At 40.0% G+C, this 124566-nt stretch overlaps 2 protein-coding genes across 3 annotated transcripts; one reads left to right on the plus strand and one right to left on the minus strand.

The window, feature by feature from the left end:
• Positions 1–14044: 14044 nt before the first annotated feature.
• On the plus strand, positions 14045–69176 carry rmdn2 (regulator of microtubule dynamics 2). 2 transcript variants are annotated; one of them, XM_077236370.1, is made up of 12 exons: positions 14045–14095; positions 14900–14987; positions 16230–16657; positions 28931–29105; positions 31638–31740; positions 36602–36662; positions 56869–56944; positions 57635–57712; positions 58746–58844; positions 64949–65002; positions 67416–67496; positions 67597–69176. In XM_077236370.1, exons 3-12 carry the CDS (start codon positions 16236–16238, stop codon positions 67642–67644), a joined length of 1197 nt encoding a protein of 398 aa, XP_077092485.1. In that variant the 5' UTR covers positions 14045–14095; positions 14900–14987; positions 16230–16235; the 3' UTR covers positions 67645–69176. The 2 variants fall into 2 exon arrangements, with proteins under 2 accessions (XP_077092485.1, XP_077092484.1); XM_077236369.1 differs by lacking the exons at positions 14045–14095; positions 57635–57712 and having other exon boundaries at positions 14911–14987; positions 67597–68788.
• Positions 69177–76476: 7300 nt separating this feature from the next.
• cyp1b1 (cytochrome P450, family 1, subfamily B, polypeptide 1) lies at positions 76477–82433 on the minus strand. Its single transcript, XM_077236372.1, has 2 exons — positions 81287–82433; positions 76477–78650 (listed from the first exon to the last, which is right to left on the minus strand). Exons 1-2 carry the CDS (start codon positions 82276–82278, stop codon positions 78068–78070), a joined length of 1575 nt encoding a protein of 524 aa, XP_077092487.1. The 5' UTR covers positions 82279–82433; the 3' UTR covers positions 76477–78067.
• Between the last annotated feature and the right edge of the window lie 42133 nt (positions 82434–124566).

The following is a 124566-nucleotide window of genomic DNA, read 5'->3' on the forward strand; positions in this document are numbered from 1 at the left end:
TGGTTGGAGCTTACTCTTTGCCAGCTCCCCTTGCATTGCGTGTCTCTAGGGTTTGAGTGTTCCTTCCCCACTGGTCGGGCTGTTAATTAGGGTCCTCTGCTCTGCAGCAGAGAGCTCGGTCTTTTCTTTGGACCTGATGGGATGTGGCTTTCACCTTTATTTGGGAACCCTTTTCATTGGATTCAATGAAATTCCCCTTCAGCATTGACTGAATGAGTGGACTTTCCCTTTAAATTTGTATATTTATTTGCGAATCATAATTTAATTGTGTTGCAATGACAGTACAGTTATGACATTACTGATAAGAAATTAGTTTTTGCAGATTGATGGTCGAAACATGCCTGCATAACATATTTAATATTTATGAGCTAAGATATCAAGCACATCAAAACATGTGCTTCTATCTAAAGGGGAATTAACATGCAAACAATTCTGATGACCTCAATAAAATATTAATAGTGACAGAATCTATATATGGAGTTGCATAAGCTGGCTTTTATGATGTGGCTGTATATCTACCATCTTTCAAAACCACCATGAGAGATTCCAGTTATATAAAATATCTTGGATGACTTTATGTAAGAGTCTTTATTTACTGTATCTTTGAGTCTTCCATTCATACCACAGGCGTCTGATGCTTAGATAGCCGCTGATCTTTATATATAACTTCAGTATTTTCAGCATGTGTGTCTTTGAATAACATGCCGTGACATTGGTGATTAATCTGGATCAGAATGAGTTCTTTGGTGGATGACACCTATCATTCAATCTCATGTGAAGCAGCACCTTCTTCTGCTTTGGGGTTGGTTTGTGTGTTTAGAGGTTGAGCGAATACAGGTTGGTTTGGAACAATGAAGTGTTTTCATGAAAAGAAGCACGTCCGTGAAACTGCACGTAGCAATCGAAGCCATGCATGCAGGCTCCACCTCACACACCTTCATGTGGGCTTCACCATCACTACACTGTCTTTAAATGGGGCGGTACAGGTTAGACTCATGGTTGACTGCACGTTTTTGCATACATGTTACATAAAGAAATTGGACTGTGTGTTGTATCCTCCATTGATTTCAACTGGCAAAGATGGATCCAACAGCCACTTTTAAGGAACAGTTAAGGAATATGGTGGCTATTTATCTCACAGTACTGACTTTTTTTTATGTAGTTTGTATCTTGCAAAAGTCAGAATATGAAGTCGCAATTCTGAGAAATGAAGACAGAATTGCAAGGTACAAACTCACAATTCATACTTTATAACTCACAATTGTGAGTTTATATCTCGCAATTCTAAGTCACAATGCTGAGAAAAAGTTTATATTTTGCATTTCTGACTGTTTTCACACAATTGTGAGATTAGAAATTATAAGATCTGTATTGTGAGATACAAACTTACAAAATATTATATAATTGTACAATTACTAATTTTTTTTTATTCCGTGGCTGAAACAAGCTTCCATATGCAATAGAAGAGTCAAGAGAGAGTCATTATAACAACTAGATAGTTGTTAAGTATTAGCAGGTGAAATAGACTTTTCTTGGACTGTTGATTGTCAGAGGTCTCATTCAGCTCTTTTATATTTTGAGTGGTTCTGAACACCCCACTCTTCATGGACAGGAGCGGGTAGGTGTTTCTCCCTGCCTTCTTGGCTGTTTCGATGATCAGTTTGGCATATTTCTGGAGCAGGTTTTCCTCCTCAACGATGAGAGTGGTGTTCCTCGCCACAAAAGTCCTGCTCTTTTCGTTTTTTAGCCATTTCTTGTATGTAGATGACCTGTTGAGTTTTTCCTTCTTCTTCAGTTTTAGCTCTTTGAACTTGAGGTTCTTGCTTTTCCATGAAGATTTTATCTGCTTCTTTCTTTGATTCAGCATCTTCAGAGCTTTCGAATGTTGTATTAATAAACCCATAAGCTTTATATTTTCTTTGAAACACAAAAAGAGGGAATGTAATGGAGCTTTTCTATAGTACAATGATAGTTTGCAGTGAACACAGCTTCTATTGCACTTCATATGATTGATTTGTGTGAGGAAAAGGCTAAAGGAGTTTTCCATTGAAAATTCTTCCCTCTGCTACACATGTTCAATATACATGTCTGTTTTATTATTATTATTATTGGACTACGAGGAGAAAAAACAGATTTTTTGTTTATGAGTGAATAATTCTTTAAAACGATGCTCTTGCTTGTCTGAAAGAAAATCACAGACCATTCTTGATTAGGGCAAGAAATCTTTCTGAGAAATGACAGTTTAAAATCAATCATGCTTAGACACGGTCATCAATGGTTCTGCTTTTAAAAAGGCTGCCATTGAAAGTGCTTTCAGATCATAAGGCATAGAAACAAGATTGTACTGATGATAAGCAGATGTCATAACAGTACATAATAGTTTAACCTAAAAATAGACATTGTATATCATTTTAACAATTATGCATAAATATAAATATGAATTAAAAAATAAAAATTAATTAAGTGTAGAATTGGCATTCTATTAAGCTAGATATTATTATGTAATATGACTCCATTAAGTAGTTAAGGGTTATCCATAAAAGCTATTGAAGTATTTAAATCATCAGTTTATGTAGAGAGTATACAGTAACAAATCTTTACATTAAGGTAGGGTCCATGAATAATAATTTGCTTCAACTGAAATCCTATTACATATCTTATAATAGAATGCCAATTATATAAATTGATTTTATTTTATTTACATCGATACATATTATTATTTATTATCTTAAACAATAATAATAATAATAATAATAATAATAATAATAATAACAACCATGTATTATTCAAATAAATCTTAAATTGAACGAATTGGCATTCTGTTATATAGATATTATATAATATGACTCCAGTTGAATAATTAAATTATTATTAGATTCAATATTTATGTATTTCATACAAAACTTTCAAACATTATCTGAATGAAAATTCAAAGGGTCCCTTTTACCTGAAGCAAGTCTGATCAAGATCTAGGAAAGAGTTCAACTAGTTCAACAGAACTAGGAAAGAGCTTCTGCGGTACATAAAATAACTTTTATATGTGCAATGATTCGTTTCATATTCAACCGGTTTGGTAGACCAGCTGTCATCGAAGAGAGGCGTTTTTCAGTGATAAGGTTTTTTCCATCGGCACTCTTAAAAAAAGAATTCAGGGCACCTGTTACCACAACATAAATAAATGCATGGTTGCAAGTTAAAAAAATTAACATATGCAAAAGTCTAGCATATGACCAATGTGTAGAAACATTCACAAATTTAGTAAGGCCAAAACAGTCCAACAGAGATAAAAAGTCTTTGGCCATAGCACAGGCTTTCTGATCAACATGTATGTTAAAATACCCAGAATCAGAATTCTCTCAGAAGGCCCCTTGAAATCAAAATATGAATGAGCAAAAAGCAAGTTCACTCTCTGGAGCCGCAGTTGTAGCTGATGAGTTTGGTCAGTATTTACACACAGGTCAGTATTTTCTTTTACACGACAGTTAAGACGCAGTAATTTTATGAATGACCAGACAGAGAGAATGATGTCACCTGTTCCTTCCTCTTAGAAAACAGAGAAAGAAAAGCCTGTGCTGAAACGCTCAGACCGCAAACTTGCCTGTTTTTATTGCTTGGATCCAGGTCACATAATAACTGACTGCAAAGCATGGAAACAAAAGACTGCTGCAGTGTAGCTTTTGCTCAAGCTGGTAATTTCTCTGACCACTCATTTCCACAGCTCCAGAATTCTGTCTACCAAGCCTTCCTTTTAACTGGCTCTGTGTCTCTTTCAGCTGTCTTACCTGGCCGACCTGTATCCTTCCTGCGAGATACGGGGGCAGCGCAGTCCTTTATTCTCAATTTTCTTTTGCTTTTAGTATGAATATGTTAGCCTTAAGGTTATGAATAAGCTGGTGTGTTACAAAACAATGACAACATTTGCATTTAGGAGATATAAGCATTCAAAGCTTACAGTCTCTCACTTCCTCTAAAATGGATCACAGATTTTTATGAAATCACCTCAGACTTCAGCTTCTCATCACATCTTCTGTCCAATCAAAAGCCCTTTAGAATCTAAAGCGTCCCGCCCCATGCCATAAATACCATCAGGCCAAAGCGACCGTTGTCACGTCACAGAGCAATATGGGTTGGAGATGTGTGTTCGGTTGCTCAAACACTCGAGTTTCATTCCGTTCCATCCAACGTATCATCAGCGCTCAGATTCGTTTCCATGGTCCTGTCAAGTACGACTTGCAGTCTGTGAGGTAAATTAAACCCTATTGGCTATTTGAAAAGGGGGAGGAGCCATTCAGTATGTCCTGCCTTAGCTTCCTGTTTCAGTGGAAATTACGTCAACGCATCATACAAAGCTTCGCGTTCCAATGCACTTCAATGGGCCTTTAAATTTAACACACAACATTGTCAGCAAATCAACAAACTCTGACAGAAATTCTGCATTTGGTTTTAGAGGTCTATAGATCGTAGCTATAGCAGCAATATGAGGAGCAGATACACTAAGTACAAGGCATTTAAAAGATGTAAAATTAAGTAATGCAGCGTTTAAAAAGTTAAAGGTACCGCAGCGTTGGAATTCCACTCTGAGCAGGGCCGCGATATTAAATTACCAAGGTAAACACCAGTGTGATATAGTCTTTTGTTCTTCCTTCTGCAATTAAGAACCGAAATTAAGGAAGACGTAGAAGAAACATACAGTAGCAGCGACCTGAGCTCCGATGTACATACCATTTATGCCTCAGCAAGCCAGCATTGCCACAAAAGTCATACAGGTCTTTAGCCAAATGGTAGCTCTGCTTTAGGGAAAGTAGCTGGCTAGATGTGAACAAAGCAAGTGATCTCAGACCGTACTCCGACCGTTCGTTTGTGGGTCCGTTCATGGGTCCAATCGTGGTTCTATTTCTTTGTGATATGTAAAAGCGACGAGCTATTGGTCCACTTTCCGATTCTTTTCGACATGTGGACTGCTTTTAAAAAAGATCTTTTGCAGTTCTGGTGCCAAGTTTTCGCATCTTATTGCGCTTAAACTGTCAGATACACAAGGTTTACATAAACACAGTCGGTTATGTCTAAAGTGAAAGTAGACAGTTGGGAGAAAATCGGATGCGTCCCAGCTTCATGAGCTCTTAAAGTTGTTTATAAATCAATAAAGGAGAAAATCACTCATTGCTCTTCATTGTAAAACTTCAGTAGCTTAAATACGAATCAACGTATAATTTGAAGCCTATGTAGTGTTTTATTATTTACATTATTCAATTTCTTATTTGAATGGTGCTGTTATATACACCTACTGTGACTAAATACTGCTGTTTTTTTTATTTGTATCAGTATGTTGTATCAATATGTTGTGTATTTGTAATGATTGTGTAATAAATGGATTCATGTCCCTTCTACGACAACCTCAATGAAATTCTTGTGTGTATGTGCAAAATGCACAGAAAGCTGGGATCTGAGTTCTTTTGAGGATGTGGTGTGAACAAGAAAGGGTCTGAGTATCTCAGAAACTGCTGATCTCCTGGGATTTTCATGCATCACAGTGTCTAGAGTTTACAGAGAATGGTGCAAAAGTTGGTTGCAGTTCTGTGGGCATAAAGGTCAAAGGAGAATGACAAGACTTTTCAGTCTCACAGCAGCTGAAATTTCACAATATTACAACAAATATATGAGAAAGAGCACCTCTGAACACACTGAAGTTTGGATCATTGAAGTGGATGGGATACAGCAGCGAATAACTATAGTGGGCACAGACATAACAAATCTTGACAGATTTGAAAGATGAGCCACAGGTGTATCGTCTGGATATTTTGTCTGAAGAGCAGTCCCGGGACATCTTCAGCACGGCAATGTAGCACAGCATCTCGTTCCGCTTTTTCAGGGAAAAGGGTTACAGTCAAGTAACCCAGATCGTTCCCGTTCAAAAGCTTAAATTGCTACCCCACTGCACATTGGGAATGAGAATAGCCACGCCGTCGTGCTTGAAAGTGTCTGGACCACTAACGGTTGTGTAGGTGTGCTCACAAGAACGCAAGAAGGTCCTAGACATTAGCATGTGATGTCGACTCAAGGACGTGAGAGCCCGGAGTGGCATGAACATCCAAACTATAAAATCCTATGAATGAGTGCGAAGAGGACCAGCCCGCCGCATCACAAACAAATTGCAAGGGGGCACCCCTTGCCAGAACAGCAGTAGAGGAGGCGACCCCCCTGATGGAGTGCTCTTGCCTCATAGGCAAGAGCAATAGCATCCCTGATCCAATGTGACAATGGTCTGCTTGATGGCAGCCGCCCCCTTGTTACGGCCCCTATAACAGACGAACAGTTGTCTGACTTACGCCACTGGCTAGTGCGGTGGACGTAGGCCTGAAGAGCACGGACTGGACACAGTCTGTGAGATCTCTCCTGCTCCGGCGTTCTGAATGGTGGAGGTCAGAAGGTCTCGAAAGTGACCGGATGTACAGTTGAGATAGGAATCTTAGGCAGGTAGTCAGGATGAGGATGCAAAATCACTTTCACCATTCCTGGGGCAAAGTCTAAGCAGGATGGCGAGATCGACAGAGACTGCATATCCCCGATTCTTTTTAAAGAACTTATAGCCATAAGAAAAAAACATCTTTAGGGTCAGAAGTTTGTCAGACGCTGACTCCAGAGGTTCAAAGGGGGTCTCAACCAGACCCTCGAGGACTATAGGTAAGTCCCATGAAGGGATCTTGGTTCTAACAGGTGGCCTCAATCGTCTGGCCCCATGAATGAAGTGAGCGAGCAGAGGATGTCTCCCTAAAGGCACCCTTGTCAACCAGGGCATGGGAAGGCAAAAGAGCGGCCACATAAACCTTGAGAGTGGCGGGGCATGTGCCTGTTGATAATTTTTCTTGCAGGAAGTGCAGAACTGAAGCAATCTGGCAGTTGACCGGATCTGTATTATGTACAACACACCACCTTTCAAGAGTTCAAGAATGGGAAAATATTAAAATATTGCAAGGTCTGACCAATGTGTCAAAGTTTGATCAGTTAACATGACCCTATTGGACCCCTTCTGGTAGGTGCTGTAACTACACCATCTGAACCCAAATGCATCTTTCCCCATTTAAAGTAACACTAGGTAACTTTTCAACCTTCATAATATATTTCCAAGTCTCTTGTGATGGTACATCGACTTACAATAGGTTGAATGACACGTCTGCCATAGCCTGACGGGGTCTGTAGCGTTTTTAATCGTACTTTTAAACTTCGGGTTTCGGGTAGTTACCGGCGAACAAAGAGAACTACAAAATTCGACTGCTTTACGGCATATACGTCACTTCCACCACCGCCACGTCCTTAAAATCGGACGTGCGAGCCAAATGTTATAGTCATGGCCGAAGCAGCACAGAAAAACAAGAAAGCAAAGGTTTTATCGGAGCAAAGCAAAAAGAGAAAAAGAGAAAGTGATCGCTTTGTAAACTTGGCTGTCATGCTTTTGGACTAGTAGGTATATTGCTTGCATGCTATCTCTTTGTTTGTTTTTTTGTCTGCCTGACTATGTTACGGAAGCTATCTTATCCTCCGTTTATCTTCATGAATCAAGTAATGATAGTAGAGTAGCAAATTATCAATCTGGTAGCTAGTAAACGATATTCTAGTTTTTGATGGTTAGCTATCGCTAGCATTCTCGTTCTGATTTGAACTTTGCAATCGATGAAATGCAAATAGCAAATGTTTGACCTAAAAAGTGTACTCTACATACATCTTGCAAGTAAATATATAAGATGTACAAAATCATATTTTAGGATACCTAACATGTCTGTGATATTTGTTTATTTGTCTTGCCTCAAGCTATAATGCAAATCGATTTGTAAAATTTGCAGATTCTTGTATGGTAGCTTGATATTATAATATTGACGATATATGGTTATTATCTACATTCTACAACTCAAAGATTGCATTGAAGTATCATATAGATTCAGTAAAACGGTAACCAATAGACTAGGCTACTATAATGACGCTGTCACGGTAGACACATTCTCTGTTCCTTCTCGTCTCGTGTTTATGTTGTGGTTTGAATGCACGTGTGTAGTGGGCGTGAATGTATGACATCACCTGATCCACTTCAGCTGATCCTCATTCACTTCACCAGCTGCAGTCAATCTCACCACTCTATTTATACTTACCGCTGTTCTATCATCCTTGTCAGATCGTTGTTTGATGTCGTTCGTGTTGGTGTTCCAGTGTCCAGTTCCTGCCTTGTGTTCCAGTTCCTGTTCTCCGTCTTCGTCTTTGGATTTCGTCTGCTGTTTCACCGTCACCGCACCATCGTCTCTTCACCACCGGATCCTGACCACCGAAGTCCCTGTGTCACCCGTTCTACATCTGCCTGTACTGCATCATCATCATCATCATCTTTATTAAATCTACTGTTTACTTGCATTTGCTTCTCGTCTATTATTACATGATGACAGAACGATCTGACCAGGAAAGAGAAGCAGCGAGTGCATCACAGAGATCGATGGAGGAATTCATTCACCATAGCATCAGGAGGATGGATTCGCAGCAGCGAGAGATCGGCGACACGGGACGCGCAGTACAGGCCTTGGTGACACAGGTGTCCGAGCTCACCCAGCAGATCCAACGCCTACAGGGTCCCACTGCGCCGCCCACACCGACCGTTCCTCCCATACCACCAGAAGGACCCTCCCAGCCAGAGCCCCGTCTTCCAGTGCCAGAGCATTATGCCGGTGAGACTACCTTTTGCAGAGCATTTTTGACCCGCTGTACGATGCATTTCGCTTTACAGCCCCGCACGTTCAACACGGAACAAGCGAAGGTGGCGTTCGTTCTCACTCTGCTGACGGGGAAGGCTGCGCTTTGGGGAACGGCGGTGTGGGAGAACCAACACCCATGCTGCGCCTCGTTCCAGACCCTCGCCGCCGAAATGAGGAAAGTTTTCGACAGGGCTGTCTCTGGGAGAGAGGCAGCCCGAAGACTGGCGGAACTACAGCAGGGAGAAAGGTCGGTTTCGGACTACTCTATTGAATTTCGGACCCTGGCGGCGGAGTGCGGCTGGAACGAGGAGGCGCAGTGGGATATGTTCCTGCATGGGTTGGCTGACCACGTCCAGAGGGAGATCTACGCCCTGGATCTACCCACCACTCTCAACGGGTTGGTCGACTTGGCTCTGCGGGTGGACGCTCGGCTGTCTAGGGTCGAGCGCCGAGCCCCGTCCACCCGTACCTTCGCAGGGACCGACCCTCCACGATCCAGCGGCAGGGACGTGGTCAGCCCCGTCTACGATCCCGAGCCCATGCAGGTGGGTCGAGCTCGGCTTTCCCGGGAGGAGAGGGAGAGGCGGAGATCCCAGGGCCTTTGCCTGTATTGTGGAGGAGCGGGACATTACGCATACAACTGTCCGGTAAAAGGCCAAGCCCGATAGTAAAACTGAGGCTACTATCGGGTGGGATCTCCGCTAGGAAGACCTCATCATCGATTACATCTACCTCCACACTCCTTCCGGTAAGACTAAGGTGGTCAGTCCAACAGCACGACTGCCATGCACTTCTGGACTCTGGGGCTGAAGGTAATTTTATGGACCACACTTTTGCACAGAAAATTCAGATTCCCCTCAGACCCCTCACTCACAGAATTGCCGTTCACGCACTCAATGGACAAGAACTCCCCACCATTTCCCTTTGCACTGAAGACATCACCCTCACCACTTCCGGCAACCATTCTGAGACTATTTCATTCTTCATCATGGACTCACCCCTTGCACCCGTCGTCCTCGGACACCCCTGGCTCATCCGTCACAACCCCCGAGTGGACTGGCACCATAGATCAGTACTGGAGTGGAGCAAGGAATGTCATAAGTCTTGTCTCGTGTCTGCCTGTTCGTCTGTGCCTGTTTCTGTGTTTCAGGAGGAAGCAGGGGATCTGTCTAACGTGCCCGCGGAGTACCTGGACCTGAAGGAGGTGTTCAGTAAGTCTCGTGCTGCTTCTCTCCCTCCGCATCGTCCCTATGACTGTGCTATAGATTTACTGCCAGGTAAGTCTCCGCCTAAAGGCAAGTTATATTCACTTTCTATTCCAGAAAGGGAGGCTATGGAGAAATATATTTATGATTCTCTAGCAACCAAGTTCATTCGCCCTTCCTCTTCTCCAGCGGGGGCGGGGTTCTTTTTTGTGGGGAAGAAGGACGGTTCTCTGCGACCTTGTATTGATTACCGAGGGCTGAATAACATCACGGTAAAGAATACTTATCCTTTGCCGTTGATGTCTTCAGCCTTCGAGAGGTTGCAGGGAGCGTCCATCTTCACAAAACTGGATTTACGTAACGCTTATCATTTGGTTCGCATCAGGGAGGGGGATGAATGGAAAACTGCGTTTAACACCCCCAGGGGGCACTTTGAATATTTGGTCATGCCTTTCGGGCTGTCCAACTCCCCAGCAGTTTTCCAGGCACTGGTCAACGACGTGTTGCGAGATATGATCGATCAGTTCATATATGTCTACCTGGATGACATATTGATTTTTTCTTCTTCTCTCCAGGAACACGTGCAACACGTCAGACGAGTGCTTCAGAGGTTGCTAGAGAATGGGCTTTTTGTCAAGGCGGAGAAATGCGATTTCCATGCACAGTCGGTCCCGTTTTTAGGGTACATCGTCTCGTCTGAGGGAGTGCGGATGGACCCTGAGAAGATCAAGGCTGTGGTAGATTGGCCAAGCCCAGATTCCCGCAAGGCCCTGCAGAGGTTTCTGGGATTCGCCAATTTCTACCGGCGTTTTATTCGCAATTTTAGCCAACTAGTCGCACCTCTGACTGCCTTGACCTCCCCCAGAACTACGTTCAGGTGGTCAGACACAGCCGAAGCTGTGTTCTCCAAACTAAAGGGCCGCTTTGTTTCAGCCCCCATCCTTGTCGCCCCTGATTCTTCACGTCAGTTCGTGGTGGAGGTCGACGCATCAGAGGTAGGAGTAGGCGCAGTGTTGTCCCAACGCTCTTCCACAGACGACAGGATGCATCCCTGCGCGTTTTTGTCTCATCGTTTATCTCCAGCCGAACGCAATTACGACATTGGTAACAGAGAGTTGTTGGCAGTTAAGTTAGCGTTGGAGGAATGGCGCCACTGGTTAGAAGGGTCGGGGGTACCTTTTATTGTCTGGACTGATCACAAGAACCTAGAGTACATCAGAACCGCCAAAAGATTGAACTCCAGGCAGGCTCGATGGGCATTATTTTTCGGTCGCTTCGATTTTACTCTTTCATACCGCCCGGGTTCCAAGAACGTCAAACCCGATTCACTATCCCGTATATTTGATTTTTCCGAACGCCCGTCTACTACCGAGTGTATTTTGCCCGAAACTCTATTCGTTTCCACACTCATATGGGAGGTCGAATCGAAGGTCAAGAAGGCCTTAGAAGGGGTAACGCCTCCGCCCGGTTGCCCACCGAACCGATTGTTTGTGCCGGAGGGATTACGGTCCGACGTTATTCAGTGGGGTCATAACTCCAACGTGGCTTGCCATCCAGGAGTTAATCGTACTAGCTTTTTGGTCAAGCAACGGTTCTGGTGGCCACTTATGGCTCGCGACATTCACGATTTTGTTTTGGCTTGCTCGGTTTGTGCCACTGGTAAGACTTCCAATCGACCTACAGATGGGTTACTCCAACCGCTGTCGGTTCCTTCGAGACCCTGGTCCCACATCGCACTAGATTTTATTACCGCCCTCCCGCCCTCTCAGGGGAACACAGTCGTTTTGACTGTAGTGGACCGATTCTCGAAGGCAGCCCATTTTGTCCCCTTACCCAAATTACCCTCAGCTAAGGAGACAGCGGTTACAGTCGTAGATCACGTTTTTCGTTTACATGGCCTTCCGATTGACGTGGTGTCCGACAGGGGACCCCAGTTCGTGTCCAAATTTTGGCGAGAGTTTTGCAGATTACTGGGGGCGAAGGTTAGTTTGTCCTCAGGGTTTCATCCCCAGAGCAATGGTCAAACCGAGAGAGCCAACCAGGATTTGGAGAGAGTGTTGCGATGTTTGGTTTCCAAGAATCCTTCCTCTTGGAGTCAACAACTCTCCATGGTGGAGTACGCCCACAACACGTTGCCAGTGTCGGCTACGGGCCTATCTCCGTTTGAGTGTAGTGTAGGTTACCAGCCACCAATTTTTCCCAGTCTGGAATCCGAGGTCGCGGTCCCCTCCGCTCACGCCTTTGTTCAGAGGTGTCACCGTACCTGGACTAGAGCCCGTGAGACTCTACTCCAGGTGGGGGCGCGCACTAAGGCTAAGGCCGATCGCCACAGGTCGAAGCCTCCCGTATACGTCGTTGGTCAAAAGGTGTGGCTTTCAACCAAGAACATTCCTCTTCGCTCCGTATCTAACAAACTTGCTCCCAAATTTATTGGCCCGTTTGCTGTCACCAAGATCATTAGCCCGGTGGCAGTCCGCCTCAAATTGCCTCCCGCGTACAGGAGGATCCATCCCGCCTTCCATGTATCTAAAATTAAACCCGTGTTTCATTCTCATATTAATCCGCCTGTCCCGGTTCCTCCCCCACCGCGACTCGTAGATGGGGAGACCACGTATTCGGTTAATCGTATACTGAACTCCAGGCGGAGAGGACGCGGATTCCAGTACTTGGTGGACTGGGAGGGTTACGGTCCGGAGGAGAGAAGTTGGGTGCCTGCTAGAGACATACTGGATCACTCCCTCATCGATGATTACAATCGACAGGGTAAGGAGTCTGGGAACGCCAGGAGGCGTTCTTAGGAGGAGGGGTACTGTCACGGTAGACACATTCTCTGTTCCTTCTCGTCTCGTGTTTATGTTGTGGTTTGAATGCACGTGTGTAGTGGGCGTGAATGTATGACATCACCTGATCCACTTCAGCTGATCCTCATTCACTTCACCAGCTGCAGTCAATCTCACCACTCTATTTATACTTACCGCTGTTCTATCATCCTTGTCAGATCGTTGTTTGATGTCGTTCGTGTTGGTGTTCCAGTGTCCAGTTCCTGCCTTGTGTTCCAGTTCCTGTTCTCCGTCTTCGTCTTTGGATTTCGTCTGCTGTTTCACCGTCACCGCACCATCGTCTCTTCACCACCGGATCCTGACCACCGAAGTCCCTGTGTCACCCGTTCTACATCTGCCTGTACTGCATCATCATCATCATCATCTTTATTAAATCTACTGTTTACTTGCATTTGCTTCTCGTCTATTATTACATGATGACAGACACGGCTTGTAAACGTGATCATCGCGATCATTTGTCGTTAGAAAAAAAATAAAACCCATGAATTTATTTTCATATGACATGCTGAAATATATGCCACTGTACCTGGGATGAAGACATTTCACATGCGACGCAAGCAGAACACCTGCATGTGACCTCCTCCTACAGTGTTCAGGGCTATCATGGTTGTCAACAAATGCATGTGCATGTAGAATGACAGAGTTTACGACAGTAGTAGAGGACAATACTGTTTCCCAACTGTAGGGTGACCCCGAAAGCAAAAGTTACCTGGTGTTACTTTAAGTCTATCAATAATTCGTATTTATATTACAACTTTACTAAAACTAAAGGTTGCTTTACATAGCCAAAATCACAGGCAAGAAAGTTAAACTTTTGACTTTTGAGAGTATTACATTTCTGAATATATATGTATATTCTAATATATATTCTCAGCATCCTTACACAGACACACAAACACACAGTTTCTTGAGCACAAAATCAGCATGTTAGAATGATTTCTGAAGGATCATGTGACTGAAGACTGGAGTACTGATGCTGAAAATACAGTTTTAAAATATACTGAAATAAAATATATTCTCTGCAGTTATTTAAACTGGAATAATAGGCTATTTATATTTTCACTGTATCTTTAGTCAACTAAATGCAGCTTTCGTGGGCACAGGATACTTCTTTCAAAAGCATTTTTTAACATAGGCTACAGTGTAATGTACACTGTAATTGAGTGCAGTATCATTAAAGTAGGCTAAATGTCTGAGCGAAGACGCTGAAACAGCTGAACCACAGTTCAAGGTTGATCAGATACACGTGTTTATAGAGAGAAACACACCATAGCACTGAACTCCACGGCAGTGAAGGCCACAGACCTGCTCCATTACAGTAAGTTTTCCAAACTTTAGTCAACTTCTAACATTGCTTTGATGGTGAGTTAGGGTTTTCTCTGTCTTATTTTTTTGGAATATGATTACAGGATTATGCTCATTCTAATCATTCTAAGAGATTTTTTGTGCGCATATGTCGTAGCCTACAGATTATTTAAATGCATGACAAGAACAGCTTGTTTTTTTTTAGCTTAATTGTAAGCTAACTTAGTTGTACATTTTCGGCAGGTCTGTTTTGGAGTCTGTTTTTGTAGTTAAATCAGTGTATATTAGCAGTGCAAGTGTGACTCTGTTAATGAGTGATTTTAATGAACTTTGATACTTTACTTCATCTGTTTTTGGCAGGTCATTAACATTGTGGTGGCAAACAATTTTACATCACTGAATAAGAGAATAACATGTATCTGTTGTACTTAAAGGTTATTTATTTTCTTGCAAGAAAAGGCCAACATTCATACAGTCGTACAGAATGGCTGCAGAGAGTGACAATGAGAGGAGGGCATCCTTGATTCCTTATAACATTAATGGTGATGGTGCCTCTTTATAAATAGTTCAATATAGTTTAAAGTACAAATATGTATACAGTAGCCAGCTGCTAATAACTATAAGAACAAACATGACCATGTTACAACCGATTTCAAGTTCCCATGTAAAAACTTATTATTGCATCAAACTTGCTTTTTGAGCGTGTAATTTTAAAAATAAACAACACGATATGATACCATGGTACCATCGTTCGTTGTTATTGCAAAGGATTTTTAACATTTAGGTTCGAATTAAGTTGTACTGTAAATGCTTGCAGTATCTGGGCGGAACCTTCACCATCGAGCACTGGAGCGATACGGACTGTTATTGCAGAAGAACCGCAGCGCTCAGAGGAATTTAAACAGGTAAAATCTGCTCTTTTTATTAGAATATCGATGTATTATGCTTTTGCTGATGGGGCTTACTCTGTTCTGAGGATGGTAGAGGTTTATTTTTTCCTCCGCAACATGTGTAGCTATATATAGAGAGAGACAGATCGCATATTGCCCGGAAAGACCTTGACAGCTGATTAACCCCTTGCTGCTATTTAGAATGTTTCTTTCTCTGACATCTTGACATCTTATATATATATATATATATATATATATATATATATATATATATATATATATATATATATAAACATTCTACGGTGTGTGTGTGTGTGTGTGTGTGTGTGTGTGTAATATGTATGTATATATTTATGTTGTCAATGTTGAGGACAGCTGTGTACAATTTGATGAATAGAAAGTAAAAAAAAAAAAATAATAATAAAAAATACTTTTAAGCATGGATGCATTAAATTGATCAAAAGTGACAGTAAAGACATGTATAATCAAATGTTACTAAAGATTTTATTTCAAATACATGAATTTTCTATTCATCAAAGAACCCTGGAAAAAAATTCAAAACTGTTTTCAACATTGATAATAATATATAAATTTTTTAACATCAAATTAGCATATTAGAATTATTTCTAAAGGATCATGTGAGACTGAAGACTGGAGCAATGATGCTGAAAATTCAGCTTTGCCATCACAGCAATAAATTAGGCCTACAGAAGAAAAGTTATTTTAAATTGTAATAATATTCCACAATATTACTGTTTGTTTTGTTGTTTTTAGTTTTTTTGCATTTTAATCAAATAAATGCAGCCTTGGTGGGCATAAGAGACAAGAGTCTTCTATTAAAAACAAAAAAAATCTTATCATATTAGTAGTTATTTATTTTTTATTCACCCTGTACATATATTTATTCATTTAAAAAACTATACAAATACAGTGTAAATAAATAAACAAATAATTTTTTTTCCTTTCTTTACAATAAAAATGTTTTTGACATAGTGCAGGGCTATTTAATTGAACTGCAAAAAAGTAATTTTGATGAAATAAAATGTTGAAATAAACAAACTTTCCCTTAGTGATTCCTATTATTTTTAACCTAGTTTTGATTAAATTCAACAAGCCATGAAATGATTTTCTTGTGTAATTGGCTGTCCCTTAGGATCATGTGTTTGTTTGTTTGCATAAAAATTAGCAGAATACTTATGTGCATTGGATCTGAAGTGTTTAATCACTGTGTTTTTTCTTTCTGTCTTGTCTCTGCAGTTTAGGATGGCTCAAGCAGACAGCAGGGCTCTGGCTTTGGGAGTTCTGGCCGGGGCTGCTGGGATCAGCTTGGCGATCGCATACTTCCGGAAAGTTGGAGCAGGTGGTGGCAGAGTCGTACACCAGAGCAGCAATGCAGATCACATGAGAGGAAGTCTGGGTCTGCAGACGGGCCAGGCCGAAGTGCTGGATCGGCTGGGTGCTCTGATCCATTGTGTGTCTGAGCTCAAAGAGGAGGTAAAAGCTCTGAAGGAGGCACTTCCACACCTGCAGGACAACATCAGAGATCAGCTTAGGGGCCGAGGCAGGGAAGAAATTGGTGCTCGCAAGGCAAGTCCACTTCATCGAACTCCCGCCAGGAGAAAAAGAGCAGCTGTCCCAGATAGAACTGAAGGACAAAGCTCGGAAGAGGCAGAGAGTGAAGGAGGGTGAGTTTACTGAGATCCCAACTTGGCAGGTGTTTCAATTGTGCATTTTTCCCCCCTTCCCCCTAACTGACACATATTTATTAAAGGGATAGTTCACCCAAAAATAAAAATTCGGTCATTAATTACTTGTATGCAGTGTCGCCATAACCCCTTCTCTTATGTTGTTCCAAACCCATAAGGCTTTAATTTGTCTTCGAAACACAAAATTAAAGCAACACCATGTAACTTTTGCGCTCGGGTTCCCCCTACAGTTGGGAAACAGTATTGTCTTCTACTACTGTCGTAAAATCTGTCATGGTTACACCAGGGGATACACGTACATCCGTGACAAGCCGATACCGTCTTGAGTTCTCGCGAGTTTTCATGTCTTGGGCAGACAGCCAGCGTTGCGTGTGAAATGTCTTCATCCCAGGTACATTGCCATATATTTTAGCATGTCATATGAATATAATTTCATGGGTTTTATTTTTTTCAAACGCCAAAAGATCGCGTAGCTCACGTTTACAAGCCACTGTCATTAAAGTAGCCTATTGGCTACTGTTTTCAGAATGGAAATGCTAATTCAATTCAGTGTTTGTGTGGTAGGTGATAGCTATATATCGTCAATATTATAATATCAAGCTACCATAGATGAATCTGCAAATTTGAAAAATCGATTTACATTATAGCCTGAGGCAAGACACTTTCACCAGAAAAATAAATAAACAAACATGACTATCATGAAAATAAATGGAGGACCAGATAGATTCCGTAACATGGCCAGGCAGACAACAAATTTGAAAAAAAAAAAAATAGAGATAGTATACAAGCAATATATTTACTAGTCCAACAGCATGACGGCCAGGTCAGCATTGGTCGGGCACCCCTCCTCCTCCTCCTCCTTTAGCTCACGCCAGCGAGTGAACGCTGGACCAATATTGATCCTCGTCCGCCCTTTTATTTTGTCACTCTCCCTTTTTCTCTTTCTAGTCTCCTCCGACAAAACCTTTGCCTTCTTTGTTTTAGTTGCCGCTTCGGCCGGGACAACAACATACATACGGCAAACAAACGCTAGTTGGGCTCTCACGTCAGAATTTGAGGAAGTGGGGGGTGGTGGGGGAAGTGAGGTATGCCGTAAAGCAGACGCATTTTGTAGTTCATTTTGTGCTCGGGTTACTACCCAAACCCCGAAGTTACGTAGTGCCAGTAAAAGCGATACAGACACTGTCAGGCTATGGCAGATGTGTCACTCAACCTATTTTAAGCCGATGTACCATCTCAAGGGTCTTGGAAATATATTATGAAGGTTGAGAAACTACATAGTGTTGCTTTAAGATAATTTTCTGTTCAAACATTCATAAAGTGATTACAAAATAAATCCATATGGATTGAGTACATTTGCATTAATACATTCACTCTAACATCTGTTCATCATAAAGCAATCGTGACTCTTCAGAAGACTTGGATTAAACCACTCGATTCATGTGGATTTATTTTACAACTCTTTATTAATGTTTTTGAGCATCAGATTTTTGGGTGAATAGACTTTCAATGGAGGGACAGAAATCTCTCAGATTTCATTAAAAATATCTCCATTTATGTTCCAAAGATGAACAAAAGTCTTATGGGTTTAGAACGACATGAGGGTCAGTAAAACATGACAGAATTTTCATTGATGAGTAACCTATGCCTGCAATTATATTTAATGATATCGTATTTGTTTCTATGACAGCCCTAGACTCGGAGTCAGATTCTTTGGTTAACCGATGCACCTCCTGTCTATCAATCATTTTACGCACTAACAGGGCTTCACAAATGTGGAAGCAGGAAGCTGAGAGTGTATTAAGTGGATCATTCAAAACATTCAAATTCATAAGCAGTGTGTCAGTTATTATCTTGTCTTGACTGAGCACCAGTTTGGTACCACTTTGGTATTGTCCAACCATCTTACTGGTATGATGGTATTTTGGTTGAACAGGGTTTTAACATTTTAGGTTGGGAATTGCATTTTTTTTTTTTCGTAAGAGCAGATTACTCTTATTATTTACTCACGACCTGCAAATTATTGTGTAGAAAGTATAGTTGTTGAGAATAGACATTTTAGATATTAGAGTAAATGTTAAAGCCTACAAATATTGTACAAAATAATAAGAGTATGAATGGAATTATTATGCCTGGAAACGGTTTTTGATTAAATATTATTTTGACTAGGCTAATTCTGTTTTTGAACTAATAGCTAATCAACTAGTAATTAAAGGGTTGTTAAGCAATTTCTTAGAAACACTGTTAATATTTGAAATCAACCCAAACACACCCCTCCCTTCATTGCTCCGCCCCCAAAATGCACAAACACGCAATTCAAGAGTGGATGCCTCTTTATCATAGCTGAAGCGAAAGCAAAATAGTGCTTCGCGAAAATGACGATCGAACATACAGTACATATACAAGCAAGAGTTTGTTGTTAGTCGCCAGAAGCACAGCAGCTCCAGAAAAACAGTGACACTCAAAACTGTCCTGTTATTAGAGAAAACATTACAACAACAGCATATCTTGTTTCTGTGAAAACCAATGCTAATCGTGCATAAACAACGCAACCTCGGTTGCCCACAACCTAGAAGCGTGTTGTGGTGCTCGGTCCGATCCACATTTAACAGCGTTTCTCAGAAATCGCTTTCTGCACATTTAAAGGGGCTATGTGTAGTTTTTAGCGGCCTCTAGCGGGGATGTTTCAGATTGCAACCAATTTTAACTTGAGCGCTCGTGTGCATGCTTGAACTAAAAAGCGAGCACTCATGTTACCGGCCACACTGAGACTTTCAACACAACGGAGAAAAGATCACAATAGGGATGAAAGCCAACTCTGGGTCTGTTTTTAGACATAAATATATACCTATACCTAAAACAAAGCGGAGGTCTCTCCATAATTCAAACGCCCTGCCGATGTTGATCCGTGTTTTCATCCGAAGTTGATCCGATTCTCGTTTGGCCTGACGAGCATCAGCAGATCATTTAAAAAAAAAATATATATATATATATTTTTTTGTGGAGTCTGTGTTGTGCTGGAGGCAGGTCGTTTTTTGGTGTTATCAGACTCCATGTAGTTAGCTGCAGTGCCGTCGCATAGACTGTATATTAAAAGGAGAGAGGCTCGGGAGTGCGCATGCACGTCACATCCGATGGAGTTCGCGGTAAATCGGACCCGGGGCCTTCACATAGAAATAGGAATACTGGCCTTCAGAGGTAATAGCAAAACCCGACAAGTGGATCATTGTAATGTGTGATTACAATCCCTTCACACACAGGCCATAAAAAAAGGATTCATTTTAGAAGAAAAGCTACATATAGCACCTTTAAAACAAAAAACATAACTAATGCATTACAAGAAAATAACAAAATCAGGTTGTTAAACTGTATTTAGACATGCCCCTAGTTTTGGAAAATGCCCTTTTGCTGATTTTAGTAGAGTATTGTTCGTTCTTAATTAAAGACATTTTGGATTTTGAATGGTTTTTGACATTTTTGCACTGGACAAATGTAACATAATTTTGAGATTTAGGAGAATTAGTAGTGTGCACATAGCTGGGGCATGATTCAGGGAGAGAGACAAGAGCGTTCCAAATCATGTGTCGTCTGTACAGACGAGGTGAACTTCGCTGCCTCCAGTCATTCATTTGAACGATTGTTCACTAAATTCAGCATTAAGCACTTTACAAGTCTGTTCCAGTCTCACTAAATTCTGCTCCTGAAGCCATTCAGAAATAATCGGTTTTGTTTTCCATAGCATTAAACTTGAGTTCTTGTTATTTTTAACACGTTATGTTTTTCAACGCCTTAAATATCCAAAAAATGATTTGTTATTTTATGCCGCTTGGTTTGTGCAATTTCGCCTCCACATACTCAAAGTGTAAAAATAAAGGAAGCCCTGGAGGCGTCTAAAGAAACATCTCTGCGATCAGTTTTCATAAGTTGTTTTTATATGTCTGTTTTGTGCATTTCTAGACCATGACTGGGTTTGTGTTGCTCAATGCTCGGTTATCATGCTTTTGAGCAGCTAGGATGTGTTTTAACACCACAATGCAGTGCAGAAAATTGATTCAAAAGCGTGCGTGTGTAGTTTGGTCCTTGGACCGCTTGGGTTTCAGAGAACCGTTCATCTGTCAAAACAGTTTCCTCCTTTCTGTCTCTCTTTAAAGCACCGGCAGACCAGTCTAAAAGAGTGACTGCTGATGAGTTATCACTGCCTAATTTTTACTGTCTCATGTAGGAACTTGCAATTCTGTCAACGTTCCTACAATGCTAGAATGAAATCACGTCACAGCTCGCCTTAGTTGTATTAAGGATCTTAATACTTGAATGTTTAAAATGATACCATTTATTATGTTTGATTGCTGTAGATTTAGAAAAAAGTTATTGTTTACATAGAGGCAGACAGGTCACATCACTCCAGCTGTTATAGGATGGAAATGAATGAATGCTCTTTAATGAACTGTTCTGCTAAATGGACTGTGACGTTTACCTGTGACTATAGTATTGCCAGAAAGGAAATGTTTTTGAAGATGCAGACAGCACATCATTGTGTTTGGAGTTTAATCATCTTATTGAGATGTATGAGATGCTCAGACCTATAACTTCCTTGTATTTGTACTTAAATAATAGTTTATTTGTGACTTAATGTGGCGTCTCGTTTGCTGACTTGGTTTCAGTACGATTGTTTGATGTTCAAAAGAAGTCTCTTATGCCAGGGCTGCATTTATTTGATAAAAATACAGTAATTGTGAAATATTGTTACAATTTAAAATAACTGTTTTCTATTTGAATGTTTTAGAATGGAATTTATTCTTGTGATGGCAAAGCTTCATTACTCCAGTCTTCAATGTCACATGATCCTTCAGAAATCATTCTAATATGCTGATTTGGTGGTCAAGAAATATTTCTTATTATTATCAATGTTGAAAGCAGTTTTGCTGCTTAAATATTTTTGTACAAACTGTGATAAAAAAAGTCTGGATTCCTTGAATAGAAAGTTCAAAAGAACACCATTTATTTGAAATAGAAATGTTTTGTAACATTATAAATATTTTTACTGTCACTGTTTTGACCAATTTAATGTGTCCTTTCTGTTTTAAGAAATCATTTATTTCCCAAAAAAGTTTTACGGACATCAAACGTTAGAGGAATAAGGAATAGAGGAATAAAGAAGTTATTCAAACTCACGGGGGAGCTGATGAAATCATCTGAATGTGTGCACAGCCAGTGAGTGTTGAGATGGTAACCGTGTTCCCCCTGAACAGCTCTTCTTTTGAAAGTGTTTGCCTTTGTCTTGCGTTTTAAAGGCTTGAGTTTTAATCGGTTTAAACTGAGTTGTTCAAGGTGCTCAGCACACATAGTAAAGCTTGCCGCAAGGCACTGGGAAAAGTAGCTTAATGATTATGAATGTGTCTGGGAAAACATTACAAGGAGACATTTTAATTGTTTATATAAACTAGGCCTAGTGTTTTGTGAGTCTGTGTTGGCTGCAAAGATGAAGATGAGGATGTTGACTCGTCATTCCTGCAGTATAGTGAACGCGCGCACGCCTACAGAGAGAAATGCACCTTTTATTTGGATTACATAATCAAACTATTAATTGGTTTGTTTAAAAGTAGACATATTTTAAGATTCTATAGGCCTATTTCTCATGTCTGTGAGGCAAGTAGCCTATACGCTGAGTTTCGGTTCATTGTGACGCGCTGCAGTTCTTCTCAGTTGAAGACGGATCAATTTTCTGCTCGTGAGTTTATTCTGTGTGCTGTTAAGTGCTTCATCAGATTTATCGTGTTGCCGGTCTTGGTCTTTTGATCCACTTTTGATCTTTTGATCTATGTGGGTTAGGACGCTTACACTACATCCTCACGTGCAAGCCACGTCTCTTTGGGCAACGACCTAAACTAGTATTTTTCCACCACAGCCAATCATGCTGCATGCACTGATGTTGACGCGATTAACCCCTTAGGTTTTGAAATTTGTTACTGAAAAACAAGACATGTTTCGATACTCGATAGTATCTAGGCAATTCCGTCGTACCTAAAAAGCATCGAACTCGATACCCAGTCCTAGTTGTTTATGCTCAAACAGCAACATTACACACTAAAAGTGAAATCATAATCAAGGACCCCTTTAAAGGGTAACTAAACCCCTGGTCAGAGCCTGACTCCACCCACTGCCAATATTTGAAAAATTGAAACCACCCCAAACATCCAATAGGAAAATTCAACTACAGTAGCCACCGTTCAACCTGAAGAGGGCAGCACTCAGACGTTTTTACACCATATATTGTAGAATTAAAACACTTTATAAACAAATGTCAAAAAAGTTACTCGAATCAATGAACAGTACTAATAAAGCCCCATTCTTACAGATCATTACCTAAAAAAAGTTGGTTTAGGGTTTAGTTACCCTTTAACATTGACTGCAGCAGCAGGTAGCAGCAGTTTTAGGCTGCTGTCACTTTAAAAACTAAAGCAATGATCCATTGATACACATCTGATTTTCTCTCAACTGTTTACTTTCACTTAAGACATAACTGACTGTTTAAATGAATGCTTGCCAGAGCAGGCAGTTTGATATATATTTTTTGTGTGTATTTGTCCTTTCAAGTGCAATAAGACACAAAAGAGAACTCAATTCGGCACTCGTACCCTGTTAGAGAAGCGGCTTTCTGTGTGCGTCGGCGCTGCACACTGAAAATGCGCTTAAAATAGTTTAAAATTGCTTTATTGATTAAATTGGCAAAACCCATGCATGATAAACTTTTTGTTGATTCCTTTAACTATCCCTGGCCATCATGCAGTCCTTATTGTCGAGCCTTGTATTGTAACCTACCTATTGTAAATTTCTTTGTGCTTTCCTGGAGATTGTTACATCACTTTACACGGTTTACAAATGGTCTCATTTTCTTTGACTTCAAATGTGAAATTTATTAACATGTCTGTTTTTCTCTTTCTCACAGATGTTGACATTTTTATACATTTTATAAGGCATACAGGAACTGTATACAGTTAACCCTGATGAGTAGATAACCTCACTATAACCTCCCTACCACACAGATTCATTGTGATTCCCAAACCGTCCCTCCCTAACATTTTTATCTTGTACTTATTCATTGACGAAAATAATTTAATAAATAAACACACACACACACACACACACACACACACACACACACACACACACACACACACACACACACACACACACACACACACACACACACATATATATGTGTGTGTGTGTGTTTATTTATTAAATTATTTTAGTCAATGAATAAGTACAAGATGAAAATGATATGTGTGTGTATATATATATATATATATATATATATATATATATATATTATTAACTGTACAAAAGACAAACTAATAAAATAAATATAAGACAACACTTTTTTTGACTGTCTAGACAGTGAAAAAAATATTTAATCACATACTTCAAGCTTATTTTTCATAATATGTGTCATTTCATTTTAATGCTGTTAATTTTTTATCATCCAAATCCTTTGAGTAGGCACTAACTCCCATTGTAATAGATCTACAGTATTGTGGATCACGCTGGAATGAAACTATAAGCTTCAGTGCTGAAATGTGCTGATTTATCTCATGATCACAAACGTTCATTAACACCTCCACTAAAAGAACATGCTCAGCAGACAGAAAGGAAGACTTTAGCAGATGAATGGGAGGATCAATGAATGAAAACATACAGAAAGGCCCAAACTGTCCGTGTTGCCTTTTCACAATTGCATTGAAAGCTTTGACTCATGGAAATGTTGGATTCACTTCAAGTGTTCGCAGGTTGGACACTAAAAGTCATTCATATATTTTTGCCAGTCATTGGGAGGGTTATTTTGATTTCATTAATCAGGGCTAGGAGTTTTTCATTTTTCCCCATTTATTTAGTCAAAAATTAGCTTTTTCCTATTTTGTCTTGCTTTTCTAAGAAAAAATAAATTACAAAACTAAAATTTTAAAATATTTATTAACATTGAACATTCAAAAATATTCATTTAACACTGTCCAGCAGACATTATGCTAGCAAAGCACAATATCACTTAACTTAAAATAAATAAATTGTTAAACTAAAAATATTTTTATTTGGTCATCTTTGAGCCTATATTAGGCCTATAACTGACTGCTGAAAGAATGTAACGTACTTTGTTTGCCTAGGTCAAAAATGTGCAATGAAAAGAGTGCAACATTTTATTTCATTATAGCAATATACAGCATATAATTTAGTTTTTTTTGTTTTGTTAGGCCTATATAAAAAAGAAAGAAGCAAATTACAAACAACTGCAAATACGAAAATATACTAATTAAATAAACCATGTTTTTCAGTTACAGTAGGTTAATTTAACATGTACATTTATTTAACATCTTTTTTTGCTTGTTTAACATTAATGACAGGTTTTAAAGGCTGCTGTCACTTTAAGGCTGAATGCTTGTATCTACCAGTACTGACACGTATATCCGGTTTTCACAGAGCGGTTAAGCCATAACCGACTGTAGTTACGTGAGATACTAATGGGCATTGTGTCTGTATTTGACCATTCAGGTGCGAAGAGAAGTGAATTCGGAATCGCACCGAATGTTTGGCAATCGAAATTATTCGTTCGAAAGTGCTTTTTTTTCGCTCTATTCGGCCGAATAATTGCAAAACATTCGGGCATCCCTAAGAAGCAGAGCAGTAATGCAAAGGCAAACGCTAATGATGTTGGCTAATGTTTGTCCAAATGATGCGTCAGATCTGATTGTACAGCCAGATCCTTGACAGTTGTTGATCTTTGCTTAGGACAGATGTGAGACATGCTCTCAAACAAACATTATGCTCTTGAACCCACCGTTCTGCTCATGGTGGCCACACAAAGAGGGAGATAAAAGATTGGCATCGGAACAATCCTTGATGAAGATTCTGTTTTTCCTGGGTGTGGCTGCATCCTTCAATCCAGAGGATAGATAACTTCATTCAGATTCTGGCTGAGCAATATAGCAAAAAAAAACAAAAAAAAACAAAACAAAATTTTTCAGACGTTTTGCCAACATTCGCAATATTTTTGCAGGTCTTAAAAAGTCTTAATTCTCTCTTCCACATATTAGGGCCTTAAAAAGGTCTTAAATCAGAGCATTATCCCTTGAAACTCATCTTTGATGATAAAAATGATTAAAACGTTTTGTTCCTGTGAAAATAATTTCTTCATGCTTTAAAGTAGCTTGACTGTAACTCTACACCTTCGCTTCATTTAGTATACGTGGAACCATTAATATGCGAATTAGAATTTCAGACTCTTAATGACGGCGCAAATTCTATGGCGTTTTACTAGAATTACAGTTTCCATATGAGTAAGTGTTATGCAGGCTATATGTTGTTGAATTAATTATTAATTTAACCATCGTTTTAAGTTATTAACTGCTTCGAAATGCGTGCTGTTAACGAAACATTGTTGAAATATTTACAGTTAGCCTTCTATATGAATAAAAACAATACTACAGCACAACATAAATATGTAAACCCAACAGTATGAGGTAATTTCAGGTTTCAAGGCATAGGCCTACATCTTTATTCTGATTTCAGAATGTGCACTTTAACACTTTTAATACATATGCTGAATTGTCTCGTCTGCCGCCAAGCTAATGTTCACTACTGTAATGAATATTCTTTTAATTCCAGACTAATAACCATTTACATGCTTAGGACGTTTGCGTTGTAATAATGTACAGGAAGACTTCGCTAGGCAATGTTTTCGACGTTAAATCATATAATTTCCCATTCATTCAAAAGAATGTGTGAACTAGGGAATGCCAATATGTTAGCTCAGTGGCTTCACTTTGTATAACATCATGAGCAATCCAGTTTTCTATATCATTGACATAGACATATAAACAACATTAAAAACTTGATTTTCATCACAGGGGGTCTTTCAATTCATAAAGTCATGGCATTAAATGCTGCTTGCACTGCTAAAAATGTATATTCCTCTGAATATTTGTTTTGTTTTTTTAATATCTAAACATCCTTAAATCAAGATACATTTACTTGAGATGCAAAATGAAGATATGAATATAGTTTTCTTTTTATGGAAAAATTAAGTAAGATTTAAAACAAAAATAAATATATCAATGGGGTATAAAAACTTGTTTTCCCTTTGAATTAAGTTGATTTTTCTGAGCCCATTGTATTTGTTGTTGCTTTAATCAAACATTTTGATCTAGGCCTAATTCACAGAAAACAAGACAACTTATGTTATAATTTTTATTCTCAAGTAAATGTATCTTGATTTAAGAATCTTGAGATGTTTGCACTGGAAAACAAGACAAAAATACTAAGAACATCACTTTTTTTCCCCAGTACGATCAGTAGGTACTGTAAAAGTTACGTCCATATTCTAGTGGTCGGGAGCAGAGGTATTCAAGTAAAGTAGAGATATTTATGTTAATTAAATGTAATGGAGATAATATTTTGAAATATTTTAACAATTTAAAATAACTGTTTTGTATTTTAAAATGTACTCCTAATTTATTCCTGTGAAGCAAAGCTGAATTTTCAGCATCATTACTCCAGTCTTCAGTGTCACATGATCCTTCAGAAATCATTCTAATATGCTGATTTGCTGCTCAAGAAAACGTACTTATTATTATCATCAATGTTGAAAACATTAGAATGCTTAGTAATTTTGTGGAAACCGTGATGCTCTACTGCTTAAAAATTGTGGAAAATAAGAATTTTTCCAAAAAATTTAGCAAGGACACATTACATTAATCAAAAGTGACAGTAAAGACATTTATAATGTTACAAAATATGTTCTGAAGAGTGGAGCAATGGCTGCTGAAAATTCAGCTTGGCCATCACAGGAATAAATTACATTTTATTAATATAATAAAACAGCAAACAGGTCTTTTAAATTGTAATAATTCTGATAAATTATTGTTGTTTTTTTTACCTTTCCCAATGGCTGAATTTCACTGAGAGAAATAAATATAGTGTATTTTGGTGTTTATTTTTTTGTGCTGCTCAACTTGAGTTAGTTTTGGGATGTGACTCACAATTATGTCTGCATGACACTGCAGAATAAGAGAAGAAAGACATTGCAGAGGTAGAGTTGCCAGTATACGTTTAGCAATAATGAGGGTCTGAGAAAGACATCACTTCAGACAGACAGATAAGAATGGCTAAAACGACTCGGATCTCTGGCAGTTAACATGTAACTGTAGCCCATGAAATCAAAAACATCCTGGCAGAGTTAACACTGAACTAGATTAGAAGAAAGCTCTATCACTAAGTCTATCTTTGATTCCTGGGGCTCTAGGTGATCTCCTTTGAATGTCACGAGCGACCTTTGTGTATGTAACATTGAAGTGCCCTCGGAGGTTCCAGCTCCAACACATCCCTGCAGAACTATCGCTCGCAGTCTCAAATGTTCTCACGAACAGCATATGACGCAAATGCTGTAGGTGCCAGCTCTTAATGGAAGCCCTTTTATGTTTTCACTTTTTGTCAAGCCTTTCATTTGCACCTTAACCTGTAATTAATGTTTTTACACACTCATGTCAGCTGCTGAAAGTGTTAGTGCACACCTACAGTCATTGAAAAGGGAAGTTTTTTCAAAAAAGTTAGGCAGGTATCGCATGCCTTGTTTTAAGAAAAATAAACAACACTCACAGTGCTTTTACACAAAAGCCTTTAGGTGTCAGTACTGCAACCAGCAATCCCAATAAACGGTTAATTACTCTGCTTCACATGTACACAACCCTGTGTGATTTTGCTTGTAAACACTATATGAATGCATATCCATTACTGACTGGAATAGTGACCAACAAAAACTCCCTTTTTTTACGTTTATTGCCAAATTTATGCTCGGCCTCCAAAAGGGAATTCCTTCACCTTCTGTGACCCGAGAAGGAAAAATAAAAACAGAGGTTGAAAGCATAGTCAACAAAAGTAAAATCTTTAACTTCTTGTTTTTAAACATGTTGTTTCCTAAATGTATATTTTAGGTTAAGGTACCTTAAAAGCATTTTTGAAACTTTTAGAAACCCACTTTGCCTCTGTATTGTGAATGTAAGCAAGTTATTTTCTTTGACTTATAGAGTCACTTCAGTGTCAATTCAGCTCCAAAATACATTTTATGCAGTTAACATGTAAGTTACATCCTTGTTGTCAAGAATTTGCATTCCTGTAAAGCATAAAGGTATTCAGTCTCATAAGAAGCCAATGTCATCACAACAACAGGTGCTTGATCACTGTCCTCTTTACTGTGTGCTACAGATATATAACCGCACTGACCGACTCTGAGGAAGAGGAAAGTGACGATGAACGAAAACCTCTGCAGGAACCAGTGGATGAACTAATGGCTCTGTTGCAGAAAGCAGACCGACTGCACAGTTGTAACGGGGCAGAGAAAGCACATGGCCTGAATGTTCTGCTGGAGAGGAAAGAAGAGGTATGTAAACTTGCTTTTGAAAGTTGGGTGTCAGGATTTATGTTTTTGGGGAAAAAATGCTGGTAACACTTTACAATAAGGTTCATTAGTTAATAATAATAATAAGTTTAATTTGTATAGCGCCTTTCCCAAGCTCAAGGGCGCTTCACAGTAACAGTAAAGAACAAGCAACAGTTTACACGTAAATGGACAATAGATATTTGCCCAGTCCATAAATCAAGATGAGCGACCGCAGTTGCATATCGCATTACATTTGGAATACAAATACACAGAAACAAAAAACACTTATTTACAGACAGCAAGTCAAGTCTGGGAATAATAGTTATATTTTTTGTTAGAGATGGTGGACCAGTAATTAAAATTTGTTTTAAAGTTTTAGTCAGATTCAAACTGAGAAAATTGCAATTGAGCCTGGTCTTTAATTCATTAATACATGATGATAGTTAATGTATTAACTAACATCAACTAACCATGAGCAATACATTTGTTACTGTATTTGTTAATCTTTGTTAATGTTAGTTGATACAAATACAGCTGTTCATTATTTGTTCATGTTAGTTCACAGTGCATTAATGTTAACAAGATTTTAATCAAGTATTAGCAAATGTCGAAAGTAACATGAACAAAGATTAATAAATGCTGTTTAAGTGCAGTTTGTTATTAGTTCATGCTAACTAAGGTTAACTAATGAAACCTTATTGTAAAGTGTTACCAAAATGCTTTTATTCAGCAAAAGTGCATTGAATTGATCAGAAGTGACAGTAAAGACAAAATATTTCCATTTCAAATAAATGTTATTCTTTTAAACTTTCTATTCATCAGAGTCTCTTGAAAAAACATATATCACGGTTTCCACCAAAAATTAAGCTGGATAACGGTTTTTAACATTGATCTTAATAATAATAATAAATGTCTCTTGAGCACCAGATCAGGCTATTAGAATTATTACTGAAGGATCATGTAACACTAAAGACTGGAGTAACGATGCTGAAAATTCAGCTTAGCCACCACATAAATTACATTTTAAGATAAATTCAAATAGAAAACAGTTATTAGGGCCCAAGCCCTAAGGGGTGAAGGGTCATGTTATGTTGCATGTTTTCCTAAGGTAAACATTTTTTTTTCAACCTTTCGGGCATATTTGTGGCCCTTAACATGCTCAAAAACTCTAGGAAACTTTGACCCTGGATCACAAAACCAGTCACAAGTCGCACGGGTATATTTGTGGCAATAGCCATTGTATGGGTCAAAATTATCGATTTTTCTTTTATGCCAAAAATCATTAGGATATTAAGTAAAGATCATGTTCCATGAAGATATTTTGTAAATTTCCTTCTGTAATTATATAAAACATTTATTTTTGTGAGTGAATGCAGCACAATCGCGAACATAAATGGACAACTTTAAAAGCGATTTTCTCAAAAATATTTTTTTTTTGAACCCTAAGATTTCAGATTTTATCCAAATATTATCCTATCCTAACAAACCATACATCAATGGAAAGCTCATTTATTCAGCTTTCAGATGATGTATAAATGTCAATTTCAAAAAATTTACCCATTTAACTTTTGTAGTCCAGTGTCACATATGGTTGTATTTGAGGAGCTCGTTCCTTGTCATCATTACACCATTTCTACGTCATTGCACATGCACAGTATTTTCCAGTTTCGGATTCGATCGGATCCAATACGATCAAGTGTTTATATCCTCTCAATCGGATTACAAAAGTTTTAAACCACCGCTTACAATCCAAATTAAATTTTAATCTGATTTAGCCAATTCATTCTGATTGACGTGGTTAGATGAGACTTTTTATTCTGACTGTGCTAGAAGTCCGATTACATTTGGATTATTGTAAACGTAGCTAGTGTCTTCAGACATAATTAGTTACTTTTATTAGTTACTTTTATTTCATTTGGATACTATAGTATATGTTGGATGAGTCTATTTTGCACTTTTGATGGTTTATAGTTTAACCCTTTTATTGCTGTGTGGTTTTGCCTGCATTACAGAATGATACATCTTTTAGGACTTAGGATCTGTTTTAATGGCAAAATAAATGCATAGAACCAGTTTATGTGTAGTGCACTGACAACATAGTTTTATATAATAAGTTTATTAATAATTAAGTTAATAAAAAAATATGTATGTATGTATAATCTTAAAAAAATATATTTTGTTGCAAATGATAAAAATGAACTTCACATTCATTTGAAAGTGACCTATAACATCATATAACATGAATTTCATCTAAATTTAAATAATCTCATGGATGTGTCTGTTATCGTTCATGGTTATACTGGCCCCAGCTGCTGCAGTAAATGTGGCATATTGAAGACGATTTTGACATAGTTCTTTTAGATTTGAAATAATATTTCACAATATTAATATTTTTACTGTTTTTTTTATCAAATAAATGCAGTCTTGGTGAGCATAAGAGACTTTTTTCAAAAACATTGAAAAAAATGTAACTTTTTAATAGTAGTGTTCTGGTATTAATAAAAGTTACACACCTCATGTATGTGTTTACAGTTTGATCAGCAGTGGCAGTACCTTTGGCGGTTATCCAGAGCCTATGCAGATGCACATGATTTTGCCATGGACCTTACAGAGAAGAAGAGCTACGCTGAAAACGGTAATCACCGCTTTCATGATTATGGGTTGATATGTATCTGTATCATATGAATGCTGTTCCGTTATACCCCACACAGTGGAACTCTTGGATAACACTGGGAAAGCGTGCCTTCCCAGGCGAGAGGGACGCTGCTGAAGCCACATCCCGCCCGAAGGGAGGCAACATGTGGAAAAACACCTATGGAATGGCCGGATTCACTGCCCCCTCCGGCCAGTCCATATGTGTATTTCCACATGTTACCTCCCTGGCTTATTCTCCCTGGCAGAATTTTTAACTCAGCTGATTGCAGAGGCTCTAAGGTTGGTCTCTGAAGTGCCGAAAGGACCAGAGACAAATCCCAAGAAGGTATAGAGAGCGGGCGAGGAGGACTTAGTCTCCTCGCCCCCCTCAGGAATCTGACGATCAGGTTGTGCTTTCCCAATGACTTACCTTCAACTGCATATGCTGCGATAGTGGCAACATACACTTTAAGGGTGGTGGGAGACAGCCTTCGCTCCAATCCTTCTTGCAGGAAGGAAAGCACAGCTCTGATCGAGCAAGTTCCGGGGTTCTTCTCGTGAGAAGAACACCAGTCAACAAATAGATTCCACTCCAATGTATAGAGGCGCCTCATAGAGGGGGCTCTAGCGGAAGTGATGGTGTCAATTACCGCTGGGGGTAGGTCACCTAGAACCTCCATGTCCCGTCCAGGGACCAGACATGGAGTTTCCAGGGGTCTGGACGTGGGTGCCATAGGATGCCCCGTCTCTGAGAGAGCAGGTCCTCTCTCAGAGGAATGGGCCAGGGAGGGGCTGTCGCGAGGATCACTAGCAGGCCAGGAATATAAATGGCACGAAGCGACCTCAGATGCTTCTGATTCCAAAGGAGGAGATGGTGGGCAAGTTGTGACATGCGATGGGTGTAGACAGTTGCAGTGCTGTCCATACGGACCAGTACATGCTTGCCTAGTCGTGGCGTTTTGAAGCGGCCCAGTGCAAGATGTACTGCTAACAACTCGAGGCAGTTGATGCGCCAATGCAGTTGAGGCCCCGTCCACACACCTGAAGCTGCATGCACATTGTACGTGAGGCGCGCTGTCATGTTGATCAAGTTCTTTTCCATACCGAGAAAAGAGATCATCTGCCCGGGGGTGAGTTTGCTCTTTTCCCAGTTGACCCGAAGCCTTAGGTGGCTGAGGTGACTGAGCACCATGTCCCTGTGTTCGCACAACTGCTCTCTCGACTGGGCGAGAATAAGCCAGTCGTCGAGGTAGTTGAGAATGTGAACACCACGCTCGCACATGGGAGCAATGGCCGCCTTCACTACTTTCGTGAAGACACGGGGCGACAGGGCCAGCCCGAAGGGTAAGACTTTGTACTGATATGCCCGTCCCTCGAGTACGTGTCCTTCAGGTCGATCGCTGCAAACCAATCTTGGGGACGGATGCATTTGAAAATGCGTTTCTGCGTAAGAATCTTGAACGGCAGCCTATGTAGGGACCGGTTCAGGACACGCAGGTCCAAGATTGGTCGTAACCCACCTCCTTTCTTGGGTACAATGAAGTACGAGCTGTAGAAGCCGGTCTAAATATTGGCTGGAGGGAATGGCTCGATCGCGTCCTTCGCCAGTAGGACTGCGATCTCTGCCCTGAGGACAGGGGCACTGTCCGCCAGAACATGGGTGAACAGAATGCCCTTGAACACTGGGGGACACGGGGAAAACTGAATCGCATAGCCGAGTCTGATAGTACGGTTGAGCCAGTGTCTAGAGGAAGCGGACGCTGGACACAATTGCATCGCAATGGCACGCTCCACCGGCGGGACATCCACATACCCCTTAGCCGTTCTGCCGTCGAGGGTGGTGAGGAGGGAGGCACTTTGTAAATACTTCTGTATAGCACTTTGGTCAACTTTGGTTGTTTGAAAGTGCTTAACAAATAAAGTTGGATTGGATTGGATTTAAGGAGCCACTAGGGTGGCTTCTGGCACTACTCATGCACTTCCTTAGCTACTCATGCACTTCCGGAAAGAATGGTACCGGGGCGGCGCGCTGAAAACCAACACGGCCCGCCCCGAGAAACCAATCTTCCAATCGGGAAGGTTCGAGACTTGGTGAAGGGTTCCACGCAAGCCCGACCTTCTCGGCGGCCAGGGAAAGTATAGCCGCCCATGGATCAGACTCGGGCAACGCTACACTACTCTACACTACTACACTAGGGGTAGCCGCGGTGTAATCGAGTACACACTCAGGGAACGCCCACCGAGACGACACACACACACACAATCTGCCGTGCTGTTAAAACAGCAGTTGTGAGACAATATGCTCGCGGCCACCGCTAATCGCGCTGTCACACTAACACTGGAACAGAGTCTTTATTTTCTCTCTTCTTTCAACGTAGCAGCAGTCTGCAGAACTCAGTCAAACAAAAGCTCGGCTCTGAAGCGAAATACAATGAGTGTGCGCGCCTGCTTCCTGTTTACGTTACGTAGAACGTGAGCGACTGAAAGGGAACACTCTTAATTTGGGTGCACTCTCCATCTCTGCCTTTGCTTTCTGTTCCTTTTTGTCCTCTCTCCCTGCTAATTAAATGTAACACAATATCAACTCAGTCCATGTGTGTATGGAAGGACAGGATCAACTAGTTCAGTTTCTGATCCTTCTTTTCTTTTGTGTCTTTAATTACTGTTCTCCAGTCTCTTCTCTGTATGAAAGCTTCATTAGCTATGTTTTCATCCGAAGTTGCAAATTTAACTTATGCACAAAGATTTGAACCAAGCAAATTTATTTCTCAAAAATGGTTGACATACATAAAAGTACTGTCCCGCTTTACTTAACATAAACATAAATTGTAAGAATATATCTAATTATGATGAATAACAGTACAAGATAAGGCTATTATTAGCAGCCCCAAACTAATATTTGCTAATACATAACATTTAAGTTGATATGATGACAACAGTCATCCAAAATATAGAAAATAACAAAATAAAGGAAAACAAAGTGGTATTTTGTAAATTACATTTACCATGATGGTAAATGCACAATACTAACATGAACTGTTAATTAACATATGGACACTGATTCTGATGAATAGAATGAACATCATACCTCTATATAAATCTTTCCCAGCATGACATACCAGTTACATAATTTATTGGTATTGATTTAGTCTACTGAAATGCTGTATTTGATTTAGTCTACTGAAAAATTTAGAATGCCCCCAATATTCAAGACAAGGGGGCAAAAATACCTCTGGATATCTTTTATATTTATATAATTTAATATAGTTAATCAGTATCACACGAAGAGTGCCATTTTTCTCCAAATATCAGCATAATTACAAATGTGATGTTGATTTTATACAACAGTTCAATGAACAAGAAGTTAATATTAAGTGACTTATGTTTAGACACAGTATTGCCTGTTTTTGCTCTATTTTGCTGAAAAAAAATAGTTCCATAAAAAACCACAGGTCTGTTTTGCGTCTTTGCGTAACACACGGCGGTGTTTTGTGAACCAATCAGTTAAATGAATGATTCAATGACTCACTCATTTAGATAGTCAAATGCTTCGTTCCTGAATGTGTGTGTCTCATTTTGAAGGCTGCATCCTCCGGAGGTCACATTTGTCAACCGCATACGTCATAGGGGATGTCTTATTTCAGAACAGAAACCATTATAAAATTGAAGGTTATTCCTAGTGAAGCATAAATTGTTGTCATTTCTTAATGACTTTGGAATGTAGTGGTCGGTATACTGAAACAAAGCAGCCTCAATGACGTATGCAGCGGACAAATGCGACCTCCGGAGGATGCAGCCTTCAAAATGAGACACGGCTAAAGACTCGCTCATTAACAGTGACTTGCTGCCACCTACTGACTGTGAGAAAAAAAATAAACCTTTTAATTTTTTTAATCATTTCAAAAATCAATATTATGTTTAAAACATCAAAACATTTATGCTTTTTGTAACTGCAGGTTAAATGCACTCATTTCCCCTCTGAGCTGCATTAAACCGTCTGTGTAAATAAATACATCTAAATGTCACTTCAGATGCAGCTTCTGTGTTTCCTCTGCATTGCAAAGATGCATTTTGTTGATACTGATTTAATTTAATTTGTAACATTATAACATTGCATACAGAATAATAATTCTAATTTAATTTATTGATTCAATTTAAGATTTTGACACAACATATGATGCATACATTTATTTAGATTTAAAAATGGCTTTATAAAGGTAAAAGTTAAAAATCAATTTAAACTTATTGGAAAAGATCATTTCTGTCACTGCTGCGAACTGACCACTGCACAGAATATGAAGAACTTTAGGAGTCAGCTGTTCACAGCAGTCCTAAACCTGCCAAGGTACCAACACAATAAACAAATTCAGCAAAACATCGTCTAATTATCGTTGTCGATAAAATCCCAGAAAATATCGAGATATCGTTTTTTTGTCATAGAGGGGTTTATTTGGTAAACATGTTTCCATCGTAGTTTATGCACGTCTTCTTATTGGATAAAAAAACTGATTTGGCTTAATTAAGCTCGTGTTTTTTTTTTACGTGCATATTTTGAATTTATGAGCATCTTGGCATTTCCTTCCAGCATTTTTTTTTATACGATATCCCAAACTGCTCATAAAAATAGTTGGATGGAAACATAGCTAATGTCAAAGAGTTTGGAAGCAGATCAATTATTACTGCTATTTAAAAATGTTTATGAAGTACTGTATGTTTTGTTAGTCCATCTCTGAGTAGGTGTGTGATCATCTTCTACAAAAGGAACCTTTTAATTTAGTTTTATTTAGGCTATAGGAGTGATAAAAGATTGGATGCTGCTGGAGTGTCACGTCTTGTTTATTTTGTTTGATTTTTCATTTCAGGAAAAAAAATTGGTGAGGAGGCAATATCCATCAATCCACTGTGTGCAGAATGTCATCAGTGGTGAGTTCATGTATTTAATTAGTTTGTTGTCCAATTAGGCAGTTTTACATAATAATTTTTATTTATCACTGCGTGATTGAATAATTGTTTTTAAGTTCGTAGCATTATGAGTGATCAAGACTTTTTTTTATCAATTTATGAAAATTTAAACAGTTTTATGATTTTTTTTCAATTTATGATTCTCAAACAAGAACATTTTGGGAAAAAAATAGAGGGATGTAAGAAATTGTAGCTTTACCGCTTCAGCTCACTCATTTACATATGCGTTTTGTCCATAGAAATGGTTTATTTAGTAATGTAAAGCAGCCTGACTGTCTGATGGTTTCCCGGGCACCACAAGTAGATGTGACTAATCATTAATCAAATTCGTTTCAAATTATTTACATTATCGATAATGATAGATTGTCATTTAGTCATTATCAGATGGAATCAATGTGGATGCCGTTGAAATTCTGCAGCAGAGTGATCTCATCTCACATCATTATCTAGTCTCGTGTATACTTCATTTAGCCAAGGCTTCAAAGCCGACTCCATATTACAAATATGTTAGACCTATCACTTCTGCCACTAAAGATTGCTTTATTAATAATATTCCTGATCAATTTCATCTCCTCAACATCCCAGAAAGCTTAGAAGAACTCGATATTGCAACAGAAACTTTTGACTCTCTCTTTTCAGGCACTTTAGACACAGTTGCTCCTTTGCGCTTAAAGAAGATTAAAGAAAATAGTCCAATGCCGTGGTACAACGAGCACACTTGGGCCCTTAAGAGAGAAAGCCAGAAAAATGGAGCGAATCTGGAAGAAAACAAAACTAGAGTTTTTTTTCAGATTTCATGGAAAGAGAGCACAATTGCGTACAGAGAGCCCTTAAAAACTGCTAGATCTGCTTCAACCCCAGACGTTTCAAAGCAGCACAGCAGTAATGACTTTAAGAACTTCTTTACTTACAAGATTGATAATATCAGGGAGAAAATTTTAACTATGCAACCGTCTACTACAGTATCACATCAGACAGTGCATTGTAGTCTCCCTGAGGAAAAATTTGATTAATTCATTGCTATAGGAGAGGAAGAATTTTCTAAACTCGTTAAATCATCTAAATCGGCAATATGTATGTTAGACCCTATACCGCTATTGAAAGAGATGCTTCCAGAGGTCATAGATCCTCTTCTTAATATTATTAATTCATCTTCGTCATTAGGATATGTACCAAAAACTTTTAAGCTGGCTATGATTAAACTGCTTGTTAAAAAAAACACAACTTGATCCTTCAGAATTAGTCAATTATAGGCCGATCTCGATTCTACCTTTTCTGTCAAAGATGCTAGAAAAGGCAGTATCCTCACAACTATGTTCCTTTTTAGAAAGAAATGGTATCTGCAAGGATTTCTAGTCAGGATTTAGATCATATTATAGTACTGAGACAGCTCTCATCAGAGTCACAAATGATTTGCTCTTATCATCCGATCATGGTTGTATCTCTCTATTAATGTTACTCGATCTTAATGCCGCATTTGATACTATTGATCACAACATTCTTTTAAATAGACTTAAAAATGATGTTGGCATTAGTGGAATTGCATTAGCATGGTTTAAATCATACTTATCTGACCGTTACCAGTTTGTAGCAATAAATGGAGAGATCACAAGTTCAGTATGGAGTACCACAAGGCTCAGTACTAGGACCAGTGCTGTTCACTCTGTACATGCTACCCTTGGGAGATATCATTAGGAAGCATGGCATTAGTTTTAACTGTTATGGTGATGATATTCAACTCTATATTTCTTCACGCCCTGACGAAACTTACCAATTCACAAAATTAAAGGAATGCATAGCTTATATAAAAAACTGGATGAATAGTAATTTCCTACTACTTAACTCTACTTAAAAACATACTTCTAATTATTGGACAAAAAACCTCCTCACGTAATAACCTAGAATACTGTCTAACACTTGATGGCTGCTCTGTCAAACCTTTGTCGTCGGTTTGGAACCTGGGTGTGCTCTTTGATACCAAACTTTCAATCTGTAAAACCACATTCTTCCATCTTAAAAGTATATCTAAATTACGTCATATGCTCTCAGTGACAATTGCGGAACAATTAGTTAATGCGTTCATGACATCAAGGTTAGATTATTGTAATGCTCTTATGGGTGGTTGCCCTGCATGCTTAATAAATCAGAGTGTCCGCGGGGTCTTAAAGTATTAAAAGTTGATAAATCAATTTAGAGAAAATTAAGGCCCTTAAAAAGTATTAAAAAGTCTTAAATGCCATTTTCCAAGGTATTTAATTTTGTATCATCTTTTCGTTATGTATATTTGTCCATAAAGTATAAAGTTTGCCTGAATTTAAACATTGCGTCGGCCAATAGTGGGGTTCTGTGTAGTTTATGGAATCCTGCTAGATATGACGTCATCTGTTACCGCGCTTCATGATTTACTGCTGCGGGATAGCGCATATGTCCCGTACGCATGGTTGTTAAACAACATCGTTGTCTAATAGGGAAATTAAATATACGCCACAAGCTTAAGTTGCATCTTAAGGTTTTCTTTCAGTTGAAAAAATTAAACAATATGTATAAACAAAAAATGTAAAGAAGCATTTAAGATCAATCAGTAGCCTACGAAAGGGGAAAAACGCTAATAAAACAGACCGTTCCTCTTATCGCACAGAACGAAGGTATACACTCGAGTCAACATAATATTTATCTTGTTTATATTGTTTCACTTTCATGTTTAGAAAAACAATAATATTCACATGCTCGAGTAGAAAATGCGCTGACAGACATTGCAGGGACACAGTGACAGATAACAAAGTTTCTAACAGCACTTCTCGTTTTCTGTTAAGGACTGCTTCTTTAACGAAACTTAAAGGAAGCATATGTGTCAAAATCATTTTGCTGAGTAAATAATACCTAGAACATCAAAATCGACTGCTGGCGGTAGATCCTTTTCCTATTATCAAAACTCTGGAACAGTCTTCCTAATATTGTCCGGGAAGCAGACACACTCTGTCAGTTCAAATCTATACTAAAAACACATCTCTTTGACCTAGCATACACATAACACATTATAAACTTGTAGAATTTAATGTTAGGCTGCATAGATTAGGTCAGCCGGAACCGAGAACACTCCCCATAAATCCTGATGTACTCACTACATTATAAGAAGAATGGCGTCTACGTTAATATTAGTCTTCCTGTTTATCCCGAGGTTTACCGCAGTCCGCCAGATCCAGGCCGTATCCAGATCTAATGAAGACAACGCATTCTTGAAGTGTCAACTAGTCTCTCCCCTGTGAAGGCCTCCTTCTCCTTCCCTTTACCTCTGTACAGATAAAACGTCAAAATAGTTCCGGTTCACATGGCAACTCGGAAACGATAAATTCTGTATTATAAATTTGTAAATAAACAAAAAGAACTATAGACTAAACACGTAATACGCATGTGCACATCATTCTATATATAGTGTATGTGTGTGTGTGTGTGTGTGTGTGTGTGTGTGTGTGTGTGTGTGTGTATTAGAGATCGACCGGTTCATCGATTTTGCCGATTAATCGGCACCGATAGTTGATTGGTGTAACTATCATTATCGGTAAAAATCCACACCGATAGTTTTTCCGGGTTCCGTCCGTTGCTGGAGCGGCTGAGAACTGTGCGGAGTCATTACACAGTACGAGAGCGCTGAGAAGAGACTGCTGGCATTATACAGTGCGAGAGTGGCCTCTAGAGTACAAATAACAAACTATCACTGGCTGAGTTGTTTACGTTAGCACGTGAGGCTGCGTGCAGCAAGGAGAGAACATGCAGCACAGACAGCGCGTACACTTCAGACGTGCATTTAAAAAACAGACAGCGAACGGTATGAATACATAACACTAAAGTGTATTGCCATATCATTATAAAGTAATTAATTTGTTGACTAGATGCTGCATCAGCAGAGAAAGAACAGAAGTATGTTTGCCGTCGAGGCTGAAAGGACTCTAACATGACCTCAGTCAAGTGGTTATAACAATGTGACAAAAACACACGCAGATCTGACCCAAATATTTTATGTTGCAATTGTTACCATCTATTTGCATTATTTTTTATCCAGCTGGTCACTTTTATGCATTCATTAGCCGACGAAGTTGCATATTTAAAACTAGTGACGTGATTGCTTTCTCAACATTGATATGTTCATGTAAGTTAGCCGACAAACAAATCAGAAACGCGTTCGATTTAAGTTCTTCTTTTTTTTATCACTACAATACATCTTGTTATTTTGATTAGATAATCATCAAGTGTTCTAAAATAGAAGCAAATAAAGTGAGAGACTATACATAGGCTATATTACGTATACGTAATATAGGTCTTTATTAAATTTTAATGGCCATCTTTAAGAATGACTGAGTGGAATTATATGAAATGGTAACACTTTACAATAAGATTCCATTTTTAGCATTAACTAAGGTTAATAAAAGTTGTAGAAGTATTATTCATTGTTAGTTTGTTAATTCAACATTTACTAATGCATTTGAAGTAATTTTTTTTCAAAGTAATGCATTCGAGTTTTAATTCTTATTTTATCTGTTATTACCTTAGTTAATGTACTATGAGCTAACATGAATGATAAAGGTTCAATTGTATTGCATAATGCATATAGTTCATGAAAGCTAGCTAATACATCCTTGTTAACAAATGCGACTTGCAAAGTGTTACCTATGAAATTTACGTATGTTTCTTATTTATAGCTAACAAAACTTGTAATATTTTAATGTTTAAATTATATTCTATATAGAGTTTGTTCTGTAGAACTTCTTATTTTAATATATTCATATTTATATATTTATTTAATTTAGCACATTTCAGTTCAGCACTGTTTTACTTGTGAGTGTTATGTTTGTTTTTAATCCAGGATCCATTTTAAAAAATATTGGTTGAATTATCGGTTATCGGCATTTACGGTCAAACCTAAATATCGTATTGGTAAAATCCACTATCGGTCGACCTCTAATATATATATATATATATATATATATATATTAGTGCTGTCAAACGATTAAAATATTTAATCGCGATTAATCGCATTAATGTCATAGTTAACTCGCGATTAATCGCATTTAATCGCACATTTTTATCTATTCTAAATGTCTCTTGATTTCTTTTTGTCCCATTATTTTTTCTCATTTTAATGCTCTTATCAACATGGAAAAGTGGATCGGCTTGCTTTGTGCAAATGTTTTTTATTGAAAACAACATTGGCATATATTGTGTTCAATTTCACACTAAAACATTCTTACTTGGAGCAAATAATCTCTCACACAATGTAACACTGTCCATCAATAAAAGGGTGAAAGAAATACTGACGAGGTCCTGATATTGACGAGGGGGCGGAGAATTCGCATCAGCTGTGTGTGTGTGTGTGTGTGTGTGTGTGTGTTTGGCCATCATCAAGTGGTATTTCAGACTGGACGTGCTGCGATGATGATAGCTCAGTTCACAACGACAAAACACACAGATCACTTGGGTCTCGTCAATGGAACCATTTGGCAACTTTTTAAAAGTAAACGTTCCATTCAGAATATATTGGCATCCATTTCGGTGTCTCGCGCTCGTCATCCACTCAAAACTGGACGTTTTGAACGTTCCTATAACATTCAGAAATAACGTTTTTATAACTTAATGGGAACGTTATGAAAACGTTCTTATAACCTAAAATTGTTAGCTGGGGAAGAGGAGAGATTCGCGATTGCACTGAACACGTTTTAAGTGCAGGCACATATTGTCTGAGCGAGCCCAGAGAAAATTCTAACAAGAGCAGCGTGTATCTGAGAGCGCGCGACTCGAGCAGAGAGATTCGTGCTCGGCACATTATATTCCACGCGCGAGCAGAGAGATTCGCGCTCGCGCATCCGGCTCGCAAGCCCAAACAAGTGCGTGCGGCGTGCCTGTTGTTTTGTTTCCGGTCTAGCTAGATCCGCTTGCGCTTTCAAAACGTCCATGCCGCGTCCTATTGCAAAAGCATGTGAAAAAAAACCTACAAAGTTTGCTAGGCCAAAAAGACCGTTAATCGCGCGATAAAAAAATTAACGCCGTTAAAATGGGTTTGCGTTAACGCCGTTAATAACGCGTTTAACTGACAGCCCTAATATATATATATATATATATATATATATATATATATATATATATATATATATACACTCACCTAAAGGATTATTAGGAACACCTGTTCAATTTCTCATTAATGCAATTATCTAATCAACCAATCACATGGCAGTTGTTTCAATGCATTTAGGGGTGTGGTCCTGGTCAAGACTATCTCCTAAACTCCAAACTGAATGTCAGAATGGGAAAGAAAGGTGATTTAAGCAATTTTGAGTGTGGCATTTGAGTGTGGCATGGTTGTTGGTGCCAGACGGGCCGGTCTGAGTATTTCACAATCTGCTCAGTAACTGGGATTTTCACGCACAACCATTTCTAGGGTTTACAAAGAATGGTGTAAAAAGGGAAAAACATCCAGTATGCGGCAGTCCTGTGGGTGAAAATGCCTTGTTGATGCTAGAGGTCAGAGGAGAATGGGCCGACTGATTCAAGCTGATAGAAGAGCAACTTTGACTGAAATAACCAGTCTTTACAACCGAGGTATGCAGCAAAGCATTTGTGAAGCCACAACACGCACAACCTTTAGGCCGATGGGCTACAACAGTAGAAGACCCCACCGGGTACCACTCATGTCCTCTACAAATAGGAATAAAAAGCCTACAATTTGCAATAGCTCACCAAAAATGGACAGTTGAAGACTGGAAAAATGTTGCCTGGTCTGATGAGTGTCGATTTTCTTGGCACACTTCAGGCCCCTTAGTGCCAATTGGGCATCGTTTAAATGCCACGGCCTACCTGAGTATTGTTTCTGACCATGTCCATCCCTTTATGGCCACCATGTACCCATCCTCTGATGGCTACTTCCAGCAGGATAATGCACCATGTCACAAAGCTTGAATCATTTCAAATTGGTTTCTTGAACATGACAATGAGTTCAGTGTACTAAAATAGCCCCCACAGTCACCAGATCTCAACCCAATAGAGCATCTTTGGGATGTGGTGGAACGGGAGCTTTGTGCCCTGGATGTGCATCCCACAAATCTCCATCAACTGAAAGATGCTATCCTATCAATATGGACCAACATTTTTAAAGAATGCTTTCAGCACCTTGTTGAATCAATGCCACGTAGAATTAAGGCAGTACTGAAGGCGAAAGGGGGTCAAACACAGTATTAGTATGGTGTCCCTAATAATTCTTTAGGTGAGTGTATATACACTTTTTTTTTTCTTCAAGGCTTGCACCTTGGAACGTATTTCAAGGTGTGCATTCTCATTCTCGGGCCAGAGTGCGTTAAGGGTTTTCTGTTAAAACGGTGTGGTGTAAGCGGCCCCTAATGCCTGGTTCAGATTACACGATTCTTTTGTCTTTTACGATAGTCACTGTGTCAGATTACGCGATTTTGACTACTAAAATCTTGTCGTGTCGTGGACAAGAAACATGTCAGACTACACGTTGCTTCCTGACCAGTCATCGCGTGCCGTCTTTAACGATGCACGTGATGTCATTGAGAAGGCGAAACTATAGCGAGTGACTTCCGGAAACGAACGTAAACAAACAATGGATGTGGCGGTGAGTGTTGTATTGGCTGTCCTGTGTTCAGAAAACTTAAAAAAAGAAAGAAAACCCGACAATGGACACGTTCCTGGATTGCTCGAAGTGGACAGTATTGGCTGTCAATCCTCCACAGAGAACTTGAGGTAAAATATTGTTTTCTTACGAACCTTTCCTCCATGTCATAACTCCACCTAGTAGCACCATCGTCTCTCTTTCGTTTCGCCATTTTTGAAAGTTGTGTACGGAAAAGCTTCTGTGCTCCTATTGGTCAACCTCATACATGTGACGGAACCCGTCGTGGACGACCGTTAAAAAAATTAAACATGCTAGCCTTTTTGTCGTGATGTTGTGAAGCATCGCAGACGCGATGTAGGTTGTCGCCCACTATGACACACTATACGAGATGATGCGATCGAATCTTGCGTCCCGACGCCCGTTGTCGTTTACGAATCCCCACGAGACCCTACGTCAAACGGATCGTGCCAAAATTGGGCTAAAATCGTGTAATCTGAACCAGACATAAGTCAATATCTAATGATCTTTGCAACGGAAGTGAATCGATCAAAACTAACTTTAGCTGGACAATAACTTTATTCTAGAGCTGCTGTAAAGTCAAAACAGTCTCCATTACTTTCATTTCCTATTATCCCTGTAAAGCTGCTTTGAAACATTCCATATTGTTAAAAGCACTATATAAATGAAGGTGAATAGATGTTATCGAGTAGTTGTTGCAGCCCTACTATAAACTGTAAACTTGTTGTTTTTTTCATCTGCTATATCTCTGGTGCCTGTGTTTTTTTTTTTTTTTTGATTTTTCCCACCTATTTAAAATAATTATATCCCAGCACTTCCCACACCTCTTACTGACAACTTTTTGCGTAGTGTAGACTTTACTGTGACATTCTATGGCCCTTTTTTCCCTCAACAATTTCAATGTCCTCAAGTTGGATTCGAGAGGATTGCAAATCTGTCCCTCATAAGTTAAACATATTTACATACTTGTTTGTAGCACCTGGGCTCCTGTGTGTATTTTTGGGTATCTGAATATGTGGGTGTGCTTGTATGTGGGTGTCCTGCACCGGAGGTGATTTTCAGGCCTGTCCCTTTGGATATACTCATCTTACAAAACTCTCTTGATAGCATCACCACACCCCAGGAATGTAAACACATCCAAAGACAGCCCCAAGCTTACATGACACACACACACCTTCTTAATTGCAGTTGCTTGAAATTTCTGTGCTTTTATTCCATAATTACTGTATATACACTACAGTTGTAGACACTAATGTCAAAAAATGTGTCTTGCGCACCAAATAAAAATAAAACAGAATGATTTTTGAAGGATTATGTGACCCTGAAGACTGCAGTAGAGGCACCGATATACTTCAAGTGAAATCAAAGACCGAACTGGGGTGCCATTTCATACAAAATCAAGCCAAATCAAAGTTTGTTAGGGGAGTTCGAAACAGCTTGCCAAAGCAAACTTTCTGGAAAAGTTTGCTCCAGCTGGTAAATGCTTTCATACTACCTTTGGCCCTTGGTGATTATCTAATAGGTAGGTGTAACTCTAAGGCCTTTGATGTGGAAATCTTCTCCGGTTCATTTCATCTGATCTGTCAAGGTCAGACATCCACGAGTGAAAACTAAAGAGAAACACGAGAGAAATTAAATTGTAATTCTAAATAAAAGCAACACTGACACTGTTTTTTTCATGTTTAATACTGTAAAGCTGTTTGGTTTACTTGACAGGAGTGCCGAGCAGGTGCAAATATTCACATCGCTATGATCAGATGCTTTCTAAACTGCTGTTTTCTCACTGATGTCATTTTTAGTTGTGTTTATTTTGTTATTTAGAGGAAAGCGCACAGCACAGATTTACATATTCATCTAAACGCTGCTCTCAGCAGCGTTGCCGGCGTTGGGATGTTCGGTATCAGTAAACTGCTGCAAAGGTATTTCCAACTTCTTTTTACCCCTAAACGAAGAACAAAAAAGAACTTAGCTGTGAGTGTATCGGGGCCTTAACGATGCTCAAAATTAAGCTTTGCCATCACAGGAATAAATTACACTTAAAATACATTAAACTATATGGGGCGGTTTCCCGGACAGAGATTAAACCTAGTCCTAGACTTAAATGGCCCTTTAAACCAGATGAACAGAAATCCGCTTTCTCTGTCATGGCTTTAAATAGTCCTAGATTTAGTTTAGTCCAGAGTTTAATAAACTGATTTGCTGGAGGAAGATTGGAGTTACCCCAGGACTAAATTGAGGCTTAAATTAAACCTACCAGGAGGCAGGTTTAACTTCAGATTAACAGTGTGTTTCAAAGAAGACACATATATTACTAGTATATATATATATATATATATATATATATATATATTAATGGCACCCCTGGTAAATATGATCAAAAATGCTTGTAAAAAATGTATTTACATTTCTTTTCTTTTATTCCATAGCTGATGTGTGCAGTTTATGTAGCTTGCTTGAAAATAATTTTCTCTTGTTTAGTAAAGTTTTTTTGATTGCAGTATTTTTCTGATGCCATTTTTTTCCTTGTATTTGCTTCTCTCAGTTCCATGCAATTTTTAGCTTTTCTTGGTTCATTCCATGTTTTATAGGCAACCTCTGTCATGCTAATTCAGATTAGTACAGTTGGTTTTAAATTAATCTGGTTTATTTTAGTTCAGGACTCCATAGTCCAGGTGTGACTAATCTGTACTTAATCTGTGCTACAGAAAGACATTTTTTAAGTCACGGTTAACTATTCTAGATTAAGGCCTACTCCTGTCTTAATTTAAACCCTGTCCGGGAAACCGCCCCATATATGTATAGTTTAATATATAAATATTACCTCACATTGAAAGTCCAGTGATGACAGTTTCATCTGATGGCAAGCAGCCTGTTAAATTTCTCTCATTTGAAAGCAGTCAGTTGCAAGACAGCTTTCTTTAGATCAGATCAGTTTTGGCTCTCTTTAGTTTAATTCGTTGTTGAGCTTTAAGGTTTGACTATTTACAGTGGCCAGTTATTAAATACTATAATATTAAGTGTTGCTGTGGTCATAATCTCTGTGATTTGTTGTGTGTTTGCATTTGTTTGGTTACAGGGTGTCTTAATGAAGGTATGTTTACTGTTCTCGGTATTTTGCCAGTTTAAATCCCTTCACAATGCTTTCCGTTCCCTCACAAATGCCAGGATTATCAAATAGACCACAAACATGTACATTACAGCTGCTTTTATCTGTCCTTGGCATTACAGTTGCTTTTCATTGAGGATCTAGCCTTCAATTGCACACTGCCATGTGTTGTTTGTGTGTGGCCATATTCATATATTCATGAGCAGATCCAATTTCAGTGTAAATCAGAAGTAAAACATTTTACATTTAGTGATTTAAATTCAAATAGATGTACACTACTCTTCTAAAGCTTGGAGTCGGTAAGATTTTTTCAATGCTTTCTTATTCTCACTAAGGCTGCATTTATTTGAATGAAATAGAGTACAAAAAAAAAAGTATTGTAAAATATTATTACAATTTAACATAAATATTAATTTGTTTTCTGTTGTAATATAATGTAATTTATTTCTGTGATGGCGAAGCTGAATTTTCAGCAGCATTACTCCAGTCTTCAGTGTCACGTGATCCTTCAGAAATCATTCTAATATGCTGATTTGCTGCTCAAGAAACATTTATTATTATTATCAATGTTGAAAACTGCTGAAAGGGATCATTGGATGCAAAATTCACTTTTATGTGGTGTTTGCAACCATGAAAAAACAAATCCATTCACTCCTTAAAGTCTAAACACTCTCAATAATCAATCCATTTGGATTTTCTGAGCAGTATGATGTCATAATTATCATGCTCCGCCCACGACCACTGACTGACTGTCCTGTATTAGGATATTTCTGCCCTCAGCCATTCCACACCCCCTGTGGAAGAGAGGGGTGGGGTGAGCAGTTGCTCATTATCATTTAAAGAGACATGCTCCGAAACGGGTTGTTGTGAGCTTTTTTTGAGGAGGTAAAAACGGTGTTGTTTTACACAACCATTGAGGAATTTTAAACAAAGTATATTACAAACTTTACATGAACGCCCTAAAGAATCATACTAACTTGTGGAAAATGGGCGTCCGATGACCCCTTTAATATTCTTGTTGAAATCGTGATACTTGATTTTTCAGTATTCTTTGATGAATAGAAAGTTTATTATAAATGTCTTTACTGTAATTTTTTGACAAAGTTTCTGTATTCTTGCTGAATAAAGCCTTACTGAGCCTTGGACAGTAGAATGATTTACACAGGTAATCAATTGTATATTAGACAATTTGAACAAACAACTAACCAAGTATTAAAGGGGAACCTGGCAACTCTAGCTATTTCTTTGCTGATTTTCACTTTTTTTGTCGCATATTGTCTCAACGAGCTTCTCCTACAGCTGTGGGATGTATATTTCACAACACTGTCATAAAAAAAAACCACTTGCGGCACCTTCCCCCCTTTCTACCGCTGCTCATGTACATTTGTTATTATGGGAGCCGGCCAACTTTATCATGTGTAGCTATGTCTACCGAGGTGGATAATACATCATAGACAGTATCATATGGCGTGTGTCGAATTGTCGAATTGCCGTAAAGCAGTTTGTGTTTCTCGCTCGTTCTCGCTTCTCATGAGACTTCCTTTTTCCAACTTACCGGGACGTTAGTCCCCATGTTGCAAGGTTAGTTTTCCGCCTGGGAAAGCTGGGGGGAGCAGGAAAGTCACCATTCTCACCAGTACAGGTTATTTAACCATCCAAATGATTCTAAACGGTTTTAATAAGTTGAAATAGTTGCCAAGTTCCCCTTTAAATGTTCATACATTATCCAGCCAAAATAAATCATTCCTTAAAAGGTAAAACTTTTTTCTCATTTTTCTATTTTACAAATTTACTTATTTTGATTTATGTATGATAAAAAGGGGGAACATTTTAAATTGATAGTGGCTAGATATAGCTTAAGTCCCTTTTTCATAGTTTTTATTAAGTACTAGTCAAAAATCATAAATATGATTCCTTAGAAAAGTAATACAGTAGCACACATGGCTTCATAGAGACTTAGCAACCGCATAGCAACACCTTGGCAACCACACACAACTTTCTAGCATAATGTTGGGGCACTAGCCAGAAACTGTAAAGCTGTATCTTATGCAGTTGTATTTTTTTAACCTCTATCCAAAAGTCCTGATGCAATACAGAGTTTGTGTCCGTCTAGCTCTTCTTTTTATGTGTAATTAGTTCAGTTTATGGAGTTTGACATTTGTTTGGTCAGATTCTATATGGTCAGATACGTGTCATACTCAGGTTCTAGTCAGACTGTGAGTCTGATACTGCTCCATTGGGCTGTGATTATGGGGCGTGTGTCAACCGAACCAGGAAATAAAAGGCCTGTGCACTCAATTGGATAGACCTAGAACCAATCAGAGCAACGGAGTAAGTGACGTATGTTGAGAGCTAGATTCAAGTTGATAGATTAAACTTTTTCCGAATCCCGTAGGAAGGACGGTAAAAACATCTTTCCCATCGACAAATGCCTTGATCGCGGTTCTCTGTTCCTCTTCTATAATTAATGTGCTGTCTATATCTTCAATAACACACGCGATAGCGGAATATACACAACTCAATTCCCCAGCGGCAGCCATGAATTCAACCCAAGCGCTCTGATGACGTGGATGGTGGTACGAACAAATTTCTGTTCAGGCATAATAGAGTGCCGAAGTTATGACGTCACTTTGTAGGCCAAAACGCGGAAGTGAGTTAGCATTTTAGCACTTCCAGTTCCCTCGCCCTAAAGTCAATGGGTTTTTGCTAAATCGCCTGAAATAAGGTCTGTGGTTAACAAAGCCTCTAAATATTTTCACGTTTTGATCTATGACATAAAACACCAGTTATAACCTGCTTGTGGTTTTTTAAACTTTATTGTGTCTGCTTGTGTTTTTTTAAACTTTATATAGGCTTCAAAATGTATGCATTTTGGATTAACTTGCAAAGATTATCTTGGTAGACAAAACGTGTAAGGGTCACAACTCTTTGTTGAACACAGATCTTATTTTTTGCGATTTTCCAAAAGTCTATTGGGAAAATGCATAGCTTTTCGATCGAGGGAACCCATGCGCCGGTAACTTCCGAGTTGTCCTACAAAGTGACGTCATAACTTCGGCACTCTATAGCTCCTCAACGGATCGAGTCCAGACCGAACTTCCCGACCTACAAATTTTGTGGGCGGGTTTCGGGCTGGCATCCAGGCTAGTCAGATTCCCTTAGCTGATGGTTTCTGACAGTATCTCATGGTTTAAGAGCGACATTTATCCTTCAATTTCACGTCATAGCTGGTTTTCCTCGCACACAGAGTGGCAGTTTGACCTTGAATGGCAATGGCAGCTCTTGTCATTGAGACTTTACTGAATGCTCTGCCCAAGGTGACGAGAGAGAACTTTCTGTTCTGAGCCAAGAGGTGACGAATCACTTTAACTCTTAAACCTCTTTGTTTGTGGCCAGTTACTCAGGGGATTTCTCTGCCCATGAGGAAAATGCTGGTTAAACTTACATAAGCTTCTGACAGACACAAGTCTTACTGTTCTGCTGATTTTTTTTTCTTTTCTTTCTGTGTGGTGCATTTTTGTGTATGCTTGAGTGTGTATCAGTCTATATAATATTTCAACTCAACCGAAAGTACTCCAAGCAATTGTCAGAAACAACCTATGGCCAAACCACACATGTATTTGTACAAATATTTTTTTCTCCCTCTTCTATTGTCATTTTTGTTTTGATTTGTTTTTTTCTCTTCGATTTTTGTTTCTGTATTATATACGATAACAATATCGTATTATTGCTGTTAAAATAACTGTTGCAAATAAATATTTTTTAAATATGCATTATATATCTGTGTGTGTGTCTCAACTTTAAAACTTGCCGTCTCATATTTGGACCCTGCATTACCTGACATTTCTTATGAATCTTATTTAAACATAACATGACAAAATTAGTACAATGTAACTAATGTATAGATTAATATCTTTCCCTCATGTTATTTTTCTCTTTTTTATATATTTATTTTAGTTTTCAGCTCATTGTTCTTTTCTCATTAGTATTCTGATGACATTGAACATATTGTTAATACATTTTGTATATTGTTTACAAAGTTGTATGTCATCTCTGTATGTTTTGCAAAAAATAAAAATAATAAAATAAAGTAGGCTAGACTTTGAGCAATAAGCACGTCCCAGCCGGGTTCATCACTTATTGGGGTCCCCTGGAAACATTTCCGTTGTGGTCTGTGCTATCTGCAGCACGATTCTGTATTTGATTGTGTTGTGAACTTTTGCAGCGTGTTTCTGTATTGGGTTGTGTTGTGAGTATTTGGAGCACACATGTGTTGGGAAATTGATGAAGATGTTTTCTAAATTTGCAGGTGTTTTTTTCAATTTGCATGCGTTTTCTTCAGTTGCAGCTCTCTCGGCCACCGTACACATTTCAAGATAGAATAAACTTTACAGAAGTTTCACTAGAACACTGGAAACTGCCTGAAGCTCACAAAACCTCCCCGACCTGTTCTAAGCATGAAGAACTACATTAATAAAGTAAAAAACATCTGCTTGCTTTCTTTAACACTTTTTATGGATTGTATGGACGCATTCCGTCCTTCAATGAACTCGAACTCATCTGCGAACTCAGTTGTCTTTTTAAGAATGAAACTAGATTTGCACTTCCTGAAGGAAATATCAGTGCTTGCGATACAGCATAATAATACAGTTGTATGTACCGGGATTTAGACTTTGGTTCACAGTGACACCATCTTTGAACTTTAAAGGAAGTCATCAAAGGTTTAATAGATGCATGAATGCACCACTCACATGTAAGTATGCAAATAAATGCTACAAAGAATGCGTTCGAAAATGCCTAGGGGTGTGACAAGATCTTGCAATATTAAAATGTGACAATATTTCTCTTCAAGGTCAAAAACTGACTCGCGATATCAGCATGACAAAGTCTTTTAATGCACATGATCATTCCTTCTCATAAAGTAAAACTTAAGTGGCATTCATTACAAGATAATTATTGGTTAAAAAATTTTAAAATGCTGCATTGTTTTGCATTTTGTGACTTTCACTCGAATAAAATAAAAATGTTCTGGTCATATATTTCGTAAATGAAGATTTCTTAAAAATAATGTAAAAATATTTCCTCGTTCTCGTGACCCCACTATCGTGTATCGTATTGTCTCGTGAACTAAGTGTATTGTCGCACCCCAAGAATATGCATATCCAAAGCGACTTACAAATGAGGAACATCACGAGCAATTTATGATGCATAATTCAATATACACTGCCATTCAAAAGTTTGAGGGTGGTAAGATTTTTTTTAATGTCTCTTATGCTCACCAAGGCTCCATTTATTAACTGTGTTTGTAAAAAAGCTGTGTACAATAATAAATAAAGTAACCTTGTAAAATAACATTAGAAGGATTCTTTAATGGATGAGAATTTGAAAAATAAACATATATTTGAAAATAGAGATTTTTTTGTGACTTTATAAATGTATACTGTCAAATTATCAATTTATTGCATCCTTGCTGAATAGAAGTAGTGATTTCTTTAAAAAATAAAAAATGTTACTGACCTTAAACCTTTAAACAGTATTATATATTACATATTGCAATGACTGCATTTAAAAATATAATGATAGAATCAAAATGTGGTCATATATGTGTCTGTACCCAGCGGCATTCTGAGTATTATTAGATGCCGTGTAAACTGCTGTGAAAATTAATGTGAATTCATAAGTTGATTTAATATACCAATAGCTGTAGAGCATGTAATTTATTTTATATAGAGATTCCATTTATTAAAAAAGTATAAAGTTTATAAAAAAAAAAAAAAAATTTAACTGAATTTGTTGCAGGACCAATCTGGAGAAGAATAAATAATAGGAACTTCAATACATCGCTGCCTTGCATGCACATCTGTTGCTGGTTTATTTCTACGGGTATTCATTTCATACAGTATTTTTTTTTTTAGTTGATACTTTCTTGTTCACAAAGTATTATGGTAAACACTTTTTTTTTTATTAGGGATGTTTATTCATAATGCCTCTGTGGAGGGAAACCCCAGATTCCTAGATTGGGAAAATGTGTCAGGTGTGTGACAGCAGACATTCTGCCACCGGCTTCTATTGCTTAGCTGTGGTTAAATGTTCAGGCCTCTAGAGATTGCCAGAACATGACAGCAATTAATATAAACACTTCACAAACCAATCTGTGAAAGGAGGGGGAAGGAATTAGCCCCGGGAACATTGAGCAATCTTCTCCCCACCTGTACTCTCTCTGCCAGCAGTTGTTATTAGTAATCACTTCTGGTATGTCTTTATGTTGCTTCAGTTCATATTTATTTGGAATTCATCATGCTTGAGAAACATTAAAAGTTATTTTTGGTGATCTTTAACTTCATGTCCATGCAGTGACATTTTTAAAATAAGTAATCATGATTGTATTATTAGTTTTGGCTGTTTTCACTTTGTTAGCTCTGTTCCAAAACTTTTGTCTGTCTAACTTAACTACAACAAGTTCAATTTGGCATGTTGTTATGCAAATAGGGGCTTTAAAAGGGTACTTTTACATGACAACGATGCACCAAAAATGAATTTCTTTTCTTTGTGTTTTCCACGCACAGACGACAACATTGTCAAACATTGTCTGTGAAAACAACTAAAAAAGGTCGTATTATGCATTCCAGGCCAGTAGTTGGTGATGTCACTTTGTAAATTCACATTTTTGTAGTTTACACGGAAACGGTAACGTACAATTTGAATCCCGTTTTCAAAAGTTTGCGTTTTCAGGTCCCCAAAACACTGTTGTTGTGTTAATGAATAGTCAAAATATTTTTTTTTTTTTCATTTTTAGTTGAAAACGATATTGTGTAAATGGGTCCAAAGTGTAAGATCACTTTACAATAGGGTTTATTTTTTTAACATTAGTTAACATGGACTAAGAATGCACAATACTTCTACAGCATTTATTAATCTTAGTTAATGATAATCTCAAAATGTACTATATTTTTTAAGATACAAAGTTGTATCTGTTATAACATTAGTAAATGCACTGAGAACTATAACATTTTTATTAACTAACATTACCAAAGGTTAATAAATGCTTTAAAAAGTGTGTTATTTAATGCATTAACTAATGCTAACAAATGAAACCTGTAAAGTGTTATGAATGTATCTTTATAAACCCCTTTCATCTTGGGTAGCTTATTTCACTTAGCTTGTTGCAATGCATTTTGGGATTACATTATTCGTGAAGGATATATTTAATGCTGTCTTAGAATTTGGCCAAAGCAGCATAATATTAGAAATATGATTACTTTAAAATGCTGTCTATGTAGGCAGCAGACTTGGTTTTGTAACAGATCTGTTGATTTTAAGGTATTCACCCCCAGACCCCATTCACCCCCTTTTTGATGTTCTTTTGCATTTGGCCATCCTAGTTTTGGTGTAGAGAGTTTACTTTAACAGTCCTTCTTTGCACCATTGTGTCACAGTAGCCAATAGCCAGACAGAGAAATTGCTTAACCTTGAAGTTTTTGTTTGCTTTTGGAGGAAGTTTGTGAAATATGTTCTTAAACTGTCTGGCCTGCAGCGAAGTTCAGAGAAGTTCAGAGAACTAGCTCATCAACAAGGTGATGCAATATTCATTCTCAGTCATCCTCTTTTCTAAACAGATAAACTGATGGCACATAGTCAGAATGTGAAAGATTTAACCAAACCATTTCAGCTTTTTAAGTCCAAGAACTGCCCACTTTGACTGTTTGAGCAACGCAGTGTGATTTATTTTTATTTTTATTTTTTTTAAATTTTTACACATGCTGTTTAGCAGAAACTAAACTAACTTTCTATGATAATGTAAAGTTCTTTCATTTGGATGACATCGTTTCTGATCAAACAGACATAACTTGGAGAACAAAGCAGAATTTGCCATTTTGTTTGTGCATATCAAGTTTAATTGCTGTTAAGTGCACAAATAGCCTGCAAACTTTAAATTTCTCTTCTCATTGATTCAGCCTTAGCAAATCTGATTTGGTTTCTAGTTATATAAAAAATAAACTGTATGGCCTTACTCTTGAAAGTCATTCAACCATTCAGATGAAATCTTGCTAGATTGAGATGTTTAGATGGTCAGTGAACAGACTGTGTGTGGTCCATGGCCTGTGGCCGAGGCTATTCAGTACGGTACAATCTTGAATTCATCAATGATTTAAAATGCTTGAAAGGGAATTTATATTGAAATAAATGCTCTTGCAGTCTTTTTGTTACTTGGATCCCTTCCTGCATGCATTTTAATTTTCCTTTATTTTGTCATGGAATTGCAGTCTAAACAGCCAGTAAAACAGCTTGGTTCACACACACACACACACACACACACACACACACACACACACACACACACACACACACCAGTGTAACTGAGTACATTAAGTCTACCCATGTTACATCTGTTCTAGTATTGGGTTTCTCTCTGGTGAGCTCAAGGTCAAAGCCTTTTGGATACAGGCTCTGTCCCCCACTCAAACTTAGACAAACGGAGCCCCTCTCACCTTCTGTGACAGTGATTCGACCTCTTCACCCTTGATCGAGCACATAAAAGGTGTTTGCGCCTGTCTCAATTGTCTGACTGTGAGTACCAGCAGGATTTACATTGCTATGGTGGAAAAGCTTTGATCATCTCTCAACCGGCCCCTCAAAACACTTTGACTACACAGCACACGTACACAAGCACGTCAGCCCTTTCAACTACTTTCTTTCTTTCTTTCATTCTTTCTTTTTCTTTCTACATGATAAAAGACACCAATCTTTATCAAATATTCTTGTTAAATATATTCATATTAATCAGAATAATTATTCTGCAGTTTATTACATTAGTGTAACTGCATGTGGTTTACCTAGAAACTTGGCATGGGTGTACAATTTGCATTTTATATTGGCTTTTAATGTAGTTCATTGGATGTCTTTGACCATTTTGTTTAAACCATTTCCAGGTTTAAAAACATAATATTGTTGTCTCTTTATCTCTCCCCAGAATTAAATGCTACTGTAAAGCGTAGTCAGCGTCGTAATCAATGTACATTATGCGTTAATATTTTCCAGAAATTGGTGCATATATACATAAACTTTCTATCCTGGCTCTGATTCAGTTAATCATTATGCTGTTAACCATTATCCTATATGCCCTCAGTTTGTTCTGCTCTGTCTTCGGTTTTGTCTTTACGTTCTTGTAAAGTTGTTGCGTTGTTTAATCTGTATTTTTGATTTTTGATCATACTTTCTTGCGATTAACTTAAGACACAGGTGCTCAAATCAATTGCTAACCATAGAAACAAACAAGAGAGTAATGAGTAACCAAGGCAACTAATCAGAGCGGGAAAACAGGATATAATACTATCCTATTATATATATAATATCCTATCCTATTCATGTATTAGTAATTGTTCTCTTTTCTTTCTGGTTTTGTATGCTGTGTATCTGTGTAGGTATGCTATTCTTTGTGGACTCCTGACTGAATATGAATCTATTCAGAATAAAATTAAAAATGGCTACCTTTTTAAGGTGAGTGTAAGAGTTTGTTGTTTGTGAATGTGTTTTTAGGCAGTGTTCTAGATGTTCTTATGTTTTAATTGGATTGCAAATATGTAGACAGGTAGAGAAGCAGTGAATGAAACCGTGATCTCAGCACAAGGTAATTTCAGTTGATTTCAATGGTTGTATGTGTTGATAGGAGCAGAACATCAGCTTCTGTGAGAGTTAGTGTTCCTAATCTTATCTGAGACAAGAGGAAATGGAATGAGGGTACCACACACACACACATTTCATAAGAGCAGATCAGTCTCTGATACACGTAGCATTTTATCTTAGCTGTCAGCTAGATTTCCAAACACCACACACCTGCAGAGCACTGGCAGGTGAGCTAGGCAGTGTGAGAGAGAGAGAGAGAGAGAGAGAGAGAGAGAGAGAGAGAGAGAGAGAGAGAGAGAGAGAGACCATAGAAGAGAGAGAGAGAGAGAGAGAGAGAGAGAGAGAGAGAGAGAGAGAGAGAGAGAGATGTGTGTGGTGGGTTTTTCTATGTTCGTGCAAGACAGTTCAGCAGAAATATTTGTGGTATCTCAGCTGTAGAGATGAGCAAAAAAGACAAGTCATGTCACAATGAAGAAATCTCTCTCTCTCTCTCTCTCTTTCTCCCTCCCCCTCTCCCTCTCTCCCTCCCTCTCTCACTCTCCCTCCCTCCCTCTCTGGCTCAAGGATCATCTGCATAAAGCGATTGAGTTGAAACCTGAAGATCCTCTGTCATATTACCTGCTGGGCCGCTGGTGTTATGCTGTGAGTGACAGAACATTTGGCATATTTGTGATATTGTCATAGTTACAGTATACAGTCTATATCAGGGTTCCTATAGTCATAAAAATCCTGAAACATACATAACATAATTTTCCTTTCATTTATATATTAATATTTCATAATATTACTATTGAATTAAGGAACATTTCTGTAGTGAATAAACACTACCATTCAAAAGTTTGGGATTGGTAAGACATTTGTTTAAATGTTGTTAAGAGTTCTATTTTGCTCACCAAGCCAGTAATATTGTGAAATAGTATTACAATTTAAAATGTAACTTTAAATTTTGTTAACTTTTTTTTATATATTTGAATATATTTAAAAATGTCATTTTCAGCATCATTACTCCAGTCTTCAGTGTCACATGATCCTTCAGAAATCATTCTAATATGATGATTTGGTGCTCAAGAAACATATCTTATTATCATCAATGTTGAAAACAGTTGTGCTGCTTTGCATTTTTGTTGAAATCAAGTTTCATTTGGTCAGGATTCTTGGATGAATTGAAAGTTCAAAAGAACAGCCTTTATTTGAAAAAAGAAATCTTTTGTTAAATTATAAATGTCTTTGCTAATTTTTGATAAATTCTTGCTGAATAAAAGTGTCATGCTGACCTCAAACTTTTGAGCGATAGTGTGCAGTTTTGTAGTGATTGTAACCTGTAAAAAAATGTTGTATGTAGAGAAAAATGTCTTGGAAGTTGATGATCAAAAATGTGTGAACCCTGCTGTATTCTGACTAAATGAGTGCTACAAAAATTAGTTTTAATTCAGTATATATATATATTTTGTGAAGCATCCTTAAAATAAGACAATTGATTGCCTATTAGCTTTTAATAGAAGTAATTAGCTTTTCAAATAAATCAAATTTCTTAAATTAGATGTATCTTAATATATCTATTTGTTGTTGTTGTTGTTGTTGTTGGTGATTCAGTGAATAGGCCTTATTTTCCATCTGCACATTGATAAGCTGAGTTCTTATTTATGACTCTTTTATTAAAATATTGGGTGTGCAGGTGTCCCAGTGTACGTGGATTGAGAGGAAAATTGCTGCTACTCTTTTTGGAGAGCCACCCAGTGCCACCGTCCAGGACGCCATGCAGAACTTCCTCAAGGTAAGACGTGCCTCTGATCACCTGCCCACATTGGTGATTGACTGTGTAACAAGCCTCTCTATTCAACAGCCAAACATTCCATTAAATGTATGAAGTGTATGTCATTAATATTTAGATGGCTGTGGAGAACCGTGCCTCCCATCCCGGGCCTGTAAGTACTTGTCGGACTTAACCGGCAAGGCTTACAAGGCCTGTGGAGAAGCCGCCTCTGCCATACACGCCATGTATAGCAGATGTTAGCCGCCTCCCAGAGAGAGACTCCCAAGCCGCGTCCCTGCGTTCCACTTCGCTGCCCCACTGCGGGTATGCCTACAGTCCCTTTGGTCCCGCTTGTACGGTCTCGGCGAGACTGGTTAGCACTCCCCAGTCCATCTCGCTGGCTCATTCTGACCATCAGGCTCGTCTATGCGATTCAGCTTGCCCGGCGTCCCCCCAAGTTTCTGGCCATCCATTCCAGTACAGTGAGAGCAGCCGATGCCCATGCCTTGCAGGCAGAGATCGCAGTCCTACTGGCGAAGGACGCGATGGAGCCGGTCCATCCAGACGATATGAGGTCAGGGTACTACAGTCCCTACTTCATTGTACCCAAGAAAGGCAGTGGATTACGACCTTACTGCGAGTTTTGAATCGGAATCTCCACAAGCTACCATTCAAAAATGCTCACGGAGAAACGCATTTTCGAATGCATCCGTCCCTGAGATTGGTTTGCAGCGATCGACCTGAAGGACGCATACTTTCATGTCTCGATTCTTCCTCGACATAGGCCATTTCTTTGCTTTGCGTTCAAGGGTCAAGCATATCAGTACAACATCCTGCTCTTCGGGCTGCCCCTGTCTCCTCGTGTCTTCTTGAAAGTCATGGAGGGGGCCCTTGTTCCCATGTTCCCTTGTTCTCATACTAGCACACTCTCGAGATCATGTGAACACAGGGACCTCGGGCTCAGGCACCTCAGCCAATTGGGTCTTCAGGTCAACCGGAAAAAGTGCAAACTCTTCCCCGTGCAGAGGATCACTTTTATCAGTTAGGAGTTGGATTCGGTCGCACAGACAGCGTGCCTCACAGAGGAGCGTGCTTGGTCGGTGCTGACCTGCCTGAACACGTTCATAGGCAATACAGCGGTCCCACTGAAATTCTTTCAGAGGCTCCTGAAGGATATGGCAGTGGTAACACCGCTCGAGCTTCTCCATGTGAGACCGCTTTAGCACTGTCTTCACGGCCGAGTCCCGAGATGGCATTACGGCACTCACCGAGTGACAATCACATGGCGTGCCGCCAGACCTTCTGCCCGTGGTCAGACCCCTCATTCCTAAGGGCAGGAGTGCCCTTGGAACAGGTGTCCAGGCATGCTGTGGTATTCACAGATGCCTCTGCCACCGGCTGGGGTGCCACGTACAACGGGCATGCAGTGTCAGGGGTGTGGACGGGCCCCCAACTGCATTGGCACATCAACTGCCTCGAGTTGCTTTCAGGGTTAAATTAAAGGGACGTGCAGGTCCGTATGTGGTCGGTCTGGCTATGTGCCCAAGGTTCCTACCACTCCCTTCAGGGACCAGGTGGTGAACCTAAAAAAGCGCTGCCTCTGGAGGAGGCAGACCCAACCCTGGCTTTGCTCTGTACAGAACTCAAAGTCTCAGGACCTCAGACCAGCTCCTTGTCTATTACGGAGGCCAGCAGAAGGGAAAGGCTGTCTCCAAGCAGAGGATGGCCCACTGGATAGTGGATGCCATCGCCTTGGCTTACCAAGCACAAGGCATGCCCTGCTCACGAGAGGCGTTGCATCCTCCTGGGTGCTGGCACATGGCTCCTCGTTAACAGATATCTGTAGAGATGCGGGCTGGGCGACACCTAACAAGTTCACTAGATATTATGGCCTATGTGTAGAACCGGTCTCCTCCTGTGTTCTCAACCCTAAACCGGTAGAAGCACTGAGAGGCCCTACTGTGCACCCCTATTGCTCCAGAGTGAAAAGCCTGTTGAGTCCTCCAACACCCTCGGCCTGGACACGGCGGATCGTTTGGTGCCAGGCCTTTATCCGTTGAATCCTTGAGAACCGTGTCTAGGCTGGGTCCCATATGTGTGACCCTGCGGGGATCTCCTATGTGTATTTCTTCCACAGCTGCTCCTAAACAGAAGCCTGTGTCTTTCCCTTGGGCTAAGTCACCCAATATTTCATATGCAGTACAACCTTCGGGTTAGTCATATGTATATCGCCACATAACTCCTTCGGGTAAGAATGTGGGTTCTGCAGCATTCTCCTTCTTAACAGAAAGGGCACGCTTTCCCAGTGTTATCCAATAACCTCACTGTACGGGTTATCACAGAACAACAGTGACTGATACACTCTGTGTAAGCCCTCTCCTATCGACCTTCCAGGCAAGAAGGGGCTCGCACAGGGTGCTGGATGGGGTCAGCAGTTGTGGCGCTTTGGTCAAAGACGTACGCCGAGAGTGACCAACTGATAGGGAACGTCTCGGTTACGTATGGCAACCCTTGTTCCTGAAGGAGGGAACGGAGACGTTCGCCCCGTCGCCACATCTGCTGCGACCCGCTGGGGCAGCCAACTCATCGACTCGGCTCATGAGGAAAAAACTGAAGTGCAATCGCACCTTCTGCTCATTATATACCCTCGATGCCTGGCTGAACAGCTGATGCAAATGATTGCACGCCAATGGGCATTGACTCGTTTAGTTTTACTCGAAGTAGATTGGCCTCTCTAAATGAGACGTTCTATGAATATGCAAATTAGCCCTGCCTCCACTCACTTACACCAGCTCAGAGATTCATATGGAAGTAAAATAATGACAAATGTATTTGAAAAAAATTGCACTACTTGAAAAAATATGCATTGCATTAACCCTGCTTGCATTTAAATGCATTGTATTTTTAGGGCTTGCATTTTTATGGGCTGAAATTCAACATGGTTGTATGCCTTTTTTTTATATATATAATATTTATTTACATTTTCAAATTTAACAAACAAACAAACAAACAAACAAACAGGGCTCAGATGCAGCTATTGCCAGCTGTTTACAGTCATATTTATTACGCGGTAGGAGGAAAGGTTGTTAATACAGGAACACAATGTGTTAAGAATGGGTTCCAAGAACGGAAAAATGTGTCCATTTGAATAGTGCGAAGTTTTTCCATTTGTATTATGGATAGCATATCAATGACCCATACCTGAAAGGAAGGAGGAGTGGGAGACTTCCATTCCTTCAATATCAGTCTCTTGGCAACTATCAATCCCAGTTCCAATGGTTTCCGCATTATAGTTGGAATTGTCCTTGTTATTTGTAAGCAGCCAAAAATAGCAAGTCCGGCCTCGGGTTGAAGGGGTCTCTGATATGCTTTGAAGTACCAGTCAAATATTCTAGATCAGAAGTTTGCCAATGAAGAGCAGGCCCAAAAAGCATGGGACAGTGTACCTTCTGACATATTACATCTGTCACACACTGGGGAAACTGATGGATATATTCTATGTAATCTGGCTTTGGAATAATGTAAGCGATGGACAATCTTAAATTGAATTAATTGATGTCTGCTGTTTATAGAGCAGGAATGAATATTAGACAAACAGGTGTTCCACATGGATTCAGATAGTTCAACATGGTTGTATGTTTAAGCTGTGAATATTTAAATTCAAAACATTTCACTCACATTTGAATTATTAAAAATTAAATAATCCTTATTCACCTTTCAGATTTCACTTCCAAAATATTAATTATGTTTAAAAATACAACCTATAATATTTGACAGGTTTACAAATTCACTTCCACAAATTCAGTGGTTCAAATTCGACAGAAAATCCAACATTTGACATCCGAGAATGGCAGGAATATCAGTAGATTGCCGATTGATTATCTCCATAGCTGTTAGTCAACCTTACCAGAAGGGGGTGCAAGCAGCTGTTGACCAAGAAAACTATAGAGCAGCCGGTGATAGAGTCATTCATTCATAAAAATGGATTTACAGAAATGTATATATATATATATATATATATGGAAAAGCTGATAAAGACACAAAAGCTGTGTTTACATTTAAGTCAAAGTAAGTCAGTGAACGAGATTATAATATTATTCGCCGATGCTGATGTACAGATAAAATGTTAAACCTGAGGTAGTAGACATATGTTTCTCTCGGTTGTGTCGTTTTCTTAACTTTATTTTGCGGCACTGTGATGCAGAACTGGGGATTCCCCCAATACACATCATTCTACAGATTTTTTTTTTTAATCAGTATTGGGTCACTTTTGCCTGCAGTCTGAACGTAGTACCACAAAGGGGTCACATTTTAAGTAACAACCATGTTAATTTATGAAAGAGCATGACCTGTGTTCCTACATTCACTCTTTTTACATAATATACGTTGCTCTCTCCTCTGATGTTTTCCTGTCCTTTGTATCTCACCCACCACTTCTTATGTAAGGGGTCTGTGCTTAGGCTTGTTGCACCCTGTTAAGACAACACAACATTCTGGAGAGTTATATAACAGCATGAGAAATATATCGTTCTTCATCATTAATCATTAATAATCCAATAATTATTGAGGAAAAAAATGGAGCAGCAGTGTATGTCCAAATAACATGATATCTCTTTATCCACACACTGAATGATCTATCAGAATACAGCATTACATGCTAAATGGCCAAAGTATGTGGAAATCCCCCGTTACAGCTACACCTAATACTAGTGTAGAGTGTGCATACAATCAAGCATCGATACAGCCGTGCATCTCCTTAGACAAATATATTTAGTTGAAATTAAGATAGCTGGTAATGCATGATAATTCACAAAGCAAGTTTCATACAGAAATATCTTCTAGAGGAAATCCTGAACATTCTATTAGTTCAGCAAGCACATGCAAAAGTTGGGGTCGGTCAGATACTTTTTTTCCTAAATGAAATTTATAGGCCTACATTTGTGCATTAAATTGATCAAAAGTGACAGGAAAGACATTAAATTGTTACAAAAGATTTCTATTTTAAATAAATGCTGTTCTTGTGATCCTTGTACCCCGGAAAATGTATCACAGTTTCCATAAAAATATTTAGCAACTGTTTTCAACATTGATAATAATAATAATAAATGTTTCCTGAGCAGCAAATCAGCTTATTAAAATGATGTTGAAAATTCAGCTTTGCCATCACTGGAATACATTTTATTTTTATTAACAATTATTTTGAATTGTAAAAATATTTCATAATATTACTGTTTTTAACTGCATCTTTGATCAAATAAATGCAGCCTTAGTGGGCTTCCAAGAAACATTTAAAATATCTTATCAACCTCATAATTTTTAACAGTAATTTGAATGAAGTTTGTCTGTCCATGCACTTTTGGCCATGCTGTTTATGCCATGTTTGTGATTTTGAGAAAATGTTTTCAGTCCTAAATGAACCCTAGAAGCAAGGTAAAATATTAGATGTCCATGTTAAAATGGAAGTCTTTTTTGTGTTTGTTTGCAATGGTGGGTTAAAACTAAGGAAAATATGAGAATTTGTATTTTATTTCCAGCACTGGGAATCAGAAATTAATGTTGAAAATGTTGGTCATGTAAATTTCTGTTGTTAAAAGTCATGTAAATTTCTGTAGTTAAAATAGATTTTCTCTATATTTATAAGTAATCATGAGCAACTAAAACGTAATCTAAAATAATGAAAAACTGTTTATCAAAAGGTGTATGAACCCTGGAGTTTACTTTTGTAGAAAACACAAGCTCATATATGTGGCTAGCGCAGTGTTTATATTTTGTGTGATTGTGTAAGTCTCTTAAATGTTGACAGTGTTATGTATTGCTCTGATTATAGAGTGTTGGTTTACAGCCTTCAATTGTAATTGTTTAATATCTCATTTAACTTGCAAAATGTTGGAGAATTCACCCTAGACGTTTGCCTGGCAGCAGTGCAAGCCAACTTTAAAGATATTTAAAGAGGTTTTTCATGATCACATTTAAGTAACTACACCTGAAATGCAAAAAAAAAAAAAAAAATTTTTACATAAACAGCGGGGTTTAGATTTCAGCAGTCTGTAGTCAATAAATAAATTCAGTCTGACTGTGAAGGACAGATTGTGTTTGCTTACTTTGTCCTATGTTTATTTCTACAGGCAGAGGAGATCAGTCCCAAGTACTCGAAATTCAACTATGTGTTTTTAGCCAAGGTAATGACTCTTTTTTTGTTTGAGGTCTTGAATATTTATGATCATATTAAGTTAATGACATTAGGTATTTTGTTGGCTCTGTTCCAAACCTAGTGAGCTGCCTTGCTGTTTAGCACCGACAGTCATGGTCAGAATTAATGGCACACCTGGTAAATATGATCAAAACTGGCTGTAAAAAATAAATCTGCATCGTTTATCCTTTTGATCTTTCATTAAAAAAATTGCCAAAAATCTAACCTTTCATTGAAGTAAAAGAATTGAAAGTGGAGGGGAAATCACATTATGAAATAAATGTTCTTCTCCAAAACACATTGGCCACAATTATTGGAACCATTTTATTAAATACTTTTTGCAATCTCCGTTTTTTAAGATAACAGCTCTGAGTTTTCTCCTATAATGTCTGATGAGTTTGGAGAACACCTGACAGGAGATCAGAGACCATTCCTCCATACAGAATCTCTCCAGATCCTGTAGATTCCCAGATCCCTGTTGGTGCTTCTCCTCTTCAGTTCACTCAGCTCATCAGGTCAGGGAACTGGGACGGTCATTGCAGAAGCTTCATTTTGTGCTCTGTAACACATTTTTGTGTTGATTTTGATATTTGTTTTGTAAGGTTGTCCAGATGGAAGATCCAAACATGGCCCATTATAAGATTTCAAAGAACTGAGTTCCCACTGGACTTCAGCGCGAGACTACAGCTAGCCGTCTAAAACAATATTTAGGTGAATTTAAACAATGGCTAAGTTTTTAAATGCATCTTGTTCACATGTAAGGGCCCTGTTCATGTTGGACAGACATTTTAATTGCATTTTGTGTCAGTTATGAGGCACAAAGACACTCTTTATGTATATGCCCCCATAACTGCCGTTTTAGCTGGGTGGGAGCTCTGGGCATTTGCGGGAACAGCTCCGTGTTGCAAGCACCAATCCGGTTCGGTTTTTTTTTCTATAGACTTACTCACAAAGGTATAACGATCAAGATTAACTTAAAAATTGCCCGGAGTTCTCCTTTAAGAAATATTTGCTAGAACTTTCCGTTTCTAAGCTATTTAATTGATAAATCACAGAACAGAGTTTACAATACATTTCTGCGCTACTGAATGATCAATCTTCACGTGATATGCACGCTACTGTCTGTGCGTAATACAGCAGCAGGTTCGAACGCAATTGACTTACCGGTACAATAAGCTGTGTAATACGCACATTCACCTCCGTGTGAACGGAGATGGTTTTGATAACATTTTCGTCTGTACGTGAAAACCTCAAAGGAAAAATTGTTCAGTTTTTAGAACATCATCGTGTGGCACCATAAGACGAGAACAGACCAAGAACAACTCAAACTGGGGGCTATATATACACAGAGCAACAAAATGATGAACAAGGAACAGGTGGAAAATGTCGATCAATCAATGAGTTGCTATGTCAACAAATGAGAACTTTTTAGAAACCAAGGAAAGAGTTACAAACTAAAAGTCCAGGAAAATGAAAGTGACACAAAACTGAACATTAAAATATCTTACTCCTGCAGAAACTCTTGTCATACAAATATGATGGCCATAAACTTAAAAAGAGGAAGAGAAAGACTGAAATCTCCTGAACTATCTGTAATGGTTAAATTTTAATAGCATTTGTCAAATCCACATTTAAATCTGACTGAAGTGGGATCATAAATTTAGCTTTTTCAGCTTCGGTTACTCTAAAATAGGCATGTTCAGCTAATGTGTGCTAATTACTATTTTTATTTAACTGATTTCAGTTTTTGGTAATGAATGAAGTACAAATAGATTTGCACTACCATTCAAAAGTTTTTAATACTTTTACCCAGCAAGGACTCGTTAAGGGCACATTTGAACTTTCTATTCATAAACGATCACAGTTTCCACAAAATTATTAACTTGCACAACTTTTCAACTGATAATAGTAAAAAAAAAATTCTTAAGCACCAAATCAGCATATTAGAATAATTTTTGAAGGATCATGTGAGACTGAAGACGAGAGTAATGATGAGGAAAATTTACCTTTGCAATCACATGAATACGTAAAAAAAAATAGAAATAGAAAACAGTTATTTAAATGGTTATGATTTTACATTACTGCTGTTTTTACTGTATTTTTGATAAGTGCTGCAATGGTGAGCATAACAGGGTTTTTCGAAAAAATATTTTAAAAATAATACTGACTCCAAACTTTTGAACATTATAGTACATAATTGACATTGCTCCAATATATTCCTCCATCTTAGATGCTTTTTTTTATTTCCTTTTGGAACAGCTTTTACATAGGTAACACACATATGTCGTATAGGTAGCTCACTAGGTTTTTTAACTGAGCCAGTAAAGACTTAAAAGATAATTAAGAACATTGAAATGGTTGACTGTAACTGTGCCTACTGTATATTACTTTTCTCCTGTTAGTGTTACAAAGACTTGGGTCAGAGGAGTCATGCCCGACAGATGTGTGACGCTGCCTTTGCGATGAGCATTGTGACTAAAGAGGTGTTTTTCTTATTCGGATGAATCAGATTTAATAGTTTTGAGTCTCTTGTCATTGTAATTCTATGTCAGTAACTGAATTATTTTTGCACTTTCTTAAAAGGATGTGGAGGCACAGAAGGAATTGGATTCTCTTGTTGCATCACTTTAATATTTCTCCAACAGAAGGGAAAAAAGGCTCTCTGTCTTTGTGTTTCATCTCTTTGGACACGTGATTCATTGTGCATCGATTAAAATGCACAATATACTGTATGTGTTTTACAAGGACAATTTCTTTTAATTTTTTTTTCTTTTTCCCCCCAGGAACATTTTACACATTAACAGTAATGTTGCAATACACAACATGGCTGTCATCTATTGACAACGCCATGACTATCACTGGCTGCCGTTAGAATGAATTTCACATTAATGATATCTTCAAAACCCACAAAATCTTTTAGATTTTGTAAAAAGGATAAATTTTTTTGTGGATTATTTGGGTGAAGAGACACTTGCAGCTTGCAACATATTTTGACCCAAAACCACAGGAAAGATCTGTTTTATTAATAGCATCAATTACTTTTGTTTTAATGTGCCTTTTAGGGGCATGTTTTTGTGTGTACTTTGTAATCAGGATTTGATCCAAAATTATTATTGTACCTACAGATTATTTCATAAAACAGCATGGCTATAAAGTTATATTTGTGGAATCTAGTTTACCTCCTAATAAGTGTCTGAAACAAACCTTTGAATATCTTTTGAAGAACTTTGGCACATTCAATAATTAGTTTGTCCGAAAAGCTGCTGATATAAGACTGTGCATGAAAGCTGAAATTCTGTCCATATATATATTTAGGATTTTTTTTTTTTTTCACAGATACCCAAACAGCTCAATCTGGACTAAATCACTTATCTGAGTTCTCGTTTTGGAATCTGTATTGTTTTGTTTTTCAATATGAATTATAAGCAGATAACTTTGATGACTTGTGTACATTTTAATTCATATAAATTGTTTTGACCAAAGACAACCGCTAAACCTCTACATTTAAGAAATTATGGGGATCATGTAAGTGGAAGATAAGTTTTCCTATTATGTAATTGCTAATATTGTTTTAATGTAATTTTTAGTGTTTATACGATCTAGCATTAAGAATGTAATAATTGTTTGTATGTTTACATGATTGCACTTGCTCTACATTTTAGATTGTTGTTGATCTGTACAGAACATTGATACTGTAACCGTGCATATGAAGATAATCACTGCATTGCTGCTGCTCATTACAATATACAGTAAGGTGAATTCAGACCTTTTCACTGAATTGTGTTGTACGTTGATCATATTTTTTAGTATTTTTTTTATTTTTATGTTTTACTCTGTTATTGGTGTGGCATAATTTACAACTCATTTATATCTTTATTTGGTCATTTCAGCAGCATTAGCGACACCAAACATAATTGCAGTCTACTTGAGCCTAACTTAGAAATTAACCTTAGAAATTAAGATATTTTTATTGTTAACATTAATATTTTGAATCAGTTTTTTTTTTTTTTTTTTTTTTACATTTTCCTTTTCCATTTTAGAATATTTTTTTACATTTTCTTTTTTCCACTTTTTTGAATATTACCTTTCATGCAGTGTGTAATATAGCTGTTTGTGAATGTAAAAAGGTCTGCAAAGTTTTAAAGATCAAAGTGCACAACAAAGTTATTGTCTGAAAGAATTGATTCTGAACTTGCCGAAACGACTCGTCAGCAATTTCAGTCTCACCTCCTGTTACATAAGTATGTAACAACAAATTTGCATAATGCCAGCCTTTGGTCATCATTGGCTGCCCGCAAACAATGTCTCCTTTGCCCCGCTCTCAAACACTAGTTGTTTTCTGAGGCCTGGAATAGTGTTGTTCATAACCGCTGTTTTCAGCTCAGCAAATCCACTTTGATATGGTAATAGGTGTTTTTGTTTCTGATGTGCACTGTAAGCGGGAGACCAATCACAAAAGACTGGGCCTTCTGACCAATCAGAGCAAGGCAAGTTTATTTATATACTGTAGCACATTTCAAAGACAATGGTAATTCAAAGTGCTTTACATAGAAGAAATTAAATAATCAAAATAAATAAAAATAATTAAAACAGTTAAGAATAAAAAAAAATATTAGAGTTGTGAAAGATAGCAGAGTAGTGTTTCGGAAAGGAGGAGTTTAGAAAGACTGAATCTTTGAACAAACCGTTGTCAGGCTTTCAGTGTATAATATGAGGAAAGTGTTTTTGACCTTGGAATATTGGATACATGTAAACCGGTTGTAGGAGACTTCCAAAACAAAATTAGAAACCTTAAAAATAGCACAATAGGGGCACTTTAAAGTTTTAGTATTTATTTTTGTTTTTGTCATTTTTATTATTTTTCTTTTTTTAAATATGTATGTATTGGTTTTATTTATTTTAGTTTTAGGTTTAGTTGTTTTAGTACAAGTTAAACTACGTTCAAATGAGACATGTTGCCTTTGTCAACTAGATGAAATAAAATTATTTTATTTTATTTAATTTTTTTGTTTAATTTTCAGTTAGCATTTTTTTTAAATGGTTTTAGTTTCTGTTTTTAATTTTAGTCAACTATAATAACCTTAGTGCTGATATTACGATTTGCATTACACGAGAGTAGGTGTTAAAACTTCATGCTGATTTGTACTCAGCTTTCGCCAAGATAATCACCAACTAAGACGTAGCTTTACAGTAACCTATGCTTCTCCATCCATTTACGCTTCTTTCCATCTGGTGACGTGAATCTCCTTCTGTCTGGTGTTAATAGCTGCAGTGTATTGCGCGTCAGAACACACAACGGCTGCAACCACAGTGCGGTCCCCCCATAACAACCCTCTGGATTGAGCGGAGTAGGGAACATCTCTAGGGTCTTCAAGTGGGCACCTTCCGTCCTCAGTGTTTCGTCGACTAGCCCACGACACCTCTAGAGGGTTCGACAGTGACTCTGGCGTCCCAGAGTCCCCCCCCTCCGTCCCCCACTCAACTCAGCCCAGCTTACTGACCTCTACTTCCCTCTTGCTGCTGAGACCTAACCACAATCTCTCCGCAACCCAACCATACGCGCCAACCCGTTTGACTAAGGCTGTCGAGCCCCACTGGTGCGTTAATATGCAGTTTCAGTGGCAACGGTTCCGTATGGCATACCACCTACCACAAAACACAATATCTGCCCAACCACCCGTCATTCACGCAATATACACAGGAACGTAATGACTGTAAATACTATACAACCAATACAAATAAACCAACATTTGCTGCTGAGACCTAACCACAATCTCACAATCTCTCTGCAACCCAACCATACGCACCAACCCGTTTGACTAAGGCTGTCGACCCCCACTGGTGCGTTAATATGCAGTTTCAGTGGCAACGGTTCCGTATGGCATACTACCTACCGCAAAACACAATATCTGCCCAACCACCCGTCATTCACGCAATATACACAGGAACGTAATGACTGCAAATACTATACAACCTATATAAATAAACCAACAGACTCTTCAGGTTTTCAAGAAATCTACGAAACCGTAGCATGGCGGCCTGCACACAGCCAGCTAGAATCTTTCTGTCTCAACCACAGCCAGTCGCTGCTCCTTTCTGCTGCTTCAGATAAGTTCTTTACTGTGCGACGCAACTCTTGGCCACTGAATCCGACGTCTCTGAGGAACCGGGTTATAGAGTGGTTGTACAGGTAATATTGTTCTTTAACTGCCCTAAAAGTGCCTTGACATCATAAAATGTAAAGCACAGAGACACCAAACTTGATATGATGATGCACAAATTTCACCCACTACTCAGGCAAGTGCTGTGATATTTACATTTTTGCTAGGGAAACACATGGGCTAGAATCAAATTGAATGTCTAGAATCAAGTTGAATTGGAGTATTGATCATATGCTCTTCCATTTCCATCTATAAAAACATTCAGATATTTTCAAATTTCTTTGTTCAAAACTTCTGATGACAACTTTTTTTTTTCACGTTGTGCTCAATGTGCTTGGACCGTTATAATTGCCATTATTTTTATTTGTACAATTCTGTATAGTGGAACAGAAGTTACACTTCACTTTCAACTTAGGTAGTTTACAGTCAGTATCATGCCTGTACACTCTTGTCCAGAGAGCGACCAACCATAGGCAATGCCAGGAAGACATGATGAAAAGGGCTGATTTTCAGGTGTCACAGGTGATATTACAGGGCACTCATACTGACTCACTCATCAGTTGTAAACAAAAATAACCTTTTCATGTCTGAACACCTGAACCAAACACTGGGAGTAATAATGTCTTCAGCAGAAAACAGGTTCTGATTAGAGACACTTCTGGACTGACATGTTTTATGTGAATTGACATCATGTAATGAAAGGTAACGTCTAGGTTACTAATGTACTTACGTCAGTGACTGACCAACTGGGATCTCGCCTGAGAGCCCAGTCACCTTTGAATGGTATCAAAACAAGCCAACGGACATTGACAAGTGAAATTTGCATCGCGAACCACTCCTTGTGACACGGGGATATAAGGAAGCGTGCTGCACTCACTGATCAAGTTTTCGCTGAGGAGCCGAGAAAGTGTCCTGGCCGCTCACCTGTGGTTACAGGGATTGTGGCGACAGGACGTAACATCTCCGTTCCCTCCTTCAGGGAATGGGTGTTACATTACTAACCTACATGTTCCTTAACAGTCAGTCACGTTTGACATTACGTCAGTGATTGACGAATTAAGATCCCTAAGAAATATAATCGATGTGCCTTCCCAGCGCCCCGTGTAAGCTGCCGCATCTGCTGGGGCGGAAAAATGGACAGGGCTGTATGTGGGGAATGTTGATCACTGCTGTTCCATCTTACCCTAGACTAATTGGATAACACTATTCCCAATAGAAAGGAATGCTACAGATACTACATCCTGCCTGTAGGGAGGTAACATGTGGAGTTACACATATGGACTGGCCATTTAGGGAAGTGCTTCATATGGAATGTCTCTGTGGTAGATTCTGCCTTGTCAGGGATGAAGTCAGTACCATTACAGAGACGGCAGAGTGGACCGGAACAGGGAACAAGCTCGTCAACAGGGAAGCCTTATCATGGAAAATACACATATGGGATCACCCAGAGGGGAATCACAACATGTGGACCTAGTCTAGCACAGGGGCTGACCACCCGGGCATACACACAAGTGCTAGACCTGGCATCAGACGCCTCTGCCGCATGGAGGATGCTGCTGGCCTCCAAAGCAGACAAAGAGAGAGAGGTTCTGAAGCTCCGTATGTTACCCAAGCAAAAAATGCAGTCTGCCTCCTCTGGGGGCAGTGTTTGCAAGTTCACCACCTGGTCCCTGATGGAAGTGGTGGAAACTTTGGGCCCGAATTCCAGGCATGTTTCGCTGACTGAAAGGTCCCCAACCCTCTTGATGGAGGTGAGCACAGTCTTAAGAGACAGGATCTTAATCTCGACTGACTGCAGACCTGCTCTTCGTCCTCCCTGACCTTGCACAGTGTCTGAGTGAGCAGGGTTACTGGGGGAAACCCATACTTGCAAAGGCCCCAGGGCCAGCTGTATGCTAGTGCATCTGTCCAAAGGGTCCCCAAGGTCAGAGAATAAAACAACTGTCAGTGGCACATGTCCAGAGAGGCAAAGGGGTCTACCTTTTCGGCTGCAAAGAATCTACAAATCAGCTGGAACACCTGGGGGTGAAGTCTCCAGTCTCCCAGGAGCGTGAGCTGTTGTGAGAGCATGTCGGCTGCATGATTGAGCTCGCCCGGAATGTGAATGGCACGAAGTGACCGGAGTTGCTTCTTGTAGCAAAGTTCGTTGTTGTCACAGCCCAGGCCTGATCCTCTCTCATCCTTCACTGTCGTCACTCCTCCTTTTATGCTTCCTTGGTGTCACCGCTCCTTTGCTGCCCGACCTCCTCAGCACCGCAATCCCTCTCAGCAGCGAGGGCCTTCAGACAGCGTGTCTTCCTCACGGGTTTCTGCACCAATGTAGCAAAGTTCGTTGTTGTAATGGGGAGGGAGAGGCAGGAACCGGTGAACATTTAAAGATTTTTAATAACAAAATAAAACAAATACAAAACTAAAGTAAAGACAGCAGCCCTCCAAGTATGCTGCCACATACAAAACATAAGATAAAACAGCCCAGGCCTGGTCCTCTCTCGTCCACCACTGTCGTCACTTTTTTTATGCTTCCACTCGTTGAATGCTTCCGGCCGTATAACCAATGCTGAAGCGGTCTCATATAAAGCAATCCGAGCGTCATGACCATGGATGCCATATGCCCCAGAAGCCTCTGAAATACTTTCAATGGAACCACCGTTCTGCCCTTGAAATAAATGAAAGCAGTTCAGCACTGCCTGAGCGAACTCTCCCATGAGATGCGCCGTTACGTTGAACAAGTCCAACTCCATACCGAGAAAATAGATCCTCAGCATGGGGACAGTTTTCTCTTTTCCCAGTTGACACAAAGCCCAGGGTGGCTGAGGTGCCTGAGCACCAGGTCCCTGTGTTCGCACAACTGTTCTCGCGGGTGGGATAGGATGAGCCAGTCGTTGAGATAGTTGAGAATGCAAACACCCACTTCACTTAGCATGGCAAAGACAGTCTTTGTGACCTTCGTGAAAACACGGGGCAACAGGGACAGTCCGAAAGGGAGGAAATTGTACTGATATGTCTGCCCCTCAGACGCAAAGGGTATGAATGGTCTGTGTCGAGGGAGAATCGAGAAAAGGGCACTCAAAAATGCGCTTCTGTGTTAACATCTTGACCTAAAGCGTGTGAAGGGTAGTGACCCATTGCCTTTCTTGTGTACAATGAAGTAAGGGCTGTAAAACCGCAATTGTTATTGAGCATCACCTGCGTGCCCCGCTCCAGGCCTTGAGTCTCACGGAAGGAGATCCAGATGAATAAAAGAAGGAGTGATGACAGTGCAAGAGGAGAGAGGACCAGGCCTGGGACTTTACCTTATGTTTTGTTTATGTGTGTGCGGCAGTCGTCAGAGAGGGGCTGCCACTTTACTTGGTTTTGTGTTTGTTTATTTTATGATTAACGTGTTTAAACGTTCACCGGTTCCCACCTCCTTCTCTGATCAACTATCCTTGTTACAGTCAATCATTGATGTTATGTTGCATGTGACTGACTGATAGGGAACTGAGGCTGTCTCCATTTATTGATGCTTTTGATTATTAGCCATTTTATTGTTTCTTACTTTTTGGGTGGGTTGATAATATTTTTGAAAGAAGGCACATTAAATAAGGGGATGATTGTGGACTACATAAACCAGCCAATGAAATCCTTCATCATTTGTTCAAGTGAAGAGGTGTTGTTTGTCGCCACATCACAGATGAAGAGGGAAAAGTCTTCATATAGGATCCTTTAATTTTTATTGTGATTTCTCTGTACATTTGACCACTTCCGTGTTTGGAAGTATCATATAACAGGACAACTGTTCATCCTCAGGAACTGAAAACCATCTCATAGTCTCTCATTACCTAAAGTTTGTAAGTCGGTTCTCTCATTACAGGACAGAAATGATACCTGAAGGCCATAACCTGGATTCCTAAACGTCTCTTCTAGATCTGAAGACTTTTAGAACTGGCAGCAGAGCAAGCAATGAGACTGTCAAAAAGTCAGTAAATTCTGAGCTTTATGCAAATTGGAGAAAAAAGCCAACCAATTGCTGTGTTCTACCATAAGTATTTCAAAATTGAATTGAACAGTTGCTGATGCAGCACTTTTTAGGAAACAGTGCATACATTACATAGCCATACTTGCTGTATTTCAAATGAAGTTTGGATGCTTTAATTATAGTTATATTTTGTTTGGGTTATCAAAATTTAATCATATTTTAAAAATTAGCTATTTTAAAAATGGCCATTCAGAATTCAAATAAGCATTAAATGATGTATTGAAAGTAATCATAGAGAGAACAGAAAAAGAAAACAATCACGTTAACTTAAAAAACTTTTTTGTTAATTGAATATAGAAAATACCATAATACTAAAAGCGCATAACAAATTAAAAAGGAAACAGAAAATATATATAAATAATAATAATAAATATCAAAAACAACTATGATATAGTATATAATAAATATGAATAAATAAAATAAAGTCGTTGGCAGTAGTCAAGTCACCTTTATTTATATAGCGCTTTTTACAATACAGATTGTTTCAAAGCAGCTTCACTGAGATAAACAGGAAAATAATTAATTTTGTTAAATATAAAATTAAATGTCCCCAACTAAGCAAGCCAAAAGCCAATGGCGACAAAGGCGAAAAATGTGACAGTGGCAAGGAACCAAAACTCCATCAGGTGACAGAATGGAGAAAAAACGGTATAGTAGTAGTAGTAGTTTCCTTGGCGAAAGCACTTCTGCCACAGTATACTGTTAATCCTACAACAGTAAAGCGTTTTTTCTTTTCTTTACCAGGGATGTGATCTGGGATGGGAGCAGGCGGTTGTTGGTGTATCAGTAATCAGCTGGCTTTATCTGGACTTGTCACGCACTCAAACCGCAAATCAGAACAGGATGTGCTGGGAAAGCAAGATAAAGCACTTCATAGGGAAGGGTATGTCCTAGACACTTTCCTTCTATTTTAAATTCCCAATTGAGTGGCTGCTTGCAGATATGATATGTGTAAAAAAGTTAGAATGGTTATTTTTTACTAGTCACTATTTTCCTAGGGTAGTAGGGATTATTTGTTTTTATACAACATTAAGTGTGCCAGTTATGTTTTACATAGGCTACTCAATTTTTTTTACAGCATTTATAAAGCATTTACTATCATACAATTATGAGTAATGATATTTTGATTTACACATTTATTTACACATTAATTATATATATATATATATATATATATATATATATATATATATATATATATATATATATATATATAATGCACTACATTTAATCACAAAACTGTAAACTGTATATAGTTTAGAATTTCAAGTGACAGACCTTAAATGAAGTAGAAAAAAATATAATATTTCATGTTGGTATCACATGGCCTGGGAACTAAATATTAGCAGTTCAGTAATAAACTTACATATTAATGTTTTGCAAAAAATATATATAGTAGATCTAACACAGTTCAACAGTCTATTAACATCAAATGCTATTACAGTACAAAAAGATATTACCGCAAATCAAACATCGCTATTACAATTAAAAAATATACATTGCAGCACTGCAGTTAGAAGCGAGAAAAAATTTGTCACAACACATACTATACAGTTAGATAACAAACCCTGAAATTTCCCTTTAGGATTTCCCTAACTAGAAGGGACCCAAGGCATACAAAATGTGGGTCCCAATTTATATTAAGTGGCTTTAAGTACTATGTACTTACATCGAAAAATAAGTACAATGTACTTATTGTGTTCAGGTTGAATTTGTAAAACACTTTTGCTGCTATTGACATGTGATACTGCTAAGGTTAGGGTCAGGTGTGGTGGTATGGGTAGGTTTAAGGGTGGGTTAAGGTGTAAGGGAAGGGTCAACAGTGTAATTACAAATGTAATTACATAAATTAATTACAGCTGTAATTACATGCAGGTATTTTCAAAATATAAGTACAATGTAAAAACATGTATGTACACAATAAGTCCATTGTATCAAATTATTAATTTCAATGTAAGTACATAGTACTTAAAGCCACTTAATATAAAGTGGGACCAAAATGGGTCTCACATTCAACTTATTATAGACATAGATGTCCTGAATAGTTTAATAGAAGACGTCCTGTGACCCACTGCAAGATTCTCCAGACTGGGAAGGAGGCTGCGGGGAACACAATGGAAGTGGACTGCGTTAAACCCACCTATGTTTGTTTGGTAATTATGGATTAATGGTAAGACGTCAGTAATAAAAAGGCATCGACCTCAACAATACTGTAGTGAGAATAGAAACCTTGGAAATAGTATCAAGGTGCACAGGGATTAAGAGGAACAATAAAGTGCTGTAAGAGTGTACTGTACAAATTTCTTATATAGTGACTTTCACAATGCAGCACAGGGCTAGTTTGAGCTAAAGGACCCTAAGCAACAACTTAACAAAGAAAAAGTACTTTATGCTCAATGCAGTCATGTAAAATATTAACAGAACACTGTTAAAGTCAACATAATAAAAGCAATTGTATGTCTGCGTGCTATATACCGACTAGGAGAACTAGAATTAGTAACATATAAATCTCTTGACTAAATAATGCTATGCATGTACATGTCTCAAAACTCTTAGAAATCAAACATGGAAGCTTTCATTTGTATGAATAAAGTAAGCCTTGTAATGTTCTGTTGTGTAGCTTTTGCTTTGCTGCTCTTGCAGAGTATACCATCAGTGCATTGTGCAGTTACAGTAATGCATGGGTGAGTTTTTATACCTGTAGCTCGTTATGAGCAGGAACATTTTTGCCTGAGTATATGAAGTCTATAAATAGATTGATATTTTTTCACATATGCAGATATAAGATATTCTTCATTGTTTGTTTTCTTATCCAACCTTCATTTGCCAGAGTATTTAAGTTGTGTGCTTTGATTTCACTTCAAACTTGAGGTCTTTATCTCGGTTCTGTAGGAGTCTGAGACATTTCTACCAAGCCGTCCAGGAGTTCTGCGCTATCACGGAGTGTGACAGACACTTTAAAGGCTTTGGGTTTAATCGTGAGCCCATACTCAAAGTCCATGCTGGGAATACTTTCTGCTGTAAAGCTACATTGATGTAGCAGCAAGGAAGTGAAGAGGAAGAGCTGTATCTTGGACAGGTCTTCTCCAATGCATCTGCGCTTCCCCACAGAGAAGATCATCACATTGGTGGTTAAGTCTTTGTTGAGCACTCCATCCTCGTCCAAGAAGCGCTGTGGGTTGAATACCTCTGGTTGATCCCATTTGGTCGGGTCATGGTTCAAAGACCATTGGTTGATAAAAATGATGGTGTCTTTGGGGATGCCATAACCATTGATGGACGTGTCCGTGGTTGTGCTGTGGGGGATCGTTACGGGGATGAACGAGGTGAATCGCATGACTTCATAGATGAAGGCTGTGAAGTAGGGAAGATGGGGCTGGTCTGCAATGGTTGGAAGGCGACTGCGATCCACCACTCTGTCTATATCCTCCTGAAGACGTTTCTGGACATCTGGATACCTGTAATATAAGTAAAGACTTCTTTCAGCAGTTTCAACTTTCTACTGCTTGAGTTCAACCAGTCACCAAGAATATATTATGGACATTAGGGGTGTAAATCGGAGCCTTCATGACGATTCGATTCGATACCGATTTCTTAAGCCAACGATTCGATTATTTTCGATACTTCAGAATTCCCCGCGATACGATTCGATACGATTCAATAATCGATATTTTTACATGATATCTATTAAGTTTCAAATAAATCAACAAAAAGTTTATAATTTGCCTTTTATTGAGAATACAGGAACAGTATTCTATTCACATAATGTGTATGATGTGCTCAATGCACTGCAAATAGAACAGCAAATATAACAGTTACTGCATACAGTACAAAACTTGATTCTATCGAATCCTGGTGCGTTTCCGTGCATCTTACCTCATCGCAAACGTGACCGACACATGATAGAAAACAAAACGCGGGTCAATATATTGTGTTTTTTATTTTATTTGGTGCTATTATGCACAGCTGAGTGAACAACACCGGTTTACTGTGTGCCGCATTTGGCTTTTTGCTGATTGCAAACGCAGGAGACAGTGGATTTCCATTAATGTGTTGCCCTGAGTCCACGCGCTATGTGTGTGTGTGTGTGAATACACTGCAGACTCTCTCTCGCTCTTATCCAAGGTAAATTATCAACACTATCAGCCCTTACATGTGTTTTATTTAACTAAATACATCATAATCAGCTAAAAAGCATGCGCAGGTCACTTACTTCCTGAACAAGTGCGCACTCGAGTCCGTGATGCTTTCACATTCACGTGAGCCGCGGCACGGTTCGAGTGCAACCGAACTCAGCGCACCTCCTCCAGGCAGTCTCGGGTTTGGTATCCCAGTGCGCACCAGGGTCAGCGTGACAGACAGCGTTTACATAATTAGAGATTTTTCATGCGAACCGTGCCCGTTCCGAGTTGGTGTGAAAGCACCCTAGACTTTTCAAGTAAGCTGTTGAAGTAGCCTTTTGTACACGTTAGCGCCTGTTTGTTTACGTTAGTAACTGCTAGCTTGGAATTCGCCGACTAAGTGACTGAAGGTGCATTCACACTGGCAGTTTAGTTACGTTAGCCCAGTGCATAACAACAATCGTTTGTACGCATATGAGCGGATGCTGAAAATAGACAGGCGGCAAAACAAACACATTAATCGATACTCTTGCGGACGCATCGATGCATCGAATCGTCGGCTGTATAATCGATGCATCGATACGAATCGATTAATATTTACACTCCTAATGGACATTGAATGTCAATATTGAAAACACTTGTAATGCGAAGCAAAATAGCTCTTTCATTGAGGATGTGAATGTAATTTGTATCCCTTATCTGTTTATATATAAAATAAGCCTAAAATAAGTCTCATCTGTACTAGTATCCTGCATGAATCAATCATTGTGTTGAGTTTCACATAGTGGCCTACATGTTTAAAAGTGTTAGTGGGTCAGATTTCATTTTGTGTTTCTGTAACCTGCCCTCATTATTTGCTGCCAGTACCTGCACGGAAGAGTTACATAACACACAAAAGCTGTTGGGTGTTATTGAGATCCGTCTGTCTCGTGGACTCTTGTAAATCTGTAAGTTGTCGCACTGCAAAGCTATAAATCGCCCAAAATTAAATTTCTTTCTTCTGTTGAACACAAAAGAAGTTATTTTAAAGAATGTTGGTAATCAAAGAGTTGATGGTAGACATTGACTTCCATAGTAGGGAAAAAAACATACTATGGAAGTCAATGGCTACTGTCGTCAACTGTCTGGTTACCAACATTCTTCAGAAATATCTCCATTTGTGTTCAACAGAAGAAAGAAACTCATACAGGTTTGAAACAACATGAGGGTGAGTAAATGATGCCACATTTATAATTTTTGGGTGAACTATCCTTTTAAAGTACTGCATAGTTCAGCTAAATAAATAAATAAATAACAATGCTGTTATAATGTACTCACTTTAATGTATTACTTCTAACATTGAAGGCATTAAATGGTCTTGTACCTCCATATCTGTCTGATCTACTTTACTCTTACCACCCTGGCCGGTCCCTTAGACCAACTGAACTTGGTTTATTGTCCATCCCTCGTTTTCGGTTGTCTAGTGTAGTTGGAAGGTCAAGCCACCTTGAGCTACGGAAAGGCGCTATATAAAAAAAAAACTACTTCTCTTCTTCTACTACTACTACGACTACTAATGTTAGTTTCAAACCCATATTTTTCTTTCTTTTTTTTTCTGGGAGATGCATTGCAGCGGCTATTTTTCATGCAATGAATGTGATTATTGATTGATAGTGTCAAGCAGAGTATATTGAATGAATCATGATGTTTTTTTTTTCCTTTTTGGAGCTTCACAGTATAAATCATTGTCCACTGAGCAGATTGAAAGTCCAGCAATATTTCTTCTTTTCCCACAAAAGTAGTTTTATGTTATTTAAAAAATAATGTTATACTTATTTAATTATATAATGTGTTAATGTTATTCATTAAAAAATAAAATAATATATACAAACTAATAAAAAAAATTGTAGCAATAAGAGTGTGCAATAGCAATATGTGACCTATCCCTTTAAGATTTTACTTTTATGGTAGACCAAAAAAAAAAAGGCATTTACCTGACTAGTAACAGAATGATCCACTGTAGAGCTGTAGATAGAGTGTCTTGACTGGCTCCAAAAATATCTGACATGGTCGATGGCACGAACTCCTTACCCAGAAAGACCCCCGGCCCCCCTGACAGCCCTTTATCCAGAGCTACGATGAACGCGTCAGTCATGTCACGGACGAGGCTCAATGAAATAGTCTTGCGGTGCTCCACCACTTTGGAATGAATAAACTCGTAAAACTCCGTGTTGAGTGCTTTAAACTGGCCAAAGAGAGTTTTGATTGGGTTTGGGAAGTACTGCAGCCAGGGCATCACATCCACGATGCTTCCAGCTCCGACTGTCTTGGTAAATTGTTCATTTCTTCCCACCACCTGCTGGAACTCCGCATCATCAAACGAGTACCGGTTTCCGAAGCACACGGCGCTCATAGTGTTCGCCACCGACACCACCAAATACCGATGCGGTTCGAAGAATTGGTGCTCGCGAGTTTTAGTCAGAAACAAACGGATGAGCTCTCCGATCTCGCACACGATGTGCTTCTCAAACGTTTGTTTGGTGTAGATGTTGGCTGTGGAGAAATTTCTCACGGTGCTTTGGGCGATCTTCCGATGCAGTTTCCACCACTGGCTGTAGTTACCGAACGCCATACTTTTCCCACCGGACACGAACCGAAACGAAGCGAAGTCTGGTCTGCCGGCAAAATCGACGGCTTTTTTTATAAGTGCCTCTTTAATCACGTCTCCGTTTAGAACCACCACGTCTCTGCTGCCAAGTTTGATCTGAAACACGTTGCCGTATTTCTGGGCCATCCGGGTGAAGAAAACATGAGGACAGGTACCGAGCTGAGCGGCGTTACCGATGACCGGCCATGGGAACGGACCCGGTAACTGACACCGACCGGGTCGCCGCCAGAACATGAGCGTTAAACACACCAGCAGAGACAGCAAAGCACTCCGCGTCCAAAGTTGAATGAAATCACCCACAGCCGCTAGGAAATCCATTTTTGATATATTTACAAGCCTTTAAATCAATGCCTTTAAATTAACTTTGAAGTGGTCACACACAATTTACCTGTTAAGCATCAGATCACTGTTAAAGTTTCCAGCGCTTGCGGCGTGTCTGAGTGATTCATATGCAATTATGGAGTGGGATAAAGTTAGAAGTGTTGTGATGGTTGGTCTAAGATGAAATGAGTTTATCCAAGAATTGATCCACGACTAAATCACATCACTGAGAGTCTCCTCCTTTACACACACACACACACACACACACACACACACACACACACACACACACACACACACACACACACACACACACACACACACGCTCACGCGCTCTCTCTCTCTCTCTCTCTCTCTCTCTCTCTCTCTCTCTCTCTCTCTCTCTCTCTACCTATCTATCTATCTCGCGTGAAACAATGTCATCATGCTAACAAAACCTGGTAATCGTAATTTTAATACACCAAAGAATTACTGAAATTACGAAATATTACAAATAAAAAACGTGGGCCTAAATATATTGGGCAAAATTGGAGGTGAAACTGTTTAGCAAGGCAAAACGTGTAGCCTACTTCCAGGGTAAAATAAATTATATTTTATCGTCTTAAGTTATCCACAGAATGGGTGAATATTTTTTGCTTAGCCTAATTCAAAGCTTTTATATGTAATGGGGATGCTTTAGTTTTCTCGTTTTTGCAACTTCAGTACCGTGCAAGTCAGAACAGATAAAGAATGATGGTGTGTGCTGAAACTTTGGATCAGAAATAATGCTTGACAGGACAATATATAGAGTACTTCCTTCATCACTGTGGAAAATACAATAGAAAAGATAGCAAGTGATGGAAAATTATGCAATGCTGGAGATTTTTGATAGTATTTTCCTCTTTCTCTGTTTCCACCTGTTGCCACTAGGAGGACCAATTCCCAACCAGCGCCAAATTATATGACACTCAAATTAAGTGATGAAAGGAAATAAAAGCATTTGTTTGTTTGTAATTCTACAACTTTTGTCGTCCGTTTTTTATTATTTAAAGTCTTGGGATGCAACATTATAGGCCTACTTCAACAAACATGTAAGGCTATACCTGTAACTTCATATGTTATTATAAATGTAATTAATTAATATTTATAGTTAAAAATATATGTTTTTTTTGTCCAAATAAATCACATATTTTTTCCAACATCAGGAGGACAAACTCCATTTCACAATGATATGAAAATATGATTATCACGATCCACTCTGTTTTCACAAAGCAGATGCACAATTTCAAAGTGTGCTTAAACAGCTCGATTAATGTGTTCCGAGTGAATCATCTTTGAAAATCGATTCATAATTGCTTTTTTTTACCCAGTTGCATCAGACTATTTTGAGGTTATTTGCATAAAACGTAGGATATATATACAAATAAATATGCCTATTATTATAATTATTATATACATTATAATAACATTATTAGTATAAAAGAGACACATTTCATATAAAGATATATGTATCCAAACGAAATACTTCGTATGTATACTAAACGAATTAGTCTAGCGACATCTCGAGAGTTCAGTACCATGGACAGCGGGTCCACTGATCACGCGATGACACGTCAAATCACTTAACAGGTTTTATTGATCCCAGAAGAACACTAACTCTTTACAGCAATCAGGACTTGAAAAATTCAAATGAGCTATTATAAATAATAAAATAATATAAAATAGCATAGGCCTACATGTGCATCAATAAGTGGATGTGCACAACCCACCTTATTACATTCCATTATTTTCCACATTTTAAAATGCTGTATATTGATACGAAAATATTGTAAGGTTGAATAATTATTCTATTTTGTTATTAAAATATTGTGTTAATATCTGTCAATGCGGCAGTGACATCATTGACGTTTTTGTATTTGGTTATTTTTATTTGACGTTTTAACAGATAATGATGTTGGCCAGTGTAATTTATTTAATTCTTAATTTTAAACCTTAAAAAGAAAAGACGAAAAAAAAAAATCGAAAACCATCCCTGACAGGCAGTAGCCTATCCATTATCCTTTTTATGTGTCAGAGCGGAAGAGAGGCTTTCGGGACCGCGCGTAAACGTCACATCTTTTTGATTTTCCCGGTGAAAACAACCCGAGTCCTTCACGATCAGTCAACCGGTTTTCATAGAAAAACCTAGGGAGTCGGGAAAGGTTACTTTTTTAAGTTTCGTTAGGTGTGTTCACACATTGGCAATAAGAAAGCGATTAATACATGAACATTCTTAAATATAGGCCATTTCCGATGAGGGCCTATATGTAAGAATGGGCCTATATGTAAGAGTGTCATGCTGAGACAGACACAAGCAACACTTCGCAGCGGTCCAGGTGTTTCCAGGTAATTGTAAAGCTGTTTGTTGTCATTTGTATGTGCATGTTTCATATAGAGATGGTGTCAGTTTGACAGACTACATCCTCTAAACATACAGGTTCTAGATCCTTAAAGGATTCTGTCAGGCGCTTCATATATAGAACCTTTTAGGGGTCCTAATAATGAGATTATTTTATGGGTTTAGTTTTAATTACCAAATTCATTTTGTTTTAAATTTTTGTTTTTTCATTTTAATTTTATTTTATGAATTAAAGAGCTTTAAACATATATCACTAGAAAATATTACATAAACAACCCATTAAACTTGAATGTATTATGCAATAATCCTCGTATGCAACCTTATTGGCATAAAGGTTCTTTAAAACTCAGTCAAGAACCCTAGGGTTCTATATAGACCCTTTAATAATAATAACAACAACAATAATGAACTATTTAAAATAATTAACAATATGGCCAAAATATAATGATTTAAATCTGGTAAGATAAAAAAATCTTAAATGATTTAATAACTTAAAAAAATGATGGTGCATGGGTCAATTATGATAAAAATATTTGGTAACACTTTACAATAATGTTTTGTTTGTTAAAGGGGTGGTTCAGGATTTTGGACATCGGACCTCATTTACAAGTTAGCCTGGGTCTTATTTATCAGTGGAGACAGTTTTCAAAAATTTTCATCCAGTCATTCCAGTTGCATAGTTCGCCGGTGCTAGGCTAGCGCGAGTCAACGGTATCTGCTAGCCTGCCATTAAAAACAGTTACACGCACTCCACAGTACACCAAAAGCAAATAAATTATAACGCCAGGCTATCGATGTAAATGTCTGTTGAGAGAATAATGTTAGAAATCAAACTACTCTTGTATCTCAATGATCGCATTACATTTACAGGGACTAGTTTCTCAGCAGTGGCGGAATTTTACTTTGCTCCGGTTAGTACTGCGGCGAAAAGAAAACACAGAACAGAGGCGCACTACAGTCGGAACGTCTAGCTAACTAGTAGTAGCCTTGAACAACGATATTGAAACATTCGATTTTAAACTAAGGAATTGGCAACATGGTGATATACTCTGCTTCTGTAGTGATGAGTGTCAGGGGCAGGTAAATACACCTGCGTGATTGTCATGTGGTTGCCTAGGTAACTTAATATCACTCCGCCGCTGCTGTAGACTGTGCTAATAAATACAGGGAACAAAGTATAACTATTGCAATTTGATGAAAGGGTAGTTTGATTTCTAACATTATTCTCTCAACAGACATATTTACATCGATGGTCTGGTGTTTTTTTTTTTTTTTTTTTGGTGTACTGTGGAGTGTGTAAAACTGTTAATGACAGGCTAGCAGATACCGTTGACTTGCGCTAGCCTAGGACCGGCAAACTATGCAACTGGAAGGACTGGATGAAAATTTTTGAAAACTGTCTCCACTGATAAATAACACCCAGGCTAACTTGGAAATGAGGTCCGATGTCCAAAATCCTGAACCACCCCTTTAACATCACTTAACTGCATTAACTACATTAGTTAAAATTAATTAAGAATGAACAGTGCTTCTACAGAATTCATTAATCTTTGTTAATGTTAATCTCAACATTTACTAATTAATTTTTAAAGGGGCTTAAATGTACGTAGAATTCAGAAAGCATTATTATTAGTGACACCAGTGGCCGTTAAGTGAACTGCAGCCAACGTACAAGAGACTAAACGTGATTCAATGATCCGATAAACTCATGAAAAATGTATTTCCGTTCCTCGCTTAAAAGGTAAAAAGAAGTTGGAAATACTTTTGTAGCGATATACTGTTGACGAACATCCCGACATCATCCACGCTGCCAAGAGCGACGTTTAGGTGAATAAAATGTGCTGTGTGCTTCCCTCTCAAAAACTAAATAAACACACAACAAAAATGACAGCAGTGAGGAAGCAGCAGTTAAGAAAGCATTCTGATCATAGCTATGTGGGTATGTTTGCACAAGTTCTGCAATTCACAGGAATCATGTCTTGTCTGTGGACTCGGAGGTAAATAAAATTGCACATAGCCTATGTTTGATTAAAAAGTACGGCAATTCGGACGAATTTTACAAGGTGGCTAATTCGTACGAATTCATACGACCTCACTTCTTACGAATTCGTAAAATTTTTGCTAAATAGTACGTATTTTAATAGTACGTATTTTAAGTTCCACTCAGTCTGCTTTCCGGCAAGGACACAGTGCAAGTACGGCTGTAACCTATGTTACAAATTATATTGTTAATGCTTTAGATAATAAAAAGTCTTGTGCTGCTCTATTTATTGATTTGTCTAAAGCATTTGATACCGTTGACCATCATCTTCTTCTGCAAAGACTGCAAAACATAGGTTTTAGTAGCACTGTGCTGAATTGGATTTCTAATTAACCTTTGTGGTAGATTTCAGTGTGTGGCATTAGATAACTCTACCTCATCCTTGCTAAAAGTAAAATGGGTGTTCCCCAAGGATCAGTTTTTGGTCCTATTTTATTTTCTATTTATATAAATAATTTAGGTGCGGATCTGAATCAAACAAAGGCTCATCTTTATGCAGATGAGACTATTTTGTACACCTCTGCTATGTCATTGAAGGAAGCATTTCATCATTTACAGTCTGCCTTTAGCCAGGTACAAAAATCTCTGGTAGGATTAAAGTTGGTATTAAATGCTAAAAAAATAAATGTTTTAAATTAATGATTTTTACATGTTCGCATTCTCTTTTGGATTTCACTATTTCAACACAAAGTGGTACTCCAATAGAGAGAGTGACATCCTACAAATACCTAGGTATTTGGTTTGATGATACATTGTCTTTTGGGATCCATATTAAGAGCCTTTTAAAAAAAACTCAGACCCAAGTTAGGTTTTTATTTTAAATTAAAGAAGTGCTTTCCTTATTCAGCAAGGAAAAGGTTGGTGCAGAGCACATTCTTATCAGTTTTGGATTATGGTCACCTAATTTACATGCACTCTACTTCATTTTTATTTAAAAAAAACTAGATGTACTGTACCACTCAGCCTTGAGTTTCATGCAGCAGCTAGGACTCACCACTGCATTCTGTATGAAACTGTACAATGGTCCTCACTCTCCCTCAGAAGGAAATTCCATTTATTGATTTTCATTGCTAAAGCACTAATGGGTGGATTACCCCTCTACATTTCAAATTTGCTTACTTACAATAATAGTGTTTATAGGACAAGGTTTAAAAAAATACTATTAATTATTCCATCAAAAAGAACAGAACTAGGTAAAAAAGCTTTCTCATCATATGCAAGGTTTGGAATGAACTCCAAAACACTTTAAATATAGAATCACTTCCACCTATTAATACTTTTTAAAACATTTTAAAGTCAACTCTTACTGAACAGTGTAATTGTTTTTAGCTAGGTGCCTTTTAAGTTGCATGTCTATGTTTGCTTACGTTAAGTGTAATGTCCTGTTTGTGTTTTAATATGTATAATGTATGTATAGAGATTTGTGGTGTAGTATATAACCTTTGTCCAGTCTTTTATGTATTTTTTTAAACTTTTGGCTGCCAGTTTTGGCCAGGACTCCCTGGGAGAAGAGTTACTGTAACTTAATGGTACTTTTCCTGGTTAAATAAAGGTTAAATAAAAATAAAAATCTGACAAGGTGGTCTAAGTTGCCGCCATGTGTCGCAAATCGCCTGCCATCTCCCCCTATGGAGTCAGAAGCATCTGAGGTCACTTTGAGCCATTAGTTTCCTGGGAGACCTGAACGATGCAGCCGACAAGCTCTCACGGTTCCCATTGCCGCCTGTTTTACTCCCTGACCGAGAGGACCCCTCGGCACGGATGCACTGGCGCACAGCTGGGTGCAGGGCCTCCGCAAGTATGGGTTTCCCCCATTGAGGCTTCTTGCACAGACACTGTGCAAGATCAGGGAGGATGAGGAGCAGGTCCTTTTGGTTTGGTTGCGCCTCTTTGGCCCACCCGGACTTGGTTCTCCGAACTGGTGCTCCTCACCACAGCCCCTCCCTGGCCAATTCCTCTGAGGAAGGACGTCCTTTCTCAGAGACGGGGCACCCTCTGGCACCCACGTACCGATCTATGGAACCTGCATGTATGGCTCCTGGACGGGATGCGGCAGGTTTGAGAACCCTACCACCTTCACCACGCCTATGCTCTGAAGTGGAACCTCTTCGTCACCTGGTGCTCTACTCGCGAGAAGACCCAAGAGAATGCCTGATCCGTGTCGTGCTTTCCTTCCTTCAAGATGGGTTGGAGCGAAGGCTGTCTCCCTCCACCCTCAAATTGTATGTTACCGCTATCGCCGCACATCACGATGCAGTTGAAGGTAAGTTTTTGGGGAAGCATGACCTGGTCATCAGGTTCCTTAAAGGAGCGAGGAGACTAAATCCTCCTCGCTCTCCTCTTGTACCCTCTTGGGACCTCGCAGTGGTGTTATCTGCCCTGCAGAGAGCTCCCCTTGAGCCATTGCGATCAGTGGAGCTTAAGCTCCTGTCTATGAAGACAGCGCTCCTGGTTGCTTTGGCCTCCATCAAGAGGGTAGGGGACCTGCAGGCATTTTCGATTGAGGAAGCGTGCCTAGAATTCGGGCTGGCTAACTCTCACATGATCTTGAGACTCCGGCCTGGAGACGAGCCCAGGGTTCCCACCACTCCTTTTAGGGATCAGGTGGTGATCCCGCAAACGCTGCCCTCGGAGGAGGCAGACCCAGCCTTGACACTGCTCTGTCCAGTACGCCCCCTCCATGCTTACGTAGCTGAAAGGAAAGGCTCTCTCCAAGCAAAGATTGTCTCAGTGGATAGTGGATTCCATTGCTTTGGCTTACCAGCAGCAAGGCCGACCATGTCCCCTTGGTGTGAAGGCACACTCAACCCGGAGTGTAACTTCCTCTCGGGCTCTAGCACATGGTGCTTCGATGACAGACATCTGCAGACAGACAATTCCTCCAGCACTGATGACGTCAACGCCAGAGTTATGCCTCAGCAGCTTTCGTATTGGCAAGGTGCCTCTATGTGCATGGTTCCCCCGTTGGGCGACACCCACGTGTGCTGGCTGTCTGCCTGCTGCTGCTGCTGAGTTGGTTTACATCTGTAAGCTTTGTATATCTTTCAGTTTTGAAACATTATTTACTATAATTTCCTGTTGTTTATACTGCTAAATATAACTTACTCAACATCACATATTAACCTTGCATCACTTACATTAGTACATTGCATTAGTAAATCGCTAGCCTGTTAGCGTTCCATCAGTGTGCTCTTTATTTATTTATTTATTTTGCTTGCGTACTCGCACCTTTTACAAATCCATCAAACAACTGTGGTGAGTATCAGTCAGTCAAAAAAACACGGTGAGTCATGTCATCTTCTCCTCTTATTGTCACTTGCACTCCATGTAACATGTATAGCATAGCCTTCTCTGTCAGCGCAGGATTTATATGTGATAAATGCAGGGAGATAGTCAGGCTGCCGGAGAAGATTTCAGAAAAAGAGACATGCATCCAAACTTTAATTGAGGTTAATTGTAAGAGTGCAAGGGCTTTAGATACTACTTTGGATGCGATTATCTTAGATCCGAATACATTGTTCGGTTCCGGCTGTAGTAGAGCCCTTGCAGCAGGGCAATTGGGTGACGGTAAGACGCTGTAGTTGCGGGACAAAACACTGCACTTCCTTTCCGATTGCAACATCAAATAGATTCTCCCCACTCATTGAAACACCCACTGAGAATCCTGTTGAATGTGCCCTAGTTATTGGTGATTATAATACACGGATTGTGAAAATAGAGATAGAGATCACATGTTTGCTGGGAGCCAGAGCGCCTGACATCAAAACAAATTTAAAAGTGCTGGATAATGCTAATCGTAAATTCTCTAAGATTATTATTCACGTCGGCACTAATGATGTTCGACTTCGCCAGTCGGAGATCACTAAAATTAACGTTAAAGAGGTGTGTGAACGCGCATGTACGATGTCAGGCACTGTAATTTGCTCTGGCCCCTTTCCTGTTCGAACAGCCACAGGTAGTCCACAAAATAATTTAGAATTCATAGGCAATTGGAAAAGTTTTTGGGGCAGACCTGACCTGTTGAAAAGAGATGGGATTCATCCCTCCTGGGATGGTGCTGCTCTTCTCTCTAGTAATATGGCACATATAGTGATGTAGTACTCGAGTCCGGTCTCGAGACCGATTTCTGCTTTCTCGGACTCGTCTCGGACTTGTTCCTTCAAAGACTCGGTCTCGACTCAGACTCGACCCTTCAAAGACTCGGTCTTGACTTGGACTCGGCATAGGCGGTCTCGTCCCCATCACTTTCCCGGTGAGAGGGTTCAACACCTGCACTTTTTCTGCAGTTTTGCACAAACGCCTTACAACAGTCGCTCTCGTTCAGTCGTTTCTCTGGCCGCTCTGTGTCTGCGCTCGCTGCGTCTCCTCTCCCCATTCCTCTCAAAAATGACACCGGCTTTGAGTGACCGGCTGATGATTGGCTGTTCTTCCTTAAGTCCCGCCTCTCTTGGTGTGTTAGATTTATCGGTCATCTCGTGCTGAGGAGGCGGGAACTTATGGATATTTACATCTCCCTTTTCTAGGTACTTTGAATAAGTGTTTATGCTTTCGAGGTTTTTAAATAAGCTTGATATGTGTTTAGGAAGATGTTATGTTTATATTTTGTTGACATGTCGAGTGTTTTCAGTATTAGCATACATTTATAGGCTATATGGATTTTCCATCATAGGAATAATTATATAAATCATTATATTATTATAATAAATGTTTGGCATTCTAAAACACCAGTGATAATGTAGACGGAGACTCTATATCATAACTAAAAAGATGTTTCAGCCCTGATTAGGAACAAGTCAATGTTTTTTCTTTGTTCAATGTGCACAGGTCATGGGTTGAACCCGGTTGAAGCTCTTAATTTTGAGCTCTCAAATTGCATCAGATTGAGCGTTTAACATTAAAATGTAAAAAATAAATTGTGGGGGAGCATGCCCCCGAACCCCCCATAAAGGGACAGAGGTCCACACAACATAGTTTTACATAATCCAGTGAGAAAGAACGATCATTTATAAATTGTATCCCAGCATATACAACAAAGTTCCTTTTAAGCTTTATAGTCATTAATAGCTGTTAATGCCAACATTTAAATGTCACATCCATCCCCTGCACTTTTGAAAAGCTTGCTACGCCCCTGGTCCATATTAAGACATTAAGACTGCTCCTCTAAACAATTCCCAATCTAGCTTAGTCTGTAGGCCTAACTGTTGATTATTAACTGGGGTGATATTAAATCATGAATATCAAAACTGACATGTCGAGACAAAACCTCGACTCGGACTTGCTTCCTCAAAGACTCGGTCTTGACTCGGACTCGACTGTATTTGAAAACCAACGGACTCGGTCTCGACTCTTCAAAGACTCGGTCTTGACTCGGACTCGACTGTATTTGAAAACCAACTCGGCTCGGACTCGGCATAGGCGGTCTCGTCCCCATCACTAGCACATAGTCTTAGAGCTCAAACAAGACAATCTGGGGCTCAGGTCAGGAAGCTGACAAACTGGCTAAACCAATCGTCTACTAGCTGTCTCAGGTTAGATAAATCCCATCACATAGAGACTCTTTCACCAAGATATCATCATATAGAGACTGTGTCTGTTCCCCGAATTAGGAAATACAAAAAACTTCCAAACCCATCTAAGGGTAAAAATGTAATTGATGTTCAACAAATAAAAAAAAGATACAATACAAATGAACAAATGATAAGGCTAGGGTTGCTGAATATTCGATCCCTTACTTCAAACCCACTTATTGTTAATGATATTATTACAGACAATAACCTAGATGTGCTGTTTTTCTGTAGCGATGCGGTTGAAACATGGGAGGAAGCAGGATCCACGTGCAGTAGTAGTATTTATTTAAATAAACTCAAAACTTGAAAAACTCAGACTCAGACTAGGGAACAGGACTCGGGAACAGAACAACCAACATCAAAAGCTCACAAAGACTGAACTAGATACAGGGCTTAAATACATTGGCAAACAAGCTAAACAAGATAACAAGGGGGCGTGGTTAATCAGAGACACCTGGGATAACTAATAAAGAAGAAAAACTACAAAGGACTACAAAACATGGCACAAAACAGAAAATAAAAGTCTACACAAGATAAGGGAAACACAAGACAGGAATCATGACGTTGTTACGTCACTCTGTACGTCGCTATACGTCTTAGCTAGAAACGCTTGCAAGTACAACATTACTTTGGGATTATCTCTATCTCGTGTACCAAGAAGGCTTTTAAAAACAATTGAAATATGTAAGTCTTTTAATCTTTTCCTTTGATATGTAATCTTTTCTGATTAGTTATGTACCACTGTCTTGTGTCTTTTTTTTCTTTCCGTTTATTTGTTCTATATTGTGACTGTTTTCTTCTTTGCTTACATAATGTTTTCAATAAAAAAATTAAAAAAAGCTAGAAACGCTTGCGGCAACTTCAAGCATAACAATTACAATGGCGGACTACATTGTGTTTCTGCAAATGTTTCTCCTGGCTTTGCGGTCAGAAAAGATCTTTAGAACACATATAAACCCGCCCCCAGCCCCCGCCGTAAGCATGACTTGGTAAAAGAACGGTTCTCTGGTTCTAGTCCAGCAAAGAGTTGGTGCCGCTTTGGAACCAGTTTTCCTGGCCGAGAACCGGTTCTTTGTCGAAACACAAATAACTGGTTCGTGAGTGGGCACAGGCTCCGAACCGGCTCTCAAAATGCTTTGGTGGAAATGGGGTAATTGAGCCCATAACAATAAAAGTCAATAAGTGCAAAATCTGGAAAGTCGGTGAGGTATGTAAGGTCTAGGAAATCTCGGGTGTGGTCCTCGAGTGGTCGGATACCTTGACGGAGTTGAATGAGGCGTAGTTCTGGATCCATAATGTGGGTGAGTTCTTCTGTAGCGATGCGGTTGAAACATGGGAGGAAGCAGGATCCACGTGCAGTAGTAGTATTTATTTAAATAAACTCACAACTTGACAAACTCAGACTCGGGAACAGTACTCAGGAACAGAACAACCAACATACAACATCAAGAACTCACAAAGACTGAACTAGACACAGGACTTAAATACACAGGCAAACAAGCTAAACAAGATAACAAGGGGGTGTGGTAAATCAGAGACACTTGGGAAAACTAATAAACAAGAAAAACTATAAAGGATTACAAAACATGGCATAAAACAGGAAATAACAAAAGTCCCCACAAGACAAGGGGAACACAAGACAGGAACCAAGATTACGGTAATGCTGGGTACACACCAAAACATAATCGGACTGATTTGGGGCCGATTTCCCCCCTTCCGACAATCCTAGCTATGTCCCGATTATCTTGATGGTTCTACAGATTATCTTATCAGATATTCTTGTGGTGTGAGGTGTGTTAAGAGTGTCCGAACCTGCTCGGAAGAAGGTCAAAGCCGCCCCGATCGCGAATCAGAAATCCTGATGTGTGGGGGGAACCCCTAGGCCAAACTTGTGCACGCTCTAGAGATTATCACGTGAAACGAAACAATATCGAATCAGAAAGCGAGATGATGGAAGACGGGAGCATAACAAACGCAGTCATGGCACAGCACAAAGTGAAATTGATGTGGACAGCAGAGATGGAGGATCAGCTTGTTGAGTTGTGGCTCAGAAAATTTCATTAGCTCAGTATAAAAAACATTCCATATAAGGATAGGTGTACCAGTACACATGATTTGTGTGTGTGTGAAAGAGAAAAAGAGAGACACGGAAAATGAACCATATTATAGGCGTATTGAACATTTGTATAACCAAATAAATACTATAGTTAGAATTTTTAGCAAAACTATGGTTAATTTGTGGTTATCATGGTTTAACTACAATATCCACCTTTTATTTTTACTGTAGTAAAACCATGGTACATTTTCGTAAGGGGAGAGGATAGGGCCAGCATGTGTGCATTACCACAACCTTTATCTGAGAAGTTCACTAAATTCCCGCCATCTCCACGACTTCACCCAAACCCTTTCCTTTTTCACCCCGTGAATTTTCTGTGAGAATAATTCCAAATTAATCATCACAATTTCTTCCTGCATATCGGCCGCCATGCTTATTCTGAAGTCTCACAAGATTTCCTTTGTTCACAGTCGAGCCTCTGGTTGAAAATCAGTTATTGTGTGGTGTACTGCCCCCTGAACTGTCCCATCATGGCACACCACACACTATAGGAACAAAACGGTTAAATCTAGGATTTTTTGTCCTCATGTTTGTGGTCTATAACATTTTGAAAATCTTATACGATGTAAAAAAAATTAGGTGTGTACCCAGCATAAGAAACATGAACTTCGTGTGAAAGGCAAAGGGGGAGGTGTTGGTGTAATTTATAGTAATATTTTCAGAATTACCAAGAAGTCTAGTTTCAAATATAATAGGGATGCACCGATACCACTTTTTTCAGAATCGATCCGATCCGATTCCAAAAATTCTGAGTATCGGCCGATATTGATGGCGATCCGATACCAACACAGTTTTTTTTTAAATCAAGTAGAATTTATATAACTCTCTGGGCCCTATTTTAACGATCTGAAACGCAAGTGTCAAAGCGCAAAGCGCAAGTAACTTTGTGGGCGGATCCCGGCGCTGTTGCTATTTTCCCGGCGGGATAAATGCCTCTTGCGCCTGGCGCAAATCTAAAAGGAGTTGGTCTGAAGTAGCATCATTTTTCATAGGTGTGGTTTGGGCGTAACAGGAAACAAACCAATAAGAGCTTTATATCACATTCCCTTTAAGAGCAGGATGAACGAGGTGCGCTTGTTCCAGGGCGCAATACTATTATAACGGCGCATTTACCAGGCACGCTTCAGAATCGGTTCACAGCCGAGGAGATCGATGTTCTCGTCAGGGCCGTAAAAGAAAGAGAAGTGACATTGGGGTTGGGACAAACCCACCCAAATTAGCTTCGGTTAAACATGCATATAATAATTTGGGTAAATGTGTAAGCTGTATGCCTATTTTCCCCATCGTCGTGGACACAACAATGATTTCCCTCGTGTTTTGATATTTTTCCTTATAATAATGTATCATTTGCAAAAAGTTAAATGCATCTGTGTAGATGAGAGAATCATCTACAGTGTATGCGCGTTGTTCAGACTCTGTATTATGGCCAAGCATGCGCGCTTAATATAGCATCTGAATGTACGCGCAACGCACCATTGACTTTAGACTAGTTTTTTTCTGGTCAGTGGCGCAATTGTTTTATAGAACACCAAAATAGCATGAGGGAAAGTTTGCGCCGGAACACGCCTCCTCTTTGCGCTGAACCGCCCCGGGAAGCGCAAGTGTATTTCTTAGTTAACCGACGTGTGTCTGTGGAGGGAAAAGTCCGCTTTGCGCGGGTACAAAATAGGAATGATACATGCGTCAGTGTACAAAGTCATTTGTGCCGGGTGCAAGGTAGGGCCCTCTGTGTGTTGAACTGATAATCACTCTTTTGTGTGTTAAACACAATCTACTTAATACAGACAACGTCATTATAAAGTAAAACAAATCCAAAAAATATATGATCATATTCAATGACAAAAATGCTATTATAAACTAGATTAAGTCAAGTCAAGTCACCTTTATTTATATAGCGCTTTTTACAATACAGATTGTATCAAAGCAGCTTCACAGTGATAACATGAAAATCATATAACAAAGTTTGTTTCTAAAAGAAAATTGCGTCAACATCCACCTTAAGTAAGGCAGATCAATAATATTATTGAATATTAAATGTCCCCAACTAAGCAAGCCAAAAGCCAAGGCAACAGTGGCAAGGAGCCAAAACTCCATCAGGTGACAGAATGGAGAAAAAAACCTTGGGAGAAACCAGACTCAGTCGGAGGGCCAGTTCTCCTCTGGCCAACGAAGGAACAGATTAGTGGATAATTCAGCAGTAAAATTTAGTATAGAAAAATCATAAGTTCACAATAATTGTATAAAATCTGAACATTTAGTGAAAAAAAACAAATAAAAGACAATAAGTGTAACACTAAATCTGGTAAAACGTTACACATTGCTCTTTGTATTGTTGTCAAATACATTCATGAAAAACAAGATAACAAAAATCAAATAGATAAATTATTTGATATATAGCTATAGGCTACTATACAATTGAGACATGTTTTAAATGTATAGCACAGCTGTTTAATGAGGCTGCAACATATGATAGATAGAACAGAACAAGAAAGGCAATAAATAATCTTTCATTGCGTCACTGTATTATGATATAAAAGGCTGCAATACAGTGCTTATGCGCATCCCGAGCGCAGAATGATGCGCTTGAAGCAACATGGAATCACAGCGCGCAGAGTCCGCATTGAAAAGTTCAAAGCACAAATGAAAGACATATTGATGCGTAGTGTACTATACAGTATATATCTATGCAATAGTTTATTGAGCCTTTTCTTTTAACAGTTTTAAATTTCAGTTACTGTGCACGTGAAGAACAATTATAGTGCTCTGACTCTACTCTATTGCTGTGATCTAACAGACACCCGGTGGAAAGTAACATGATTAAGTTACAGCAATAAAGTCCAGCAAGATAAAGTTGTTTTATGCGAAACCATAGACTTTTATCTACAGATCAAATATATAATAATAGTAACACTGAATCATCTTGGAAAGAGTTTCATCAAGTTGACTGTCCTACCTGAACGCGACGCGCTGTTTGAATGCTGAATGAAGAATGATTGACAGGTGACGACAGCCGCAGTGGAGGGAAAAGTTTAAGTGATCTTGAATTTCATGACTTAAATGTTAAATTTCTATCTCACATTATACTATAATGGCTTCAGAAGACTTGTAATATAGTGCACGAAAACTTTATGGTGCTTTATAATGTTTTTGAGGCTTTTGTGGCTTTTGTGGGGCTTAAAGGTGGGGTATGTGATTTGGAAAACGACCGGCAGATTTTGAAAATACACAATTCAAATGGTCCTACCTTCTTTCCTTCAACGCTGGCCATGACTCCACCCATTCGAAGAACATGGACGCGCAATTATGCACGAGCGATTGTAATGACGATTTACTACTAACAAAGAACATATATACGACAATTCCACTGATCTATATAGAATGACTGGATAGCTCCATAGACAGTAAAAGAAATGGACACAGTGACCCCATTGATTTCAACGGAGAAGACTGAAGCCCGATTATTGCACTTCCTGTCTGATGGCTGAGCGACTGCACAGGCTCAAACTGAGCTTGATGACAGTCTGAACGTTGTAAATCTTCTAGTAGCTGTGGCAAGACAAATCTGAATCACCTAATTCCTCAAAAACGTTGTTGAAATATTTTGTCCCGTTGTTTTTATGGACTCTCTTTCTATGGGCTTCTCCCTTGATTTTATGCCTCTATGTCCCCCCGATTGCCTCATAGACAGTAAAAGATTGCCTGCGAGCTTCTCCTCCTGTCTACATGGTAATGTCTCTATTGTGCGACATAAAGTCCTGTGGTTAGGACGCAATCGGTAGCCTGTCTGTAACAAAAACGGCTTCTACGGGGCCATAACGTAAGATACAAAGTAATGGAGCCTTTTATACATTGCGTGTTTCTTTAGAAATAAATAATGGACAAATTAAGTCTTGGGACGCCTCAGATGTAAAGTTATTCGCTGTCAAAGTGATGGCAAAATGAATGGGAGTCAATGGAATGCTAAAAGCAGGTGAAGTTCTGCTACAATGGCGGCTCCTGCAAGGCTTCAGTTTCCGGCTGATGGATTACCCCCTTGGATAGCTCATGACATTCTAAAATGCCACCAGGCTGTGAAGCCACCGGAAGTGTTCGAGCGGGCATCTTACGATTCCCTACCAGCAGAGGGCTCAAACGGCCGTTAAACAGATTTTGGTTGCTCTGACGGCACTTTTAAGATGACTCGCTGTGCAGCATACAAATGTCAAACGACGTTCACAAAAGGATGTAGAAAAACTTTCCACAGGTTGTAATTCAAACCCTTTAAGTAGTAATTTATATTTACAATTGTGGCTATTCCTGTGTTTTTTTCTCTGAGGCAAGAGTAAGTTAATGCTTCTGCAAAAAAACAAAAAAAAATTGATAAAACATTCAACAGTAGCCTATAAGAAACCTCCGAGCAGCAATAATCACAAGTGTCCAATAGCGACACCCTTTGACAGCTTAAAAAATAGCTTCGTACAAAGTTTTTTTACCGTTACTTGACACTGATCTAACGTTATACAATGATGTCATTATCAGTTATCGTTACTTACATTAACCCATACAATTTGTGCATTTTCTGAACATGTACTTGCTACACACTTTCAACAAACTACTGATTTAAAAAAAACAATGAGAAAGAGCAATATTTTAAGTACACATAGGATTTTTTTCTATAGTGACAAATCTTTGTTTTATTTGACTGTTAAAATTGTTAATTTGCCATTTGATGTTTAACAGCTCTAAACAAGTGATGTTAAAAACTGTCAAACCATGTGCTTAATGTGTAAATAAAAACTTTATTTGGCTTATTGTGTTCAACTTTGTAGATTTCCAAAAGGTCCGGTCAGGAGGAGAGAATGGGTGGTAAAGCTCAGGAGGCAAAACTTCAGGCCATCTGCTTACTCCCGCCTATGCTCTGATCACTTCACTGCTGAGTGTTTTGATAGGACAGGACAGACAGTCAGGCTTTTCTCAGATGCTGTGCCATCAATATTCAGTTTCCCTCCACATCTGCAAAAGGTAGACAGAAAATTGCTTTGTAAAGTAGATTACATTAAGTCATTTTTGGTTAAGTGGTCTCAGAGAAAGCTTATTGTCAATATAAATTCTAACACAAGAGGAACAAAAACCTTGTTTCCTAGGAACAGACCAACAGAAAGGCCCCTGTATTAAGGGACACACAGGCAGTGTTGGACAGCAGTGAGAACACCTCTGACACCACAACTGATAATCCTCTTCAGACTCAAATAATTGAGCACAGCTACTGCATTGCCAGTCCAAGGACCCTCACCAGAAGGCTGATTAAAGCAATTGAAACAATCAAAGATCACAAAAGAAATCCAGAATGTACAATCAAAAAAACAGAAGCACAAATTTTTTTTCAAACTTACACAATATCATTCAGTCTATAAGAGAGACAAATGTGGTAACACAAAATACCACCCAGCCCTTAAGTCATTTGCACTTACACTGCAATTCTATTCAGCTAAGGCCTACAAGCATGCCAGGGAGACCTTCAACTTGGGTTTACCTCACCCATCAACATTAAGAAGGTGGTAAAGCAGCACTGGAGGAGATCCTGGATTCAGTGAAGAGGTACTAACTAGAATTCTCAACAGGCCGGGTCGGCCCGACAAACCCCACTCCGTAGCCTACTACAGGAGTGGGAAAATCAGAGGTCTGGAAAGTGTTTGGAGTGGTGCTGGATTCTGATGGAAATTCTACAGGTTATGTGCAATGCTCAAAATGCAATGTGCGACAGCAAAAAAACAAGATCGTCCAGAAGATTTTTATTTGAGGCATATTTAGTAGCCTATATAGACTATTGATATATTTAAAGTTTGTTTCAGTTGTTTGTATTGTTCGTATTGTTAAAAGACTTGAACATTAAAGATTGATTTGAATTCCTGTCTGCTGGTCATGATAATACGTGTATGAAAAAAAAAAGAAAAAAAAAAAGGAAATCGGGTTCTGGCCGCGGGCCGGGTTCGGGCAGATAATTAATGTTGATGTGTTGGGTTACATCGGGTCCGGGCTTTAAAAGCCACAGGTCGGGTCAGTTGTAATTTTCAGGCCCGTTGAGAACTTTAGTACTAACCTCTCTCAAAGCTAAATCATCAGCAGCCCAGGCCAAAGGACAGGAGACGCTCTGTGGACTAATGATGGATGAAATGTCCATTATGAAGCACATTGAAGGGGATGGCAAAAGAATGACAGGTTATGTAGACATTGGCACAAAAATAACAAATGAAGGCATACCAATGGCAACAGAGGTACTTGTGTTGATGGCTGTCTGCCTCCATGACCACTGGAAAGCTCCAGTGGCCTATTTTTTAACACATGGAATGACTGGGTCAGAGAGGGCTACTCTCGTGCGTCAATGCATCAATAAATTGTCAGATGTGGGAGTGAGGGTGGTATCCCTGATGTGTGATGGTCCATCAACACATTTTTCCATGCTCAAGGAACTTGGAGCAGACTTGCATTTCACAAACCTGAACACCAGTTTTACAGATCCATCGCACAGCCACAGAAGGATCCATGCCATCTTAGATGTTTGTCATATGCTAAAGCTGGTACGCAACACTTTGGGGTCCTGTGGCATTATTGTAGATCCCTGTGGAAAGAGCATAAAATGGTGATACATCAAGTCTTTACATCGACTGCAAAAGGACGAAGGGCTACATCTGGGAACAAACTGAGATCAGCTCATATAGATTGGCAAAGTCAAAAAATGAAGGTAAACCTTGCTGCACAGACCCTAAGCGCCAGTGTGGCAGATGCCCTCTGGTTCTTCGAGCGAAACCTGCAGCTCCCCCAGTTCGCTGGCTGTGAGCCAACATGTAAATTCCTGGAGACATTTGAACGACTTTTTGATCTGATGAATTCCAGAAATCCCATCGCCAGGGGATTTAAAAGTCCCCTGAGGCCCGTTAATGAAAACACCAACATGACTTTCTTAATGGAAGCTTACAATTACATTAGTGGATTGAAAGAGCCAGGCATTTACGGACGACCCCTTGTTGAAACAGCCAAGAAAACTGCCTTCCTTTGCTTCCTGGTGGTAATAAAAAGTTTTAAACAATTATATGACGCGTATGTGAGACCACCAACATCGCAGTTACAATATCTGCTGACCTACAAATTTAGCCAGGACCACCTTGAGCTTTTTTTGCTGCCATTCGCTCAGCTAATGGATGGAACAACAATCCCACAGCGAGGCAGTTCAAGTCAGCATTCAAAAGAATGGTAGTGAGACATGCCATCAAAGCCAGTGGCGACTGCTCTCCACTGGACAGCACAGTGGTACTGGAGGCAACACCTTCTGATATGTTGTCATTTCAGCGTATCGACATGCAACCTGAAGCAGAAGAGAACACAGAAACCTACATCACCTCAAGCCCTCCCAGTCTGTCCATGTTTAAAGAGGCTGTGGTCGGGCTACATAGCTGGCTTCGTAGTCAGAAAAGCTATGAAGAAGATTCACCACCCTACCTGTTTATCAGGACTCAGTGTACAGAGCTTATTCCAAGATGAGTTTGGACACACCCTCATCAATGTCCCGAGGTGGACTTATCAGACCATCAGACAGTATCCTAAAAATCTGCAAAACAGCTGAGAGGTGTATTCAACAGCACTTACTCACAAGGCACATCTCAGAATTGGACAGCAAATTTTAAACCAGGCTATCCACACAGGTTCTGAAACTCCATGGTGGCTCTGCATTTAAGGAACTTACGGGCACACATGTTAAGCCTAGAACCAGACAACAATCATATTTTCTTTCTCATTAAGTACATTGCAGACAGCTACACCAACATCAGGCTCCACTTCCTTGCAAAGGAAACATCTGCTGCATCACATGGCAAACGCCTGCGCAAAACTCTGGGCAAGCTTGTTCTGCACAAAAATCAATGAGATAAGATTAGAACAGCTTCAATTTCCAGCAATCTTGCCGGCATGAATTCACTGAAGATTAAAAACAATTAAACCTCTAATTTTAAACATTGAGCATGTCTCTCTCTCTCTCTCTCTCTCTCTCTCTCTCTCTCTCTCTCTCTCTCTCATTTTTATATGTAGTTATATCCATCTAAAAATAATCTATTTATAATAGGTCAAAAACAAACGAGTCTAAGTACATTTCTGTATCAAATGTCACTACTATATAAAGCACTGCAGTTTTACAACCAGTCTAGTGTAATGTTAGGAAAAGTATCTGCATTACCATACATTGTACCATCCCTTCAACTGACTGAGGCAAAAACTGTTTTTTACAAGCAACGTAATTTAGGTATTCTAATGATCACATTTTTTTTATTACGATATAATAATTCATTGTTACGATAACTTATTTGTCCCCTCGTTTTAATAAATCGTAGACACAGTGAACTTATTCCATACCTCATTTTGATTTAATATATGTTCATTAATCATTATATAGATCAGTGGACAATTCACCATGACGTCACAACAGTAATAGACGTTCTTCCGGGTGGCAAAAGCTGAAGCGTTCCTATGGCAACACTAGTAAATTGCTTGGAAGGGAGACACACCGTCGGCAGTAGTCTAATCTACATTTCAACAGTTGATTCAAAAACAGACGTGGTGGAAATTCAGACATAGTTAACGTGATCATTAGAGCTTAGATTCTGTAGCCATAATCAGATGATCAGCGCAATCATGTGGTTTTAATCAACTAGATTCTAATTAAGTAAACACTCCTCCATTCTTCAGATTGTGACAAAAACAGATGTCAGGGGACTTTTTAAGTTACCAATTCACACACGAAGCAAATGGTGCTTGGACTTAATTAAATTACCGATGCCCGCGGCGTTTTTCTCTGATAAGTAATCACAGGATCCTCTTACCACATGTGACTCAACAGGGCCGCCTCTCTGGCCGGAGATCCCGTGGTGTCCCCTCTGCATGACACCTCACAAGCACAGACAACCTTGTGTAATCGAACCACACTGGTAATTGTAATCCAGACTTAAAACTCATCAAATTCGAAGGACGCACACACATACACGGAACTGAAGACGATCAGGAGTCCAACGCGTGACTGACCACGCGACGAACTCTGAATACACACACACACACACACACACACACACACACAAATAGACAATCATTCTGAACCACGTGTAGTTAAACGTAATGTTCCAAATGTACAAATGTTTTCTGGTTGTGTTCAGGATTCCCTTGTGACCTAATTGATATAATTGTAAGCTTTTATGATATGTGATCAGTCTGACATTCGTTTAATCACGAAAAATCATGTATCTGCATTTTACTAGCCCTTGGAATGCCGCGAGTGGTATGATTGGAATCAGAGAAATCGAATAAGATCGAATCACTAACCCAAAATGCAATATGAGGCACATTTTATTAATCCTAGTTTAGAAGTGTATTATTACTAAATTTGTAATTTTCTATGCACATGACCCAGAAGGCGTGTACTTCGCGAACCACAAGGTTTGCCGACACGCCTCCTCCCAAACGATTGGATCAGACGCGTACGAAAGGCGTGTCTCGAGCGCCTTCAAAACCAGGGGCGCCATGTCTCCTCTGTGCTAGCAGTCCTACGCCAGAGAGAGGTTCCCTTCTTCAACAAGAACTCCAACCGGAGCTCTTCGTTTGCTTTCTAAATTTCGTTTTAATCTAAGTTTTCTTTCCGTTATCTACCTCAGTTGATAGTTTTCCTTCGTTCAGTGCACTCACGAACGAAACGAATTTAAGATTAAGCATCTGTCGTACGAGCTGAAGAGATCGCAACATCTACCTCCGTCCGAACGAAACTTCGGACATTCAGCCTACGTTTCCTTTCAAACCAGCTGCACAAAAGGGGCCATATCAATGCAAGTATAATCTAAAATAGAATGCTGTTTTTAAGGTTGTCTAGAACTTCCTAAAAAGCATTTGGGTCTCATTTTGAAGTAACTGTTTGAACTGTTCTGTCCTGAGAAGAAGTTCTGTCCTCTCTCTCTCTCTCTCTCTCTCTCTCTCTCTCTCTCTCTCTCACCCTCTAACTTTCTCTCTCCAATATTTCGTATTGCCATCATTTTCTGTTTCGTTGTAATTGTTTGTTTTGCTATGCATATTTACTCCTGCGTTTAATGCATAAATAGTTTATGTAATCTTTAGTCTTGTTTTATTAAATTCCATAATCCTTTGAATTGAATCTGTCTCATGGTTCCATACTTGAAGTCCCTGAAAATGTCGATATAAGCTCCAAGCTCTATTTGGTTTAACTATTGAAGTATCTAAAGTGCCTGACACGAAAATATCCTTCCTTGTGGCCACAGGAAAGTGTGTTTTCGTGTGTACCGGCTAGTAAATTGTGATAAAGGAAGTCTTCTCCTCCACGTCTGGACGGACAGGTTGTGTGATAACTGAACTTGAATCATGATCTGATGAATATTATTCCCCATTTAAGCTAATAATTTCCCCAAAACAAGTCATTGTCGCTACATATTATGGTGGAGAATGCGGGCATTTTCAAACTTCATTTTTGGGACCAATATTCAGATTCATATTCATGTGTGTTTTTGAGAGTTTAATATTGCGTACGTGCGTCTGCATTGTGTAACGTTATAGTCGACTCAAAAACTGAGCAAGGCAAAAGCCATGCCACACCGATAGTGCTGGAAAGAGGTCTAAAGCATTTCTTTCTAACACTACTGGATGTGATGAAAACTGCAGTCACAATATTTTAAAAGGCCCAGGTTAAGGAAAACAAAAACATTTCTTTCGTTTGCCTGTGGTACGTTATGTTGTTCGAAGTCCTGTTTGAACGAAGAAATCTTCACTCAGGCGTATTACCGGTATATTTTGTGTACTGCGGGAGCGAGAATCCTCCCGTCAGTAAAAGATCTTTATTTCATGTCGTTAGCAACGATAATTTCGGGTTTTAAAACTGGCTTAGCTACCCGGTAAAAACCGTTTCATTTTCTGTGCAGACTAAGCACAAAGAGATCCGCCGTGATCTTCGTATATACTTGTGGAATGTGTGTATACTTGTGTCGTGTAGAAACCTGTGCGTGAGGAAACTTTGGATTTCCTTAAATCAGAGCCAGAGTTTGGCTCGCGTGAGCGCAACACCGCCACCGCGTGGGCAATAGCAGGTAGGACCTGCTACCCCTTGCTTCCCTTCCGGTTGCGCTTTCCTCCAAATTTACTGCGATGATTGTTGAATAAGCTGCCTAAATACATACGTGCATTTACATCGTGCTAGTTCGTTAAAACAATCCTCCTTTTGGGCTGAGACATTTTATTTTAAGTACAATTCACGGAAGTGAATTGGGGCTTGAGTCATAGGATTCCTCAGTCCAAATCACTGATAGCTCACGTGGAGAGAGACAGACGCCCCCTCGCGGCGGCACTACTCCAGGTCAGCTATCACTCTTCTGCTCAAACTCACTCTGTCTACCCTTCACTATTTCTATCTGTCTCGATGACTCTGTTCTGTTTTATTTTTATTTTTAACTTCAGTAGTATGGTGATTTATTATCAGAAATCATTCTGATTCCTCTACAAAAACAAAACTCTTGTTTCTCCTTCCCCAGTGTATCTAGAGCTGATTTGAAACAATTATTATTATTTTATTTGTATTTTTTTTAAGAAAATTTTTTAATTTTTATTTTTTTTAAGAATTTTTTTTAATTTTTATTTTTAATTTTTTTTCTCCACTATAAATTTCTCACATTTCAGTCATTGATAGCCCCCCTGAAAAGAAAGACGCCACCTAGTGGCAGACACTCTTCTCAAGCCAGCTATCAGCCTTCTACTGAACTTAAACTGTATGAAATCATTTTCAGTTATGCTTTTCCCGAGGATTATTTTATAATCATTACGAATGACTTCAGTGTTGTTACGATTATTATAAGAAATCAGTCTAATCCTCTTTCAATCTCCCCCAGGCTCATTTGGATTTGAGTCAAACCAATTTTAAATTGAAATTTAAATTGTGTCAAACAGTCCACGTGAACCACAGAGAGGAAGTGCGCCCTCTTGAGGCTCCAAAACCCATTACAGCGGCCTACCACTCCCATTTCCGGCTTCCACCTGCATTGAGTTATTGCTAACTTCCAATCGGGTTAGGTTATTTTTCAATAACTACCATCCTGTCTAAAATATTTCTGTGCTATCATCAGTTGGCAAAAGCCGTTCATCCTTTAATTTAGTTTTCCTTTCCAGGTAAATTAGTTTTCTCTTCAAAGTCATTTTGTTACTACCTTACCCCTCTTCAGGTTTATTGTAGTTTCTGTTTTACATAACTAAATTACTCAATTTGGTTTAAGCAAGGAAAATCTTAATTCACTTTAAGCTCCCTTGTTGGTTCCATTTTGCTTGTTGTACAGGTCAAAACCTCAGAATCTGCGGTGGATTGTGGGAGTCCTGGTTGATCTCGGTGGGCGAGTCTGCTGACTGGTGTCGCCGACACTGACCGTGCAGTGACTCTCGAGTTCTTTTATCTCTGCCACGGGTTGCGGCACGCAGTAAGTGACATCAGCAATCTGGTGCTTTGTAGGGTCAACCATCAAGCCATCGCGCAAGTCAATTGTTGGGAACGGTGCACAAACCATAGGCGAAACCGCCACGCCAGTTCGCTGGTGGGTTCTGGGCCCCGCCCACCTTTGCAGTGCGGTCGACCGGTTGATACCTCGGAGATTATCAGGTTGTGTTTACATGTCACGCGCTGTTTGAGAGGGCGTAACTGTGACGGTCACAGCGGTCAAGTGTTTGGCGGCACCGGAAAGTTCAACCACGCTTGCTGGGTCCAGCTGGGTTCGACCTCAGTTCACCTCAGGTAAAAAAACTGATTTTGATAAAATCCTGACACTTAATATAAGCCACAGAATATCAGACATTCCCCCGGATAGATTTTCTAAGCGTTTGGTTTACCTCTTTCCCCCTAAGACACACCCTCTTAGTTCTTAGAGGTTACGCTACAGAGCAGGTCAATTCACTTAGGTGTTATTTTCACAGCGATATTTTGATTTTGCTTTCCCCTCTCGATCTTCTTTTCCTTTGTTTTGTTTTGTTCTGTTGTGATTTGTTTCTTTCAGTTCACCAAGAGACCCCAAGGAAGTTAAACAATAAGAGTGACAACCAGGCAGCCTCTATTTTCGGGTCCCACGCTGACCCGCATAAATTGACCCGCCTAACTGTCTACGGCAGTCAGCCAAAATTTCTATAGACGGCACGGCCGTACTACGGCTCGTTAGCCTCAAAAACAAAACAAAAGCTTGCATTGGCCCTTTTTGTGTGTGTTGTGTTTCTCTCGCCCTACAGTGAGCAAAAATGTCACGCGCTTCCAGTCCTGCGGCCCATTGGAGCAATCTGGATGCTTGGTTAGGAGCCATGACAACCGGCTGCCTGCCCAAGGACGCTGGCGACCCAAAACCCCTGACCCGACAGGAACTGGACGCCGAAGTAGACCAGCTAATGTCCAACGACCCCAAGCAGGCCTACAGCTCAAAGGAATGGAGCCGGATAATCGGAAGCCTAGCTCACAACTTAGTGGCACAGGCACGCTTGGCGGAGGAGGACAACGCCAATCTGGAAAAGGAAATTGCAGGACTAAAGACTCAACTAAAGGAGGCCCGCAAAAAGAAGGACCACACGCAGAAACGTCTGGATCAGCTACTTCTGGAGGCTGAAGCCAAGGACGAAACGCGCCCAGAATTACAAGAGGAAGTGGAAAGACTGCAAAAGGCCTTGGAGGATCTGCGCACGGACACAGACAAGAGGTTGCAGTCGGAAAAACGGACCATGGAGGAACTCCAGGACAAACTGCAACATGGCGACACACTGTTGAAAAGAGCAGAGATTGAGTTAAAGAACAGAGAGGCAAAAGCCAAGGCCTGTGAAAGGCATTTGCAAGCAGCCCGAGCTGAAATTAACGAGCTTGTCCAACAGAGACAAGATCTAAAAGATGAACTTGACATTGTCCACAGAGAACTGAAACATTCTTACAGACTGCAGGGCAACCTGGAGGGGGGAACACCCATCACTCAGTTTCCCCTTACCAGCGAGCCTGCACGTTTCAGCCAATCCCCCAAAGCTGAAGGAGGGGAAGCAAGCCTACGGCGCGACACCACTCTAGCCAGCCGCTACGAGCTCCCACCAGCTGAAGAGGAGCAGGGCCCCAGACCGAAGGGTAGGGCCATCGGTCACCACACGGCCCCCAAAGAACTGGACAAGCTTGCTAGAAACATCCCGACCTTCACTCCCAATCCAGCAGGAGGTCACGATGTACACTCTTATTTAAAAGACATTGACTTTCACTTACAAACTGTGGACAACGCCACTACTTGGGATAAGTTATATCTTCTCAGGATCACTTCAAGCCGTGACGTGAGAAGCTTCCTAGACCGCCAACCAGACACCGTCAAGATGGACTACCAGCAATTGCGGCAAGCTCTGATTCGTGAATTCTCCGATCCAGAATCAGACCAAGGTATCATAGCGGCAATGGACCTGAAACAAGCCCGGCTCGAAACGCCACAAGCGTATTACGACCGCCTCCGACAAGCCTACTTCGGATCACGCAATGAGCCAGGCATGGAAGAGGACTGGAATTAAAAGACCCTGTTTCTGCGGAATCTCCACCCTACCCTCTCCCATCATCTGGGAGTCTTGGCTGAGCCAAGGACTATGTCAATTCAACAATTGCGTGACCTGGCTCACAAAGCATACACCAAACAAATAACTATCTCTGAAAAGACTGTGAGAAACCCCACAATCTGCCCCGTCTCTGAGCACCGCTCAGAGCTGCCCCTAGAGGGCGCATAGCACCCCACTTACAAACCTGTCAACAGAGATTCAAGACCGTTTCAGGCCAGCAGAGGTCAGCGCGGTCGTGGGGGTGCTCGCCCAAGGCAACAGAAGGACCACTCTAGGCAATTCTGGGACCGCTCTCGCCCCTCCCACAACCAAACGGGAGGGGGCACCTGGGAAGCCGGCCGGCAACCCAGAAGGAGCCGACCTCCATCTCCCTGAACACTAAGCCCAGAGAGCCGGTCGAAAGACCCCGCGCGACGTGACACTGGCAAGCTGAAGGTGGAGCCCACATCCAACAGAAACATCACAGCCACATCTGAAGCTGCAGAACTTCTGAGCGTGCTGAGAGAGTTTCTTCAAAAGAAATCTCACAAGGATGACAAAGATAAACCAGACACCGCATGACTAAACCTTAGGACTGAAGCCAACTCCACTCCCAACGTTCCTCCCGTTGACAGCCCCACAGACACTGTCAAACCACAGACTATGGAACTCGCTGTTACATCACAAAGTGACAGCTCCACTCACTCCCTCCAACTGACAGCCCCCCAGAACACTGTTTGTCAGCCACAGACTAGTGAATTCATCGTTGCATCACCAACTGACAACACCCCTCACTCACTCCGGCTGACAACCGCACTTCCTGAACAAAACGCTGCCCTTCCTGAACAAAACTGCAGCAGCGCTCACACAAAGGTACCAGACAGTGCTGTCTTGTTGATCTGCACCCACAACGAGCCACACGAAACATACCCACACTGTTTATCGATCAACACGCAAGACCCCACACCAAAACTCCTGGGGAACCTGATCGAAAAAGGAGTGGCACGCAAACTCTACCTAACAATCACTTTGGAAAAGGAGGTGAGACTCGAAGCGCTTGTGGACACCGGCTCCGATCTCACGCTCATATCGACTGAACTCTTTGAAAAACTTAAATTTGAAGCTCAAAAACAGAATCGAACTCTTAACTTCCACACTTGTGAGCTGAATGTGCAGTCATACAGCCAAAATGACATCCAACTAAGAAACGTAGCTCCCATTCACCTGGCAATCGGTCCTATGAGCCTAGTACACCCTGTCTACGTTTCGCCAATGAACATTTATCCATTTCTCATAGGCAAGGACCTGCTGGATCGATTCGAGCCGTTACTGGACTTCAAACACCTGCAAGTTTGGGCTCAAGTGCGTGAACCCCTCCCCCTCCAGCCACGCATATCTGCTCAGACAGACTGTCAGGTCACAGGGTTCACGGGAATTCCCTCAGCCAGACATGACGACCCAGTCACAAAAGCTGATCAGGGGTCAAGTTCACTACTCTGTACTTTCAAAACCAGCCAAGGCTCTGATACCTACTGCCCTCAGGTCAGGACTGACCTACAACTGCAAGATATAACCACAACAGACATTATCCTAGCACTATGGGCAGACAACTCAGCCATCAGTCTCTCATTATTCAATGCAATCCTTGACAAAACACCGGACCTGCCTTATACCAGCAAACGCACACGTTTCCCTCTCAACGCACATCCATCTTCCATGATAGCTGCAAAAGGGATCTGTGCTTTGCAATTAAAGTGGAATAACTGGTGCCTGACCCATTACTTCCTGATCCTACCGGATCCGGTCCACGATGTCTACATTGAAGCAGACGTTTTGCTTCTTCTCAAAGCTCATGTGGACATGCTCAATGAAGTGGTATGGGCCCCAATGACTTTACAACCACCTGTTCTCATCGATCATGAAAATCTACTGTCAGGGCAGACCATCCCAGAAGTCTGCACCCTAATCAACGAACAGAGAACAGTGATACCAGCCTACACTAAAGGGGTCACTGTACGGCTCAACATGCGACGTGGCCAAACCTTAAACCACACGCTGGCTTTCTTCCAACCTTCACCTGAATGTGGGGACCTTGGACTCACACTCGAAGCCACACCCCTCACAGAAGTGTCATCTCGGGTGGTCTACATTCTGTTCAACAACTGCACAGCAACGAACATCAACATCCCCAGATCCTACAGGCTAGGATGGCTAGTGAGCCACGACTTTCATGACTTTGAACTTGTATTACCTATCATCGGGCCCATCCCACCTGCACTGATACCTGAAGGGCACACTGACAACACAGTGTTCACAGTACCCTTCCAACTCATTGCCATCACATCTGTCATGTCAGTAGCCAAAGACAAAGTGTGCAGAACTGAGCTGACTGAGGACCAACACCTCGCAGTGTACACAGTCTCCCACCAGCCTGTCAGTGAGACTAATGCACCGGCTACACCTTTAAAAATCAACCCGACCGATGACACACCGACAGAGGAGCCATATCAAGGCTTTGAATCTCAAGTGCAGCAAATTCTACAAGATGCTGATGCGCTTCAGGACGACGCAGACCGCCAAAGACTAAGACAAGTCCTTTATAAGTTCAAAGACTCCTTTGCCAAAGACTCGTTAGACTGTGGTCTCACCCACCTCCACACGGTGCGCATCCCCACGCATCCTGAGGCTCCTCCCACTTTCGTCAAGCAGTACAAAATTCCCATTGCCTTGCACGAACCAGTGCAGGAAATCATCGAATCCATGCTTGAGAAAGGTGTCATCCGTCCATGTAACAGCACCTACTCTGCCCCCATCTGGCCCGTTCTCAAACCGAATGGGAAATGGCGGCCCACCATTGACTATCGAAAGCTGAATCAACAGGTGCCATTATCACGGTGGCCCATGACACAGCTGGAACAGGAAATACCCCGAATCAGAGGAGCCACCATCTTCTCTACACTCGATGTGGCCTCTGGATTCTGGACTATTCCGGTGCACCCAAAAGACCAACACAAGTTGGCATTCACATTTGGCAACCGACAGTTCACCTTCAACAGATGCCCGTTCGGGTATGCCAACTCACCAGCTGAGTTCAACATCTTCCTGAACAAAGCCTGCCCAGACGCCAGGATGAGAGGTAACCTGATTTACGTAGACGATGTTCTCATGAAGAGCACGACGGTGGCCGACCACCTGAAAGAAATAGACTATGTTTTGAACCAGTTGTCCGCTGCTGGCGCTAAAATAGCGTTACACAAGGGACAGTGGTGTCGTACCAAGGTTAACTACGTGGGCCTGCTCATCGGACCCCATGGCATTCAACCACAATCAAACCGTATCCATGCCATTCAAAACATCAAACCTCCCACTAACGTCTCCGAACTACGAAGTTTTCTAGGGGTATGCAATTACTCTCGACAGTTCATCGAAAACTATTCAGACATCGCCAGGCCCCTCACGGCTCTGCTGAAGAAAGATTGCCCTTTCGTCTGGTCAGACGCTCAACAACATGCCATGACAGAACTAAAAAGACATTTGTGCACAGCTCCCTGTCTCGCTTACCCCGATCCTCAAAACGAATTCTACCTGGAAGCTGGGTTTTCTGACCAATGTCTCAGTGCTGGCCTATACCAATGGCACGACCAAGACAAAAAGGTGGTCGCATATGCCAGCAAGACACTTCTCCCTCCAGAATGTAAATTCTCAGACTGCGAAAAAGCTTTGCTCTGCACAGTATGGGCCATACAGCGTTTCTCCAACTACATTGGAGCACAGAAAGTTATAATAGACACCTGCCACCAGCCCGTAATGTTCCTCAACAGCCAACGCATCCGAGATGGCGTAGTAACCAATGCACGCATAGCCACGTGGTTAATGGCTCTCCAAGGACGAGATGTTGAGGCCCGATATGCACAGAATCACAAGTCGGCATTGGGGAACGACCTGGCTGCATGTCAAAACTGCTCTGACAACCCACCTGCTGCGATGCTGGACACACCAGAGCCCCAATAGCCACAACTGACCTGTCACAGGTACTTTGACAAGAATGTGTGCGAAGGCATGCCCACAGCTTATGTCGACGGATGCTCCTACAACCACGAGGGCATACTAAAGGCAGGTGCAGGGGTACTGTGGGTTGACAACCACCCATGCCCACCACAACACTTCAAACTGGGCCCCCAGTCATCACAATATGCAGAGGTAGCAGCAATTCTCATAACTCTGCAAATCGCAGCAGCCCATAACATCAGAGAACTTCTCATATGCACAGACTCTAACTATGCCAGACTCAGTTTTGTTTGCCATCTCCCAATCTGGAAACGGTTTCAAAACGGCAAACAACAAGCCTGTCAAACACCAACACCTGTTCCAGGAATGTGATAACATCACAAAAACACACGATGTCACCGTGTACTGGAAGAAGGTCAAGGGACATTCTAAACTGCCAGGCCAAGACAAAGACTTTATTGACCACACCGATGCGCTTGCCAAAACCGCCGCCCTCCACGGTGAGCTGTGGTCTCCCCCAAACCCCTTACCCACCCCCGCTGTTGCGGTACTAACCCGCAGCAAACGCCCCTTACCTCCTACGGCACCAGCGTCACAAATGCTATCGCTAACTCCGCAAATTTCCAACAACGATATTGCGGATATGCAAGCCACAGACACTGCCATAAAGACAATTCTTGACCACCTCTCTGACCCCGCCTGCCACCCGATCTCACCATCAGACATCGATGCTGACTCATACCTCAGACATCTACATAACTCCAGACATATGCTGCGTGTGCGGGACAACATTCTATGGTTTGGCCCTGATGACACCACACCGCCTAGACTCGTGGTGCCACTTTGCCAAAGGGGGGTAATGCTAATGCACGCCCACAACACACCCTATGCTGGACACCACGGTACCAAAGCCACGTATGAGACACTTAGACAGGTGGCATACTGGCCAGGCATGCAACAAGATGTGGCAGAGTATGTGAGAGAATGCTTGGTCTGCTGTCAATTCCAACCATCAAACCCCAATCACAGAGCCCCAATGCAACGCAGAGGAATCACGTTCCCGTGGTCAGACCTCCAAATTGACTGGGTAGGACCTCTGCCCAGGTCAACAAGAGGCAACAAGTACTTTCTCACGGTGGTGTGTCAGTTTACCAAGTGGGTAGAGTGTTTGCCAGCACCTAACGACACTGCCCAGACAACGGCATATCTCCTGATGAACCACATCTTCTCCCGGTTCGGATTGCCACTAAGAGTCAACTCAGACAGAGGTACCCACTTCACTGCCGAGATCATGCAAAAGATCTGGAGATGTCTAGGGGTACAAGCTAAACTTCACATTAGTCAGCATCCAATCGCGTCTGGTCAGGTAGAGAGATCGAACCGAACGGTGGTCCACATGCTAAGAAAGTACGTATCGGCTAATCAGAAAGACTGGGATGTGAAACTCCCCCTCGTGCTGATGGCCCTCCGAGCCACACCGCAGGAATCAACACAGGTGTCCCCGTTTGAACTCATGACCGGGCGGCAGATTTCCCTGCCATTACACCTGCTGTATCAACCGGGAGACCACAACCTCGTCACCGCCTACACCACGTCCCAGTACCTGGACGAGCTCCATAAACACTTGAAAACAACTTTCGCTTTCGCCCAGCAACATCTGAAAACCAGCGCTGAAGGGCAGAAAGCATATTACGACCAAAAAGCATGGACTGCATCACACCAGGAACTCAACGTGGGCGACAAAGTCCTGTACTACAGTTTCGCCCTGCCACCCAAGGGGTTGTCAAAGAAGTTCCTGCCCGACTGGACGGGACCTCACGAAATTGTGAACAAACTCTCCCCCGTTGCATACCAAATCCAGCTGAAACGAGGACCGAGAGAACCAGTTCTCAAATGGGTCCACCGCAATCAGATTAAAAGACATGTGGCCTCTAGTAGGGACAGACAGGAAGGGGCCAATGAAAACTAAAACTCAACCGCCGTCATCGCAGCGAAAAGATGACCCACACAACCCGGGACAAACCTCGCTGACCTGTGCCTTCTCTCTTTCCCCTTTTCCTCCATACCTCTCTCTCTTGCCTGTAACAGGATGCTGCTGTGGATTGCCATCATGTGCCTTCAGTCGACCAGAGGCCAGCCGCCAGCCGACGTCATCTCACCAGGACCGGCCTCGGGCATCGTGTTGAGAGAGCAACCAGGACTCCTGATTACTAACTGCCGAACGCACACACAGAAGGTGTACGTGCGACTCGACCCTCGAAATGTCTATCGTATGCACTACCCAAGAGCGGTAGCCCAGTACAGCTGGGCAGGTGCCCGATGGACAGAAACCGCCCTCAACCACGCCGAAGCCGATGTCGAGCACACTCTGAACCAACTCGAGAAGATGACCGTCACCCAAGCTGAATTGGGAGGACACAACAAACGTTCCAAGCGGTTCCTGGGAGCGTTGCTCGGAGCCGCTGCCGCCGTAGGCACGCTGTTCAACATTGGTATGTCCAGTGTCAACGCTGTGAACATAGCCACGGTGCGACGGCACGTGGCCGAAATTCAGACTGAACTTCCACAGTTAAAAGAACAACTCACCACACAAAGCGCATACCTGCAAACCATTAGCAAGACACTGAGAGGAACTGTGACAATCCTCAACACTCATAGCGTCATGCTAAATCAGACTGTGAGCTCCATGAAGCAGCTGTTCACAGTTTTCCAGAATGACTTTGCCCAAACACAGTTGGTCACGGCATTAATGACCGACATGCTCCGAGAAATAAGTTCCTCCATTGACAGCTTAGCCATGGGTAGGATCCCGCCATACCTGATACCCCTAAGCCTGGTGCAAACCGTGCTGGCTTCCGCCATAACACCCACTGACCCGTTACAAATCCACCTTGCATACTCTTTGGGCAGTGCCATTCCACTGTATGTTGACCCTGCACAGCGAGAGGTAGGCTTCCTCTTAAATCTACCCATCATAGAGTCAAGCCGGATCTACCGACTCAAAGACATTGTCAACGTTGGATTTTGGCAGAGCAACACTTATTTTAGGGTACGGACACCTGAGGTAGTAGCTTACCACGACAGCAATACACAGCTGTACTTAGCCCCGAACCTGCACATGTGTACCCTCACCAAAGACATTCACTACCTCTGCCCTAGCAAACCGTTCCTCAGAGACAACACGGATGGGATTTGCGGCCTGCAACACCTGGCCAGCGACGCACGCTGCCCGGCAGATGCTAAGCCTCGCAACCAAGTCACCGAGACGCCAGCCGAGATTGTAGGGGACCGCTGGCTCGTCAACACTCCAGTACGGTCAGCGACACTGACCTATGACCAGCACGACACCGCTACTCGCGTCAACCTGCGGAACCAAACCATGTGGATTCAAGTCCCACGAGGAGCCATCCTCCACCTGGACGACCTAGCCTTGTATCACCTCCCGAGCGAAGAATACCAATCCGAACTAGAGATTCCACCCTTCTTTAAGGATCGCAACTTCACTTTCGGTCCAGAACTGGAAAAATGGATTGAGGAAGGGGGGTCACAGATCATCGATATCGCTCCCCTTGACACAGCCCTCCAAGCATTGTCCAGAATGCCCATCCTGAATGCTTCACCTGTCGTCCAAGCATGGACCGCCGCTGACACCGCCCTGTGCATTTCAACAATCATCGGCCACACCTTAACCCTGGGCCTGACCTACATCCTGTACCGACGAATCAACGAGATGCGAACCTCTACAGCCAAGCTCACAAAAGCTGTGTCTGTAGGTTTCCGGAGAGGCCCCCGGAAAGAGGACTCCCCGTCAGAGAATGCTGCGGACCTCATCGAGCTGAACCCTCAGTCCTAACAACCACCTGCAGCAATCTACCTTCATGATTTACCTGCCACCTGACCAATGCGGTCGTGATGGTTCAACGAGGCCCAACCACACGGGTCCTGCCGAACCATCAAGGGGGGAATGTAGCCATAATCAGATGATCAGCACAATCATGTGGTTTTAATATACTAGATTCTAATTAAGTAAACACTCCTCCATTCTTCAGATTGTGACAAAAACAGATGTCAGGGGACTTTTTAAGTTACCAATTCACACACGAAGCAAATGGTGCTTGGACTTAATTAAATTACTGATGCCCGCAGCGTTTTTCTCTGATAAGTAATCACAGGATCCTCTGTCTTACCACATGTGACTCAACAGAGACGCCTCTCTGGCCGGAGATCCCGTGGTGTCCCCTCTGCATTACACCTTACAAACACAGACAACCTTGTGTAATCGAACCACACTGGTCATTGTAATCCAGACTTAAAACTCATCAAATTCGAAGGACGCACACGCATACACGGAACTGAAGACGATCAGGAGTCCAACGCGTGACTGACCACGCGACGAACTCTGAATACACACACACACACACACACACACACAAAGAGACAATCATTCTGAACCACGTGTAGTTAAACGTAATGTTTCAAATGTACAAATGTTTTCTGGTTGTGTTCAGGATTCCCTTGTGACCTAATTGATATAATTGTAAGCTTTTATGATATGTGATCAGTCTGACATTCGTTTAATCACGAAAAATCATGTATCTGCATTTTACTAGCCCTAGGAATGCCGCGAGTGGCATGATTGGAATCAGAGAAATCGAATAAGATCGTATCACTAACCCAAAATGCAATATGAGGCACATTTTATTAATCCTAGTTTAGAAGTGTATTATTACTAAATTTGTAATTTTCTATGCACATGACCCAGAAGGCGTGTACTTTGCGAACCACAAGGTTTGCCGACACGCCTCCTCCCAAACGATTGGATCAGACACGTACGAAAGGCGTGTCTCGAGCGCCTTCAAAACCAGGGGCGCCATGTCTCCTCTGTGCTAGCAGTCCTACGCCAGAGAGAGGTTCCCTTCTTCAACAAGAACTCCAACCGGAGCTCTTCGTTTGCTTTCTAAATTTCGTTTTAATCTAAGTTTTCTTTCCGTTATCTACCTCAGTTGATAGTTTTCCTTCGTTCAGTGCACTCACGAACGAAACGAATTTAAGATTAAGCATCTGTCGTACGAGCTGAAGAGATCGCAACATCTACCTCCGTCCGAACGAAACTTCGGACATTCAGCCTACGTTTCCTTTCAAACCAGCTGCACAAAAGGGGCCATATCAATGCAAGTATAATCTAAAATAGAATGCTGTTTTTAAGGTTGTCTAGAACTTCCTAAAAAGCCTTTGGGTCTCATTTTGAAGTAACTGTTTGAACTGTTCTGTCCTGAGAAGATCTCTCTCTCTCTCTCTCTCTCTCTCTCTCTCTCTCTCTCTCACCCTCTAACTTTCTCTCTCCAATATTTCGTATTGCCATCATTTTCTGTTTCGTTGTAATTGTTTGTTTTGCTATGCATATTTACTCCTGCGTTATTTTAAATAGTTTATGTAATCTTTAGTCTTGTTTTATTAAACTCCATAATCCTTTGAATTGAATCTGTCTCATGGTTCCATACTTAAACCATAGACATCTATATGATGTCTATGAATAAAACGATTCGTGGGAGAAATAACGCGGGAGCAAACTAGAAATATCTATGAATAAAACCATAGACTGTAAAAAAAGATGGACGATGCCCCTTCGCTCTCTTCCATTTGCGAGAAGTGAAGCCGGCATTGTCCCGATATGGCCCTGACATCTTGGGACATGAGTCTGCACAGTTGCGATTTCGGGACCAGACATGCATAGTGAGCAGGAAGTAAAGCCGCGAAATCAACGTCCCGCCCGTAAGTTTTTTTTTTGCAGGATGGTGGGGGAAGACTCATGAATAATCATTAGGGAAGTCATCCCTGATTGGTCTTAACCCCAGTGACGGGTAGGTTTAGGGGCGGGGTTAGGGGTAGGTCATAGGTCATCAGACCAATCAGGGATGACTTCCCCAATGAATATTCATGAGTCTTCCCCTACCATCCTGCAAAAAAAGATTTGCGTCCCGCCCTCACTCTCGCTGCATCAACCGCAAGCACACGCCTCTGATGCAGAACAACACATTATGTCAGTGTGAAATAATTCATTATAGAAATTTAGGTATTACATTTTAAGCTCCAATCTCCTCAGTCCTCCAAAGATCCCGAAAAAAAGTCAGAGAAACTGACTCAGAGAATCTGTCAATCACAGCTGTCAATCATGTACGCCACAGCACCGTTTTTATAGCATCAAATAACTAACTAAAAACAAACTTATTTTTAAAAACAAACACTTGAGATTACATTAGCGTGATAAAAACTACAGTAAATGACAGAAACTATCTTTGGAAAAAAGATATGTGAAGTGTAATTTAATTGTTTATTTGGTCTCACGTCCCGTTGAATAACATGGGGAGGCGGGGTTTATGAGCTATACTAGGACCGGTCACCGGGGAGCGATCGAGACGCTTTGGCTTCACTTTTCAGGGCTTGTGCGGCACGCTTGAATAAAACATATAAAACTAATACATTTTATTCATCTGTTGCAGAAAAGCAACAAGAACAACTAAAACAAAATAGAAATGATTTACAGGCCAGAGTTTCTTTTTATAACATGTTTGCAGCCTTGAGCGATGTAGCCAATCACAGACATGTATGTTGATTTGTTGAACGCAATGGCCAATCAGAAGCATTTAAGATAGACTCCCCTCACTGCTCAAAACTGACTTTTTGTTCAGAGCTGAATTCTGTATGCTGGCAAATCCTCTAATTATAACAAACAAAGTGTATATATTATGAAATATTCATTGTGCCGTCAGCTTCATTGATAATAACAGAGATGTGTGAGATCGCGATGAACTGATATCAGCTATTTTGGAATTATTAAGGGAGCGCACTTTGTGCGCATTAGCCTGCTTGCTTTTATGTTATAACAGTGGTTTGTGTGTTAATGCTTTAATAACAAATTATTTATTTGGAGCATTATGCTGATGTGTATGCTGGCGACACGTAGGCTAACCTGAAAGCATTTGGAGGTACAGAAAAAAATGTCTAGTATCTGTAAAACCAAATTTTTCTTCATCTTAAAAATATATCTAAATTACGTCATATGCTCTCAATTAAAAATGCAGAACAATTAGTTAATGCATTAATGACATCAAGGCTAGATTATTGTAATGCTCTTATGGGTGGTTGCCCTGCACGTTTAATAAATAAACTACAGCTGGTACAAAATGCAGCCGCTAGAGTTCTTACCAGAACCAGGAAGTATGACCATATTAGCCCGGTTCTGTCAACACTGCATTGGCTCCCTATTAAACATTGTATACATTTAAATATATTGCTGATTACTTACAAAGCACTAAATGGTTTAGCTCAAATCTAGACTAAAAACACATATCTTTGGCTTAGCATACAGATAACACATTATAGACTTCTATAATTCAATGTTAGGCTGCATAGTTTAGATCTGTCAGAACCGGGAATACTTCCCATAAATCCCGATGTACAACGTACTTGGTACATCATAAGAAGGATGGTGTTAGGATGGGTGGCTAATATTAATCTCTCTGTTTATCCTGAGGTTTACCGCAGTCCGCCTGATCCAGGCCATATCCACATCTGATGAAGGACCATTGCATGGACACGACGACAACCCATCCCTGAAGTGCCAGCCTCATCAGCCCTGTGAAGGCCTCATGGACACCTCAACAAACTCGTCTCCATACCGGCGTGATGACTCCGACCCCCAAACAGATGGAACTGGTTAAATATTTTGAAAGTTCTGATCCAATCTGACTTCTGACGTCTAATGCTGCCTGATTCATAATCATACACTGTTCGTTCGTTGGCCAGAGGAAAACTGGCCCCCTGACGGAGCCTGGGTTCTCCCAAGGTTTTTCTCCATTCTGTCACCTGATGGAGTTTTGGTTCCTTGCCACTGTCGCCTTTTTTGCCTTTCTTCGCCTTTGTCGCCATTGGCTTTTGGCTTGCTTAGTTTGGGACATTTCATTTTATATTTAACAATATAATTTCAACATTATTTTCCTGTTATCTCTGTAATGCAGCTTTGAAACAATCTCTATTTTAAAAACCGCTATATAAATAAAGGTGACTTGACGTGTATTTCCACTGTATGCCTCTCCGAGCGTGTGTCTTTCCCTTGACAAGCCACTTTGCCACCCCTGGGGTTGTAAGATTCCACCCTGCTGGCTGGATACCCCAGTGTTCTCCATATGTTACCTGCTCACGGGTCATATGTGTATTCTGTAAGTCATCCCTTCATGCAGGAACTGTGTTGCATATTTTCACTGATATATGCTTCCCAGTGTACCTTGTGTTAAGTAGGAGTCCTTAGTCTGTGATAGTCTCACGACAGGGAGCTCAGACTTACGCAGGGCACTGGAAGACAGCTGATATGGCGTGATTAGATTGGGACCCCCATTTCGTCATTCACTGACGTAACTCGCAGTGACTGAATGAAAGGGAACGTCTCGGTTACGTATGTAACCCTCGTTCCCTGAGGAGGAACAGGAAACCTTACGTCCCTCTGCCACAACCTCTTTACCGCTGGAATGGCCTGAAGTTCAGTCTCAGCTCCTCAGCAGGAAAACATATGCAAGATTGTCAGCGTCCTTCCTTTTTTACCCACTCGGTGGGGCGGAGTTGCGCTATGCAAATTCCGCAGACCCAAGGCATTTCCTTACCATTGGCTCGTTTTGTAGAACTCAAAGGTGATAGGCTTCTAAGCGAAACCCCCATTTCGCCATTCACTGACGTAACGTCTCCGTTCCCTCCTAAGGGAACGAGGGTTACATACGTAACTGAGACGTTTCATGACCAATTTCAAAGTTCTGTGCAACTACCATTAGGGGGCCAAATACGACAAACGTATGCGAATTCGGTCTTTAGCTCCTTTTACTCACTCTTACGAATTCGTAAAAATTGGTCGTGAGATAGCATTGGTATAGCCTATATGAGACTGTAGACTATGCAGATCTGGCTATGTGAGAATATAGTTGAGGCTGTTCCCTTTTCTTTGCATGACACACTGGTACAGTACTTAGCCTACAGTACTGTATAGCTTTTTCAGTATTATTCTGAACATTGCACAATCATTCGCTTCATGAATCATTGAACGGAAGAGAGGTTTTCGGGAGCGATCGTAAAAGTCACATCTTTTTTATTTTCCCGCCAAAAAATGACCCGAGTCCTTTACATAAAAGTCAGCCGCAGGCTTTTATAGAATACCTTGGAAGTCTGGGAAGGCCTCGTTTTTAAAGTTTCGTTCAGCTGTTCACACATTGGCAATAAAAAAAGCGATTAATACATGAAAAATCTGTAATATAGCCCCTTTCAGATCTGTTAATAGTAGTTAATTATTATATTAATTAACGTGAATATCAAGAATTTTTAACTAAAAGAAATGTTAATAAACGCCGAAGCAATATTGATCATTGTTAGTTAATATATTAACTAATGTTAACGAATAAGGCACTTTTTCTACGTTATTTGCATTTAAGGTATTTAGCATGACAGTGTCTTGTCATTGAAGTCACATGTTTGCAAATTGTAGTGAAATGTTTGAGTGAAGTAATGATGACCTAATCCCTTGAACACTAGGAACAGGAAAAACCTGACCTCTTTTCTTATTCGAAATATTTATAATTCCTGCTCCTTTCTGATTGGACAAAAAATGTATGATGTATGGAAAATGTATATTGATAACTACTGAGTAGTGTGACTAGGGCAGGCCAGTGACTATATAAATTAAAATGAAGTAACACATCAGGAAAATGTATAATATTTTACTCAGTAATTGCGTTGACTGCCGAAGTTGTTTCATGACGAGCACAATGATAAAAAAAAAAGTGCGTGCTTGAGACTGGCTTATCTTCTTTGCTCAGTCAGAACAGTCAACTTCTGGAGGAAACAGACTAACTGGAGAAATCGCCATGGGGCATTGAGTTGAGTGCTGCAGTCACGCAAAGGCACTTTATCATGAGAGCTAATATCAGACATAACTGGAGCTGCCCGTTTAAAGCTTACAACTTTTTTTTCTGTGTTGCTAATGGCTAGCTGATTAAGTAGATCCTAAAGACTGGTTTACCTGAGTTATTTACAGGGTAAATGAACAGGAAGAGCCTGAGAATGCTAACATGCCATGTGGTAATTGAAGAGAAAATGCTTCTGTTTTGTATTTTTTTGTAAATTTTTCAAATAATTGTGTCAGCTAAAATTTGAGTGGAAAGTTGTGCATTTGAGAAAAAAACAACAACAGTGTCAATATAAAATGATAACCGGCAATATGCTAAGATTAATTATTAAGAACAAAACACAAATTAAAATACTAATTCATTATTTTTACCTGTACAATCGAAAAGGCTTTTCCCTGTCACTGTCTGTGTAACTGTAAACAGTGTGAAATGTGATATCGTAGTTGTGTTGTTGAATCATAGGAGGTCATAGGAGTTAATTTAGCAAATCATATTTTACTTCCTCCCATATAACAACAATACTTTGTGTGGTTTTGCACCAGGAGAAAAAGACAATTGGTGACAATCTTTTTCTTTTTTTTTGCATAGCTGATTTTAGAGCCTTAGACCATATGTGAAAATAATTAATACATAATTAATTTTGATTGCAAATTATTGCATAACATTTTGAGTGAAAAATATACATTTGTTTAATTCTCCATATTTTATATTTCCATTTTGACTTAATTGACAGCACCACTGATGATTTGAAAATATTCCAAAGATGTTCACGCTGTGAAATCTGCTTTGCTTTCATTTGATTATTGTCCTAAAAATAATGCAGAATCTTAAAGGTGGAGTAAGCGATTTCTGAAAAACACTGTTGATTTTTTAAATATACCTAAACAAACACACACATCCATTCATTGCTTCGCCCAGTGGCGGTTCTACGTTGAATTACAGCCTGGGCGAGACCCCCTTCAAGCACAAGCTATACTTTGTCACGAAATAGAGTTGTAACAAATAAATAGCAAATGTTCGTATTTGAAACTACCTTCAGATTTAAAAATTCCATTGGCTAATTACAGGGCCTAACGTTAACCCAACTGATGGAAATTAATAATAACTGAACTTGTAACTGTTTTGTTGCAAAGCACAATATTATGGTGAAATTAGATCTCGTGTTTGTTGAGTTAAAACCAAATTATTGTTGTATAAGCATAGCAAGCGTCATAGCAAAAATGCTAACAAACGTAAATTCTAGGTTCTAAATTGGGCACCTGATGGCTTTGACCTTTTCCAGTCCATCTCTGTTTATTTAGCACTCCACAATCAACTGATTTTTATTTTATTTTATTTAACTGCTCGTGCCGCCCCCAATATGTCTTGAAAAAATGCCGGCCTGGGCGACCGCCCGGTTCGCCCGTGCCAAAAATTACTACTGGCTCCGCCCCCAAAATGTACAAACACTCAATTCAAGAGTGGATGTCCATTTATCAAAGCTGAAGTAAAACCAAATAATGTTTTACAATAAATAAAGAAAAGATGACTAATGAACGACAATGACGAACATTATATAGACATACAATACACCAGAGTATGTAGTACTCAAAAATATTGCTTGTTACTATAGCTAACATTACAACAACAGCATATCTTGG

The sequence above is a fragment of the Siphateles boraxobius genome, unplaced genomic scaffold (genome assembly GCF_051911475.1).
Source record: "Siphateles boraxobius isolate OS27281-9 unplaced genomic scaffold, OSU_SipBor_1 20, whole genome shotgun sequence".
Lineage (NCBI taxonomy): Eukaryota > Metazoa > Chordata > Actinopteri > Cypriniformes > Leuciscidae > Siphateles > Siphateles boraxobius.

What these genes read in the sequence shown, in the direction of transcription:
- rmdn2 (XM_077236370.1), top strand. Translation starts at nt 16,236, where the DNA reads ATGGCTCAAGCAGACAGCAGGGCTCTGGCTTTGGGAGTTCTGGCCGGG. An exon ending in GAAGAGCTACGCTGAAAACG is followed by an intron (nt 31,741 to 36,601) that starts GTAATCACCGCT and finishes TTTTCATTTCAG; the next exon opens with GAAAAAAAATTGGTGAGGAG. An exon ending in TGGGCCGCTGGTGTTATGCT is followed by an intron (nt 57,713 to 58,745) that starts GTGAGTGACAGA and finishes TTGGGTGTGCAG; the next exon opens with GTGTCCCAGTGTACGTGGAT.
- cyp1b1 (XM_077236372.1), bottom strand. Translation starts at nt 82,278, where the DNA reads ATGGATTTCCTAGCGGCTGTGGGTGATTTCATTCAACTTTGGACGCGG. An exon ending in ATCATTCTGTTACTAGTCAG is followed by an intron (nt 78,651 to 81,286) that starts GTAAATGCCTTT and finishes CTTATATTACAG; the next exon opens with GTATCCAGATGTCCAGAAAC.